Below are 117,129 nucleotides of genomic sequence, written 5' to 3'. Positions count from 1 at the left end.
TTAAAAAAGAAGAAGAAATTTGACCCAAAAAAGAATAAAGAAATTAATACAGATGGTTTACAGTAAAAGAGAACATTTAAGAAATAAAAACTTTAATTAAATTTTAGCACACACCCTCCTTAATTGGATTATTTTCACACTCAATACTACTACCTCGTGCCATGAATTACCCATTGAAGCTTTTCTCATTCTCAAACATGTAGAATTAACACATTATACTTTTTTTTAAATTATAAAATAATTTGAAATAACACGTAATATTTGATGACAAAAACTTATACGTAGCAAGATATCATGACAAAACAAGCCAATTAAATATGTGATGTTTAATAAATAAAAACTAATCATTAAATTTTAACATGTATTATCTTTATACTATTACACTGTCACACGACAGTCCCACTTTGACGAGAAGGTCTTTGATGATGCAGTTTAACCATGTCATTTGTGCGATCATTTTCATAAATAAAGAAAATTATCCGACTCGATATTTATCTCACCCCCAATCCGGAGGATCCCCTATCTTGTGACACTCCAACTTTGACAAGATAATCTTGCGTGATATGTTCTGATTACGTCACTCGTGCAAATATTCTCACAAAAATGAGGACTCCTAGTACTTTGGTTCCACCCCAAATACCCTAATTCCACCTCAAATCCAAAGAAATCATTTTCTTGTGAAGAGAAATTATAGAATGGTACTGCACACGTGACGATATCGGACTGCCAAGCAAGACCCTCTCCACCTTGACCTTGACACCCATTTCCTAATCTTTCTCAATATCTATCTCACTTTGCCCTCCGTGCAAAACTTTCGTCTCACTTTCCCCTCAGTGCAAAACTTTCATATCTTTCTATTTCGCTCTCATTTAGCAAGGATTGCTTTCTGAAATTTCTCGACCTCCTGACAAAACCCTACACTCTGCGTGATAAAAACTTAAAGGATTCACCAGGTAACTTTGTCATCTTTCTAATTTAGTTCTTAATATTCTGACCAACCCCTGTTATGGTTTTTCAAATGCGTGTAAATCGATTTTCATTTGAACCAGCCTCACCACACCACTCTTCTGCTATCATGATTCATGCCGATTCCATGGGTTTGGGTAGCAAGGTAACCTATCAACTTGTTTGATTAAAGGAAATAAATTTCATGGTGTGATTATAAATAATACGTATCTGCCCACAAAGCGGCCCCTGTTTCAAACCCGTGAGATAGATTTTTAGAAAATCCTATGTAAGTTTTTTCCCTGTTTAAATGCGATTATTTATATATTTTGTTTTCCTTAATTTTTACTTGGAAGCTTTTGGCAAAAACATGCCTTTACGGGTATAGGTTGAATTACATAGCAACAATAAGGGCTCGTTTTTGGGTGATTCTGGATAGGCCAAAAAGCACTTATATGGAGAATCACTTCTCCATATAATCACTTTAAGTGATTCTAAGTGATTTTATGGAGAAGCACATGAGAGCTGCTTCTTCCCATAATCACTTAAAATCACTTAAGGTAATTATATGGAGAAGCACGTGGGATATGCTTCTTCCCAAAGGTGATTCTGGCCTATCCAGAATCACTCCCAAACGAACCCTAAGTAATCAAGCGGATCGATTTAATTTCAAACTTTTGCCATTAAGGTGATCATATGTAGAGCTGATTGGTTTGAAATAAGGCTTATTTATGTACATGGTTTGAAATAAGGCTTATTTTGGGAGAATCTAGAGAAGAAATCGCGGTCTTCCCTTGCAATATATGGCAAAGCTTTAGCCAGAGATACCAGTTTTGAAACTGGCATGTTGGCATCCCTGGCAACGACTTGAAGGTAAGAATCGATGTGCTTCCCAACCTTTCTCATTGTTCCCAAAAACTGGGCGCTGCTGCTGTTTGATTCAGAAGCAGAAGCAGCTGCAGGGGATTGTCTTCTCCACAGCACCAAGAAACTTTGTAAAACTGCCACAACCAAGTCAATATCGTAAAATTCTGGGTCAATGGGCAAGTGTGATGGAGAAATCAAGTCATTTGATGTTGCCTCTTGGAGTTGTAGACTGGACCTCCTTAATAGTTCTGTCTTTGTCACTGGAGACACTCCTAAGTAATTTGCAACTATTAGAAGCCTTGTCAAGAATCCAACACAAACTGCTCTCTTATCTCCAGGAATCATCTTCACAATGGTATCAACAATTCTTCGATTCTTCTCCATAAATTGCTCATACGTTTGTGGAGGCAGTCTCGTGATGTCTGGCAGCCAATGACAAGCATGGACATGCAAAGCTTCACTAATGAGCTGCGGACCTGCGGTATCAGCTCAGGTTTATAAAACTCTGAGGTGGAGCACCCAACCATCTCAAGCAACTCGGGCTTCTCAAGCAGCTCAAGCACCTTAGAGTTTTATAAACCCGCGATTTCTTCTCCAGCTTCTCCCAAAATCAAACCCCAACTCAGATTTTCATAAACCCTAGCCCTCTTCTCCCAATTTCCCCTTCTCACCCAAATTCTAAATAACCCTAATTCTCCAATGTTAATCGATTGAAAAGAAGTGGGGCTCAAACGACGTAACATAATGTCTTTTATTTTTGACGGAACGGTTAATGTGAGACAACTTTTAAAAGTTCAGGGAGTATTTTAAGACGTTTCAAAGCATATCTGGTAATATGAGACAACTTTAAAAGCACATGGGGTATGTACATAAGTAAGCCTTGAAATAATGTAGATTTCTGGCTTGGAAACCAGACTATATGAAGGAAGTGACAGATGGGATTGGAGTGATTCCTAGCTTAAGTTTGAGCACTTGGAAAGGCCAAATGCTTTGGGTTCCGCTCTATTATGATTTGGCTCTCCCACACACACTCCGCCCCACATCACACTTCGACAACAAAAACTAACATAGAACATGGCATAGTGGCATGACAAACCAATCCAGTAAAAAATGTGATATGTTAAAGAAACAAAAACGAATCATTAAATTTCAACATGTGTCACATTTATGCTATTACACTACTTAAACTAGAAAATCTTTCGTGAGCAATCTGATGTGACACTCTTACTTTTACGAGAAAGTCGGCACAGTCAAATCACGTTATATATACAACTATTCTCACAAAAAAGGAAGAATCTTGTATTGGAATTTCACCCGGCCCTACGCTAACCCCACCCCCAATTTAGAGGATCAATTTTCTTCTGAGACTCCCTGATAACGTGATTGAACCACCCCGTTAAGACCTTCTCTATCTTGACACGCATTTGATAAAAAAATAAAAATCAATCATTAAATCTTAACACATGTCCCATTTAAGCTATTACATTACTTTAATATGAAAAAATTTGGCGGCACAAATGGGACACGTGTCACTAACCCCAACTCCAATTTAGAGTATACATTTTCTTGTGGACTGCATGATGACGTGACTGAACCGCACCAACCAAAGCCTTTTCTTGTGACAGACTGCATGAGACCTTCTCCACCTTGACACGCAGTTCCTAATCTTTTGGTTCCCCATCCTCTTTTACTGTCTCAATTCAGTTTCTTTCTCACTTTCTCCTTGTTGAGCACATTTAAAAGTTAAGAGATCTTTTAAGAGATCTCGTTGAGAGTATTTGTCGAACATTTAAAAGTTAAGAGATCTCGTTGAGTGTATTTGTCGAACATTTAAAAGTTAAGAGATCTAGTTTAAATTTATAAGGAGTTGAGCTACTCCCTCCATTGCTAATGGAACCTCAACTTCCTTCATGGTAATCACAGCAAGATTTCACGTGTTAGGCCCAATGACCATACGTACTCCCACATCATCTAATATGTATTATCCACGTGTTATGTTTAAAAATTTACCACACGTGCGAAATGTGTTGAGAATATTTATCTCATATTAGAAAGTTAAAGAACCTAACCTGAATTTATAAGGAGTTAGGCTACTCTCTATATTTCCTTGTCCGATAAATTTGTATATTTTTACTCTACAATTTTGTTTTGCATAAAAACCCCTTATTCTTATGGGCCTTCTTTATTTTATTCATTGGAGCGGGTACAACTTACAAGTAGCCCCATTCTTATTATGGGATTCTTTTTACAACTAGAACTACAAACACAAAGGGTCCGATTTCCAAACTCCTACCATGGAAGGACCTATGGATTCAAATATTGTAGGTTTCTTTCTATTTTGGAATCCAAGCAATATGACCCTGGGGAAGATAATGGCAGACGGGGAGGCCTCCTGGCATAAGTTTGACCTCTTGTAAGGGATGATTCTGTGGGTTCCATGCAGATGTGTCCAGGTGACAGATTGCTACTGCGTTAGCGGTCGTCCCGTCAGCACCTTGCAGAGGCACCACATAAGCCCTAGTTTGTCCAAATGTGTGGCAAAAGAAGACAGCATACGCGTAGGTCAGCTTGTGACACAAAATGAAATTACCACCTTCGTTCAGCTTCTTCACGCCAGGTTTTACTGTGTAGTTCTGCAGGGTGGCTCCCTTTTCGACTTCTGTGGAGATTGCTTGAACGTTTCTTCCCAGCTTGGACATGGCGAAGTCAACCATTGACTCCAAGGAGGTGGCGCAGTATCTGTCTTCTCCTCTAAGGACTTTACTTTCACACTCTTGAATTGTTTCCTGAATTACAGCGGCTTCCACAGACCCCGGCTTCATAGAAAATTTGTTGAGAATTTCTGGCAGTTTGGCGGATGAGAAGGGGATCGATTCTGCAGTTTTGCGGGGCAGGAAAGTTTCCCCTGCTATATTTCTACCCAAGCTATATTTCATGGTTGTTCCAGGTTTTATTTCCTTCTCCAAGAAGAAAATTCTTTGGGTTGGGTCTTTGAGGTGCGTATCGTCGTCTTGGGTGTAGATGACGAGAGTTCTATCCTCGACACCGTGGTGGTTGTAACCGACAAAGTTCTTGGGTGGTTCGACCGAGTCTGCAGATAATTGATTAGAAACATAAATGATGGACATGTTAGTGAAGAAGCTAGCTTATCAGTAGAATGTTGGAAGACGAGCTTTTGGCACTCTAGGGCATGGTATGTGTAAATAGAAACACATACCAGGTTGGACGAGTTCACTGAGAGCTTTTGGCATTGATGTGCCTGGCAAGACGGAGTTCCAGTAGTGAAGTTGAGGTGGTAAAGTTGAGGTGGTGTGTCTGGCAGCAGCAGCATAGCTTGCCCTTACCACCAGTGTGAGCTGCAAAGTTGAACCATCATTATAAAGAGATAATAATTAAGAAAATGAAAATACGACTGTATATCATAAGGAAAATTCAATTAATCAGAGAGCTTTCTTACAATGAGAAAAGCAAAGATCCGTGAGAGATGGAGCCCCATTTAAGATCAACAGAAAAACTACTACCTAGATCGAAGAAACAAGATCTTGCAAGAAACTCGGAGGTACGTAGCATGATATTGGTAAACGGGAGCAAGCGGCTTCCAGCTTTATAGAAGGGGAATTCAGAACAATAACATCAGTTGTCGTGATTAGGTGTAAAACATGCGGCTCCTTCCATTGCCACGACTGAAGCTCTGCATCTCATTCTAAGTTTACGTGGCAACAGAAAAACTCAAGTACTGGAAGAAACAAGAAACCCCGAGCATGCGGTGGTAGGAAAATTTAATTTAATTTTTCTTTTTATTTTCTTTTGGATAAATGGAGAACATTAGTTGTCATGGCTAGGTGTCAATTTTCAACCCCTTTAATTGCCACGTATGATGTTCTTCATGTACTTTAATGTGCCATCTTCTCGAAGAGAAAACTTTGAATGGAGTTCAGTTTTCTTCATAAGCTTTTAAAAAATATTTTCCTTCATAAGCTATGGCTTGCAGCATAATCGGATCATTTTCCTTCACAAGCTTTTAAACAAATATTTATGCTCTCCGGTGAGAACACATATTTTCGGCAACCATTCAGAAAGTGACACTAAAAGAGGAATATACTCTAAGTTGAATAATTATGCCAATTATATCACTATTTAATTGGCTAATTATCTAAACTTAAAATGTGAATATCTTGATTTGGCATCAAATCTACCTCCTTATTCAAGAGAGAGAATAATTCTATTCCATAAATCCTACCAAACAAGGAGACTCTATATAAATCCCACCCCCTGGATTTCTTCTCTCCCATCACAAACCCATCCCAGACCCAAAGGTAGAGGGAGAGCGTAGAGGAGAAAGAGGTGTGTTTTTTTCTTCTTCTTATTTTTAAAAAATTATATGAGTATTTTATTACACATAAATATATAAATAAATAAACAGAAATATGGGACTCATAAATGCCACGTTGGCAACTAACGGAAAATCTGAAGAAATTTTATAATAAATTTAAAAGACTGGAATATATCTAACTGCAAAAATCGAGAGGACAAAGACTAACTGTGAGAATCTGTATTCTTAAAAAGTTTTTAAAGAAGATTAAACATTGTTTTAAATATATATATATATATATATATTGTTTTTACAATACTATTCTAAATAAATATTTGTACTTAGTATATATATGTTCATTTGAATAACTATAAATTATATATTTATTATTGGTCTTTCTCTAGATATTTCTTAGGTATTTAATTGTATATAGTATCCTATTGTTAGAATTTAGTAGTAGCTTAAGAAACGTCCACCTATCAACCAACTTGATTGTTGTCAATCATAGTTAGCTTAAGAAACGTCCACCTATCAACCAGCTTGATTGTTGTCAATCTCTAGTGAAAACACATATGATGCCATCTCACCATTTAGATGACAAGATTTGCTTACTCAATGAACTTAAAAGTTATCTAAAAACTTTTACTTGGCTAGCAAGTAGTTGTCTTGCCACCAGTACATTGAGATTTTTTTTTAAGCTTTGCAAACCAATCAATAGGGAGTCTTTTAAGTACCGCCTCTCTTGTAGTATAAATAGGACATTCCTGTGTTTTTGAAAGCACGCATGAAAGTTCATACAAAGAAAGATAAACGTAGAGGGAGAAAGGGAGAATAGTGAGGAAATTCTTGGAAGAGAAATAGGACTTAGTTTGTGTGTTCTTAACTTGGAGCTAGCTTTGGAAACAAGGTAGGGGTTCTTGGGGGCTTTTTGCAGAGATTGATTTAATTAAATTTTGTGAACAATATATTATGTGTGATATGATTATTTGATTCGGGACTGGCGAAAGGGAGTTAGGCAAGATGACTAACAAAAGGGGAATTATGGGACAATTGAAATGGGTGTTAGTTCATATAAATGGGCATTCGGGACCAAGTGGTATAAGCATGGTATAGGACGTGCAGGTCTGCTTGTCCAGTTATATGAATTAATGGGATTAGATGAAGAGCATTCATGCATTATTATTAATAATGTAATATTTGGATGTGTAATTGTTTGTCATTTAATTTAATTATATCAATTTCATATAAAAAGGTGTATGTCCCTACTGAGCTGTGGTTTCACTCACCCCCTAATAGATTTTGCAGGTATCGAACCTGAAAGCTAGAGCTTGTGATGATTTTGGCATATTTATAAGAATGTACTGTGTACATAGCTTGTGGATGAATAATGAACTACTCATTTAAGTGAACTCTTGAGTAGTTCTGACTTGTAAAATAATGTAACAAATTTCAAGAATTTCAGATGTTGTCTTTTCCCTGAATATTCTTTGTGAGATATTTATTTTATTTATTTAATTGTTTCTTCACATTTTAGTTATAGTTTTTATTAAATTCTATAATTAAGGTGTGAATCACGACTTAACCCAAGGTTACGTAAACTTGTGGGTTGGGGCGTGACACTAACATACCTTACAAGTGCAACCACACGGTACTAAACAATCATTAACGCAAGAAATTAATATAGATACTTTGGTTCAGTTTTGGAGGTCCTAAAATAGGGCAAATTGAATTGTAACAATAAAAATTGCGTTTTAGTTTTGCAAAGATTATACTTTTTTGTGTAAAAACTAGAGGACAATGATCTAATTGGTTTCGTTTGGTTGGTCTTTTGCCCACCCTTAATTAGTACAATCTAGTTTTTTATTTTTTTTTTAATTAAAGAGAAACTTCATTAGATAAACTTCAATGGTACAATCAAAGACATCACAAAGACATCTAAAGTACATTTCAAGAGGGCAACAAACTAAAATGCTAAAAGCAAAACTAACGCGGACAAAAGCCACACTAAAATTACTAGCCCACATTACCAAATTAACCAGAAGCCCAAACAAAGCCCACAAACCCAACATAACCAAAACCCTAAAACAACCCATGAGCCTAAACGAACTCTATCACCACCACCTTAAGAAGCACTGCCGCGATCACATCCACCACCACATCCGTAACAGATTTAGGGAAAATATGATTTTTAGCAATCTACCTACGCATAAGAGCGAACAAATAAATGAAAATAACAACATCGCCAAAGAAACGAGATTTCTATAGACTCTTCCACTTTGATACATGAAATTGAGGACAACGTTTTTAAACTTTCCTTTTTCTATCTGTATATTATTTACTGTTGTAAGATTTTTTTTTTTCTCTTCAATATTTGTGTTACGGTTTGGCCATCTCACACATACAATTCTATCTTTGCTCATGGAATTACCCTATTGAAAATTTTCTCATTCTCAAGCATCTAGAATTAGCACATCTTAAAAATATATATGTATTTGAATTAACGAGTCGCAGTTTGACAAAAAAAAAACTTACATATAACAACTTTTGTTTACATTTATGCTACTATACTGTCACATGATAGTTCTATTTTGACAAGAAAGTTTTTGGTAGCGCAGTTTAATGTGATATAGTCTCACTTTGATGAGAAAGTCTTTGACGACATAGTCTGATGTGATGGTCCCATTTTGACCAGAAAGTCTTTAGTTGTGTAATTTGATGTGATAGTCACACTATGATGAGAAAGTCTTTGACGGCGCACTTTGATGGCGTCATATTCGGGTGACCATTCACCAAAAAGGAAGACTCATTTATTGGGGTTTCGCCCGGCCTTACACTGATTCCACCCACTACTAGAATATGTGGCTTTGGGCACCATTTTTATTTGTGCTCTTAACTGCAAGAGGCACAAATAACTGTGCTCTATGTCCAAAAGCCACAATGCAGCGACCTTTAAGTTGACGGTGTTTTCTATAGGGGTTTCTATTACTATAGGACACGAATCACAAATTCGTGTCAGACAATATAAAGCACGAAAAAAAAGTATTTGTGGTTGTATTCTGACAAGCTGCCTCAGTCATTTTATGAACTGATTAGACATATGTACAAAGACAGACACAACTTTAGAATCGTGCTCAATGCTATATATTTTATTTTAAAAAAAATATTATAACCCAGTTGCTCACTCGCTTAGGCTGGATTCCGCCCCCTTTTTTTTTTTTCACTGAAGCAATTTACACCCAAAATTGCAAACATGAAAAAAATTACGAATAAACAATCACATTGAATTTGAAATTTCAGCAAATTAGTAGATCCAGATGCTCCGAATAGCATACAAATGCAATGATAGAATATTTTCACAAGAACCAAACAACCAAATTTTGAACCAAGGAAAATCACTAAATACATCAAACTTAAGAAACCAAAAACAACCAAATCAAATAACAATAACATTAATTGAAATTCCGTAAGAGTATCACCCACCCATTCCTAAATGAAATTCAAAATTGAAAAACACGGGTTGCTGCCCTGTAGAACATCTCAGGATTGCTTGGCCTCTAATGCCTCGGTTTTGTAATACTTGGAGCATTAGAATCGTGGCCACTGTCGCGGCAACCCCATCTCCCAGTCGCCAAGAACCCATACCCACCAAAGCTTGACATCAAGGGTCTGATTTGCATTTTCCACTTCAAGGATATGGAGATAGAGGGAAAGAGCTATCAGAAAAAAAGATGAAAGGAGATGGAGTTGGTAGATTTGGGCAATAGATTGGATCTGATTTGGAGGCAGCAGCTGTCTGCCGCTCAAATCTCACGGCCTGGAGTTCCGGGCCGAGGGGATGTGCGTTAACACGGGGTTTCCTGCTTTTGGGTGCGGTGCGGTTGTGCGCGGGCGTGCCAGCACGGTTTACCGTGCGTTGATGTTTCGATGAGTATTGGATGAATGAATGGTGCGCCTGTTTGATCTGTCTTCCTGGTCAAACGATTGTAGCCGAGAGAGGAACTGGTCTCGGCTGTTAGGTTCACGGCCTGAACTACAAGGCCGTCGAGTGATGGTGTTGGTGGTGGATTTTGGGCGGTGCTCCGGCGCGCTGCTCAGGGAGTGACGGTCGTGTGATATATGGGGTAAATGAACGAACAAACAAGGATGGTGCTCCGACGCCTTGAAAATCAAGGGTCGTATGATATATTGATGAATGGATTCTGCTTACAACCTAACACTACTCCTAGGAAAGCAAGTAAAGATATTGAAAGTGCATTACAGGAAAAAAAATAAGTTGCTCCGTGGGAGGCTTGTTTTGGTGTTTGAACCCTTTGAATGTAGCTCGAGTCTTGTATTTATAGGAAGAGTCCCTGGATGAGTAATCGAGGCTGAATTTACGCATAGTGGAGTCTGATTAGCGTAAGTGGGCAGTCCAATCGACATTTGGGATCGTGAAGTATGGTGGTGAGACTCCAGAAATCCCAGTGAATCTCGGCCGCCGCTCTCGATCGTGGGTTATGAACCTCTGGCCGTGGAGACGCATTTATGGCCTGGATAGCTGGTGAACCAACATCTCAAGCTGTCAGAATTCTTGTGAGAATGTCCACGTCTAATCACTCTGATCTTCATCACCAAATCCTGACTTCAGTCACTTCCCACCTTTCCTCATGCATTAAATGCTACTTTGTGGCCAATGAGTTTGCTGCATTAAACAGGCACTACTTTATTAAATGAAGCCTGGGACCCTGCTGTCACGTGATGATTTGCCTTTAATGCCTTGGCCGCAAATTTGTTCGGCCTCGGCCTCGGCCTATGCTTGAGGCCGAGATGATCATGCCTTAGCATTTCCTTCTTTTATTTTTAGGAAGGCGAAATACCCTGGCGAAACGCTGCGTTTCAGCCTCTGCAAACAAGTGCCAGGGCCGAGAGAAAGGGCTCCTTTGGCCAGCTCATGGCCGAGATTTATCAGGCACAAACAGCAGCGAGACAGAGAGGATAGAGAACCGATGAGAAGTTCTTAACAAGTTCTTTTGGGGGGAGAAAGAAGGCTTGAATAAAGAAGAAAGGATGGGTTAGATATTTTCTAGGGTTGGAAAAGTTTAGGGGAGGCGTGTGTTTTTAAACTTTGCTATCAATTAAAAATAAAACATATTTATTTTTTCTTTTGTTCTTTTTTAACTTTGAAGATAAAAAGTACACTAATAGAATATAAAAAAATAACTGGGCTGTGTAAAGAAAAAAAAAAAGAAATAACAGGGCACAAATGTAGTTTTTGTGTTTTAGTGTTGTCACATCTGTCAGATAAAGACACAATTATTTGTGTCTACACAAGTAAATGATCTTACTTTTTCTGAATAATTTGTCAGATGGTATTTATCATTTACATTAAATTGACATTTGGCACAATTCTTTGTGTCCAATAAAAATTTGTGCTTTGTGTAAATTGATTTAACACAATTATTTGTGTTTTATACAAAAAGAGCAGGAATAAAACTTATTTGTGCTCAATGTTAGAGAAAAGGGCACCATACCTATATGTGTGCTCTTAAGTTTGTGGTTTTTGACCAGTTTTTTTAGTAGTGACCCCAAATCCAGAGGATCCCTTTTCTTGTGAGACCCTAGCATAACTTGATCGAACCGCGGCACCAAGAGTCGAGACCTTCTCCACCTTGACACGCATTTACTAATCTTTCACGTGCCAATCCTCCTAATTTCCCTTTTGGTTCCCCCTTCCTCTTTTGCTCTCAATTCAGTTTCTATCTCACTTTCTCCTCAGTGCAAAACTCTCATCTCTTTCGATTTAGCTCTCTCATTAAGCACGGATTGCTTTCTCAAATTTATCGACCTTCTGACAAAGTTGCAAAACCCTACAAACTGCGTGAGGTAAGCTTATCGATTTCACTGGGTACTTTGGTAATCTTTCTAAGTTTTTTAAGTCCTGACCAACCCCTGTTATGGTTTTCAAATGCACGTAATCGATTTTCACTTGAACCAGCCTCACCACTCTTTTGCCATCATGGTTCATGCCGATTCATGGGTTTGTGTAGCAAGTCTCACTACACTCTGCATGAGGTAACCTTATCGATTTCAGTGGGTAATCTCTCATCTTTCTAAGTTTTTTTAATGTTCTGACCAACTCTTCTGCTGTCATATGGCTCATGCCGATTCCATGGGTTTGTGTATATCAAGGTACCTCTCAACTTGTTTGATTTAAATAACATAATTTGCATGCTGTGATTATTAATAAACATATCTTCTCGCAAAACGGCCCCTCTATTAAGGCCTGAAATGTTCTCGGACATGTTTTCTAGTCTCAATTTCCCGCTTTTCTTTTCAAAATGTTATGATGATAAATATTTCATATATTCAGGGAACTTCACTTTAAATTTTGTGGTTAATATTTCCATATAAAGAAGTTGGGTTTTGAATTATGACAATTTAGGTTTGTAATGATGAGTCTCTAACAAAATTTAATTATAATAGAAAGCATGCATCACTTAAATTAGGAATTTTCATTAATGCTTGTTAATTATATTAGAAGACACATTACTTATATTAGGAGTTTTCATTAATAATACACTTAGAACATCCACAATCATACTCCTTATTTTTTAGTTAAAATTTAGCTAAAAACACTAAAAAGCTATTTTAAGATCTCCTTATAAAATTTCAACTCCAACCATGCTCCCTATTTTAGGGAATCATAAATAATTTATTTATTTTTCAATTTAGCATAAATGCTACCTCTTCATATAAAATAATAATAATAAATAGTTAGCGTTAAATAAATACTTAAAATAACATTAAAGTAAAGTAGCATTTAATTATAGGGTCATTTCTCTCTCCTCAGATTTACGAGCTCCTAAAGGTCTCCCTATTTTAGGAGTTGGATAAGGAGCATGGTTGGAGGTGGGTTTTCTCACTTCCTCCCTAAATTTTATCTAAGGAGGTGGTTTAAGGAGTTCATTGTGGATGCTCTAAGAGCATCCACAATAGGCTCTCCAAATCACCTCCTTAGACAAATTTTAGGGAGGAATTGGAAAAATACAACTCCAACCATACTCCCTATCCACCTCCTAAAATAGGGAGACTTATAGGAGCTCCTAAATCTGAGGAGAGAGGAAAGACTCCTAGTGGCTCCCTATAATTTAATACTACTATATTTTATGAGTATTTTAAACCTTTAATTAATGCTAACTGTTTTTTATATTAATTTTTTTTAATAGAGATTGACCAATTAAAAAAGAGTTATAGCATTTATGACTCCCTAAACTAGACAGTATGATTGGAGTTAAAAGTTTATACTCCTAAAATAGCTTTTATATGTTTTTAGCTAAATTTTAACTAAAAAATAAAGAGCATGATTGTAGATGCTCTTACTATCATAGATTTTTGTTTATTTTTACTGTACAATTTTTTTTTGCATGAAAACCCCAAATTGTTATATCGAACTATTTTCCTTTATAAGCTTTTTTTTTAGTTTAATACAAGGCTAGACCCCGTTGGCTCCTTCATAAGCCAATATTTATGTTCTCTTACATGTAATATACTAGAAGGATTTTCATATTTGTCAACTGAACAATATTTAAATATCAATGGGGTGTTAGTTGGATTGACTCAGATTTTTGGTGTGCTTTCAAGTAGTCATAAGTTCAGACTCCCGTGGTATGTGTGTGTGAGTTTTTCCCTTTTCCCTTCCTAACTTTTGGCACACAAAAAGAACAATACTTAAAAAAATTTCTTGTCGTATGCTGAAGTTGAGAAACACTTGAATGGGAATAACACTGTTTTGCTATCCCCAACCAATCGCGGTAAAAAAAATTCTGGCTGTACTCCACATTTTTATAGGGCATTCTAATTGATTTTTATTTATATTAGAGCGGATACAATAGTAGCTAGCCCATTCTTATGGGATTCCTTTTACAATTAGAACCACAAAGACAAAGGGTAAGATATTTCTTTCTAGTTTGGAACCCAAGCAATATGACCCTGGGGAAGATAATGGCAAACCGGGACGGTTCCTGGCTTAACTTTGACCTCTTGTAAGGGATGATTCTTGGGGTTCCATGCAGATGTGTCCAGGTGGCAGATTGCTACTGCGTTAGCGGTCGTTCCGTCAGCACCTTGCAGAGGCACCGCATAAGCCCTAGTTTGCCCAAATGTGTGGCAAAAGAAGACAGCGTAAGCGTAGGTCAGCTTGTGACACAAAATGAAATTGCCACCTTCGTTCACCTTCTTCACGCCGGGCTTTACTGTGTAGTTCTGCAGGGTGGCTCCCTTTTCGACCTCTGTCGAGATTGCTTGAACGTTTCTTCCCAGCTTGGACATGGCGAAGTCAACCATTGACTCCAAGGAGGTGGCGCAGTATCTGTCTTCTCCTCTAAGGACTTCACTTTCACAATCTTGAATGGTTTCCTGAATTACAGCGGCTTCCACAGACCCCGGCTTCATAGAAAATTTGTCGAGAATTTCTGGCAGTTTGGCGGATGAGAAGGGGATCGATTCTGCAGTTTTGCGGGGCAGGAAAGTTTCCCCTGCTATTTTTCTACCCAAGCTATATTTCATGGTTGTGCCAGATTTTATTTCCTTCTCCAAGAAGAAAATTCTTTGGGTTGGGTCTTTCAGGTTTGTATCGTCATTTTTGGTGTAGATAACGAGGGTTCTGTCCTCGACAGCGTGGTGGTTGTAACCGACAAAGTTCTTGGGTGGTTCGACTGAGTCTGCAGATTATTTAGCAACATAAATGGACATGTTAGCGAAAAAAGCTAGCTTATTAGTAAAATGTTGGAAGATGAGTTTTTGGCATTGATGTAAATAGAAACACATACCAGGTTGGACGAGTTCACTGAGAGCTTTTGGCATTGTTGTGCCTGGGAGGACAGAGTTCCAGTAGTGAAGTTGAGGTGGTAAAGTTGAGGTGGTGTCTCTGGCAGCAGCAGCATAGCTTGCCCTTGCCACCAGTGTGAGCTGCAACATTTGAAGTTGAACTATCATTAGTATAAAAAAATAAAATAAAAATTGAAACTAATAATTATAAGGTTCAAATAAAATCATAGAGAATATTTAAATCACAAGCTTACGGTGAGAAAAGCAATTATGTGTGAGAAACAGAACTCCATTTAAGAATGCAACAGAAAAGCTACTGGAATTGACAAGAAGAAACTCAGATCATGATGTGATTAGGTGTATAGGGACTTCAAGCTTTATAGTATAGGGACCTCAACTGAAATACATGTCGTGATTAGGTGTAAGAGTTCCAGTGGCTTGAAATTTTGTTTTTCTTTCTTTTTTATGGGAAAGAGGGAGAGCATGCAGATGCAGTGGCCTGAAGTTTTTGTTTTCTTCTTTTTTTATGGGAAAAGTGGAAAGCATGCATTGGCCTGAAATTTAATATTACATTAGTAGTCATGCTTAAGTCATGCTTAGTTGTCATGCTTAAGTCATGCTTAAGAGAACATTTAATTTCTGATAAGGAGATAAAAATGAAATTCTTATAAATGGAGTGCTTACGAGCAGAACAACACATATTATAAATGGAGTGCTTCAAATGAAATTCTTATAAATTACTCCTTGGTATATATCTTTTATGTTTTGCCTCATTTGATTATTAATTCATTTTCCAGTTCCTCTGCATGTCAATTGAAAGTTGGAAGAACTTTAAGACCTTTTCATGGCCGATTAAAGTTGTGCTTGATCCATATAGACTGATCAAGATGTGTTCCAATGAATATTAGAAGGTGATGATCGAAGGGGCAATGCTAGGATTTTAAGTTTGGGAGAGTCAAATTATAAAGTGTGAGAATATATATGAAGGTGAAAAATGTCCTATATTTGGAAAGTTAGAAAATCTTGCAAGAGCTTATAAGGGAAAACAAGCTTTTTCTTGTTGATGACACCACAGAGCATGATGTAGCTTGAAATTTTGTTCTTTCTTTTTTTATGGGAAAAATGGAGAGCATGCATTGGCCAGAAGTTTTTGTTTTCTTCTTTTTTTATTGGAAAAATGGAAAGCATGCATTGGCTTAAGTAACAAGAGCAACGTACCCAGAGATTTTTGATGCAGTAGTGGCATGAATTTTATGTTTTGAAGTGGAGCATTTAATTTCTGATACGGAGATAAAAATGGAGTGCTTATAAATAGGGTGCTTACAAGCAGAACAGAAGTAGCAACACAAAGCCAAATCATATTATCGATTACTAATCTAGAGCATGTCAAATTACTAAATATCTTTTACGTTTTGCCGTGCCTCATTTGATTTTTAATTCATTTTCCAGTTCCTCTCCATATGTCAAATTGAAAGTTGGAAGAACATGGGGCTCTTTGCAACCTTTCCATGGCCGATCAAAATAAAGATATAGACTGATCAAGATGTGTTCCAACAAATATTCGAAGGTGATGATTCGAAGGGGCAGAGTTAGGATTTTAAGTTTGGAAGGGCCAAATTATAAAGAACAAGCTTTTGAAATGATTTTTATACAAGTTTAACAAATTTCACATACCATATACATGATTGGAGGGGCCACTAATGTAAATATGTGTGCATATTTATATACAGTGGCATGTTATTGTCCACATGTGCATTTGAAACTATAAGGAGGCCATGGCCACTACTGGCCTATGAGTAGCTGTGCCCCTGTGGAAGGCAGTTTCTATAGGACATGTTTTCTAGTCACTTTACATTTTCTGGTTAAGCAATGCTTTTTGACAATTGAGGTTTCTAATGATAAGTCCCAAACAAAATTGAATTCTAATAAAAATCATGCATTGCTTAAATTAGGGGAGTCATTAATGTTTCTTAATTATATTAGAAAGCATGCATACATAGATATTAGATTAGATATCATTCATAATATACACAAGTCTAGTGATTGTTTAACAGTTTTTTAAATTTTGTCATGAGTAGTCAATATGGTCTTTCTCAGCGGAAAAGGGCCGTAACTTGCAGACCAGATGTCTCACGTTCGAATCCCCATAACATCTTGGTTGTATGTGTGCGTATGAGAAACCCCCTCCCATGCATCACTTGTACTAAACAATGTGAGAAACCCCCCTCCCATGTAGTTTAGACTATCACTTGTACTATAAAAAATGTTGTCACGACTAAAAAGTAATAAAGTATTGCAAAATTGCAATTATTTGTGCCTTCACCTCGCATCATTTAGAAATTCTGTAAAAAAAATTGTAGAGGTGCAGCGAGCTTAGATTGTTAGTTTGGAAGTAAGTTTGGTTTAGGGTTTGGAAGTAAGTTTGGTGTATATTATTAAGCAACATTTTCTAGTTGTCAAAGATTTTAGTTTATTTTTACTCTAATGTGTTCTTCTGCCTCTTCTGCCTTGTTGTTAATTAATTTTTCTAATGAAGGCCTCTCATACATTTAAGCCAATTCTTATATGGCATTCTCTCTTTTATTTATAGGATTCTTCTTACAACTAGAACCCCAAAGGGTCCACCATTTCCAAACTTCTACAATGGTGGAAGCTCTTATGGATTCAAATAGCCTAGGGTTTCTAGTTTGGAACCCAAGCAATGTGGCCCTGCGGAAGAAAATGGCAGACGGGAACAGTTCCTGGTTTAACTTTGAGCACTTGCAGGGCAAAGTTTTGTGGGTTCCACTCAGATGTGTCCACGTGGCAGACTGCAACTGCTTTAGCGCTCGTCCCGTCCGCACCTCGGAGAGGCACCACGTAAGCCCTTGATTTTCCAAATGTGTGGCAGTAGAAGACAGCAGTCATCTTATGGCACACAATGAGCTGGTCACCTTCGGACATCTTCTTCACGCCTGGCTTTACTGTGTAGTTCTGCAGGGTGGCTCCTTTTTGGACCTCTGTGGAGATTGCTTGAACGTTTCTTCCCAGCTTGGACATGGCGAAGTCAACCATTGACTCCAAGGAGGTGGCGCAATATCTGTCTTCTCCTTTAAGGACTTCACCTTCACAGGTTTGAATGATTTCCTTGACTATACCGGCTTCGGCAGACCCCGGCTTCACTGAAAACTGGTTGAGGATTTCTGGTAGTTTGACGGATGAGAAAGGGATTTTCTCTGCAGCCTTGCGGGGCAAGAAAGTTGCCCTGTTTGGCTAAGCTGTATTTCAAGGTTGTGCCAGGCTGCACGCCCTTCTCCAGGAACAAAACTACTTGGGTCGGGTTATGGAGGAGTTGGTTGGCTGCTGTGGTGGAGCCGTGGTTGTAGAAGACGAGAAGCTTGTCCTCGGCAGCATGTTGGTCTTTAAGGAGTTGTTGGTTGGGAGCGCCGTGGTTGTAGAAGACAAGAAGCTTGTTTTCGGTAGCATATTGGTCTTTAAGGAGTTGCTTGGGTGCCCCATGTTGGTGTGTAAATGGTGAACTGATTTAGTATTATATAATCATTTTGTTTAGTATCAAGCCTTTGCTCATAGGCTAAGTCAGTTTGTTAAGTCTCATAGGACTTAACTTGGACAGGTGTCATAATCTCTTTGATAGTGTAGTTGGATGGTGAGGATTGAGGCTAGGACTTGTCTAGCTCTCTCTCTCTCCTCTAACAGAAAAAATGAGTTGGCTGTGCATAGTGCACCAGAATTTTACACACGAAATACACAAGGAAATACAGAGCAATTTTCAATTTCTTTCTGCATTCTCTCCATTCCCATTTTTCATAAACACATATCATCCTGCCAAAATTTAACATGGTATCAGAGCCAAGACCCGTACAAGTTAACAAAGCTAGAAGGAGAAACAAGTCGGACTCTTAAAATTTTAAAAAAAAATTTAAAAAAAAGAAAAAGAAAGGCCAACGAAGCTTGAAAAAGAGCCGACCTCTGAGTTCCATTGAAAACAAGTGGGCCCAACGAGAGCTGACCTCTGAGTTTCAATTGCCGATGTGTGGATCTTCACATGTGATTACACGTGAGGGGGAGTGTTGGAATCCCACATCGGTGTGGTGAAAGAAAACAAATGGGTTTAAATAGAATTACCACACTCTAACTAATATCGAGGCCTTTTGTGGTAAAACCCCACCTGACGGATTGGACAGGTGGTAAAGTGGGGACAGTATCGATATTGTTAGAGTGGACCCATCGGGCAGATCCAAAAACTTTAACACCCCATGGTTATACAAGATATGAACGTTTTCCTCGGCATGTTTGTCGTAACGATCAAAGTTCTTCGCTGATCCTACAAATTTAAGAAGTTAAACTGAGATATGCATGCATCATGCATGTTAGTGAAGAAGCTAGCTTATGGTCGAATATGATTAGAGGTTGTAGATAAAAACACAAACCAGGTTGGACAAGTTCACTGAGAGCTTTTGGCATCGGTGTGCCCGGCAGAACGGAATTCCAGTTAACTTGTTGAGGTGGTAAAGGTAAAGCACCAACATGGCTTGCCTAACCACCAGTGTGAGCTGCAACAGTTGTTGAAAGTTAAACCATCATTATTAAAAACGAAATTAATATAAATCATAAGGAAAATTCAATTCATTAGAGAGCTTTCTTACAATGAGAAAAAGCAAAGATCTGCGAGAGATGGAGTCCCATTTTAAGACTCAAGTTTTTGCAACAGAAAAACTACTATAGATCGAAGAAACTCAGAGATAGCTGATCTTGGTAAACTAGGAGCAACTGGCTTCCACCTTTATAGGAGGGGAAGTCAAAACTAATCTTGGTTATCTTGATTAGGTGTAAAACATGCAGCCCCTTCCATTGCCACGAGTGAAGTTCTACATCTCTTTCTTACTTTCTGGTGGCAGGAAAATTTTCTTTTGTTACGGTTTTTGGAAAAATGGAGAGCATGCATTGGCTTGAACATTTTTTTTCTTATTCTTTTTTTCTTTTAGATAATTATAGAGAGCATTTAGTTGTAATAGTTAGGTGTCAAATTTCCAACCCTTTTCATTGCCACGTCTGATGCTATCTGCATCTACTTTATAGCTTAGCTTATGTGTCATTTTCGAGAGAAAACTTGGAGTGGAGTTATTTTATGTCTTGAGATATTGTGCTCACTAGCAATACAATGCAAGATATAGCGTGGTTCAGTTTGCTTCTATTTAGTAAATTGAACAATATTTTGAGAAAATGATTTTAAAGTCCCTTTCTGACCTTTAAATTGTTAAATTAATATAAATAATTAAAAATATCATTTTTTGGTGTGAGCGGAGGAATCAAATTGATATACCGGTTCACTTTAAATGTAATTTTCATGGATGTCACTCTTAAACAGTAATCTATTGAATGTCACTATTAGGCAGATTGTCCATTTTATATTTTCCCTCGCAATTCATCTTTTTATGTCAAGTGCACAAAAGTGAATAAAAAACTCCATTAAAAACCAATTTAACAAAACAAATGCATCCACGGTATGTCGCTGTCGAAGACAAACATGGTCATGTCTCACTGTCGAAGAATGACATAGTCATAACAACTGGACATGCTTGTTCTTACTTGGAGACGCTGGACCATTTTATCTTTGTATCCTCCTATTTGTCCTTATATAATAAAGAAGCTTTGCAGCATAATCTCCCCTCCAAGCTACTATACATAAAGAGTGGATACCCTGTATTCAATCTATAAAGAAAAGTAAAAGGAAAGTACAGCCACATTAGATGATTAATCTTCCAATTGTCCAAACCAGAATAGGAAATAAATAGTTTAATAGACTTTTTTCTTTAATACTTGTGTTACGGTTTGACCCTTCCACACATATAATTCTATAGTTTTGCCCATGGAATTACCCGATTGAAATTTTTATCATTCTCAAGCATCTAGAATTAGCACATCATAATATTTGACTTTGACAACAAAAACTTATTTATAGCTATTTTGTTATGCCAATCCAATTAAAAATGCGAAATGTTCAAGAAACAAAAGCTAATCATTAACACGTATAGCACCTAGTCACATGATAGTCTTACTTTAACGAGAAAGTCTTTCGCAATGCATTTTGATGTGACAGTTGCACTTTGATGAGAAAGTCTTTGGCTGTGCAATTTGAGGTAAAAGTCTCATTTTGACAAGAAAGTCTTTCGCTACGGAATCTAATGTGACATTCCCACTTTGACGACAAAGTCTGTGACGACGCACTCTAATCACATCATCCATGCGACTATTCTCACAAAAAAGGAAGACTCATGTATTGGGGTTTCACTGGGCCTTAAACTGATTCCACCCCTAATCCAGAGGATCCTTATTTTTCTTGTGAAAATGCAGTATAACGTGATCGAACCGCCGGACCAAGACCTTCTCCGCATAGACATGCATTTACTAATCTTTCATTTGCCAATCCACACATTAATATCCCGCTGGGCAGCCTCCTAATCCTCTTTTACTCTCAACTCATCAGTTTCTATCTCACTTTCTCCTCGGTGCAAAACTCTGATCACTTTGGATTTAGCTCTTTCTCAAATTTCTCGACCTTCTGACAAAGTCTCACTACACTCTGCATGAGGTAACCTTTTCGATTTCACTGGGTAATCTCTCATCCTTCTAAAAAAAAATTAAGTTCTGACCAACTCTTCTGCTATCATATGGTTCATGCCGATTCCATGGGTTTCTGTATATCAAGGTAACCTCTCAACTTGTTTGATATAAATAACATAATTTTCATGCTGTGAATGATACGTCTATGCTCACAAAGCGGCCCCTGTTTCAAGCCCGTGAAATGTTCTAGGACATGTTTTCTAGTCAATTTGCAGCTTTTCTTTTCAAATGTTCTGATGATAAATATTTTATATATCCAGGGAAATTCACTTTATATTTCTGGTTAATACAAGCAATGCTTTCCATGGAAAGAAGTTGGGTTTTGACTTATGACAATTTGGATTTCTAATGATACAAAATTTAATTATAAATAGAAAAGCATGCAATCCTTAAATTAGGGATTTTCATTAATGTTGGTTAATTATATTTGAAAACATACATTACTTAAATTAGTAATATTAATTATATACTGTTTTCTTTCACGTCTTCATTGCTAATGAGTAACAGTCCTTTCTCATGGCATTAATTCTTATGGGATTCTTCTTACAACTACAAGCACAAAGGGTCCGATTTTCAAACTGCTACAATGGAAAGAGCTGTGGAATCAAATAGCGTAGGTTTCTAGTTTGGATCCCAAGCAATATCACCCTCGGAAGAAAATGGCAGACAGGGATGATTCCCTGATTTAACTTTGATGACAAAACTTATACGTAACTATTTTTGTAATGTAGCATAATAGAGTGACAAAGCAAGCCAATTAAGGATGTGTTATGTTCAAGAACTAATCATTAAATTTTAACACGTGTCACCTTTATACTACTACACTGTAACATAATAGTCCCCCTTTGACGAGAAATTCTTTGGCGGCGCAATCTCATCACATCATCCGTGCGACCATTTTCACCCAAAAAAAAAAAAAAAGGACTCCTACATTTGGGTTCCACCAGTCCAATGCTAATCCCACTCCCAATCCAGAGGATCCCCTTTTCTATGACACTCCCACTTTGACAAGACAATCTTGAGTGACGAGATCTGGTTACATCACTTGTGCAATCTCATCAAGTCATTCGTGCAACCATTTTCAAACAAAAAGAGGACTCCTACATTTGGGTTCTACCTAGTCCAATGATAATGCCACCCTCAATCAAGAGGATCCCCTAATCTATAATACTCCCACTTTGACAATACGTGATTCAATTACATCATTCATGTGATTCTCTCAAGATGTGATTCGATTACATCACTCGAGTGATTCTCATTCTCAAGCATTTAGCATTACCATGTCATACTTTCCCTTTTTTTTTCTTTTTAAAACTGTTTCGTCACACTTTGATGACAAAAACTTACACGTAACTATTTTGTAATGTAGTAGAATAATGTTACAAAACAAGCCAATTAAGGATGTTATACATTTAAAAAAATAAAAACTAATCGTTAAATTTTAACACGTGTCACATTTATACTACTACAATGTCACATGATAGTTCTACTTTAATGAGAGCAATCTGATCATGTCATACATGCGACCATTTTCACATAAAAAAAGAGGACTCCTTTATTTTGGTTTCACCTAGTCTAATAATGATCCCACTCTCAATCTAGAGGATTCCCTTTTCAGTGACACTTCCACTTTGACAAGGCAATCATGCGTGACACAATCTGATTAAATCATCACTCATGTGACTACTTTCACAAGAAAAGAGGATTCCTAGTATTTAGACTTCCACCCGTTCCGATGCTAATTCCACCTCCAATCCAAAGAATTTCTTTTCTTGTGAGACTACACGGGTGACGTGATCGGACCGCCAAACAAGACCCTCTCCTCTCCACCTTAAGAGCTATTTCCTAATCTCTCACGTGCCAATCCACACCTTATTATCCCACCGGGCAGCCTCCTGATTTCTCTTTTCTTTCAACTCAGTTTCTATCACACTTTCTTCATTGTGCAGCACTCTCATCTCTTTCGATTCAGCTCTCTCATTTAGCACGGATTGCGTTCTCAAACTTCTCGACCTCCTGACAAAACATTACACTCTGCGTGAGCTAAGCTTATCGGTTTCACTGGGTAATTTTATCATATTTCTAATATATATTTTTAAGTTCTGACCAACCCCTGTTATGGTTTTCAAATGCTTGTAAATCGATTTTCACTTGAACCAGTCTCACCACTCTTCTGCTATCATGATTCATGCCGATGCCATGGATTTGTGTAGCAAGGTAACCTCTCAACTTGTTTGATTTAAATGACATAATTTTCATGTTGTGATTATAATAAATAATATGTCTATGACGATTGATCGGAATCACTGGTATAGCCGCCATTCAAGTTTTCGAAAAATCGGCCGCCTAGGCGGGCCCTTTTTTCTCATAAATAGTATAGCCGCGTGGCTATACTTTTGAAATAATATATTTAAAACGTATGGCCGTACGGCTATACTTCGTAAATAATATATTTTAAACGTATAGCCGCGCGGCTGTACGCCTTAAATAATGTGATCAAACCAGCGAACACTGCCCAATGTTCTATACTCCTTAAATAATGTGATCAAACCAATGTTTATTCCAAAGCAAGCTTAATCATTTTCAAAAGGAAACTCACACTAAATAGTAAACAAGACTACAAAATAGAGTTATAAATTGACAAAATGGAAAGCATCATCTAATCTAAACCTGTTTGAAGAGGAAGCTGCCACGATACCAACAGCAATGACATCCTTCAGGGCTTTTCCTGTGGCACCAACCTACCAGAATTGCCAATTACTTCACATTTCAGGCAATATGGACCCAAAATGGATGCTAAAAAAAATTGTAGTGACTACCCAAAATCCACTTCGAATACTCTCAGAAAACTTTTGGATCTTGTCCAGAGCTTCCCAAACATCTGGGACCACATTTTTCCCATCACTCTGTATAACTGCATCCCTTGGAGCATGAAGAGCTACATGAAGCACTGATATATTTTCTGTGCTGTTTATCTGAAGGCACCACCCATTAAAAGAAAAACAGAATGCAGAAGAATCACATGATAATGGTTTCAGAAATAAGCTGGTCTCATCTTTACCATAAATCCTATAAAGCTATCAAATATAAGTTTTTTGTGACTTCAGACAGTTAAAGGTCAGAAATTTGGGCATCCTAATTTTAAATAGGAGACACCAACTAGCTATTGTTCTACTGGTAGTTCTCTCCACTTTGTTGGAAGAGGTCCCAAATTTTAATCCAACTTTGGAGATCTAACAAAACATGTTACCATTGAAATTGAATGAAAATATGGAAAAATGGGTACAACTAGTCAACCAATGGATCTCCCTGTCCCCATCCATTTCATGTTTATGCATTCTTTAACTCATGTTGTCACGACCTGATTCGAAAATAAAGAATATTCCCGAATCATGGCATGAGTCATACCATAGTCATAAGAATAAAATCCTACAACTATGATATGATGAGAAATAGAGCCACAAAAAAATACAAATTTACTTAACATTACAAAATCAGAGTCGCAGTAGCTTGTAATTAACTACACACTAAGATCTTTAACAAACGGTTGACTACTTACAAATATGAATTACACAAATCAACAACAAAAACCTAGCAGCTTAGTTGAAACCCGCTTCCTCAAACTTCGTCTTGAATCCTTTGAATCATGCACAATCTATTAGGGTATGAGCATTCTAATGCCCAGTAGAGTACCGTCAAACCCCTCAAAGTCAACTATCACAGTTAATCAAAGTGTCATGCATCAAACAACACAAGATATACAAATTATGCAATCATACCAGATAAATAAATTTGCATAAGCGGTGATGCCATGAACTCACTCCCTTCTAATCCCACTAATTCATATCCTAGGGCAACAAGTCTGCATGTCCCATACCATGCGTTTTACCACTGTAGCTCCGAATACCCTAAATTATGAACTAGCGCTCATCCATCCCTTAACCCATTTTTCTTTTGTTTACGAATTTCTCAACTTTCACTTATCATTAGAGGCCCTGCTCCCATCACCTCAATATATTCAAGCTCCGCTCCCGTCACCTGAATATATTCCACATTTTATTCAGATATATCTAAAGCCTTCTCCCACCACTTAGATATTTCTCAAACGACACACACACACTCCAAACACCACTGTATTTCTGATGCATATGTAGTGCAGCACAAACATCATTTATTTCTGCTGAATAATGCCACAGATAATAACAATAATATATCATGCTTAATCACATGAATAATAATATTCACCAAACATCAAATAATATCCATGGAAAAACATCAATAATAATATTCACATAACATCAAATAGTATTCACCGAGCAAGACAACAATAATATTCATATTTATAGTACTATATATAATCACCAAGATTAAAAGTGACATAGCCCAATCATCGGGAAATCAGGAAACCCTACCTCAAGTCCAGCTAGCTTAACCTTGTGCGATTTCGTCCTCGAAAGTACGCAGAGTAGAACACCTAGTTAAAATAATTTACTGATTAAAATTCATTGGAAATAAGGAAACAAATTTGAATGTCCTACTAGCGCACGTAGACCTAAAACCCCACAAAACACTTGTCAAGTTGTTTGACCCGATTGTTACTCCCTTAACCTCACATCCAAGCAAGCATAGAACCAAGCGTTAAGGAAAAACTAATCTATTCCCCTCCTATAATAGTTATACTCTTTGGGATGTTTAAAATCAGGTGGTTCGGCTTTAGACTCATAAAGAAAATTTAAAACATCAATTTAAAACTAAAATTTCAGTTTTGCTAAACATTTGGGTTGGAACACGTTAACTTTGAAAATTCACTAAATATTGAGTTTAAATCAAAATAATGTAAAACTTTCCAGATCACAACTAGACATAGAAAGATTAAAAATGTCAAATTTTGATAAAAATTAGGGTTAAAGAAGCATGTCAAAATAGAAACCAAAATAGACTATAGGCTGCATAACGTTCCTTTTTTCAGGTTTGTACACTTTATTTTGAAAAATCACCAAAATTACAATTTACAACCAAACTGGATAAAATTTTCCAGATCTGAAGAAAATACAAGAAAGTAAAACATACTAAAATTTCATGAAAATCCAAGTTTAGGAAGTTTTCAAACACTTACTTCAAAACAGGGTATGCAACAGAATCAAAACAATTCCTGCAGGATAGTCTCTACTTTGAAATTTCACAAAAAATCAATTTAAATTCAAATGGCACAAAACCAACTTTGAAATAACCCTTGAGATATTCATTTTGATGTAACAAAACCCCAAAATGAAATTGGAACAAAAATCACATCGAAATAATCTAGAACTTCACAAAAACACACTTAAAAAGATATATAAATACTTGAGGCATTCTAACCAACACTTGGTTTAAAACTAGTACTCAAAGAGACAATAAAAAGATGAGCTTCAAGCCTTCAAAGAATCATTTACTTGAGAGGATAGTGGCTAATTTGGGCAATTTAATGATAAGGAACAAGCCATTTGAGAGAAAGTACACATCTATAACAAGAGATTCAACATAACAACAAGTTTTGTTCATACCAATTTTAGAGAGTTATAATGGTTGCGTTTGGATGATCTTTGGGTATGTTATAAAGAGGAGAATTTGGAGTAACTATCATGAAGAAACCATAGTGTTTTGAGCTTTTGAAATGAGTGTTTTGGACTGAAAACAAGGAAAGGAACTAAGGTTGAAAACTATAAACAAGTTCCACTCTAAACGTTCCCAAGGTGGCTAGAGAAGTCCGATAAATCTGAAATTTTGATATGTTATAATAGACAGCATTTCAAACAACTTTGATGAAGGAACCAAAGTCATTTGAGTACAGGAAATCACAGAAACAAACTGAAACCGAGCATACTGCTGTGAAATCAGGAAATGGTAAACTTATTGTGATCATACCAACGTTTCAGAGCCTATACTAGTCGGATTGAGCTGAAATTTGAGTATGTTATAGGAATCCCATAAATGAACAACTTTTATGAAGAACGTTTTCTCATTTGAGCTTCCGAAATTTGAGTTCTCGGCTACTCCAAGGAAGTTACGAATTTTGGATTTTGAAGAGGAACAAAAGAAAAATAAGGATGAAACTAAGATGAATGAGGAAGAAAGGATGATACAATGAATGATGAGGATAAGATTAAAATTCATGATTGAAGAGCCTTAATTAGACTAGGTGAGTCATCCATTTAGAAGAGGGTGATAATACAATGAATGGGAAGGAAGAGAATAAGAAGGAATCTTAGGCTAGGTGAGTCACCATTTTTAGATTAGGTGACTCATCCACCAATAGATGAACAACTCATCCCAAAATCAGATTTTTGAAGAGAATGTAAGTGGGAAGGGGGGAAGAATGAAGGAGGGAAGAAATGCTTGGCTTACACGTTGCCTCCTTCTTTTTTTTTTTTTTTTTTGCCTACAAGGGTATTTTGGTAATCTATCACACATAGGGGTGTTTTGATCATGTTTGTCCAACTTGAAATTAAACCCCACTTAATTTAATAATCTCAAATTCAAAATCACTTGATAAAATACCCACAATTATTTTATTATTTTTCACTAAAATATGAAAATCCACCTTGAATTTTTTGGGGTATTACACATGCCCTGAAGATAACACATAAAACAACAAAAGTGGATACTCACGGAATGTAAACAAGTAACTCAGGATCACCCTCATTGCTCTCCAAGTGTTCCTATTGCAGAAAGTAGGATCAGATGAGGCTTCATATGCCCAGTAATTGAAACATAAATTAAAACCAAAATATATGGTAAACCTGAACTGAAACTCAACCAATGATTCAGCAATTTTTTGGCCAAATATGAGGGTTTTTCCTCTTCTACAGCAGCTGTATTATCTTGCATCTCTCTGGGAGTTTTTGATTTACTCTTTTTGCCCATCTTATGGATCCAAAAGCTGCATTTCACTCATATTACATACTGAGAATTGACAAAAATGAAATTTAAAAAGAAAAAATTCAAAAGAAGAGATGACTCAACAATTGGAGCCCCAGAAAGCAGAATACTCCTTCTGGGTCAGTTAACCAGACCAACTCAGTTTGTAAGTAAACTAATCAATACAACAAAAGAAACATGAAACTGAATATTTAGGTAAGAGAATATTTATTCATCATCAGCTTCCTAGCAACCAAACATAACATAAACCAAAACAGAAAATGGAAAATACTCGATATTTTCCGATATTATCGATATTTATACGATATGTACATGGATATGTTCCGAAATATCCGTTATTCGAAAAAACCGAAATATCCTTGATATTTTGTCGATATTATCGATATTTCAGACTATGTAAGGGACAAAATGAGGAGAGCGAAAAAATTGAGTAACTAATAACAAATCAATTTCAATCCAAACATTTATGCCAAGCATGAAGCCAAGCAAGCTTAATGGCCTTGATGACATCTAAACTTCAGCATGTACTGCATTAGGGACATCTAAATTGGAGAAAAATGCCCCAAGTACACAACCATGATAATCTCGAAACACACCACCACTACCTGCTTTACCAGAGTCACTTTTGCGACTGCCATCAGTATTAATTTTGACCGAACCAAAGCATGGGGATGCCACGTAACCTCAATAATTTTGGGATTAGGGTTGGGTCTACAGCTCACCCCAAAGGAACGAATAATACGCAAGTCACACACTTTATTCGACATATGACCCTTGGCCAGAGTATTAGAGGCATGCACATGATTAAATCCATCATGTTACCACAGTTCTGGAAATCCGGATTTGGCCAGCTTTTACCTCCCTTGTGTCATCTTAACTTCTTGTTACCATAACTCTTGGTAACAAGGAATTACATTTGTAAAATAGATATTTTCTGAGCTTTTGGCATCTTTGTGAAGTCAAAGCTCCATCATGGCAAGGGGACAATGGGCTAAGGCTTTATCAAAGGTGGTAGTTTTATATTAAAAGGTAAAAGCTGGAAAGGAGGAGAGAGGGAGGAGAAGTCAAAATTGCAATCTGATATTGGGAGCCTTTTGATCGTGGGAAATCAGGCTATTCCACATTCTACACAACTTGAGAGCAGCTTTTGGGGAGCTAAGAGCAAGGAAGGAGAAGGAGGTGCAGCCAAGGAAGAAAGGAGAAGACTTCCACCATTGAAGACTTCAAGCTTTCATCATTTCCAAATCTGTAAACTCCTTCTAGTTATATTTCGAATTTGTATTTGGAATAAGTATGAGCAACTAAACTCCATAGCTAGGGCTTAGGTTGAAGCCCTAAACATGATTACCTTATTGTTTTGATGCTTGAGTGTATGAATTTCTAGATGTTGTTGATGAACCCCATTCACTAATTGAATTTTATGATATGTGTTTGCTTCCTTTGCTTAATCACCTTAGGTTGTATGCATGTAGCTAAAGTTGAGAAGTTGTGTAAGATAACCAAGAACACAATTTCTAATTAGCAACAAATGATTGAACTTGTTTAAGTGAGCATCATGTGAATTGGTTTCTTGACAACAATTGATGAATTCCAATTCACCAAATTAATCTATCCTTGATGTGTGTTTTCCTTGATTGATTACCTTTGAAAGCATGCTTCTTGAGGTTGTTGGGATTATGTGTATCTTCATGTTTTCCTAAGCAATAGATGGATGGAGTAAGAACCATCCATGTGAATTGGTTTCTTGAATACCTAATGTAAACACCATGCTATTAGGGTTCTTGTGATGTTCATATTCTCTTTGAACTTAATGGGTTTTCCTTGCAATCGAATCGAAGTACGAACCATACCTAGGTTCGGTTATGAGGAGGGCACAAGTATTGTAGCACGAACCATGCACTTTACGTATATTAGAGAGAATCAATGCGTCTTGAGCCACGACCCATGGTCTTGATTGCGAACATCTTCATCAATACATTTAGAGTTCATCACTTGAGTATCCATGAACATGGGTAGAATTGTTTAGGGTGGATTCCGAAACCCTAGTGTTTGTTACATTTTAATTTCACATTTTGATAATTCATCTCTGCCATTCACATTTAAATTCAAAGTCCATTTACTTTCATGCAATAGAAATAGGTCACTTGAACCAAATCAAAAAACCCCCCCAATGTGTGTGTGAGTTGCGTGTTTGACACGTTTTGTGTCTTTGTCACTGAATTTTGTTTGTTTCCGTAATTGTTTTGGACTTTTGGTCCGCGTTGTGTTCTTGCATTTTCTGTTCTGATTCCAACCGTATAAAGAACGTGAATTTTGGATAAACGGTTGGAAAGTTATAGGTCAAAAACTGGACAGAGGTCGAAACTGAAAAACAGAGAAACGAATCTGTCCAAATGGTGATAAACGGGTGATAGAAAGTGCTGTTTGTGTTTTTCTTTGTTTTCTTGTGTTGTTTCATTTCTTTTATCTTCCTTACTTCATTTTTAGTTTCCAATTTGTATTGTGTTTGTGTGTTGTGTAAAATTAGTGTTCTTTACGTACTCAAATTAGAACTTATAGGAAACCGACAAGTTCTTCGTGGGATCGACCCCGTACTTACATAATCTATACTTCATTAGATTCGTGCACTTGCGGGTATTTTTAATTGGTTGTTTGCACATTAATTTGTGTCCTTTTAGGAATGCAACAATTTTTGGCGCCGTTGCCGGGGAACTGGCACGGTTGCTTATTTGTTTTGTTTGAGTATGTTTAGAGTACTTAGTTTTATTTTTGTTTATTGATTGTTGTTTCATTTTATCTTGATTTGTTTTTGTTTCTTTTTCTTACAGGAACATCCGAGGAGTCACCTCCACCATCTCCAATGGCAGCCGCAACTGAAATTGTGGAACTTACTATGTAAGAATACTCCAATAAATTTGTGATGGAAGAAGCAAATGTTTTTGGCTCATTTCATAATGAATTGCCTATGAATGAATATTTCCGACAAACATACAATTCGGAGTGGAGAAATAATTCAAACTTCTGGTGGACCGACAATCCAAATTTTCAACAAGGGTCATATCAACCATATCAAGGCCAACATAATACTTGTCCACCTTATGGTCAACCCCAATATTATAATCCACCACCACTTAGTCAATCTCACCAACCACCTCAAGGACCAACTTTGGAAGAAATTGTTGCTTCAATGGTTAGACACACAGATAGTTTCATCATGCAGAGGAATGACACCCATATGCAGAGGAATGATACCCACATGCAGAAAATGGTTAAGGCCATTGCCAATCTAGAAAATCAAGTGGGGCAAATTGTCACATCTTTGAGTCAAAGGGAAGCTAGGATAATGTCTAGCCAAACAGTGATACAAAATGGGCGTGAGCATGTTCAAGCAGTTACCTTGAGAACTGGTAAGGTAATTGGTGAAATTGATGGTTCTAAAAATTTGATTCACAATGTTGATGAAATGCAGGTTGAGCAAGTGATTGGGCCTAAGGAAAAGGATGAAATCAACAAGGGGGAAGATAAACAAGCAGCATCTTCACCTGAGTGGATCCCAAAGCATGAACTTGCAAGAAGGGCAAGAAAGGAGAAGGTAAGTCGTGAACCTACTGATGAAGATATCTTACATGCTCCTTTTCCTCACAGGTTGATGAGTTCTAGGAAAAATCAACATGCTAAGGACATATTGGAAACTTTCAAGCAAGTGCAAGTCAATATTCCTTCCTTGGATGCAAACAAGCTCAAGGAATGCGAAACTGTTGCATTAACGGAAGAGGTTTCTGCTGTTTTGCAAAGGAAGCTTCCTCCCAATTTGCAAGATCCAGGAAGTTTCACAATTCCTTGTATAGTTGGTGATAAATTGTTTGAGGAACCTTTAATTGATTTCGGTGCTTCAATTAATCTAATGCCATATTCTGTTTTTGAAGTACTAAAGGAAGACAAGCTGAACATCCATGTTCCAAGCACCAATCATATGTTCAATGTCACTCCTTCTACTCAAATGAGAAGGCCACCCGACCCTAAATATGTGCCTCCTCCATCTAATCCACGTATTGAAGAGCGCTTAAAATTGCTTTTAAAACCTACTCATGTGCATAAAAAGAAAAGAATACGAAATGGGTTGATTAGATGGCAAAGGGATTTGAAGAAACTTCATGTTCGGCACAAGGAGGCGATTGAGCCAAAACCCCCCAAGTGACCCAAGTATGTTGGAAGTCCGGCAAAAGACTTTAAACTTAGCGCTTCTTGGGAGGCAACCCAAGGTGAATAGAAGAAGTTTGTTGTCGTCCTAATCGCTTCAAAGTGGAGTTTCTCTAGACTCAAACTTACTTTTATTTTACTTTATTTATGTATTTTCCTTTTGAGTTAGGATTTCAATCTCCAACCAAGGTAATTTCGATTTTCTTGTTGTTTCTCTTTGTTTTTCTTACTTTTACTTTCCTTTACTTGTTTGTGTTTCTATTTTGTTGTTAAGTTTGGGAAGTAAATTGCTTCATGATTGCACACACTGAACTTTGGCTCAAATGTTTATTTCATTCCATACATGTGATTCCAAACACAAACTTGAAAAAAAAAAAAAAAAAAAAAAAAAAAAAAAAAAACATAAATTTCTCAATCACATGTTCATTGTTGCATTTTGCACCACCTGAGGCTTCTGCTAATTGCCTCTGTCTGTTCTTGCTTGTAGAACCTGCAACAGCTCTACATGATCTTCATTCCTCTTTTGCAGCATCTCTACATGCTGGCTGGCACTGTAGAGCCGCTTCTGCAGGTCCGCCACCAGAGCTTTCAGGGCCGCCACCTCCTCACTCAGTGCCCCGCACTCTCGTGTTCTCGCCAGTAGGCGCATGCCCAAATTTGTGGCAGAGACCGCGTTGAGCACGGTTAGATTGTGGGACTCGTCCACTGCCATCTGGTCAGACCTCTGCGCCACATGCAGATGATCTGCAACTGTAAGTCTGCTGACAGTCATGCCCTCTGGCATTACTGCCCTTCGCGGCACCACCTCAGAGAAGTTTGAGGCCGAGCCATGATGGTATGAGGAGTTTGGGAAGATAGGGTTTGGAGGAGCCCGTATCTGGGCATTTGGTGGTGCAAGCGACAACTCAAGGTTAAGGTCATCAACAAGCATATCTGGGGATGCCATTGATTTTTCTGTCTGGGCTTTTTGATGGTTTTTCTTGAGTTTGCAGGTTGAAATGCAGGATGCTCCTTCTTTCAACCGAGAAGTGGTTTAAATAGACTTATTCTCATAGGGGAGCCGACACCACTTTGTATTTCCGGAGCAATTTGCGGATGAGTCAAGTTAAACAGGGAAGCATTTCTGCTTTCACTTTACTTTCTTTCCCTCCCTGTTTTCTGGTGCATTGTGTTTTGATTTCTTTTTAGTTTGTCGTCTTTGTTTTATTTCCGTTGGGGAAGTGTGCTTTGTTTCTTTTTAGTTTGTCGCATTCCCTTTATTCAAGTTTGGGAAGTGCGTTTTGTTTTTCTTCTTTGTCTTTTGCAACTTTCTTTTCTTTTATTTCCGAAAACGAGAAATTGAAAAAAAAAATAATAATAATAATATTTCACCGAAAGGCAAAGACAAACAGGCACACCAATAATACACTAGAATCATTTTTTTCCAGTGCTCGGTGTCTCGACCATAGGACCCTTGAGTTTAGCCCTTTGGCTATCCACTTCCGGGGCTTCACGCACAGCCTCTTGGGGCTCATCACTCGAGCTCCCAAAGATTGCATTCTTAGCTTGAGCGTAACCACTCTCGCGGTCTGTTTTCTTGCGTTTTCCCGGTCGGTCTATGTCCTCTAGCTGCTTTCTCATGTCATGGGCGTAAACACTTACCATCTTTGAGAGATTTTTGTTCTCTTCCCGCAACGCCTCCAGCTGGTGTCGATTCACCTCTAGTATCCTTGCCCTTTCTGTTTTTAAACTTTTAATAATACTCTGGCACTCTTCAACCATACTTCGCTCTGCCGCCAACTGACCTCTTAGCACCTCCACCTCATGGGACTTCGCAATTAGGCGATGACCCACACTTGCGACTGTTGCTGTGCTTTGCACGCTTAGTGCCAGAGCATCGCTCACGACCCGGTTGTCATCCCTTGATCCCAGCACCCGTATATCCTTGGGAGTCACTAGATTTCTAGCAACTCCAAGGGCAACATCGTTGTCCAGCAGTATCGAGTCATTCACTGTCACGTGCCCCCGTGCTGAGGCAAAGTAGGGCATCCACACTGGTGCCACTGCTTGGCCCTGAGTCTAAGTTGGTTGAGCTAGGTTGAGATCCAGCGAGAATGGGTAGGAAGAGGCCATTTGAACTTTCTTTTCTTTTGTTCTTGCTTTTCTCTTTTGTGTGTTTCTGAGTTTTGTGTGTTTTGCCCCAACTCTTTCTCTTCTTCTTTTATAGAGTTAGTTTCTACGTAACCCTAGCCACTGCGCTTCTGGTTTGGCGCGGCCCTTGCGGCCTATCCCCCTCTATCGCCTCACCTGTCCCCCAACCCCTTTAATTGCATTTCCGCCTTTCAGCGCTTTCAAGAAACGAAAGTCGTCACGCCTTCCTATGAAGGTAATAATTCTGGCTTGGGACCGTGAGAGAGACCTCTGCTTGTCGGCACGTCTCTCACTTTGTATCCCGTGACTCACAGGAGCCGAGACATCAGGGCCCACTTTTTTTTTATTTTTCTGAGTCCTCGCTCTTTGTGTTTCTGACTCAGTTTCTTTGTTTTATATACTTCCTTCGCTTTTGGGCTTTCCTTTGGGTTGGGCTTTCATTTTGGTTTGTGCGTTTCTTTGGGTTGGATTTCTGCGTGCGTAGGACTGTTGTTAGGGCTTACTGTTCTGCTTGTTTTGTTTTGTTTTGTTTGGTTCAGTTTGGTTTTGTTTTGTTTTGTTTCGTTTTGTTTTGCAGCCGTGTTGTAGTTGTATTTCTTGTTTGTTCTTGTTTTTACTTGCTTTATTCACTTTATTTCTTGTTATAACATTGTTGATGCCTAAGTTCTTTAACATTGAGGACAATGTTTATTTTTAAGTTTGGGAAGGGATAGCAAGTCTTTTTCGTTTCACTTAAACTCTTGCTTTCTTTTATTTTGTTTTCTTTTCTGTTTTGAGTCTTTTTGTTTTCAAGTCACTTTCCGGACATATACGATGAGATTGTGATGAATGTTTACATGACTTGATTGAAAATGCTAAAAAAAAAAAAAAAAAAAATTGTTATTCACTAAATGGCATCGTTCTAGCATGATATGTTTGAAACCCTCTATGCACTTGCCATTTGTTTCATAATTCTCCAGTTGAGGGATTTGCATGATCCAAAGAATTGTATCAAGCATGAATTAGACTTGTATAACCATATAATGTGAGCTTTGAGCCTTTTGCTTCAATTCATGAGTGTTATACACATATTCTTATTTTCTTGTCATCCGAGTTGTTGTTTGATCTCATTATTCATTGATTTGGTTGAGCACTTAAAAGTCACTCATTCTTGTGCAATTTGATTACATGACATTTGAGAAATGATATTGAGGCCCTCTTTGGACCGTTTGTGCCTTTCAAGCTAACCGTATGCATGCTTAAGCATGATTTTCCATTGTTAACCACCTTGAGCCTATATGTATGTAAGCCTTTTCTTTCAAGTAACCAATTTTTACTTCTAGCCTTAGCCTGAAAAACAAGAATATACCTTTCTAAGGAACTCATGAGCTTTAATTTAGATATGTTTTTCATGCTAAGTTTGGGAAGGGTTATTACATTTCAACAAAAAAAAAAAAAAAAAAAAAAAAAAGAGTACTTCACTCAAAGGGTGAAAGAAAAGAGAAAAGTTGTGGTTAAGTGGCAATGGTTTCAAATCCAATTCCATGTTTCTTGGTTGTTCGAATGGAAGGAAGGAGTGTGAATCATAATTAGTGGAGGTACAAGGCTTTGTGGTCTATTTGATCACCCCTAAAAATAAAAAAAAATAAAAAAATTGAAAATCTTAAGCGTGATGTTTCAAAGTCTTTTAGTCAACGATTATATGCTCTTACATTGTGAGTTCCTTGGACTTTGTTGTATCCATATCCTTCATTTCTTACTCACCTTGCACCCTTAGCCCCATTACAACCTATAATAAAGACCTAAATTGATCCTAAATGTCATGTGGTTGATTTGCACACATTTTTCAGCTTTTGAGTGTTTAGCATCCTTCTTGAGATCATATTCATGCATGTTTTTCAGCTTGCTAATTTTGAGTTAAGTCCCTTATGGTTTAACTCTATTCTCATGTCTATTATTGAGTGATGCATTGTAACCCTCTCCCGAGTGATTCATTTGTGAGAGGACAACTTTGGTGAGATTTGAAGTTACATTTGTGCTTGGTATGATTTTTTTGAAGTTGTGTGAAAACTGAAATTGGAGAATGAGTTTCATTTGGCCATCACACTACTACACTTGAGCATGTTGTGTTCTGAACTTTTCCGCCTTGTGACTAATGTCTAAACTAAGTTTTTCTTGTGAAAATTTTTGAGTCATTTGCATAAGTCACTCTCTCTTTGGAAAGTGTTCGAAAAGTTTTGTTTCGAGTCTTGTTTTAGTTTCTGTTTTGCTCGAGGACTAGCAAAAGATAAGTTTGGGAAGTTTGTTCGGTTCATTTTTACACATGATTTTTCATGTTATTCACCCACTATTTTGAGTTAGTTCTTGACATTTTATAGCTTTTTACTTCCTTTTTGTGTTTTCTTAGATTTTGCCTTGGTTGGGATGAAAATGAGCTAAAAGTGCATTATTAGTTATAAATTCTGTTTTTGTTCATTTTCGTAGGTCAACTTCTTGGCCTGGGATCAACATGCTCTGGTGCTCGGATGAGGTCATGATCTTCATGAGACTTGTTCCAATGGATGTTAACTACAACATATCCAAATTTGAGCTCCATTGGACAAGTATTGCCTATCCAACCAATCCATCATGTTACCACAGTTCTGGAAATCCGGATTTGGCCAGCTTTTACCTCCCTTGTGTCATCTTAACTTCTTGTTACCATAACTCTTGGTAACAAGGAATTACATTTGTAAAATAGATATTTTCTGAGCTTTTGGCATCTTTGTGAAGTCAAAGCTCCATCATGGCAAGGGGACAATGGGCTAAGGCTTTATCAAAGGTGGTAGTTTTATATTAAAAGGTAAAAGCTGGAAAGGAGGAGAGAGGGAGGAGAAGTCAAAATTGCAATCTGATATTGGGAGCCTTTTGATCGTGGGAAATCAGGCTATTCCACATTCTACACAACTTGAGAGCAGCTTTTGGGGAGCTAAGAGCAAGGAAGGAGAAGGAGGTGCAGCCAAGGAAGAAAGGAGAAGACTTCCACCATTGAAGACTTCAAGCTTTCATCATTTCCAAATCTGTAAACTCCTTCTAGTTATATTTCGAATTTGTATTTGGAATAAGTATGAGCAACTAAACTCCATAGCTAGGGCTTAGGTTGAAGCCCTAAACATGATTACCTTATTGTTTTGATGCTTGAGTGTATGAATTTCTAGATGTTGTTGATGAACCCCATTCACTAATTGAATTTTATGATATGTGTTTGCTTCCTTTGCTTAATCACCTTAGGTTGTATGCATGTAGCTAAAGTTGAGAAGTTGTGTAAGATAACCAAGAACACAATTTCTAATTAGCAACAAATGATTGAACTTGTTTAAGTGAGCATCATGTGAATTGGTTTCTTGACAACAATTGATGAATTCCAATTCACCAAATTAATCTATCCTTGATGTGTGTTTTCCTTGATTGATTACCTTTGAAAGCATGCTTCTTGAGGTTGTTGGGATTATGTGTATCTTCATGTTTTCCTAAGCAATAGATGGATGGAGTAAGAACCATCCATGTGAATTGGTTTCTTGAATACCTAATGTAAACACCATGCTATTAGGGTTCTTGTGATGTTCATATTCTCTTTGAACTTAATGGGTTTTCCTTGCAATCGAATCGAAGTACGAACCATACCTAGGTTCGGTTATGAGGAGGGCACAAGTATTGTAGCACGAACCATGCACTTTACGTATATTAGAGAGAATCAATGCGTCTTGAGCCACGACCCATGGTCTTGATTGCGAACATCTTCATCAATACATTTAGAGTTCATCACTTGAGTATCCATGAACATGGGTAGAATTGTTTAGGGTGGATTCCGAAACCCTAGTGTTTGTTACATTTTAATTTCACATTTTGATAATTCATCTCTGCCATTCACATTTAAATTCAAAGTCCATTTACTTTCATGCAATAGAAATAGGTCACTTGAACCAAATCAAAAAACCCCCCCAATGTGTGTGTGAGTTGCGTGTTTGACACGTTTTGTGTCTTTGTCACTGAATTTTGTTTGTTTCCGTAATTGTTTTGGACTTTTGGTCCGCGTTGTGTTCTTGCATTTTCTGTTCTGATTCCAACCGTATAAAGAACGTGAATTTTGGATAAACGGTTGGAAAGTTATAGGTCAAAAACTGGACAGAGGTCGAAACTGAAAAACAGAGAAACGAATCTGTCCAAATGGTGATAAACGGGTGATAGAAAGTGCTGTTTGTGTTTTTCTTTGTTTTCTTGTGTTGTTTCATTTCTTTTATCTTCCTTACTTCATTTTTAGTTTCCAATTTGTATTGTGTTTGTGTGTTGTGTAAAATTAGTGTTCTTTACGTACTCAAATTAGAACTTATAGGAAACCGACAAGTTCTTCGTGGGATCGACCCCGTACTTACATAATCTATACTTCATTAGATTCGTGCACTTGCGGGTATTTTTAATTGGTTGTTTGCACATTAATTTGTGTCCTTTTAGGAATGCAACAAAGCCTGCCATGCATAAGGGCTTACTTACATTAGGCAACCTGAGCAAACTTAGGGCGTGTGAATTCATAAGCATCCTTAGCATAGAGGTTTCTAGAGGAGGATGGCATGTAAACTAACAAATCACTTGCAACAGGATCTTGAAAAGAAGAAATAGCCATAATATTGTCACAAATACATGGAAAATACAGAGTTAGGAGGGGCGGTAAATGCCAGACCCCATTAACACGATACTTGAAAAACCAATTCACCCATTTGCAACCTCAGAGAAGGGTGAATACCAAAACGTATTCAACCTCAGCCAAACGTTGACCAATAAAGTTATTCCACCAAAAATAAGTGCTTTTACCATCTCCAAGAAGAGAATGTATGTTGTTGAGTATATGAGGCCAAACATGCTTGAGGCCGAGCCAAATAGAGAATGGAACATAAGCTGAGAGTCCCAACCTTTTTTAAGCAAAAAGTGGTAGTATTCTTCATGTAAAATGTTGTTTGGAAAGTGAAGCAATTACCAAGACCACGCCAACTCAGCATGCAATTATCTACGACAAATAATGTGTGCAATAACAGAATTTAGTACCACTTAAGAGAACGAGGTAGATCAAAGGCATACATTCCCGCAGAAAAAAAAAATTGCCTCTTGTTAGGTAATCTTATATTTAAACTTCAGCATATTGCTTTTTCTGAAATAATGACTGAGAATGCTAATGCTTTTGTAATGTTTAAAGTTTATGTGAAATTGATCTCATACATCTATAATTGTACAAGAGCTTCATAATTGCAATTCTGTTTGAAAGTACTCTCTCTTTCAGAAAAAGAAAAATAAATAATTCGATATGAGGTCTCTCAATCCTGAGCCAACTAATCTGGATATTGATTTATAGTTTTTCTCTTCCTATGCATTGGGAGCATATAAGGTCATCTCCAACCATGGGAACCAAACCTAAATAATCCCAAATTTTAGCCTAAAATCATTCATAACCCCGTGTATAGGGAGGGGTGGAATTTTGGGTTGACTAATAAATGGGGTGGTATTTGGCCCCATATTCTAGTTCAAGTGGAACTTGCCTGGTGCCTAATTCGCGGCAACCAATGAGCCACGTGAACGACCATCAGAGGTGGGCCAAGGCTGTCGTCCACTTCCAATGCTGCATACACCACCTATCAAGCCCACAACAAAGTATATATCAAACCAATGGTTGTTTTCAAATGGGCTGGTTGCACATATTAATTATTAATTCTTTTTGTAAGTCATATATGAAACAAATGTGAATGTGTTCTGAAATAGGCAAAAATTATTTTTCTGAAATTTCAATTTTTTTTAATGTCAAAATGTTCGGAAAAATAAATCATGGAGTAATAAATAAAAATTAACTCAAGAAATTAACCACACAAAAAAAAAAATAACCTCAAGAAATTGCCAACGAGTCTAGCTTAGTGAAAAAGGGTTTGCTCTCATATTCGAACTCTTATGACACTTTGATATCCCGTTTGCTAAAAATTGAAGTTCTGCATTTAACTTAAAACCGTCGACTTCATATGAGTGTGTTTTCTAAAACCTAAACACCCAACACTTTCACACCTATATAGAAGACTGTCGTCTTGTAAACAGAGACGACAAATTTAAGAGGTTCCGTTGTCGGTTTAGCGTCATCTATGCCCATTCTTAATTATAAATATAGTTAGAAATCATTATATTACTTATTATTACTATATTGATTGCAACGAAATCTTTCTTTTATAATTTGGTTTCGAGTTACCTTTTTTTTTTCGTCCTTTATTCTTCCTTGCTTCGGATCGGAAAATTAAAGAATTGAGTGAATCATAAACCAACTTCTGGTGCATTTCATGTAACAAGATTGTATGGTCCTGGAATATGGATGTCTGATCCTTATGGACTAACCGGAAGGGTACAATCCGTAAATCCAGTGTGGGGTGTGGAGGGTTTTGATCCTTTCGTTCCGGGAAGAATAGCCTCTCATCATATTGCAACAGAGACGTTGGGCATATTGGCGAGTCTATTCCATCTTAGTGTTCGTATTGTTGTAGTGATGAAGCAACCTCACCGCTCTTTTGCAAATTCTAATGGATTGTGTAGCAACCTCTCAACTTCTTCGATTTTCGTTTCGAATTTGTATAAAATAACATAATTTTCATGTTGTGATTTATAATAATAAATGAAGGCTTATTTTCTGAAATGCCCCCTGTGGTTTCCAAAAATAGTCTTAGTTTGCCCCCATGACGTTTCAAATGACTCAATTTGCCCCCTGAACTTCTATTCCGTGACTAAGGTTGCCCCATTTCGTTAGTTTTTAGATAAAAACCGTTAAATCAGCTGACGTGGCATGGGTATTTTGATAAATTTAACTATTCAAAATTCAACATAAATATAAAAAATGCTTGAAATGATTTACAATAGAATTGAGATAAAAATAACTCCTTTTTTTTTCTCCCTCAATTGTTAGGCCCCACCACCTGTTCCCTAATCTCAACCAGCCCAACCAACCCCAGCAACCACCTTCACCCTCCCCATTCCTCTGTCAAAACAAAGATACCAAAAAAAACTGAGCAACTCTCTCTCTCTCTCTCTCTCTCTCTCTCTCTCTCTCTCTCTCTCTCTCTCTCTCATCTAGACTGTCACATATGCGAAATCTAAAGTCAATTTAGTGATTTGGTTTGTGGGTTTTGAGCCTTTTGACAATTGGGGGTAGGGGTTTGATGGGAGGGAGAGAGAGAGAAGGTGGGGTGGGTTTTTTCTGGGTGTGGGTTGGTTGGGCGGTGGGGCTGGTTGAGATAAAGGAGAAGGTGGTGGGAGCTAATGATTAGGGATTAAAAAAAGGCTTATTTAGCTACATGCCCCCTGTGCTTTTCAACTTGTCTTAGATTACCACCTGTGTTTGTAAACGTCTCAAAATACCCCCCAACGTTTAAAAAAGGGTCTCAACTTACCCATTCCGTCAGTATTTTTGACATTCTGTTACAAGCTTTGGGCCCCACTTCGTTTTAATCTTTAACCTCTTCGAATTAGGGTTTTTCACTTTCAGAGAGGAGGAAATTGGGTATTTGGGTGAGAAGGGGAGATTTGGAGAAGGCTAGGGCTTTTGCAAAATCTGAGGTGGGGTTCGAATTTTGGAGAATTTGGAGAAGTTGCAGCCCATTAAGCTCGACAGATTCTCAAATGTGCTGGGAATGTCCAGAATCAACCCCCCTCTCTCTCTTCCTCTTTCCTCACCTCCTCTCTCCACCTCCCTCGTATTTCTCTCTTCCTCCTGGCGTCGACTGGATCTGGCTATCGGTGATGACTTCAAGTGGAGGTGGCACACTGTCATCGCAACCCCAGTGAATTGGACTGAAGAAAAAAAAGGGCTTGCTCAACTTACTGCCAGCATTCCCAGGCATTTGTACATTCTCCTCTTTCTTCTTCTCAGTTGGCTTCCCCATTGATATTTCAAGAATATGCAGCCAAAGAAGAAGAACCCAAAACCAAGGAGAAAGAAAAAAAAATATCCCAGAAAAATCAGAGGAAGAGATGCAGCCAAAGAAGAAGAGCCCAAAACCAAGAGATGATATGAGGAGAGAGATGGAGAAAGAGAAACAAAGGAAGAGAGAGAGGGGGGTTGATTCTGGAGTTAAAACGAAGTGGGGCCCAAAGTTTGTAACGGAACGTCAAAAATACTGACGGAACGGGTAACGTGAGACCATTTTTTAAAGGTTGGGGGGTACTTTGAGACGTTTTAAAACCCGGGTGGTAATCTGAGATAAGTTGCAAAGCACAGGGGGCATGTAGCTAAATAAGCCTTAAAAAAATGACATTTTTATCTTTATTTTTTACCTATTTTAAATAAGTTCAAGCATTTTTTTTATTTGATTTGAATCTTTTAATTTTTAATAGTTAAATTTACTAAAATACCCATGCCACTTCAGCTAATTTAATGATTTTTATCTTAAAACTAACGGAATTGGGCAACCTTGGTCACATAATGGAAGTTCAGGGGGAAGATTGAGTCATTTGAAATGTCAGGGCAAATTGAGACTATTCGAAATGTCAGGGGGCAAACTGAGACTATTTGGAAATCACATGGGGCATTTCAACAAATAAGCCATAAGTGAATAATATGTCTCATGCTCACAAATGGAGCATTTCAACAAATAAGCCATAAGTGAATAATATGTCTCATGCTCACAAATGGAGCATTTCAACAAATAAGCCATAAGTGAATCATATGTCTCATGCTCACAAATGGAGCATTTCAACAAATAAGCCATAAGTGAATAATATGTCTCATGCTCATAAATGGAGCATTTCAACAAATAAGCCATAAGTGAATCATATGTCTCATGCTCACAAATGGAGCATTTCAACAAATAAGCCATAAGTGAATCATATGTCTCCTGCTCACAAATGGAGCATTTAATTTCTGAGATGTTTGATTTTCGTTATATATAGCTGGTAATGTACCCTGAGATGTTTGAGGTAGTAGCCTGAATTTTATTCTATTTAAAATGGAGCATTTAATTTCTGATTCAGGGATAAAATGGAGTGCTTATAAGCAGAACACAAGTAGCAACAGAAAGCCAAATCATATTATCTATTAACTGGAAGTAGAACATGTCCACTACAGCATGCTTTATGAGTATATATGTAGGTTGCTGAAATACATAGTGGCGAGAAGTAATCGCATGGATTCGATCGGTTTAATTTCAAACTGTTTGGCATTCAAACTATGCTAAGGTGATCATATCTGGGTTCAAAAAATCATGTAGATTTCTTTGGAACCCAGACAATGTGATCTTTCGGAAGGAAATGGCAGACGGGAACGGTTCCTGGCTTAACTTTGAGCAATTGGAAGGCCAAATGCTTTGGGTTCCACTCTGATGTGTCTGTGTGGCAAACTGCTACTGCTTTAGCCTCCAACCCATCAGCACCTTTCAGAGGCACCACATAAGCTCTTGTTGTTTTTGTTGCATGGCAGTAGAAAACAGCATAAGCATAGTTCTGCTTGTGGCACACAACTGATTTATCAGCTGCCAGCTTCTTCACTCCAGGGGTAATTGTGTACTTCTGCAATGTGGCTCCTTTCTCTGCCTCTGTTGAGATTGCTTGAATGTTTCCTCCAAGCTTGGAAGTGCTGAAGTCAACCATTGACTCCAAAGAGGTAGCACAATACTTCTCCTCTCCTCTGATGCCTGAGCTCTCACACTCTTCAATTGTCCCCTTGATTATATCAGCTTCCACAGACTCTGGCTTCACCGAAAACTGGCTGAAAATCTCTGGCAGCTTGTTGGACGAGAAGGGGATGGAATCCGCTGTTTCGCGTGGCACGAAAGCCGCGGTGTTTGAGTTTCCAGAGAACGTCAAGGTCATGCTTGTGCCAGGACGTATGTCCTTCTCCAAGAAGAAAAGAGCTACGTTTCGATTTTCATGGAGCTGAGTCTCAGTGGCTGCATATTTGTAGTCGAAAGGGCTTGGTCCTGGCTTCACTCCAACATACACAGGCTTGCCCTTGTGCCCTGTGCTCACAGACACTCCTCCTTTGCCAACACCAACGTTGGTTCTTCCTCCAGGCTTCCCGGTGGTCACCCCAACACCACCGCCTTTGCCTCCGACATTCACGTTGGTGCCGCCACCTGGCTTCCCTTTCCCGGCTTGGACATTCACCCCTCCTTTCCCAACGCCGACAGTGGTGCCCTTTTCTTCAACAAAGTCTGCAAAATTTAACACATAAATGGAGAACAAGTGAGAAGATGAGTGACATTTAGTAACTGAGACAAGTTTCTTAAAATTTTCAGATCATATATAAAAGGTTTTATAGGGAGCTATCATTAGCACCCAAAAAAATCGTTACGCACTCCTCCCCTGTAAAATCATAAGGGAAAAATTGCACAGAGAGAAGTGCTAAATGACTTTTTTAAAGTGCCAATAACAGTTTATACGATTCTATCCTCGTCAATTTGGCATGACTGTTTTTTTGTTGTGCCTTTTATTGACATACATGTAACAATAAAAATAAAAAAAAATAAAAAAAAAGTACATGTAACTCAAAATTACTGTTCTATGGAAGTATTCCTTTTAAGCTACTCCACTCCCTTCCTCTTTTACAATACAAAGTTATATGAGCTTGTATGAGATTCTAAATACTAACCAGGCTGGAGAAGTTCACTGATGGATTTTGGCATTCGAGTGTTTGGCAAGACAGAGTTCCAGTAAAGCTGAGGTGGTAGAGCAGCATGGCTTGCCACCAGTGTGAGCTGCAACGTTTTGAACTCTCATTAGTACGTATGAGATGAGAAAATTAAACTAGCAGCCATGAAAAATGAAAACAAATCAAAGTTACAAAGCTTTACAGTGAGAAAAGCAAAGATGTGAGGAAGGCGAAAACCCATTGAGACTTCAAAAAAATTGCAACAGATAGCTTCGATTGATGGATGAACGGAAGCAAGCAAGAAAGAAAACTCAGAGCTGAGCTTGCTAGTATGGTACCAACAAGAGCAAGTAGCTTCAGCATTTATAGAGGGGAATGCACCATGTAAGAGAGTTGATGGGTCAAGAAATAACACTCCACCACCAGCATTGTCGACTGTATCATAATTACTTCAACTGCCCTTGCCTCACTCACTTCAATTCATTTATGTCGATTGGGACACGTGGAGGCCCAGGAGGGGGCACAAGATAAGTGAGTGAGATTAAACAATAAACAATATAGGGTGTTTGTTGGCAGATGGAACTTGTCACTGAGTGAGTGGAAATCTGAAAACGAAGACTCAAAAGATTTTGTAATATAGCTTCGACTGGTCATGGGTTTTGTATCATCACTTCGAGCATTATTATGGTATATTAGGTTACATTCACGTATTATAATATGAGTGGATAATGTAGTTAAGATTTCTCACGTTAGTGTATAATATCAATAAATATTATTATAATATAACCAAGTTATACTACATGATCATACTCTAACACTACATTGTAGTTCTTCTATCACTTCAACAGATAACAAAAAGAATGGACAAGCTTTATTAAGTGCGACTTTTTTTTCTTTCTTCTGATCAAATTGAACGAACAACCAACTGCCCCATTTATTAGGGTTTAGTAAGATGTTGCATGTCATCTTCTTTTCAGATTTTTTAGTGGCTTTCACCAATTATTTTCCCTTTGGGTTTGCTTCCATGTCACTTTCTATATTCAGAAAAGTAATGTGAGAATTTGATGCACACGTTAGTTTTGTAGAGACGTGAATTTGATGCACAAGTTAGTTTTGGGAAGAAAGTGTTTGGTCCCATTTCTTCATTTGTTAAGTTCAGAAGTAAATTGTGATGGTTGGAGAAAATATGTTATTACTTCTCTGCAATCTTGTTTACAAAAGTTAATGAAGATTTTCTTTTGGGCCAAATCTCACCTAACACCCACAAATAATGTCGGGACAAACACAAAAAAGAAAAAAAATGAAAATATTTATCATATTTATGGAAATCGGATTCTATGTTTGGGTGTTGTCATTTGATCTCTACTTATCTTTCAAAAAAACCCTATATAATTTTATTTGGATACTTTTGCGTTTTTTAAAACGAATGGACCTTATTGTATTGATGAGCTTCATCTCTATTAGAAAAATGGTACATAATGCGATATGCAAATGTACTATGCAACTTGCCAACTTATTGCCACGTTGTAAAAAAAAGTCATTACTTCATAAAATCCACGTAATAAATTAGAAAAGGACGTGTTTGAAATGTAAGTCATTCAGTACAATCAATTATGTTAAGATGCATTAACATTGAAGGTTGATCATTCATCAAAACATGCCCTCCAAAGTTTCGAAGTAGCTGGGATACACACGCAATATATATGTCATGTGGGGTCCCCCTATGTGAATGCATGCGTGGCTAATTTAGGTTATTTGACGATGGACAAATTATTAACTATTTTTCTCCTAATAATATCTTGAATTTTCTTTACATTTTATCATGGAAAGAACAATTTTTAATCTATCCCATTTAATATAATTAATTCTCTAGCCACTCCAAAATACATTTACTTTTTATATTGCTTTTTTTTCTTTTGCCCACTTACAAGGACGGACAATAGCCCTGTTTATTTAGGGCTATAGCCCATGTGAGTTTTTTTTGCTTTTTTAATTCTTCTTATAATTAGTATATAAGTTTTAAGGTTTAGTTCAGTCTAAAATCTAACAGTTCATCTATAAGATAAATCTAACATATCTCATTTTGAAATCTTGAGTTTGTACCTATACACTTATATGTTGTTGCAAGTAAATCTGAATCACGTATTTTAACAGAAATTAACTTAATCAACGGTTCGTATTCACAATTTATCGGACAATCAACGTTAACCCTTATTACGCTCCAATAATGCACTATGGTTTGCTTAACCCTTAGTGGACCAAGCTTAAGGGCCAGTCACAATAAATAGATAGGCCCATAGGTCATACATCCCCTACTTGCTTTTGGGTCCATGGTATTGAGTGATAAGAGTGGCCCATTTCATTGTACTGGTCTGTCTTAGATGCGGCCCCATATCATAACAAGGAATATAAAAAATCAACGAGGGGAAAATTGGAATATTATTAAACAATAATACTATAGGCACCAACTTGTATACCAATTTTTACATACCAACTGATGTGGCATATGAATATCATGTGCCACATCATCTCTTTTAATTTTATTTAATTTTATCATCTTCTAAATAAACAAAATTCATTCTCACCATTTTAATTTAGTTGATTTCATTCAACTCATAAAATTGTTTATGCTTCTTCTTCTTTGTTTAGTTATTATTTGTGTATCTTTTGGCCTGTAAAACACTATCGATTACAGAAAGAGATATACAAATGAAATAAACATAAAAAATGCACAACTGAATCTGAAATTTCAGATCTGATCCTCCATGGCTATAAACTCAAAAGATCATTAACTATGAGAATCCAATCAAGGAATAATTAAGGTCTTTAGACCCAAATCGGGGCATATCCTCCCTCCCTTCAAATCTGGAAAAATATTGTTGCTTGGTTGCATATCCATGGAACTGAATACTATGTACTATTTGAGATTAATCCGTGATGCCATATCATCCTCTCCATTCCATCATAGTATTTCCCCAAATCAACTTGGAATTTCTAGGACGTGGGTAACCCAGCAAAAGAGAAAAGCCATATCGGCTCCATAGATGTTTGAAGGATGATAGTGCGGCGGCGATGGTGTTGAGGTAATATTGTTGTGGCGGGGGAGGGATTGTTAAACTGCTTAATGATTTAAATGAAAATATTTATTAAAAAAATACAAAATTAACTAAATTAAAATTGATGATGTGGCACATGACATGGCAATCCATGTCATATGCCACATCAGTTGGTAACCAAAAGTTGGTATACAAGTTGGTGCCCGTAGCGCTAGGCTATACTCTTAAAATATATCATTTTTAAATATTCATATATATATAGTATAGTCCCACATATATATATATAGTATAGCCGCGCGGCTATACAGTTTAAATATTCGTATTTGAACTGATTAAATATTTGGAGAGTATAGCCGAACGGATATACTGTGTAAATATTCATATATTTAAACAGTATAGCCGTGCGGCTGTACTATTTAAAAATTCAAAAGTGTAACCTTTTTAGGAATTTTTACGTTGTGCTATACTATGTAAATCCCGTGCTTCATCGAGCCACCCCATTACAAAAACTTTCAAACCCTAAAAGAAAATTAGAAAGGGAAAGGAAACCTAGGAAATACACCATGTTAAAATGAATAAACATCACCACCCCCGTCTTAATCTGTTACAAACACAACTTCTTCAATCCTACCGACATCACCAACATCATCAATAATAATAATAAAGGGAAAGAATATACTCAATACCTAAAATAAGTTTGATATTCAATTTACTCGTAAACTGGTATGACATCATTCTTTGATGCATCATCCCATCTCAAAACAATACCCTCAAGGCTAGCTGGAAATTCATAAAAGTGGAAATTCACTTCTGCTTAACCCATTGATGGATGGAATTAAGCTCCAATAACAAGACCATTGTTTTTCTAATAGGTACATAATTTACTCATATGCCCAATAATAGAAACCCAGATTCATGAAATTTTCACTTTGCTTTTCTTTTCACTACATTTTCAAGTCGAACTTGAAAAACATCCTAATTTTTTTTTTTTTTTTTAAGTGTTCGAAAAATCGGAATTGGAAGATGAGAGTGACGGTGACACACAGAGAGAAAGACCGACACCAATTTAAATATTCGAATATATTTAAAAAGAGCATAGCCACACAGCTATACATTTTAAATATTCGTATATATTTAAACAGTATAGTCGTGGGGCTATACTATAGCCGTGCTGTTGTAGTATTTAAAATTCAAAAGTGACCATTTTGATAAAAATTAACTTAATCAATGGCTCATATTCACAATTTATCGGACAATTAACGTTAAAGCTTATTAAGCTCCAATTATGCACTATGGTTTGCTTGAACTCCAATTATGCACTTCAAAACAGTTCGTTCTTCATTCCCCCATCACAAAAATATAACTCAAACAATTTTCTAACTATAAGTGATAAGTTGCACTCAAAAATATAAAAGATTACCTTTTTTTTTGGAGGGTTAACAACAATTTCTTGACTATAAGTTATAACAAAATAGGCTTGTAACTCAAGTGATTAAGAGCATTTATTCTGCACCCAAGGTCCTTAGTTCGATTCCTCCCTCTTCCAATATCGCTTGTATCAAAACATAAGTTATAACAAAGGAAAGATGACAAAACCCGATACAACATAACAACGATGTACAAAAACACAAACCACATGAAAGGCCTAAACAAAACCAAAACGGGAAAGGAAACAACAACCCAAAGAGTTGGCAAATAAGAAGATCAACACAAATCAACCACAACCAAATTCTTTCAGGAGTTGGATGTAATTATTAAAAAAATTGCTGTTCATAGCAACTATGAAAATTTATATTCTTAAGTCCCAATCTGCCCAAATGGGTCTTTTCTTCTTTGGATTAAAAGCCCAAATGTGTCTATGTTATGGGTTTTGGCAGAAAATCAAAATTCGAGATCACTAACAATTCTTTTGCCATTGATGCACCGATCCAATATAGAAAGTCAATCCCAAGGAACAAATTACTCTAAAGATGATGCAAACAAGAAATTTGTGATGAAATTGCACCTTTTTTTTTTTACTAAAATAAAAAAAACCCATCTCAAAGTCCTATGAACCTATGGACCTATGGTGGGCTAGCGCACTACTATCTTCTTTTTTTACTTTCTTTTTGCCCAAAAATTTTAATCTTTTTTTTTACTTTCTCACATGCAAGCAAGCAAGTTTCAGGTGTATGTATCTAAAAACCTCCTTTTGCCCACTGATCTGCCTTTTATTGCCTTTATCAAGGCCTTGTTGTTGTTGTTTAGGTTAGTAAACTTCGGTGGGGTGTGTCATCCACTAATTAGGAGAGTTTTCCTTTTTCTTTTTTTCTTTTTTCCTTTATAGCTAGAGACTCTTAAAATTAGTCAATTCTTGTGGGGTTTAGTTTGTCAAAGTAATATTGGTGGGGCGGTTTGCATAGTGTGATGAATTGTTCTCTTGAGGAAATGTTTGGGAAATTATTGTGATGATGTTCAGTTTGAATCCAAATCAATGTGGACAGCGTAAGCATGTCATGAAAGCAATTCTTGTGCAATTGGGGGGGCTTTGGCCCCCACATTACCAAGAAATTTTAAAATAAAAATAAAAAAGCAATTGCTGTGCAAGGTGATTCTCCTAGCTATATAGTCATAGTAATTGTGATGGGTGGTTATGATTTTTTATTGTTTTATAAATAGTGAATGACAAGAACATTGTGCCAAAATGAAAGATTTGAGACACTTTAGTTTTTGTTTGAGCTCAAAAGAGTGGGGTTTGTAAAGAAGGTCGGCAACTCCTTCGTAGTTCCTTTCCCTTTTCTCCCCCATTTTCTTAATGAAGATTGTTGACTAAGTTTTGCATGTTATGAGAACCTTATTGGCCTAAACGATCATTAATCATTAATTCCTTATGTTAATATACGTGATTTTCCAATATGATTACTTGATTTAGTTGATTTTGTGGTCACACCCAACAAAGTCTAGACTCCAATAACCTTTTCTCTATATGCTTCGAGTTCTAACAAAACTATGCGCGAGATCCACTACATAATAATGAACTTAACTACATTTCTGTTAGAATCCGACGCAGTACACTCCGAATACTACTAAACAATAAATCAATTTCAAATTCGACGAAAAGAAGTTAGGTAGCCAAGAGATGAACCCTAGGTTTCCATTTTATTTGTAATATTCATATATCGTATGGTACACATCATATGGAACCACGAGTGTAAGCATACAATAATTAAAAACCTTCATATAATTGACCCATCAAAAGGCTTTTTACACAATAAATGTCCTATGATGCATCCGAAAGGCAAAGTAAATCCCATGGAAAAAAGAAAAAGGAAGGCTCTATTCAGGTTGCAAGTTGCAACAGTGACACTACTGATCTTTTGGTCACTAGAAAAGGAAGCGAATCTAATCACACTGAAAAAGAGAGCAGAAAAAAACAAGTAGAAGAGTAGTATTATATAAGTTTTGTGCATTAATTAAACAAATAATTCTGATTAGATGTTTAGTTCGAATTCCATCCAAATTATTGGATGTTTAATTAAACTAATAATTCTGATTTAGAGTTATAATTAATGATTGGATTAGATCATCCTATAGCAGCTAACAGTTTCTATGGCATAAGCATCTTTCAGATAATCATTTAGAAATATTATCTCTTGGCACATTCTCATGCTGAAAACTGGTTTATAAGCATTTTGGAAATTAGTGGGATGCTAGCTAATTTAAATTTAATAAAGTATGTGGTTTGGATTAATGCTCTTTTTAATCAAGGGAAAGTTAAGTTAATTGCATCTCCACAATTGTCTAATCAAGCTTTGAGCTTGACATATATAATTATATGAATTGCTATGGAGGTTTTGGGAGTGTAAAAAGGCTAAAGGTTATTGGAGTGGAGGGCATGACCCACGCTGATTCTGTCTCTTCTACATAGTAGGCTCCATCTCCATCTCCATGGAGGGAGTGGAAGAATTATATTCTTAATTTTAATTACATTCTTAATTTCTCTATAATTTCCCTCTAATTCTATATTAATTAACAACCATGACATTAATTATTTTATTTTTTTATATGTTTATGTGTTGATTATTTTGCTGCTCATATCAAGGTGTCTCCATCAAATAGATCTCACTTGTGGAACAATGATACTTGATGGAATATAAAGTATTATTGTGTTTTGAAAAGGGTTTAAAAAGCTCTTGTTTGAACTTATTAAATTGGGAGTTTGCAATCATCAGGGTGAGAGAGCTAGGGCAACATAGGCCATAGCTTCAGCTTTCCATGTAGACAAAAGTCCACATGGACAAAAAGCATCATCAAATCATATTACTGTGCTTGGATTGTGAGGCAGATTCTTAAAGAAAATTACATGCATTACTAAAAACAGAAATCACAGTTGGAAAATAGTGAAATGGGGTCTATACAAATTCTCTTTTTTTTATTTTGGTCTGCGAAAAGTTTAGGGGGAGGTGAGGCTACCCAATCCTAGAAGTCAGAGCATACCAAAATCTCTTTGAGGACTTACAGAGCAGAAATTCTTCTTTTTTATTAGTTCCACTACACTAAGACATTTTACAGAGGGGAAATAATATTTTGCATGGGCTTAATTATTGGGTTTTCAGGTTAGTATATATATATATAGGGTACCAAACAAATAATCCACTAGGGAAGGGATTTAAAATTTTAAATACAGGTGATGCAGAAGAAGACATTTAACTTCTTTCTGGATTTACACTATCAAAATGTGTAACACGATCACTTTATCATTCACAAGTCAAGACATAAAATATTAATTTTATATGTGGTTCACAACTCAAATATGAATTTGCTCACTTTGCTTTTCTGATGCAAACACATTCAGAAAGCCAAAAAAGAAAAAGGAAAGGTTGAAATATATTAAAGAACTTCAATTCAAATTAGGATATTGTTGGCCTCCTTATTTGGGCTTCCAACAAATCACGATTTAAACATATGTGCAAAAATAATTCTTCAAAAGCACACCAAGAAAAAAGGCACTTATGCACACATATCATACTACTATTGGCAGGTATGTGAATAATATTTTTTTCCTTGTCTAATTGTGATGCTTTAATTAAAAGTGAAATTTAAACGGATCTAAACTTGACACTTAAGTTACTTTCAACTTTAGGCTCCCTAATGTGCCTAAACTTGACACTATATAGATATACCAATACCATATTTCCCATTAACATATTAAATTATTCATGTTTGAGTGCTTAAATTAAATTTATTTAAGTAGTTTCAAAGTGAACTGCTTTAAGTTCTCCTTTCCTCACGTCCCCACTTAATTTCGTGATGATTATAAGATTGGTTTTATAAATATATCCATAGTACAACTTACCAATACTAAACTAATTATAGCAGAATTTTATAGGATCATCCCCACAATGCCTTTGGTTTAATTAAAGATGTTTAATTAAAGAAACACAAAGGATTAGTGTCAACTCAAGCAACGATTAGAGTACTTTTAGTGGGTTAAAGTACTGATTTGTGCACGCGAGTCTTCATTTTCAACAGGTAATTATTGATCTAAGTACTGATTTTGTATTATTCTTTTCTTCTCGAACATGCTTAATCAGTGGTTTGAGTTTTGCCGCATTCACTTTTTACTTTTTACTTTTTCTAATTTTGACTTTTGAGTGGAATTCTGATCATGCAAGCAGTGAAACTAGAAGGGAAAAGAAACAATTAAGATTTTATAATGGGGTTTATTTTTAATGGAGTAAGCAGTTGAATTCTATTGTAAAAAAAATTACCTATGTTGTATTTTTATCATTTTCTCAAAGAAATTAATAAAACAAGATAAAAGGCATGATGATATATAGGTTGATTTTTAACCAACATGCTAGGCCTAGCCTAGGGGATCACCTTCTTTATGAGAATTTCGTGGCTGGCAGTGGCTAGCTACTAGCAAAATTATCATAATTTAGGAAAAGTTGAAGAATTTCCAGCATTATGAGCAAAGATTAGGTTAGTGGAAGTGGAACCAGGCAGAGTGTGGGTGCTTTCTAAAGTGTGATGGTTTAAAGATAATCTTGCTTTTTGATCCTCTAATTCCCATTTCATGTTTGGATCAAGATTAGAGCCTAAACTAGACCTAATCGTCACTTCTTAATTTTATCTTTAAATCTCTTTGACTGCCCTACCAATTTGTATAAACATCATTTAACCGAGGAAATATCTCTAAACTCATAGTGGATTGACTCATAAGTGGTAATTAAGGACTTGTTAATTGGAACCGACAGCAGAGTGCATGATAATGAAGCTTCTAAGAACCCCCAAAAAAAAGGATAAAAAGAAAAGAGAGCATTATGGTGTGTACCCATCATTAGATTTCATGTGGGCTATGTGCAATTTATGATGCCCAATGAAGATATGCATAAAAAAAAAAAACCTAATCTATGCAAGTGTTATTAATTGTACCTGCAAGTGGTATGTATTTAGCTTCTTTTTTTCCTTTTTTTTTTTTTTTTTTTTTTGGTGAGCAGATGTATTTAGCTTTCAATCAATGTTAACAAACCAATTTTTTGTAGGTAAAGTAGGCATAAATAAGTAATCCAATAAGTAAAGGTGAATATTTGATTAGACATGCCACAACACCCCCACATAATTCCAATTTGCATACTTTGCCATACAAATTTATGTTTTGAAGAGCTAGAGAGAGCGCGTGATGGCTATACTCTCCCAAGTCAAAGCTTACTTATTAGGTTTGTTTCAATTATGATGAATACAAATTTGAATGTTCGTTCACGTGCATGTGAATGATTATCAACTGTTAATTTAGGTATATCTCTTATACATCATCAATCATCAATAATCAAGAATTTATAATCATTCATATTCAATTATTAATCTTTTAAAGCATAAATATTCATCGCCACTTAAACTTTTTATTTTATTTTATGAATTTTCCGGCTCCTCTTTTCCTTTTGCAATTTTTTAAAAAAAATTTATGATTGCTTCTCTAACATAATTACAATAGTCTAGATTTTTAAAGCACTCAACCTCATGTATGCATGCTGACTGCCTTGCTCACGTATTGCTCAATTTAAAAATAGTTAAAATATTTTTAAATAAATATATTAAACACTTTAAAAACAAAATTTATAAGTAGGTCTTGGTTTGAATCTGAAAGAGTCCGCGTGCAAAAGGAAGCCCAAAATAATTGGCTAGGTTGGGCTTCCATAGGCCCCACCATCCCAAACTTGATAACATTCTCTCTCCTTTTACTTTTACAATGAAATATTTAAGGGCACTAGACTTATAGACTTGTAGACTTGTCGACTTATAGGCTAGGTTGGTTTTTTCGATTGGCATAGGGTTTGCTGAGATTCGAATTTTCAGTTCCCATATGAGAGGGAGAGAGGAATATTACTAAATATGGTAACAACTTTTTTGATCTCATCTCATTTTCAATAATAATTTTTGTTTGCGCAGAGAAGAAGAAGCTAGTTAATTAAGCTACCCCTCTTGGCTTTATGCTTTCGGCTCGTTTTATCTTTTTTATTAGAGTTCATGCAAAGATTAATCCTAGCTTTCTGTCTTTGCCTTTCTAGCTAGGTTCTTCGCATTTCTCCATTTCTTTCTTCTTTTTAAATTAATTTTTATTTTTTTATGGCGATTAATTTGAATAGTCTAAATTCTAAGTGTTACGAAAAGGAACAAGTTAAGAAAAGGAAAAGGTTAAGTTCATGAATTTGACATTATAGATTGTGTACATGAATGTTAAGATGGAGACAAATATGATGATAGAACAGTTATCTCTGTACACAAAGTGAGAGTTTGAAATTAATTTTTGTTTTTTATGGTGATTAATTTGAATAGTCTAAATTCTAAGTGTTACGAAAAGGAACAAGTTAAGAAAAGGAAAAGGTTAAGTTCATGAATTTGACATTATAGATTGTGTACATGAATGTTAAGATTGAAACAAATATGGTGATAGAATAGTTATCTCTGTACACAAAGTGAGAGTTTGAAATTAATTTTTGTTTTTTATGGCGATTAATTTGAATAGTCTAAATTTTAAAGTGTTATGAAAAGGAAAGAGGAACAAGAAAAAGTTTAAGTTCAAGAATTTGACATTATAGCTTGCGTACATGAATGTTAAGATGGAGACTAATATAGTGATAGAACAGTTATCTATGTACACGAGGGTGAGAGTTTGACTCCTCGGAACTTCCTATCTCCATTTTAGAAAGAATATATATATATATATATATATATATATATTTATGTGTGTGTGTGTCTAGTAATGTTTAAATGTTTTGATGTTGATGTGATGTTGGGGGAAATTTATTGGCAGCGCAATAATAGTGGAAAGAACATATGGTTGTTTGCTCCTCCACCAAATAGTGAGGCAATTCTGAAAACTTTGAAATGCATTTGTCATACTATTAAGTTGCAAGACACCATAGTGGCTTAGAAAATTTTAGGAACATCTTTCAGGATTGGGACATGCGCATATAGGTCCAAGCACGCTCTATAAAAATAAAGCAACTAGTTGGTCATAAATATGTATAAGCATATTATTTTATGCATTAGTATACAATTGTATTAAAATGTTATTATTTTAATAATCAAGACTTTTGGCAGATGAAATTCATGATTAATCCTAATTCTAACTCTATTTTTTATTGATATTTATAATTTATTATACCCAAAAAAAAAAAAATTAATATAAAAGTTAGGGCCCCATATTCTTCCTCCGGGCATGCGACTAAAGTCAAATGGAGTCAAGAGCTCTCTAAACCCTAGCCTCTCCCTTCTCTCTCAAACCTCTTTTGCTGTGTTTCAAGGAGGGGGGAGAAGGCCACTCCTCCTCTCTTCATCTCTCTCTCTCTCTCTCTCTCTCTCTCTCTCTTTTCCCTACCTCCCCAACCCACTTATTTCCCCCTTCCCCATTTACTGGATTTGGAGTTTTAATTGTGGGGGAGGTTACTTGTGTCTAGATCTGCTTGGATTTGTGATTTTGTTGGTTGGTATTTTAGTTGTAAGGTGATTGGTTGCAATCTCAGTGGTGTTTTCTATCTGCGACGACATCTATTGTGGCAGTGCCAACAACGGCGGTAGTGACTATGTTGGTTTTTGATTGTTTGTTTGCGGTTTTCTTATTTTGTAATAATTGCATCAACTCCTTGTGAGTTGGGTGTTTAATTGTTTTCTAGTCTCTACTTGTATTTTGTACTTGTGAAAGTTAGTTGTAGTTGTATTGGTTGATTTGGGCGCTGTGATTCATGTCTGGTTTGTTCAAGCATGCGGAACAAAATTTATTGGCCTTTTGTGGCATGTATCTAGATTAACCTTATGTGGTTACTATGCTTCCATATTTGTATTACTCTTTTGTGACCATTTGTATTTGCCTTTGTGACTGATGGTCTTTGTGCTAATTTATGAATATAATTATCGCTTTTCTCTATTTTAAAAAAAGTCAAATGTAGTCAATTCTAACAATATATATGGCAATTAACTTATATTGTTCCTATTTCCAAAAAAGAAAACACCATTTTTCCTAATGGAGATGCTCTCCGCGATTTTTTCCATGCGCCAAATTTGGTGCCATATCAGTCCCCACCATTCCATGATATTACCCTATACCAAACGCGCCTTTATTTTCACCCAACAAAAAGAAAAAAGAAAAAAAAAAAGTTCATATATCTATCTATATATATAAAGCAAAAGACAGAGAATGGTGAAACATTCAAAATACCAGAAAATTCCCTTAGTTAATGCAAACATTAAGAATTGAAATTATTAATTAAATGAGGATAATATGGTAAATTCACACTTTTTCATATTTAAAAAAATTAAAATTAAAAGAAAAATCAGATAATGGATCCTATTTTTATGAAACACAACTACCCATTATCTTTTTTAATTCTAAAATAAATTTAAACTTTTTAAAAAAAGCCTCTCACAAACACGGAAGTGCGTGCAGAGAGGCTAGTAATATATAATACATAATACATACAAAAAATATATAATTAAAGAAAGGGCATACATCAAGGCTACCCCGACCTTTACTGAAGCACAAACCATTTCATCATCAATTGACCTTATCCATGATAAATGCAAAATAAAAATAATAAATAAATAGATAATTCTCACAAAGCTGATCTCTGGTTTGAAAGCAATGTGTTTCAGAAATGTTCAAATGTACAATGACTGCATTACTATACAGGACTACGGACACACCTACTATAATGCATACATATTATAGCTACATTCTATCTCCTTCCACCTACTCATAAACTCTCACATAAATTCCTCTACTTATCTATAAATGTATCTCTCCATTATCGATCACATTGAAAAAAATGTAACAGATAAAATAAATGCAACTATTTATTTTATACACTTATTTCACCACAAATTCCGTATATTATACACATACTGTATTCTCAAGACGTGACAATAACTTATCTCATTTTATTGCATGCGCGAATATTAAAGGGAGTTTCCCACTCACACATGGCAACTCACCGAAGCACAGCTCTGAGAAGAAATAAAGACATCATTTCAATGGAAATTTTGAGTGGGACAGATAAATCGAGCACTGAGGGGATTAGAAGACGAAGAATCTACTTCCATTGAACCTGGAAGTTCATACTTCATGTCACCAATGAGTGTCGATATGATTTGTTTTGAAGAGAAGTCGATAACCACCTCCTACATTGTCTCTCAAAGGTGCCCATCTAATTCGTACGTCCAAGTCATTAATAATTGTATGGGCCTCTTTTCCACAAAGCTCTTAGTTCGTTGATATTTTCCAATGATTAGGTATGCATGCTTGGATATAGGCTAGCTTGCTAGCTACAATGTTTTAACGTCTGAGGAAAACAGCTAGGTCTTCATGCATGTTTTTTCGGCTCTTTTTTTTTTTTTTTTTTTTCATCAACATAAAATATGATGGTATTTTGTTTTATAGAAAATTCGAACTTAAAACCTCGTCTAACATTACTCTTCTAAGTCAAGTAACGCAACAAGAATTCGGTTTTTCCCTCAATAACTTTGTGTTGGGCAGTAAATAACTTCCCTTAAAAAAACTTATACTTTTACTGTTGAAGACGTTAGAAATTAGTTTTCACAGTGTGGATTCCATGGTCGTGTTCACATGGCTTTTAAGTACCCTTCGTTTTCAACCTCAGACACCCATTGACTTCTATCTTCTGACTATCACTAACTACCAGGCTATATATTTTCCACAATAATAACAACCAGCCATATTTTGTAATTTGTGTAGCCTAACTATTTAATTTTTCAACTTTTTTTTCCGCAATTCTCTCTCCCATTAATAACTCCCATGTGAATTTCACAAAATAAGTTCAGGCCAAAATTGAAAAGTAATATTGCTCTAAGTCTAAAGTACATTTTCCACCAACAGGGTCTAATCCAGTGGAAAAAGCCTTAATTTGCATATTAGTGGTCTCAGTTTCGAACTCTCATGACACCTTAACAGCGTGTGTGAGAAAACCCCTCTACCTGAATCGCTTGTATTTAAATAAATAAAAAACATATTTCCCAAATTCAATAGGATGACACGTAAGCACAACCTTCATTGTCGTCACTACTGCCATCATGTTGTTGTTTACAACAATAAAATTATATGGACACCAATCAAATGCCAAGCCTACTACAGTTTTCAGTATTAAATAAAACTCTAATTTTTAACAATTTTAAAAATGAAAAGAAAAAAAAGAGTCATCCAAATTCTATGGAGTTCTAAATAATTCGACATGCTTTCAAATTTTCTTTCAACTGAAACAACTTCTAGCTAGCTAACTCCCCAATCCAAATACAGGAATTTCAAAATATTTATTTTTCTTTCTTTTTTGCCAGAAAAAAAAGAAGATTATAATTTTCAAAATTTTGAGTTTAATTACTATTTTTCCAAAACCTCTTTTTGTTTATAGCTACCAGCTGAAGGCTACTTTAATTTCCATGATTACAAATCAACCACAGCATCTGAAAATATCCCCGGGTAATGTGGATGACATCTGGGGTACAATTCATAATCCACCTGCCCAAGGCCCAAGCCAAGTCGGTCCGATCCATATTATCCAATCTCAATAATTCACTCGCTTAATCATCTAGATTGGTGACCACTTATCCTAATTTGGATTATTTTAGGATTTCATTAATGAATTTCTGTCCTTTAAGAAATATTTTTTTTAAATAATTTTATCAATCTTAACAAAAAATAAATAGACTGGAAATTTTATGTGTCACTCTAAAAGACGTACGCATTCAAACAATAATCAATTTTCATGAACAGTATTTCAAATTGAACTCTGTCGGATAAGAAAATATATTTTTTAAAAGAATGTTTTTATAATGTTAATATTAATATATAATGTCCCCACTTGCATTACTTCTCTTTAGCACTTTGCCTTTCCTCATATAAATTCTTGTGTGAGAACAATAAGGAATATAAATAGACATATCACCATCTCTCTCTCTCTCTCTCTCATTGTGTTGAATGCTGATTTAGTCCCGTAGTTGTAGCTCATTTCTCCGCTTAAACACCCCATTGAACAACACACAGAAAATTCAGATTAGAAAAAAACGAATTACTCATTCTCACAAATGGATAAGACCCTCTTAATCCACTCCAAAATTCAAGGAATTATTCTCTCCCAAGCCTAATCTTTCCTTGATAAGAGAGAGAGAGAAAGAGAGAAACATTTCGCCACTAACTCTGTTCACATAATCTCCACCTTAATCCCTCATAAAAACACTCAAAAACTTGGACTAAAATCACACACACAAAAACACCTCCCCACCCTCTCCCTCTCCCTCTCCCAAATGGGCTCCTCTCACTTCTCTTCTTTCTCTTAGACCACTCAACTCCTCTGCCTCAACTTTTCATTTCTTCTCTTCTCTTCTTGCATTAATAATTTTGTTACATGTTGTCACATATGTCCATGGCCTACTACAACACAAGAGAAATACAAGGCAAGCAAGCCCATGATCCTATTTTCATTGAAAAAATGAAGAGCAAGTCCTCCTCCTCCTCCTCCTGCTCTTCCTCCTCCTCCTCCTCATCACCATCACCACCATCATCTCCATCATCATCATCATCATCATCATCATCATCACCATCATCGCCATCGCCCCGACTCGTAGTGTGTGTTCCAGGGCCGGTGATCGTAGGTGCAGGTCCATCAGGGCTTGCTACAGCCGCATGCCTCCAATTAAAAGGTGTACCAAGTGTGATCCTAGAGAGATCCAATTGCATAGCCTCCTTGTGGCAGCTCAAGACCTACGATCGCCTTCGACTTCACTTGCCTAAGCAATTTTGTGAGCTGCCCTTCATGCCTTTTCCCAATGATTTCCCCACTTACCCTACAAAGCAGCAATTCATTCAGTACCTTGAAGATTATGCTACCAAGTTCGACATTAGGCCACGGTTCAATGAGGGCGTGGCCAGTGCCGAGTTTGATTCCAAGCTCGGGTTTTGGCGCGTGAGGACCACCGGAGCCAAGGGCGGCGATGAGACGGAGTATGTGTGTCGGTGGTTGATTGCTGCTACCGGTGAGAATGCCGAGGCGGTGGTGCCTAAGCTTGAAGGAATGGCTGAGTTTGGAGGGCCTATTAGGCACACAAGTTTGTACAAAAGTGGTGAAGAGTTTAGAGGGAAGAAAGTTTTGGTTGTTGGTTGTGGAAATTCAGGCATGGAGGTGTGTTTAGATCTATGCAATCATAATGCAAGGCCTTCTCTTGTGGTTAGAGATACAGTAAGAACTCTCTCTCTCTCTCTCTCTCTCTCTCAATCTTCAAACAAATGCCATTAAAGTGTTCTCAGGTTTTTGCTGTCTTTTGAGTTTTTGATTTTGGTTTTTTCCTCTCTCTTTCACTACACAAAGACTTAAACTTTGAATGAGTTTTTAGATTCTAAGAAAAACCCATTTTCAGAAATTTGTTCTCTCTTGCTAATATTTTTCAAGTTCTCATGACAGTTAGAGCCATTGACTGGTTTTTGTCTAAAAAAGAAACAGCCCCAACCCAACCCACTTATTACTTCAAGTTCCAACGGTTTGCTCAAAGATGATTAAGCAAGAAGAATATAAAAAACCTCCATTTTTGGCAAAACAAAATTCCTTCGATCTTTCACTTTCTTGGGACTCCCCAAGCATGCGTAACATTGGTCAGAAGAAACTCAGCCTACCCTTTTGATTTCCCAAGCTTTTTTCTTTTTATGTTTTGAAAAAGAAATATCAGTAACCTTAATATTCTCAGTCCTTAGCTAGCTAGCTAGCTAGTTGCTTAGCCAGGCTAAGCAAACAACATAAATGGGGCTCACACATCACTTCCATGTTCAATTTTGATTGCCTTTTTGACCTTTTTTCGAGTGTAATTTTAACTATATATTTTTTGGGTTTCTTTTTTTGAATAAATTAGGTACATGTCTTACCGAGAGAGATGCTTGGAAAATCAACTTTTGGGCTGTCCATGTTGTTGCTCAAGTGGCTGCCTATAAGGCTGGTAGATCGTCTCTTGCTGGTTGTGTCTCGGCTACTTCTCGGCAACACCTCCCGACTTGGATTGGACCGCCCGAAATTAGGTCCCTTGGAGCTCAAGAACTTGTCTGGAAAGACACCGGTCTTAGACGTTGGTACACTGGCCAAGATCAAAAGTGGAGACATTGAGGTACTAAGCTTTTTCATCAAGTCAAATCTTAATCTCGCTTTATTTTTTTTCTTTATTTTTTTGTCTTTGGAAAGCATGGCTTTTTATATTTCCAGTACTTTTTCAATGATGGCACCTAGATATGCTTTTTCATGTAAAACTCATGCCAGCAAGTAATTTTGTTTTTCTTATCAAACAGTCTAACATGCTGTCACACAGTAATTTAAGACCTTATGCTTATGTATCAACACTAGTTTTTTTCCGGAATTAAGGCAAAAACAAAAACATGATTTTCTCACTTGTTATACTATTGAATTTGAAGGTACGTCCAGCTATCAAGAGGCTAAAATGTCATGCTATAGAATTTATCAATGGACGGACGGAGAACTTTGAAGCCATTGTCTTGGCAACAGGTTACAGAAGCAATGTACCCATTTGGCTAAAGGTACCAACTTAAATCCTACTACTATGTAACCCTATTTTCCTTTTTCTTTGTCTAAAATGAAAATGAATCTGAAATAGTGAATGTGTTGAATCTTGCATGAATACGTGGTCTAAATTCAAAAGGATTTGTCTAACAACATAAGTCCGGCAATAAAAGTTTACCCTAATTTATATATTGAGTTATGCTTTCTAATTGCAATATTGTGTCATTGTAGGAGGGAGATATGTTTTCAAAGGAAGATGGGTTGCCTAGAAAGCCATTTCCAAATGGTTGGAAAGGTGAATGTGGGTTGTATGCCGTGGGGTTCACCAAACGCGGAATACTTGGTGCCACAATGGATGCCAAAAGAATTGCTGAGGACATTGAACGGTGTTGGAAAGCTGAGGCAAAGCATTGTACTCCCTTTAAAGGTTCACTTTTTCCACTATCATCATCATCATCACCATGATGATTTTGATTTGATGAGCTAAAGACACAGAAAGGCAGCTGGGAGACAGGGAAAGAGAGAGATGAAGATTTTGGGTTTCGCCAAGAAAAAAAATCATACCAAATTATCATTTGGAGGGGGTTTTTTTTTATGGTTTTTGCCATAAGCAAAAAAAAAAAAATGTTGCAACCAAGGAAAAGTTGGCATGCTCCTCCAATTGAGGAAAAGAAAAATGGAAAACCCACAACCAAAAAAAAAATTGTGGGAAGTGGGGTGGATTAAAAGGGTGAGAATTAGGTCTATGATCCCTTTACTTTTGAAATTGACAAGAAGCAAGCTTGCTGCAGGGCATTGGGAAAGAGGAACTTTGAGAGGGAAAGAAAGCATGGTGGTGATATTGTTTTTGCAGAGTGGAGGAGGGGACCTCAACAACTACTAGTTGTACACTTCTTGTACATTACCATTATTGATCTCTAGCTCTAATTAGGTATTACTTTTCATAGAGAAATAGAGATCAGAGAGAGCGAGATTTTAAAGGGTAGGATTTGGTTTTTTTTTCAAGTGTATGCATGTGATTGTGTTTTTTGCCTGTATTAATTTCCACTGGGGGGGGGGTGGTGGTGGGGGGGTTGGGATGAGATTTGAGAGATTAACATTAGCTAGCCTTGTGTGTGGTTATTCATTTTCAATCTAGCTAGGGTTTTTTGTTCTTTTGAATTTTTTTTGAAAGGTGTAGATCTTCAGACAACTTCAATGGAAAATTGACTTCTACTGATAAACAATGAAAATCATATACACTGACTTCAATTTTCTTTTTTACCATACCCTTTTACTCTTTTACCCTACTTTTTTCCTTTTTGCAGAGGACCTAGATATGCATCATGTACCCATTTTTATTACTGCCATGGCATATGCAAATTTCGCTGTCAAAATGATTTCTTACTCCCAAGTAAGGCTGGACCACTGCAAGGGACTACTAGTATAGTAGTTTGGAGTAATTGCTCTCAAAGGAAAGGTTTTGGGTTTCGTATAAGTGTGTGAGTTTAGTATACTATTGTTCAATTCAATAAGAAAAGTCCTCACCAAAAAAAAAAAAAAAAAAAAAAAAAGGCAATGTTGGACCACCACTTTTTCAATCCAATTATACATATTATATGATCAAAATCTCAGAAAGCGAAAAGACCCCACGTTTTAATCATAGCCCTTTACTTGGGCATGAAACTTATTAATCATCAAGATATATTGCTCCATCATATATAGTAAATATAGTGCTCACATTATTAGTCAACCCATAATTGAAATCTTTTGATCGTGTTTTTTCCTAAAGGAGCACCATACAGCTCTCACTTACTGAGCTATTGGAGCAATATGGAGTTTTATACTGTATACCAGCAGGCATGCATATATAATCCCGGTGGAAATTGCTTGGAAAAGACAAATGAAGCAAGCTATTAACCATTCGGGATGCACCCAAAATCTTACTAATCATACCCAAACTTAGAGAAAATGAGGGTGTTGTGGTTGACAAAACTGGTTCTTGCTTGATTTTGAGGTTAATTAAGCATTACAAACACATGTCACTACAATCCCGGTGGTGACCTTGGGTATAAGATAAGACTCTCCCGATAGTTACTCCAATGGTTAGACTTCAAGAGTCCAACATTTATCCCGAAATCAATTGTCTTCGTGAATATAAATAAGTGACAGTCGTTGATGTGTGTGTGTGTGAACGTAGAAATTTTAGATCCCAAACTAAATTATTAGCATATTTGACCTCGACTAAATTCCCTCCTAACTATAACTAATTTCTTTCATCACTATCTAGAAAGATCTACTTGACCTAACTACGTGATTACCTACAAACGTTAAGTCAAATGTCATGGATGGATTCCAAGGACATTGTCATCATATTACTTTGCCCTCGACTAAATTCCCTCGTAATTACAACTGCTTTAGCTAAATTCTTTCATCATCATCCAATAAGATCTACAAAAATCTTTCTAATTGATTACAATTGTTAGCTTTTCTAGAAACCGTGACTCAAATGGTAGGATGATTCAAATCTCCATGCATGTGAACAAAAAGAAAGAGAAACCCAACAAATAATCTCTCCATAGACTCCAAACTATAGTACTTGACACAATTATTTTCATCATAATGACCTGAGTGGGAATATTTAATTCGGATGCTAGTTTTATAAACTTTTTCCGCCCATAGATAGGCAAATTCAAATTCGTGAGTTTTCTATTAAATATCTCCTGGTCTAACGGTGCTTCTTTCTTCAAATTTGAATCTCTCAATCCGTTGATGAATAAAATATAATAATTATTCGTGGGTTATTTTTTTCTAGCATTGCATGGCCATAACATGTTGGTACGATGTTGTGGGGAATGAGTTTGACAATTCGTAGGGTTTGTTGCAGTTTTTTCAAAGAAAACCGTAAGCTTGTAGCGGCTGGTGGGGTTTGTTCCGACCGAAATTGCCTTGATGAAGCAACATACAAATCGAATCTTAGGCTTCACTCACATAATAAGTACACTTCACTCTCTATGAACACAGAGAGAGAGTTTTCAACGTCAATGGGTTTTTTTTATTTTTCTTCTGCAACCCCATTTAAGGCAAGAGGTGGCATGTGCAAATGGCAGTGTGGCCCATCAGATCCCAAATGGTGGCCACCTGACATTGGGCCCTTTTGGGCCTTTATTTCCATCACCTCCATAATTAGTGAATAAGTAAATATATATATATATATATATATATAAAGGTAGAGAATGGTGAAATATTCAAAATACCAGAAAATGCCTTTGCTTAATGCAAACATTAAGAATTGAAATTATTAATTAAATGAGGATAATATGGTAAATTCACACATTTTAATATTTATAAAATTAAAATTAAAAGAAAAATCAAATAATGGATTCTATTTTTATGGAACACAACTACCGATTATCTTTTTTAATTCTAAAATAAATTTAAATTTTTTTTAAAAAAAAAACCTCTGGCAAGCGTGAAAGTGCGTGAGAAGAGGCTAGTATATATATAAGGCTTTTTATCACAAATGGTCCTTGACGTTTACGAAATTATCACGAATGGTCCTTAAGGTTTTTTTGTGACACTAATAGTCCTTAACGTTTGGACTTTTTATCACAAATGGTCCATGCCGTCAAAAATTCTGTTAAGTGTATGATGTGGAAGATAAGTGGAGCCCACATGTCCAATCACATCGTGACATGTGGATTAAATAAATAAATAAATCTTTTTTTTTTATGAAAATCCATTAAAAAACCATTTAGCCTCTCTCTCTCTCTCTCTCTCTCTCTCTCTCTCTCTCTCTCTCTCTCTCTCTCTCTCTCTCTCTCTCTCTCTCTCTCTCTCTCTCTCTCTCTCTCTCTTTTACCTCCATTAAAAAAAAAAGGTAAAAAACGTACAGAAGTTTCACATAAAAAAAGTGCGAACCTCTTTTATATGTGGAAGCAGAGAGATTCTTCCTTTTAAAGCTTATAACATATTTTGTGTGGAAACACAAGCACCACCTTCCTTCTCTCCCTCTCGCTCTTTTACCTCTCAATCTATCTCTGTAACTCTGTTTCCGATTAACAAAAGATGTCCAATAACGAAGAGCCTGTGGAGGAAACAAATGGGAATTCATTTCACATAGTGAAGCAGGATTTGAAAGATTGATTTAAGGTATGGCCAAATTTGAATGGTTTTTTCATGGATTTTCATCCCAAATTTTATTTATTTATTTATTTAATCCACATGTCACGATGTGATTGGACATGTGGGCTCCACTTATCTTCCACATCATACACTTAACAGAATTTTTGACGGCAGGGACCATTTGTGATAAAAAGTCCAAACATTAAGGACTATTAGTGTCACAAAAAAACCTCAAGGACCATTCGTGATAGTTTCGTAAACATCAAGGACCATTTGTGATAAAAAGCCTATATATAAAGCAAAAGACAGAGAATGGTAAAACATTCAAAATACCAGAAAATGTTCTTGATTAATGCAAATATTAAGAATTGAAATTATTAATTAAATGAGGATAATATGGTAAATTCATGCTTTTTCATATTAAAAAAAATAAAATTAAAAGAAAAATCAGATAATGGATCCTATTTTTATGGAACACAACTACCCATTATCTCTTTTAATTCTAAAATAAATTTTAAAATTAAAAAAAAAAAAACCTCTCATAGGTGCGGAAGAGCGTGCAGAGAGTCTAGTATATTATTATATCAAAAAGATGGACAATCAAACCGATTTCTTGATTCAATAAGCCCCTCTCTCAACCTTTTTTTTTTTTTTTTTTTTTTTTTCTTATTATTATTATTTTCTTTTTTTTTAATTCATTTTTTTCCTATAGTTTTATACTTGTGTACATGGATTGTGTTTTTTTAAAATAAAATAAAAAATTAATGTATTTTCATATGATTTTTTTGAAATGATAATTCATAACTGCCTTACCAAAACAAGGTTCAAAGTCCTACATCTATATGTCATTTCATCATGTCCACAAACTATATGCCTCTGCCCACCAACCTAATGTAATGAGCTTTTTTAATATATCAATGCTATATATGGTACCCATATAAGTTTGACTATCTAAAATTGGAGCTTTGTTGAATGATTTCATAGCAATGAATTAAATAGAATTGTTTGGATCTTTAAAATTGGTTTAACTTGTTCTAATTGCAAGTAAATATGCAATAACCACTTGAATTTTTAAAGTTTTTTTTATTGGTGTTTATAAGAAAACATTACGAGCTACAAATGCCCAAACATACCTCTCGAACCTTACTAACTTCAGCTAGATAACTTAAACGTGCAAAGATTAGGGGGGCGATGGCTCTAGTTTGAAAACCTATCCACAATGTATCCAATCATATATATAAAATACTTTTTAGGGTTGCGAATGACGTTTCTCTAATTGTTTGATTAAATTATAATTAAAATGGCTAAATATGAAATATGAACTTAAGGGCTTATGAAGAAGAAATTGACAACATGGGTACAATTAGAAATTTGGTAAAGAAGGAAAGAAAGCGATTAGGTTCCATGAACAATCTTAAAAAGACCATTACTTAGGCAAATCAACCTCACAAAAAGCATCTTTAAGCAAATGCACTTTGCTTAACAAACCCAAATTGTGGTCCTGCCCTAAGCTTCATATCATCCACAACCACAAGCTCATGATAGAGCAATTTGGGAGGAACGTACACCCAATGAGAATTCACATGGCCACCAATTAGGAGGACCATCAATTTTTTTTTGATGGGCTACTAAAATGCCTTAATTGCTTGTGGTCCAAGAAATTGATTATCCCTAACGACTTTGATTTGTACATGATATGGTGCCCTACATGTGAAGGACCATTTCCAGCCCTTCATAAATTGACTGGCACAAGTTAAGGTCGGCATCAGATCAGATGGTCAACGGAAATGGTCCACCCATCAGATGGTCACAATTCAATGATATTGGGGCTCACTCTAATCATGATTATTCTTTTGGAATGTCTTTCTGTCACCAAATAGTGGTACCAATAATATATAACCCAGATGAGAAAAGATTGTGCCAATTCAACCAATTTGGTAACTTTGCTTGCAGAATTTGAATTTGAATTGCTGCTGTTGTGATATCTTGGTGTGCCCACTGTCGCCTATCAATATTTTTCATGTTTATTCTTCGAATAATGATTACCACATTTTCATACCACTTTATGTGATAGATGAAGTGGATAACCACATTTTTTTTTTCTTTTTTTTATGATTTATTGACATTTTTTAATTGATGTGGTTGTCCACTTCATCTACTACTTCTTCATACAAACATTATGAATGGAAATATCTACCACATATCAAGTTTGTTTTTTTTTTTTTGGTTCAAAGCTACCACATATAAAGTATGGATTTGATGTTATGTACACATCACATAATTAAAGGTTAATTGTGTGCTTAAGAAGTCTTAAGTATCGTTATTGTGGCTCCTACTCTAGTTATCAGTTAAAAAAAATAACGCTTTTTGTCACAAATGGTTCCTGAGGTTTGCGAAATTATCACATTTCGTCCCTAACGTTTTTTTTGTGACACTAATGGTCCTTAAGGTTACCCTCCACACATCAAAATGGTCCATGCCGTTAGCTTCCGTCAAATTTTCTGTTAAATTATTGTTGTGACACATGTGTAGAGCCCACAAATCCAATGATATAGATAATTTTAATATTTTTAAAACTTAAAATCCATTCCACGTGGCTATAAATTTTTATTTTCGAAATTAAGCTATTAATATGACCTTCTTTATATTTTTCCCTTGTTCTTTTCAGATCTCCTCAACATTCCAGTTGTCCCCAACAATTGGATTCTTCACGGCAGCACCATCAGGCCACGCACTACTGTGACAAGATTTTTCTTTTAATTTATAAGCAACCAAAGCATTGAAAATTCAAGACCTCTTCATTTTAAAAATAAATAAAAAATCCAATATCCCTTAAGTACACAAACACTTTGCTTAATGACGTGCCCATCCACATCTTTGATGTTGGTTTATAATATTTGTTTGGGCTTCTTAGATCTAAGTCCAAAATGATTAGCTGTAATTGGGTCTAGTCCTCGCGTTTTTGGTTTTAGATGTAGGTCCTTTGACATTTATTACTGTTTTGTTGTATCGATTTTACCCTTTAAGGTAAAAAAGGAAAGCACATTGAAAATCTAAATTTAATGCATTATTTCCTTGTAATTGAATTCCAGAATTTGAATTTTGAATTTTTTTCCTTGATAATATTCCTAATATATAGATAAAATACAATTTAATCAATAAAAAGTAAAGACTCACATATTATATCAATCAATCAGACAAGTTATGTACCTGACATACAGGTAAATAATGTTAATACATACAAGTATATATGTACCTGCCTTATAGGTATATATGTACCTGCCTTACAGGTAAGTGTTTTTTTCTTGAGTTTTCTTAAGCAGTTTTTTCTGGAGCTTCATATTTATATACATACGTATATGTCTTCCATGTAATAGTGTTTTTTTTTTTTTTCCAAAGAAATTTTGTATGGACTTTTATCTCAGTTGAGTTTAAAGATCCATATCAATATATTATATGAGTTCAATTAGCTGGGCTAGGGGGTATAACTGCCTAGACTAGAGGTCATTTATGGATTTAATTACTTGGACCAGAGGTAATTTATGGGTTTAATTACCTGCATATTGCATACGAGGTGTATGCATAGGTACCTTACCTATTGTTAAGGTATGAAGTTTTTATGAACTCATATTACAAATTTTGATGTCGGTATACCTTGGAAAAATTTCAGAATTCAATAAATAGATTTGCAATTAAATTCAAATCCAATATGATAATTAATATCCTACAAATCAATAACTTACCAGTTTTACGAATTCATAATTTACCTTATTTATGTTTTAGGTGCATAACTGGAACAAAAAACAAAAAATAAATAAAAGTAAATATCATTAAATTTAAAAAGGCATGTAATCTTATGTGGCGCAAAAGTCAAAGGACTTGGATCAACAATAATTTCTGCGTGAATTGCACCCAAAATCTCTCCTCATAATTGGACTTATGCCAAATTTTCTATATTTGTTTCTTCCTTCGTCTTTTTAAACTCAATAAACTTACCCAATTTGTGAAAGCTGCAAAACAATTATAATTGAAGCATTACAAAGAACAAAAACTGTTGAAGTGAGGAATCAACTGTGGACGGGAGATCCGGAAAGGAAAAGGGCAAGCTAGAGAGAGAGAAGGAGAAAAAGGAGGGTGATAGGAGTGGGTCTGCGAGGGAAGAAGGAAAGAGAACACACGGAGAGGGACAGAGAGAGATATTTAAAATTATTTATAAAAAGGCTTGAGTTGCTTTTAATTTTTTATTATATGTATTTTAAGATTTAAAAATATATTATATTATATTAAAGCCACGTGGCTCATTGGATGTGTGGGCTCCACACATGCGCTACATCAGCAATTTAATAGAAAATTTGATGGAAGCTAACGGTAGAGACCATTTTGATGTATGGAGGGTAACCTTAAGGACCATTAGTGTCACAAAAAAGGTTAGAGACGAAAGATGATAATTTCGCAAACCTTAGAGACCGTTTGTGATAAAAAGCCAGAAAATAATAAATCAAGGTACTTTGTCATCGTGGGGAATAATCTCGTTAGTCCTCGGAAATGACTTTTCAAACCATGAAATTTGAGAAAAAGACAAAAAGATCGTGAGTCTTTGTACGCATCGGTGTGGTATGAGCCAAAAAACCTCCAGTGTCAGAGTCAGTTTTTGAGATCAAGATTAGGGTTGTCCAAATCAAATAGAACGTTACCTCATGTTGGTGGCGAATGTTGGTTTTTTTTAATGTCCCATTAGTAGATGACTTATCGCTATATGAGGCTGCATTTGGCATTAATTAGGGGTGTTGTTGCCTTTTATGTCATGCGTTCAGTTAATTAGCCATTTGACTTAAGACTTGGGAGATATTTGCCCAAAAATGTGTGGACATGATCTTCTAGATTGTCATTATGCAGTAATGAGAGAGATTTTAGGGATCAATGTTGATCCTATTGTGAAGGCTTTTTGCTCATAGATTAGTATTGTTAGACTTGCTCTACGGAACCCAGGTGGGAATGGTCTCTGACCCATATGGCCACAAAGTCTACGCTTGGGGTTTACCGACGTGGGTAGGGCCTGGATGCTTAATGGGCCAAGTTGGCTCACAGCACGTGTAAGGCCTAGCAAAGCTCACACTCCTATTAATTATGGCAGAGGAATCGACCTCTACCGGTCTGAGCCCCTTTGTTAGGGGTAATTTGGTCTAGTTAGGTTCCTCTCGTACATGTGGTGTTCGATTATTGGCACACGATTATTTGCTCCCACATTGATAATTTTGAAATTAATATTTTTATATATGCTTTCATGTTAACAATGAACTTGAAAAATATATTCAATAGGTTGTGGAACTGTTTTTTTTCTTATACAGTAAAAGGAAAATATATTTGCAGGAATTGGGAAGAAATAGGTTTAAAAGGAAAAATTATTTGCAGAAATTCAGAAGAAATAGGTCTTAAAGAAAGATATTCAGAATAAATAAGTTAAAAATGAAACAAAAATGCGGTGAGCGTGGATCGAACACGCGACCTTCAGATCTTCAGTCTGACGCTCTCCCAACTGAGCTATCCCCGCAGATGTTTATATTAAACTTCTTTTTTTTATTTAGTGGTTAGTTCCCGTATTTCCTATATTTATTTAATAGCCCATTGCGCTTCGGCAGGACTTTGGAACGCTATATCACGAAATGGGCTTCATTGGACCTGGCCAGTGGGCCTGAGAAATCTTTTGGGCGCATATAATTTAACGGCCCAACTATTGAAGAGAAACCCTAATCGAGCCGAAGACGATGACTATATAAATTGCTAACTCTTTGTCCGCGAGAATTTTCCCGCAACAACTCCGAATCTAGGGTTTCTCACTGCAACTGAAGAAATGGTACTCTCTCTGATCTTTCTCTTTCTCCCTCTCTCTCTCACTCCCTATTTCTTGCTTTGACATCTTCTCATTTATATTTGTAATTAAAATGGTGTGAATTTGGGAATATGAATTAGGGCAAAGGAACAGGCAGCTTCGGAAAGAGAAGGAACAAGACCCACACGCTGTGTGTGCGATGCGGACGCAGAAGCTTCCACCTCCAAAAGAGTCGCTGCTCAGCTTGTGCTTACCCCGCTTCCCGCCTCAGAAAATGTACCAAAATTCTCTATTTTTATTTTTAATTTTCTGTATTATTAATAGGATTGCAAATTTGAATTTTGATGAACTCTCTGCCAATTTCAGACAATTGGAGTGAGAAGGCGCTGCGCAGAAAGACGACGGGAACTGGGCGTATGAGGTACCTTCGCAATGTTCCAAGGAGGTTCAAGAGCAACTTCACAGAAGGCACACAAGCTGCTCCAAGGCGCAAGGGAACTGCCGCTGCTGCCTCATAAGATTTCAAAGCCCACCCACCCAGCTTTTGCTTTGTTATGATTTTTATTTTCGTTTTGTTGTCTTGATAGTCTTTAATTTTCACTCAAACAAGTTTTGGATCTCCTTGTGTTGTTGAAGAGTTAGTTTTGATAAACTCAATGCTTCGTTTTGATACTTAATGGAAATTACTTTGGTAAATCTTCCTTTTATTGTGCTTGTTGGTTGCTATAAAATTTTCTCAAATTTTTTCACGTTTATTTCGATAATAATTCGAAGCTATTCAGGTGTTTTTTGTTGTTCGAGCGATTGCCAAATTTATGGTCTGCAAATATGAACAAGTTCATGCGGTTCTACTTCTACCCAACTGTTGCATAGAGTCAGTATAAAGGGTTTGCATAGAATCAGTATAAAAAACGCAGCACAGGGAAAAGAATTGAGCTACAAGATTCTGATATCTGAACTTAAATAATGCTTTTCAGCAGATTTACACTACGAAAACAGAATCTCCAAGAACCCGTATTTTCATTTCAACAAGAACAAAATTGATCTGCAATGCTACAACAAAATGAGCACATTTCCTCTCCCTTTCTCCGTCAGAATGTGCGGTTGCCAAATTCGAGGAATTTTGAGGAATTCGTGTTTAGGCGAATTACAAAGCTTTAGGGTTTAGCAGATGACAATATCCCTTGACGCTTCTTGTACTCCCATGTATGGACGACTCTGATAATACCTACTCGAGGGTAGAAAGGCATGATTCTGGTTTTCCTAGTGCTTGAGCCAGTAATTCCGCAGCTGACCCATATGCAATAGCATCTCGTCACGACCCTGATTGGTTAAGCTGCTGGTCATAATCCATGGCGGCACTGTCTCAAAGAAGCCACTTATTAACTCCTGGAAATCCTGCACATTTTCTTCTGCCTTTTTTCCTCCATGCCTTTTCTTCTTCCGCTTGTCGCATTTAGTGAATATCAAAGTCATAGGAATCTGAAAGAGCATATAGTCACCTCTGATCATCATCTCTTTTAAAGAAGGGAAGATGCATATGCAAGCAGGTTCAAGAAAGTATCTATTTCCTTTTCACAAATCATAAGTTACAGCCAGCCAAAGGACATGCCCTCATTCCCATCTTAAAAACGGTGAAACTTTTTTTTCTTCGGTGAGTTGAGTTTTGGGAGGAAACTTAAAATTAGAACAAGCATGTATGTTTCATCATAATGAAGAAAAAAGAAGAAATAAGTGTAGTCACTGAGAAAAGTGCCTGGACAGCTACAATTATTCAATTTGAGTCATTATGTTCCACCACATAATCGTTTACCAGCATAAGTGTAAAGAAAGGATATTACCTGATTCTGACCCAGCCAACTAGCATATTCCAGATCAATTTTCTTGGCAGGAATGCTAGCATCAATGAGAAGGAAAACCGAAACCAACGTTGATCTATTCAGGAAGTAGTCTTTAGTAAATTTCACCCAATCAGTTCTAAGTTCTTGTGGTGCAGCTGCATACCTGTTCAGGTTACACAAAGCACAAAGATAAAACCATCAGTTTGAAACACGCATAAGGGAGAATCAGAAGTCTCTTGTTGAACATAATCATAGTGACGTACTCCGAATCCCAGATTAATGCAAACTGTGAAGAAACTAAAGCAATAAGGATGCACGCCCTCACAGCTCTCACGTTACACAATGCACAAAGATAAGACCATCAGTTTGAAACAAGCATAAGGGAGAAATCAGAGGTCTCTTGTTGAACATAATCATAGTGGAACTACTTCGAATCCTAGATTCATGCGAACTTTGAAGAAACTAAAGCAATAAGGCTGCACGCCTTCACAGCTCTCACAAATCTTAAATCTTTCATTATAACAGTCATCCAAAGTGTCACATTACTTCTTCACATCTTCTCAATGAACAAAAACGACCACAGAAATCAAATATACATAGCTTTCAGCCATACCCGTAGCCTGGCAAATCCACCAGGAACCAGCTATCATTGATCCGAAAATGATTGATACATTGTGTTTTCCCTGCAAAAAAAAAGAAAAAAAGAATGATCTGAGTAGTGAATTACAAATCAAGATGCTAGAATGCATGGTCAATGCAAATACCAAAACGCCACAATGCCATTCATTACCATATACTAAACTAGATGCAAAGATTAAGGTAACTCATATAAACTAACATAACACATAGACAACCACAAGAAAGCAAAGCAACAACACTGTCCATAAATTTGTTGAATTTTATGGCAAAAAATTCATCAAACAACCAAACCAATTAACAAAAAACACTATTCCCTGTTGGGTTTTCCTCACCATAATAAAAAAGTGCCAACACCAAGCATAAGACTTAGAACAATGAAACCAGCCCAAAATGAAAAATTGAAAATATTGAATTCACAGGGTAAATAATACTGACCAGGTTTCTTGGAGGTTAAAGCGAGCTTCTTTCGGCGCACAAGCGAGTTGAGCAGAGAGGACTTGCCGACATTGGAGCGACCCACAAGAGCAAACTCAGGGAGACCGTCAGAGGGGCAATCCTCAGTCCTCACACTGCTCTTCACAAACTCGGCTTGGTTCACCTGAGCGTCTCTGGCGTACTTGCTGAGCAGAATATTGGACCCTTTCAAGATTCTCGTGCTTAGAGCACCGGTGTCGGTGTACTTGACCTCGGTTTCAGGAGGCACGAAGAGCTTCTCGAGCGGGATTTCGATGTGAGTTTCGAATTCTGGATGGATTTCGATGGGGGTCTCGAATTCTTGAGGAGTTTCGATGTGGGTTCCGGAGAATTGGGAAATGGGGATGGGCTCTGAGGCTGAGAGGGTCGATTTGGGTGCCGAGAAGAGTTTGGAGGTGAGGATTGGGTGGAGAGTGGTGGCGATGTTGAAGGTGGGGGTTTTGGGTTTTGAGAAGAGAGAGAAATGGTTGCAGAGAGATATGTGAGTTCTTGGGAGGTGAAGAAGAACCATCTCTGCAGCTTTTTGTACTGTTTTTTGGGTCTCTATAGTCTGGAAGTAGCCATGAACTGCTGAGTTCTGCTCTGTTTTGTTGGGTTTGGAGGGGTTTTGGAGGCCAGAACTGATAAGAGGGAAAAAATCTTCTGTTAGCGGAGACTTGACGAGGGAAGGAACAACTATCTATCCATTAGACAGGAAACGGTGCGTTTACGTACAAGAAAATAAGGCAAAACATCACTTTTGCTTTATGTAGTTTGTCGGATTTTCCACTTCGGTCCTTATAGTTTCAATTATGATAATTTTATTGATGTAGTTTGATGTCCTTACAAGTCAAGAATATGTTCAAATTTCTGTCCAATTTAATGACAAAGTAAGCATGTGCTCTTGACGTGTAGGTATATTTTGGGTGAAATTTAAAATGAGATTGAAAGAAATTTGATATAATTTGTAATGTGCCACTGAATTACGATGATATCAAACAATAATAATCAATTTGTTGAAACTACAGAAATCGAAGTGAAATTTTTTGCAAATATAAGGACCAGATTTGATTTTTGTCAAAACACAAAAAGCATTAGTATTAGTAACATTTCAATATTGAAAGATATTCAAAGTTGGAATCCCTTCACTTCTCCATTGATTGAGAAAAGAAAATGTGTATTCTCTCTAAAAAAAATGTAATTCGGTTGTTTTATATGAAATTGTTGGGCTAGCAAGGCCAATAGTCTTTTGTATATGCCCATTGGGCTAATTCTTTTGTTTTTATTGTTGTTTGGGCCTTCAGCATCTAATTTTGGACCACCAGAAAAAAAAAAAAAAAAAAAAAAGAGAAGAAAGAAAGCCAAACACAGTTGAGCACGGGAGACGCGTGAATATGCAGAGAAGCAATCTGATCTAGCCACGTCAAGATCATCGTGAAGAAAAAGTTTCTCTCGCCAGAGTGAAGGTGGAAGATTCATCCTCAAAGTTTTCAACTTTATTTCTGAGATTTACGCCCAACTCTGCGTCCTTGGTTAGATCTCTGAACGCACTGTACACTACCATAGCCGTGGCTGACCTCAATTCCGATTGGTCATGGCTCCTCCGGCACAGTCTCAGCGATCTTCGTCACCGTCTCAGCCTTCCGGGTAAGTCCAGATTCTCTCTCTCTCTCTCTCTCTCTCTCTCAACCCTAGTCCCTCCTAATTCCTGTTTGGCTTCCGAGAAAGGTTTTTGATAGAAAATGACAAACAACCGAGGAATTTCGATTAGTGAGTTTACAATGGGACTAGTTTTTAGTGGTTCGAAAGCATGCATGTTTTTACTCCGATTCAGAAATTAGTGAATGTGCCAGCCCATATGCATCGATCATCCAAATGCTAACAATCACTCTATCTGTTAATTTGGTTACTGAGGAACTGTGCAAAAGAGGTTGAATTAATTAACTTCTTACAAGAAACCAAGCAAAGCTGAATTCACATTCATTGATAATATTTGTGGCTTATGCTGCTCTGATTTTGGTGCATCTTGGAAAACTTTATTTGAACTTAGAAAGCAGGATATACCACAAGGGTTTCAGCATTTGCCCAGAATCAGGCGTTGCATGGTTTAATCTGACTAGCAACATGCATGTCCGTTAATCAATTACTTGTACTTTGAATCTGAGCTCAAATCTTGCTTTCCAAGCAGAAAAGGCGAAGTTGCCGATGTGAAATCACAACTCCGGAATCTAGCCGGCAGCCGGGCTCCGGGAGTAGATGATTCAAAGCGGGAGCTATTCAAGAAGGTTATCTCTTACATGACAATCGGCATTGATGTCTCTTCTGTCTTTGGCGAGATGGTCATGTGTTCAGCAACATCGGATATCGTTTTGAAGAAAATGTGTTATCTCTACGTTGGGAATTATGCAAAGGTCAATCCGGACCTTGCACTTCTGACGATCAATTTTCTTCAAAGAGATTGCAAGGATGCGGACCCGATGATCCGAGGACTTGCATTGAGGAGCTTGTGTTCGCTACGGGTGGCAAACCTGGTGGAGTATTTGGTGGGGCCCTTGGGTGCTGGTTTGAAGGACAATAATAGCTATGTGAGGATGATAGCGGTTATGGGGGTTCTCAAATTGTATCATATATCAGCTTCAACTTGTGTTGATGCAGATTTCCCAGCAATGCTTAAGCATTTGTTGCTTAATGACCGTGATACACAGGTGATTGTTGCTAAACACTATTTCAGATGATTTCTATATTCTAGTTTCTTAAATTTTGCCTCAAAGTTTTCTCCATTTTATAACGTTTCAGATGATTCAGGAAGTTTTCGTATGTTCTTTTAGTTAGGGCACTCTCATATTCTTATATTGTCAGGTGGTTGCAAATTGTTTGTCTGCCTTACAAGAGATTTGGAGCTTAGAAGGAAGCACGTCCGAGGAAGTATCCAGGGAGAGAGAAATTTTGCTCAGCAAGCCAGTTATATATTATCTTTTGAATAGGTAGGTTCTCCATGAACTGACCATAAAACTAATTCTGCATGTTGTCTCTGGGATGCACAATTTCGTGAAAGTTAAATCTTAATTGGTTTAGTGTTATGAGAAGCACTTTCTACTGATCTTGTGGTCACGTTTCGGTGGTCAGAATATTGGGCGCATTACTTTCTAAGAACTTTTTTGATTATGTAGTGACTTGCACACTATGACATGGAATCTGAGCATGGGTGTAAATTTAAATCAAAATCTCAAATAAGGTGAAATAAAATAAAAGCGTGACAAAATTAATGTGTGGTTAAAATGATGAAAAAATAATACCTTTTGATTGGGCAATTTGATGTGATTAAGGATATGATTTGGAAATGTGATATGGGATTTCTCTTTATAATTTGCCCATGGTATAGCTTCGGATGTGATTGAATTATCATGAATACTGGAACCAGCTGTTCCTTCCTCTCTCTCTCTCTCTCTTCCATATGGGTTCTGCATCATGATGTTGTAGTGAATTTAATTTATCTAATGGGGGATCTTCCCCGTGCCACATAGCCGCATAAGTAGAAAGCCCAAGTAATATGGGGGTGGTGCTCACCTGGGGCCATTATTCTTCAAAATGAAATTAATGTCAATTCCAGTATTCTTCAAATTAGTGTCAAGAAAACAACAGTTGAGTTTGGTGCATGTTCTCTTATGCAGGATCAGGGAGTTTAGTGAATGGGCACAATGTCTTGTACTTGAGTTGGTAGGTAAATATGTACCTGCAGATAGCAATGAGATATTTGATGTCATGAATCTGCTCGAGGATAGACTTCAGCATGCAAATGGTGCTGTTGTCTTAGCAACCACAAAAGTATTTCTTCAATTGACTCTGTCAATGACTGATGTTCATCAGCAGGTAGGCATAAATAAATTCGCTTCCTTTTTTCTTTTGAATTTGGAACTTAAAAAGTAGGAAGAAATGGAGCTTTTTATGTGTTACAAAGGGAAACCTCTTGTAGTTGCATAATCATATAGGAGCTACTATATATAGAAGAACTTTTCGCTGTTTGTCTCCACATTCCTTGTTTTTTTATTAGATGAAAATTAAACATTGTAGTATACAAACTAATTCTAGTTTGAAAAAGAAATATGCTTACAGGATCTGATGGTTTTGACTTCTATGCCAGTGTTGCATTTTGCCCCATCCTGTTTTACTCGTGCTATTTTTATGAGAACCACTTCTCTAATGAAAGATTTGTATTTTTTCACTGGCTAGGTATATGAACGCATTAAAGCTCCTCTCCTGACCTTAGTGAGTTCAGGAAGTCCAGAGCAATCTTATGCAGTTCTAAGCCACCTGCATCTTTTGGTGACTCGTGCACCATTCATATTTTCTTCAGACTATAAACACTTCTATTGCCAGTACAATGAGCCATCTTATGTTAAAAAGTTGAAGCTTGAGATGTTGACTGCAGTGGCAAATGAGAGCAACACTTATGAAATTGGTAAGAAAACACCAACTGAAATTAAGTACAGATTCTTGAGCAATTGTCTGTTTGTGCATCTGTGTGTGACATGGTAAAATCCGCCTTGTTTGTGGTGACCCACTCTTTGGTCACAGGTACTGTTATTCTTGTTAGCTTTCAAGTATGATTGATGCATGACCTTCTTCATTTCATTTCAGTGACGGAATTATGTGAATATGCTGCAAATGTTGATATTCCCATTGCAAGAGAGTCAATCCGTGCAGTTGGGAAAATAGCTCTACAACAGTATGATGTGAATGCAATTGTTGATCGGCTTCTTCAATTTCTGGAGATGGAAAAGGACTATGTGACTGCTGAAGCTCTGGTAAATCATCATGTTTGAATCCTGTTTGGTACTTATAATGGTAAATCTAAGTGCACCAGTTAACTGTGGTACATTCCTGAATGATATATTAAAATGGCTAAGAGATATTAGTGTTCAGTTAAATATATTTATAAAAGAAGAAATGAAAATAAAAGCAAAGAAATAACATGATCAATTTTATATACCCAGATAGCTTGCCAGATTCCCTCAAGTTTGGAGTTCTTTTATACAGGTTCTTGTAAAAGATCTGCTGAGGAAATATCCACAATGGAGTCATGATTGCATTGCAGTTGTTGGGAACATCAGCAGCAAAAATGTTCAAGAACCCAAGGCCAAGGCAGCTCTTATATGGATGCTTGGGGAGTATTCTCATGAAATGCACGACGCACCTTATATTTTAGAGAGTTTGATTGAAAATTGGGAGGATGAGCATTCGGCTGAGGTAATTTATTAAGTTGCCATTCTGTTCCCTCTATATTACGCCTTCTTTTTACCTTTTTTTTTTAAGAAAGAAAATATTTATGAGCCATGGTTTATTTGTCAATGTCTTCACTTCATGTATTAAAAACAAGATATTTAAGTTATTATTTTGTTCAGGTGAAGTGTTTATTCACTTGTTTGATGAAGATCCATATCCTGGTTGGCCTCTTTTTGGTTGTAAATTACTCAGAATATTCCTGTTTTGTATTAAAACAAAAAGTAGCATTGCAGTCTCTATGGAACGGCCAATGTGGTTTCAAATCCTAGTGCTTGGAAATTCATAAAAAACAAGGGTTGAGTGTTGGTATATATTTAAGTGCACATAAGGTGGGATCTTTGTGGATATGTATGATCTTTGGGATTATAGGATCTTTGTGGTCTTCTTGCATTTTGCAGCTACAGATATACTTTTGAACCTCTAATGGTAAAAATTCCTCAATTGAACCTCTGATTTGAGTGATGGGACGGTTTCATTGCACAGGTTCGCTTACACCTACTCACAGCAGTAATGAAGTGCTTTTTTAAGAGGCCACCTGAGACTCAGAAATCCTTGGGAGCTGCACTGGCTGCAGGTCTTGCTGATTTTCACCAGGTGCATGTTGTTGGGTTTTGTTGTTATTTTATACAGTTAACTTTAAAGTATTCCATATGTATGTTTGTTTTCTTTTCGCGAGAAAGTTTGTCGTATTTTGTTTAGGAATGTTCAATAAAATTTTAGTTGGTTGCAGGATGTTCATGATAGAGCCTTATTCTACTACAGGCTTTTGCAATATAACATAAGTACAGCAGAACAAGTGGTGAACCCTCCAAAGCAAGCTGTTTCTGTCTTTGCTGATACCCAGAGCAGTGAAATCAAAGATCGGATATTTGATGAATTTAACAGTTTGTCTGTTGTATATCAGCAGGTAGTTGTAATTCTCCTCCCTTGTAAATGGCTTCAGATTTTAAAAAACAACACTTCCAGTCCCTTTCCTGGGTGTCAGGATAGGCGAACACAAGGCACACACAATACATGTATGAATATAAGTTTTCATCATACGTTGCTCATCTTTAGTTAATTGATGGTGGTATTTTGGCTTTTTTACAACATATAAGAGTTTTGTCGAAGGCAGGCCTCAAACAGACTGACGTTTTGAAATGCTTGCAGCCATCATACATGTTTACTTATAAGGAACACAGAGGGCCCTTTGAGTTTTCAGACGAAATTGGAAATATATCTATTGGGACAGAATCTGCAAATACTGTTGCTCAAGCTCATAGAGTTGAGGCAAATGATAAGGATCTTCTTTTAAGTACCTCAGAGAAGGAAGAGACAAGAGGTCTCAATAACAATTCTTCTGCATATAGTGCTCCTTCATATGATGCTTCAGCAGTGTCTGTTCCCACTTCTCAAATGTCAGAGTTGGCGATTTCAAATCCCTCTGTGCCAGGAAATGCTCCACAGTCTGGCTTTGCAATTGATGATCTACTTGGCTTGGGTTTACCTGCTGCACCCGCGCCTGCACCTTCACCTCCTCCTTTGAAGCTTAACCCAAAAGCTGTTCTGGATCCAACCACTTTTCAGCAGAAATGGCGCCAACTGCCGATATCGTTATCACAGGTATACCTTGCAATCCATATTTGGACTGCATAATGTTTGTATCAGTATTTGTTTTTCTGTGCAATGTTGTTTTCTATTTTTTGTTTACAAATGACATCTATTATTTGGTGCAGGAGTGTTCTATTACGCCTGAAGGAGTTGCAGCATTGACAACGCCTCAAGCACTCCTGCGGCATATGCAAGGCCAAGCCATTCACTGCATTGCATCCGGTGGCCAATCCCCCAACTTCAAGTTTTTCTTCTTTGCACAAAAGGCAGAAGAATCTTCTACATTTTTGGTAGAGTGTATGGTCAACACATCATCCGTCAAAGCTCAAATAAAGATTAAAGCCGATGATCAAAGTGCAACCCAGCCCTTTTCATCCGTGTTCCAGTCTGCCTTGTCCAAATTCGGCATGCCATGAGCACATCAAGATAAATCCTTAGCTGGAAGTAGATCACAAGTGATTAGTTTCCTCAGGAGACAAAAGGAAGAGAAAGAGAGAGTGATTTTGTAGCTGTAGATCAATCTACAATGAGATTGCATAGGGGGTGAGTGGGGTTTTTTCTTTAAATGTTTTTTTTTTCTTTCTTATGTTGTAAAACCTGAACATTGTTACTGTTGTGCACCCCAGCCACCACCCCCAAAGTTTCTGAAGCTTTCAGTGTACCATGAGTGTAAAATTCCTGTATGTGATTCATTTTTAAGCAGGCACGTTGGGCAGAATAAGTACGTCATTTTATTGTATAGAAACTTTTCTACTTGAATTTTTTCATTTTAGCTTTTATCACTTACCAAACAAAACCCATAACTTAACGTGACTTGATTAATTGTAAAATGGAACGAAAGAGATGAAAAATGAGGATTTTCTTTTTCTCTTTGAGGGAAGAGAAAGATAGGGCTTTGACCTGGGCCTGGGCCTGCCTTCACCTCTCTGGTGCTTATCGGGATGGGTTTGCTTCTGCCTTCAGTACAGTAAGAACTAAGAACAGAACCATGGCGTTAGTTTGCAGAGTTTTGTCAGCAGCGAGGAGGAGTTTACGAACCAAGGCTTTGGCAATTTCTAGTAGCTCTCAGCGATGGTTGAGTAACCAAACAAGTTTGCTTCAGAGGTTGGTTGAGGAACCCAATTCACGCATCAAAAGCATACTTGGTTCCGAGGAATTCTCTGCCCTCCAAAGCTCTGATTTTTCCTGGGAAACCCTCCTCACTTCTCTCGCGTCTTCTTCCTCGCCTGATAAATCTCGCTTGGTAATAATCACCCATCAATTGCGATAGTTGTAGCTCAAAGTTAGATTCTTTACAAGTTTTTTATTTCCTCACCCTCTGTTTGGTTGCTTAGAAACTAATAGAAATTAAATGATTTATGTTGTTTTAGTGAGAAAAGAAATTGAGATGGAATACCCATTATATATTTATAAGATTAAGGTTGATTAATGTAATTGTATCATTTGCTTATTTTTTTGGTTGGGAGAAGATTTAAACCAATTTCTGCTTATACACGTATGCACATTGTTTGGTTAGTCAGGTTTTGGAGTGGAAATTGGAGAACTTGCTTGAGGAGAATGAGAAAGATCGTGATCGGTACTCTGAGCTGATATCTCTGTGTGGGAAAATTCAGAATCTCCCACTTGCAATGCAAGTCTTTACTTCTATGGAGGCCAATGGAATCAAACCCACTTCTGCTATTTTGAATTCCCTGGTGCATGCCTGCTTCTCTTCAGGTAATGTGTTGACAGCCTTCAGCCTATTTGAGATAATGGAGAGCTCAGAGGGATTTAAACCCAATTCTGACACTTATGATGCATTCATGTCTGCATTCTCAAAGTTAGGCAAAGCTGATTCTATGCAAGCTTGGTACTCTGCCAAGAAGGCTGCTGGATTCAGTTCTGATGTTCAAACCTATCAAACTCTGATTTCCAGTTGCATCAAATTGAACAATTTCAAGTTGGCTGATTGGTTCTATGAAGAAATGGTATTATCAGGGCTCATGCCCAACTTGCCCATATTGGAGAATATGCTGGAAGGGCTTTGTAAGAGGAGGAGCTTTGGTCAAGTTAAAGAGTTTATGAAGATAGTGTTGGATGCTGGGTGGAAGATCAATGAGAAGATGGCTGAGATGGTTGTGGGGTTGTATATTGAACTTGGGATGGTGGAGAAATTGGAGGAGCTACTTGTAGATTTAATGGAGACCAATCAAGTCTCAGAAGTTTTGTTGCTGGTCCACTGTGGGATTATAAGGTTGAATGCCATGTTGGATAGATTGGATGATGTAGAGTACTCTGTGGGGAGGATGCTGAAACAAGGAGTGTCATTTAAACATCATGATGTTGTTGAAAAGGTAATCTGCTCGTACTTCAGGTGCTCGGCTCATGATAGGCTGGAGCTGTTTTTGGAACGTCTGAAGGGTTCTTATGAACTTACAAAATCAACTTATGATCTGTTGATTGCTGGCTATCGAAGAGCCGGGTTATCTGACAGGTTGAATGATATGAAATGTGCTGGGTTTTCGTAGCATCTGTTACAGCGGTCCATTTGATGATGAGAGGAAATGTAAGCAAATCCTCTATTCTGTTCCTGTCAACCAAAAGGGTTCCTATTGGCATACAGGAAAATTAACCACCATAGAGGAAGGTCATCAGTCATGATCAAATCAACCACCAGATGATAATTTGTGAAAACCCTTTCAAGTTGGATTTTGCAGTTTGAAACGAAGGATGGGAGTTCAATCAAAAGCTTCATATTTCAATCCAAGAAAAACAAGATTGTCAGTCCTTGAACCAAATACTCCAAGAAGACCCTACCCTCCACCTCCAAAAAAAAAAAAAGGTACTCCAAGAAGAAGACAGGATCCTACTACTCTTGAGACTTGTATTGTGGGCACCAAGCATTGCTGTCGTCTACCCAAATTTTACATCTTTCTCTGTATCTTTTTACTTTTTAATTGGAGCATCTCCTAGTAGAACACTGCCAACAAGAAAAATCAATCGACTTGTATGTGTCAATGTGATGTTTGCGGTCCCCTCCCCTAATTTGGACAATTTTGTTCAATCCGTCTTGTGACCTTGAGAAGTTGAAAAGAGAACAAAAAGAGAAACTCAGAATGGGTGAGTGATGGGGGAGTTCTGGAGCCTCATAACTTTTATGATTGCTTTTGCTTCAGGAGCATCCATGGTGAAGAACTTCCATCTTCTCCAGGCAACGGGGATACCACGGTGGCGGTATTTCAAGCCAATTAGGTATTGTTACGTAGAAAAGTTGCAATGTGTGATTGACTTGGAATATGGTGGTATCCCTTACGTATGTTTTTTGAGCATCCATAGACCCAAATATCTGCTCTTGGCACCCATATCAGACGATGAAACCTTTGTAGTGGCCTATAGGCCTAGTGAGACAGTGGAAGGTGAACTGGATTTCCACTTCCAACGACAGCAACAACTAGTTACTGTCTTACTGATCACATGATCACATGTCACTGCCCCATTCAACATTAGATAAATAAAATAAGCAAAGGTTAGTTAGAAAAGAAGTTTAGAAAATTATAAAATGTCGTTCACGGGCTCTGCTCAATTATGTCCTGTCTATCTAATATTATAATTTATATCTACCGCCGAATTTTGTTGCTAAATATTCTCTCTGAGACCCCCTGTTAAGTATCTCAACCAAAATCTTACCTCACAACCAACAATGTCTTCACCACCACCATGGTCACTGCCTCCAGCTGCTTCTCCAGTAACCACCCCACCATTGCCACTGCCATTGCAACCGTCGTTGCCGCTCCCATTGTCACCGTCATTGCCGCCCCCATTGCCTCCGTTGTTGCCACCACCATTGCCACAGATAACACCATTCCCATCCCCACCTTTTTTACCCACTACTCCTCCTGCCCTGCCACCTATACCCAACTCTGCCCCTCCTCCTGTGTCCTCACCGCTACTGCCTCCTCTAACATCTCCACCGCCTCAGCTTCCACCATTGCCAGCTCTGTTGCCACCAACAACTTTCACTCCACCACCACCACCACCTTCAGTTGTCACCTCTCCACCTCCACCTTCTTCGCCACCAAAAACTCCATTGCCATCCAAACCTTCTCTACCGCCACCTCCAAACCCGCCATCACCATTACCAACACCAACACCAACACCACTACATGTTTCCCCTCCAACAACCCCATCAACCCCTCCCCCACCACCTACATTGGCAACAACTATGCCACCAGCAACTCAGACACCGCCTTTAGCGAGTCCAAGCCACGGCTCTCCCCCACCTGCATTGCCCCCTAGTACTCTGCAGCTGCCGCCCACATTGGCCAGCACCCTGCAGCCACCCTCATCTAACAAAACTAATACTACAAACCCACCTCCAAAAACATTGCCAATGCCACCCCAATTAATGCTTCATCCACCATTATCTTCCTCACTGCCAGCCACCTTGCAAGTTCACAACCCAAGACCAAATATGAGCACAGCTCTCATAGCTGGATCATGTGTCATTGGTGGACTTGTTGCCATTGTGCTTCTGCTTGCCATTATATTTCTTGGTTACAAACGTAGGAGGAGTAAAAACAACAGTGCCCTTTTGGAGGATCATCATAAAACACCATCCTTTTGCCCAAAAGGTGATCACAAGATTCATTGCTACATATTTTCATGTCCAATTTAGAAAATCAATCGTCTTTATAGGTTTGTATGTAATTAATTAAATTTTCTAATGTACTCTGTGGCTTTGGTTGCATTGGCAGATGATTGTTATGCTGTTCCTTCACCAGGGGTCCATGTTATCAGGGTGCTATCCAGAACCTCTGTTCCGCAATCTCCCATGAGCCGCACTGCTAGTTCTGCTTCAATCATATCCCGGTCTGAGATCCCATATCCACCTCAAACTCAAAGGCCAGCTGGTTTTCCCTCATATGTCTCAAATGGGATTTTCACATATGATCAATTGGTGGTGGCCACCAATGGCTTTTCAGAAGCCAACCTTCTTGGGCAAGGCGGTTTCGGGTATGTCCACAAGGGTGTGCTTCCAAGTGGCAAAGAAGTTGCAGTGAAGCAGTTGATGACTGGAAGCCGGCAAGGGGAGCGAGAATTTCAAGCTGAGGTTGACATCATTAGCCGGGTTCATCACAAGCATCTAGTTTCCTTGGTTGGGTACTGCATTACCGGGGCGGAGAGGTTGCTTGTGTATGAGTTTGTTCCAAACAACACCTTGGAATTCCACTTACATGGGAATCAAGTCCATGCTGGTAGTTTTCAAGAATTAATTACTAGCCCTATTGTGAGTGATTGGTTTAAGACTAGATATGGAGTATGATTGATAATTGCTGCATTGCAGGAGAAGGGCAGTCTGTTCTGGAGTGGGAAACCAGATTGATAATTGCTACTGGGTCTGCAAAAGGACTAGCATATCTTCATGAAGATTGTGAGTTCCTTTCACATATCTCTTCAAGTTTTAATTTTGCGCATCTTTTTCTTGAGAATGTTGACATTACAGTTTAATGGTAATTGAACATCATTTGCGGCTGCAGGCAATCCGAAAATCATTCATCGTGATATCAAGGCATCTAATATTCTTCTGGATGATAAGTTTGAAGCAAAGGTAGGACCAAACATTAACCGTACTTATTATGTTCAGGTTCATGTTGAGGTTTCTGAAGTTGAGATTTATGTTCAGGTTTCTGACTTTGGACTGGCCAAATCTTTCTCTGATACCAACATTCACATGACTAACTTTTCCACTCGAGTTGTGGGAACATTTGGGTAAGAACATGATATTCTTGTTACTACAACTCCAATTTCATACCACGTACTCACTTTTGCTTTGCTTGTTAGTCTGTGCTTGGCAATAAACTTAGCCTTGTTGAATGAAACAAACTTAATCAATTGTTCTGTACATGAACATATACAGGTACCTGGCTCCAGAGTATGCATCGAGCGGTAAGGTGACAGACAAATCAGATGTGTATTCATACGGTGTTGTACTTCTAGAACTTATAACTGGACGACCGCCTATCAGTACAATCGAATCCATGAGGAATGAGGGCCTGGTTCAGTGGGTGAGTTCTCTTGCATCACTGCTTCATTTTGTGCCATTTTCCTGACCTTATTTTTCAATAATCAGTAGGTATAAACTGTACAATGGGATACGATCTTAAAGTCATCTTTCTTAAGAATGAGATATGTGCTGCTAAACCAACATGTACATAACATAGTTCAAATTCAGCATTTCTGCAAGGAGCCTGACCCTAGTTTCTGCTTTGAACTCCTCAGATTGTATGATTTGAGTGAGTAGATGACTGAGTTTTCTTTTTCTTCTCTTTTTTTGGCATTCTAGGCCAGGCCATTGCTCACTCAAGCCCTGGAAGATGGTGACTTTGATGCTCTTGTTGACCCAAGATTGGAGAGAAATTACAACAACAATGAGATGGCTAGAATGGTTGCTTGTGCCGCTGCTTGTGTACGGCATTCAGCATGGCTTCGACCACGAATGAGCCAGGTAATTCCTAGTTATATTTTTTGTTAACTGAATGAAAAACAAACCCCGAACTCCCGAAACACAATCAATGATTTAGCTACCTGCTCAATGAGATAACACAGCACCAACGATTTAGCTAATTAACTGAAAATCTTTACGCTTATTCCAAACCGAGCAGGTAGTCCACGCTTTAGAAGGAGTTGCTTCATTGACGGATCTTCGTGAAGGAATGACACCAGGAAACAGCACATTACATAATAGCTTGGGGAATTCATATTACAGTTCCCAGCAATACAAGGAAGAGTATGGCATCAGTATGTACAGTGGAACTACCAGTGAGTATGGTCTTAACCCTTCTGGCTCCAGCAGCGAGGCCAAGCAAACATTCTGAAGTTGAGACACCAAATCTTGTTTTTGGGGAATGATTTTTTATTTGATTTTGTGTTATATATATTCCATTTTTTAATTGCCTTTTTCGGTAAATAATTTAATAGTAGCCTCTTTTTTACCGGGTTTGATACAGTGGCTTTGCTTGTTCATATCTGTTAACTGTTGAGAGTTGAGAATTTTTCACCAAAAAGGACCTCGTGTAGAGAACTGTGTATTAAGAAGAGGTACTTTTGCCATTAGCAAGGAACAGATTGAATCTCATTTCCGACTTTATGGAACATGCTAACAATCAAATCTCATAAGGATCACAGATCAAATCTCATTTCCAATAAAAATCACAGAATGAATATGGGCAAAGATCAGAGATCAAATCTCATTTCCGATAAAAATTCCTTTCCAGTATTTACCAACAAGAGAATATTTACAGAGGGTAAGACGGTAAAACATAAGTGATGCAAGACCGGCAAGATCTTACAATTTGTAGCGGAAATTGATAGAATCATTATTGAAACATGGATTGAGGATACAAATCCATGAAAACTTGTATTGTACGTGAAAACTGGATAAGTATGAGAGCAAATCCATCACTTCCAAAATCCCAACTTTAAAAAACTAAGTTGGTACCTCAGTTTTCTCACTCAACTGTTTTACTTTCTTCGACGTATGATCCACTATAATCAGCAAGGCCTGGAAAACTGTAGTTAAAGGGAAATCACCCACCTTCATCTTTTTGTTTGTTAAAATGTACTAAAGATTTCAACCATTGCTTCCATGGAGCATCTTCTTGTTGCTCGAGCCAAGACAAAAAACTGCTATCTAACAAGCAGAAGAAGTTGACATAGAGGAGCTGATACCTCACAGGTATAAACCGGAAATTCACTACTTGCACAATCGGCCATATCCCTCCTTCCAGAACAAAGGCTGGAAGAAAATCCCTTTTCACATCTTCCTTGATTCGAGGAACGCTCTTTCCAGCAGAAAACCCCATGTAGGTGAAAAACACAAGTAAATCCAATGGCCCAAAAAGGAACCCATCAATTGCCACTTTAGAAGCAACAAAACGAAAGGAATTTGGTTGCAGAAGAAGTCTTGACCTTATATATCGGTCCAAACCCTCATACCTGCAAAAGGATAATGAAAACCAAACTCATAAACTGGGGAATGCAAATCAGTCCATCTGTCTCTGTCAAACTAAAGGGAAGAGGAGCCTCAAATGCCCATGATTAGTGGTTCCTTTATATTGTAAAATTCTAGATCACCCTTTGATGTGGGAACCAGATCAATAACCCTCAAAAATCACATGTCCGCATACTCAGAATGTACGATTTTTCACCCCCAAAAAAAATGCTTACCAGAGGTGACCAACAGGCCCAACAAACCCAAATCCAAACAAGCTGGTTGTACACACTCTTCTCCAATTGATCTTTAACTCTTCATCTTCATCTTCACCCTGAAGATGAAGATAGATATATTATTCTATAACCATATTAAGGTAATTAACAATGTGTGCTGGAAATGTCTTGCGAAAACAGGTCTCATCATGTAGTATAAAACTATATATTCAGAAATTCCAAAATAATTATGTCAATATTTGTCTCTTATATAGACAAATATTGAGAAGAAAATATAGCCCAAAATTGGGGAACTCTATGCACTAGGTGAGTTAGGCTTAATAACAACAGAAGGGAGCCCCAGAAAATGCAGAGCATCAAACATGACTTCATTTTAGAAAGTGTTTGGTGCATATGACTGAAGGATCCTTTAAGAACATCACCATGTTACCCCAATGTCACGTAAACTAAGAAAAATAAAGAAAAAGAATTGGTAGTTTAACATCCCCTCAAAATATATGATGCTCAAAATCATGAGATATATGAAAATGCAGCTACAGAACATTTTCCCTAAACATGAGGAACCAGTTCAGCTTGGTTCCCCATCAAGCCATTCATTAAGCAACAAAGTGTGCAGCTTTAAAGATCAATAAATTCTTTCAAATTCATGCTGCAAAGGCATAAACACAACACATAATCACAAGAAACCAGTTCCATAAACACAAGAACAAGGGTCAAAAGATGAAATGCAGGAGAAAATAGTCAAGACCCATTTGGGCAAACAGTGGATAAGAGCAAGAAATGCATAAATGTTGACAGAAAATTGAGAACAGAAACAATTCCGGAAATGGGTATTTTTACCTGAGTTTGAATTTGACGTTGGGACTTGGCCGTGGAGTGAGTGATGGTCTGGGCAGCTATATCACCAAACCCCCAAATCAAACCAGAGCTGATGACCTGCGTCTTAATTGGATGAACAGCTAAGGAATTCTGGTACCATTTCCACAACCTAAACATTTCCCACCAGAGAATTATTAAAATATTAATGGATTCTGAGTGTTTATGTGCCCCTTTTGGCAAGGTTGAATATACAGATGAATCTCTAATCTGAAAGTTTTCAACTTTTAATCAGAGTGGGTTTTTTTTTTTTTTTTTCCTGATTAATGATAAGTGGAAATGACGAAGAAAGAAGAATCATAGTTTCTGTCTAATATTTTGTAATTTCCGGAAATTCATCTTTGCGGCAGAAAGTCATTTTCCTAGAAATCTGAAGAGAAACGAAAATTTTGCCATTAGGGGTAAAAACGTCCTTTCTCACTAACCCGAGTGCGCAGAGCCGTAAGTAGGCTTAAGAGCTAGGACCCATGCGTGGTGATCCAGCCCATAACCCGCTGCAAATTGGAGGAATTCTATAGTGAAGGGTGCCCATGCAGACCTTAATATTAGTTATATGATTATTTCATTAAATTTATGTGAATTTATTATTTAGATAAATCGTGTGGTTAATACGAAGATCCATGTCTATTGTTCATATATGGTATCGTCATCAATGACTCCTACAAATAGATTAAATGGGCTCGATCACAGGTCTAAGCCAGCCCAAACTTTTGCCCCAACATGATCTTATTATCAAATCAGAGTCGGTCTCTAGTGAGAGTAAGATTATATTTTGAGAGTCATTACTCTTTTGAAGTGTCAATAACCGTTTTTTTGTTTTTTATCTTTATAAATGGAATCTAGAACATCTATTACTATTAACGACCCAAATGTATTATATCATGTATATTTATTGATATTTATACACTAAAATATAAATTTATTGTATAACCATACCATAACACACATTAATAACACCACGTGTACAACGATCACCCAGGAGAAATTTCTCAAATGATTGTACAGAATGTCACAATACCCATACGAGTCATAGCTATCCAACCATTCACAACCTGGCAAATTTGCCTTGGTGCAAATATCCCACTGGTTGGTTTGTCAATTATATTTGTCACAAAAGAAATATCACTAAAAGCACTTATTTACAGCAGAAAAAGAATTAAATAGAAATGCATTAAATTTGAAAATATGCTTTCATTTCATGATTTTTTTTTCCGAAGAAATGTATTTTCATGATGGTGGAACTTAAAAAGAAAAGCATATGACCAAAATAAATAAATAAATAAATAAAGGAAAACCAAGAACCAATTTCCTGAAACAAATTCAGAGCCTCACTTTTCCTCCTTATCCCATCACCTTGTCTCTCACCCATTCTGAGATCAGATTATATGTTCCCTTTGGTGGGTCTCCATGCCTCATTAGTCTACAAGCATATTCAGTGTCTCTCTTTGTCTCTCTCTCTCACGGACTGCAAATGTCTGCAATCTAACGCCAAAAGGTACAAGCTTGTTTCTAGCTCCTAAATGTTGTTTCTTGGGTTTCTAGCTTACCAATAGCTTGAATGTCTGCAAAGATTACAACTTTTTCACAGAATTGGTTGGTAGTAACCAATATATTTGTTGGGTTGCTTTTGATATTTGTAAACATTGCGATTGAACTTTTTCGTCGATGTTCAAGTTGCTTGAGCACGAAGAACCGAACTTGATTTTCTGGTGTATCATTGTGTTCTCCATAGGGACCCAAAAAAGTTTGAAAATGAGAAAAGATTCATCAACTGGTTTTGCTGTGTATTCAGTGCGAAGTTAGAGACCCACTCAAACTCGGTGACAAGTTGACAGAGCCATACCCATATGGGAGAATCAGGCAAAGAGAAGGCTTTTTTAAGAACAACTAACAAAAATGAAGAAGCAACTGCCACTACTGCAAATGGACGGGTTCAAGCATTACCCATCAAGGTATTGTGTCATTAGCTCAATGATTTGATTGTGTGCTGCATTAATTGTACCGCTTCTGCTTCTGGTGTGTACTTTGACAAGCCTGAGAATTTCCTTGCTTTATTTGTTTCAGTGAACTTTAAAGGTGGTTTTTTTTGGTAAAAAAAATTTATGTTCTTTTTGGTATTTTATTTTTAACCCCACAGGGAAATCATCCAGATGATAAGAACCAATTGCGTCTAATTTCAAAGCCTAATGGCTCAATGAGGCAATCCCATTGTTCTATCTGCATGGCCAAAGAGAATTGTCGAATTGTGCGTTCGAGAACTAGGCTAATGAACATTTTGATAGAGAGAGGGAGACCTCAGGAAGCCCAGTCCCTTTTTAATGGTTTAATTGAAGGAGGACACAGGCCTTCACTGGTATCATACACAACCCTCCTAGCTGCCTTGACCATCCAGAAGCGCTTTGAGTCCATTCCTTATGTTATATCACAGGTGGAAGAGAATGGAATGAATCCTGATTTAATATTTTTCAATGCTGTTATAAATGCTTTTTCGGAATCTGGGAATGTAGAGAAAGCCATGGAAACCTTAAGGAAGATGAAGGAGAGTGGATTAAAACCCACTACCAGCACTTATAACACATTGATCAAAGGGTATGGGATTTCTGGTAAGCCTGAAGATTCTTTGCAACTGCTTGAGATGATGTCCCAAGAGGAAAATGTAAAACCAAATACAAGGACTTTTAATGTTCTAGTCAGAGCATGGTGTAAGAAGAAGAACATTACAGAGGCATGGAATGTGGTGCATAAGATGGTAACTTCTGGAATGCGACCTGATGCCGTTACCTACAACACATTAGCAACAGCATATGCTCAAAATGGAGAAACAAGTAAGGCAGAAGGAATGATTCTAGAGATGCAGAACAACAAAGTGCAACCCAATGAACGAACTTGTGGCATTATCATAAGTGGGTATTGTAAGGAAGGTAAACTGAAGGAGGCCTTAAGGTTTATGAAAAGGATAAAAGATCTTGGGCTGCATCCAAACATCGTTGTCTTTAACTCACTGGTTAAAGGTTTTGTTGATACCATGGATAGAGATGGGGTCGATCAGGTGAGTTGTCTTGCTGTTTCTTCTTGTAATGGCCCAAAATGGTGTTTTGTTTTAATTGTTGCCACAAATCATTACAATAATTTCATATATTAACTTGCAGGTGCTGAAGTTGATGGAAGAATTTGGGGTCAAACCAGATGTGATAACATTTAGCACCATCATGAATGCATGGAGCACAGCCGGATTCATGGAGAAGTGTAGGCAAATCTTTGATGATATGGTGAAGGCTGGCATAAAACCTGACGCGCATGCATACAGCATTCTTGCCAAAGGTTATGTGCGTGCTCAAGAAGTGGAGAAAGCCGAAGAACTATTAGCAGCCATGATGAAATCGGGAGTTCGTCCAAATGTTGTGATTTTCACAACCATCATGAGTGGATGGTGCAGTTCTGGCAGAATGGAGCATGCAATTAAAGTTTTTGATAAGATGTGTGAACATGGAATTTCTCCCAATTTGAAGACATTTGAGACCCTAATATGGGGATTTGGAGAAACAAAGCTGCCATGGAAAGCTGAAGAAATACTCCAGATTATGAAAGAGTTTGGTGTTCAGCCAGAAAAATCTACTATCTCGCTTGTTGCTGATGCTTGGCGTGCGATTGGATTAACAAAGGAGGCAAATAGGATGCTGGGTGCTATGAGAAGTAAAGAGAAGACCCATCAGGTTGAAACTGAAGAGGTACCATTTGAGAGCTTAGAGAAAATTTATCATAAGAAATCTGCAAGTGCCTTTCATCCCAATCTGTTACAGATACCATCAGTAGTTACAAGTGATCAAAAAGGATCAGCAGCTTCAGCAACTAGAAAAGGAAGAATGGTGCTAAGAGATGGTGATTTTTCATTAGATGTCTCATCGCTTGCTGCAAAATCTATGCATCTGTCTCAGACGTGTAAATTTGGGGAAAGATTGCCAATTATATGCCGGAAGCAATCTCAAGGGCAGCTTGGTGTGTATGGTCAGTTTGCACAGCAATGTACAGTTGTGTTCTTGAACTGAAGGAACAATTCTCATTTAGATGTGACACAGAATCATATAATCCTCCCAGAAGCAATTTCAGCATATAAAATGTTGTAGATAGTGAAGGGAACCTTTGTTCTTTCATGAAGCATTTTTTGCTTGTTTTTGAGCATGCTGATTACTTGTTGTAAATCAAAATCAAATGATACTTTCCTACATTAATCATGAATATAGTTGTTGACATTCAAGGACATGAAGGGGTGCTGCTAGTTCCTATCTTATGCCACAAGCTCCCTTGTATTGTCCCAATCTTAAGGAAACTCATAAAAATTCATAACAAGATTTTCCAGTTTCAGTGTTGATAGAACTGGTTTTCCCTAATGCAATGCACAATTATCCCCTTATTCCCATTTATGGTATTTGTTTTAAATTTAGACCACTTTTGGGTCATAAGAATTTCCCCTTATTCGTTCACTCCGACTCTGGTCTAGGCCCCAGTTAGAGACGTCTGGTTCGAGTTGAGACGGAACATGATCCATTTAATTGGCAAAATCCAGGTCATAGTTCAGATTACCAGAAACCCAACTGGGCCAACTCTGCAAGGAGCATTTAGCTTAACTCGTTAAGAGCATTTACCCTTTGCACTCAAGGTCCTAGGTTCGATTACCTCCTCTCCCATTATCGCTTGTATAAAAAGAAAAACTCTATCATTTCTCATGAATCAATTAGTATCAAGATAATTTATACATGATCAACAACGAATAGAACATAACGATAATCAGGACACTAACTGCTGCAAGCCCTTCAACACCAAGCACATCAGTTTGGTTTCCATATCCAATTTTCATTAGGTTCTACTTGTTTGATTTGAAAATTTGATCCTTGTGCTGGGGGTTCAGAAGGAACCTTGCTGAGAATCCATACTAGAAAAACACCAACAAGAGCACCTGAGAGATGTGCAATGTGATTGACATTCATCAAAGAACTGCCTCCGCCGAAGGGGCCCGATAATGCAGTAGAAGCTTGAGCTGCTTCCATAACCTATTTGTGGGCACAAACAGCAACAGAAACAATTACACATATATCTAACACATTTTGAGATATATGTTAGATGATCTATGAAACAATGAAAAACAAAAATCAATAAACAACTAACAAAACTACTGATCTGACAATGAACCTACGAAAATTGGGAAATAAAAGTAGAAACATATTAGGCCAAAAGAATGCATAAGCTCTAATTCTTGCATGCTTTAATATGATACCGATTTGATGTTTCTGAAAAGCTTGGCTCACCTTCTCTATAACAAATTGGCCCAATATAAGCACTTCAAGGATCTTTCTCCAGTCCCAGGACATCTGTATTAAGCAAAAAGAGGGTGAACTGGTTAAGCATATAGACTGAGTCCTATGATCGCGAGGTACACGAGAATTCTAATATAGGAATTCACCTTTACTAGTACACTGATTGTAAATAACCCAAAAACAGCACCAGATGCTCCAACCGAGACTGCATTTCTTGGTAGAACAAGCCATGAAACAAGGTTTGCTCCAACCCCTGTAAGAATATAACAAAGCCACAGAGCAAAATTTCCTTCCTCTTCTTCAACTAGCTTTCCTGTTGAAGCCAAAAAATACCCTTTTAAAATTCAATAATGTATTTTCTATTTTTGGTACAAATTTTTCATGTACTTCCAGTATTAAGTTGACCCTATTGTTCGACCAAAAAAAAACGTTGATCCTATTGGAAAAAATAAAAAGAAAGAGACCCTCACCAAAAATATACAAGAAGAAAAGGTTGCTCGAAAGATGGTTCCTGAAAAATAACGCATGTGAATATGTTATCTTGCCAGAAAAACATTTACGTTGCCAAACTATGAATCCGAACCCCACATTTTGACAAGAAAAAACACGATCAATGGTCTACATTCGCAGTCTCGTAACATAAGCTGATTTATTACACCATCCTACATATGGTGCACCCTTTTTACATGTGGGTTGTACACATGCAACCTTCAAGAGCACAGAAGTCTCACCAATTAGCATGGCAAAATGTTGCTGTTAGAAACTGGTACCAAGTAGGCCAGTTGTGGTAGAGGTACAGCATTTTAATTGCACGAACCTAGCAAAAGCATAAACAAAATTGTAAACTTCAAACCCAATTTGATGTTGAAACCATTACAAATTACAATTTATAAACTTGCTAATATAAATTAATCAAAGATTAACACTACCTGAAACACATGATCAGCAATGTAAATCCCAAGATTAGCAAGTATGATCCAAAATATCCCATTGGCCCGTCTGGGCGGCTTCCCTCTCTCTTCTGGCTGTGATAAAATGTCTAAGTCTACCAATTAACAAACACACCATAAGTACAACAAGACCAGAAGTACAACAAGGTTGCTTGCACCGAAATTGAAAAACCCAAACTCCAACTGGTTGCAGCAGAAAGATGAAGTCAGAGGACTTACCTAAGCCGTTGGATTTGCATGCTATGGGGCTGGGAAAGCGAACGGTGGGGGGGAGAAGAGGGCGGAGCTTGTTGGGTTTGGTGCGTTTTAGGGGATTGGAGAGAGAAGAAGGAAAGCTGAGAGTGAGGGTGGGGAGAAGTAGTTGGTGGTTGGGGTGACGAGGTTTGGGGAGAGGTTGAAGATGCTGCAACTGTAACTGAAACAGTTGGGGCATTCTTTCCTTCTTCTTCTTCTTCTTCTCCTCCCCCGTTGGGGGTGTTGGGGGAGTTTGAGGAGGATATTCAGGGGTTCCAGAGATAGACCGGGAAGAGAGATTTTCCCTTTGTATGTTTGCTCCTCCTTCCCGGTCCTAATTTTGGCCCCCTTTTTCTTTCTTTTCTTTTCTCTTCCTTCTTCTTTGAGTAAATTTCAATTTTGCCCTCTTTTTAAACATTTTCTTCTTCTTCTTTTCTTTTCCTTTTTGGATACAAATGATATTCACTTTAATTTTAGGGTTAATTACAATTTAGTACCCTGTACTTACACCATTAAGACATGTTAGTCCCCGTATTTTCAATTTTAACAATCGCATACCCCGAGCTTGTAAATTTTTTACAATCCGATTCCACCGTTAGGTTTCCGTCAGATTCCACCGTTAGTTGCCTACGTGGCACTATGGTCCCACTTTTTTTTTTAATTTAAATTTTAAATTGATTAAAATATTAAAAACCATAAAACCAAAAAAAATTAAAACAAAATATCTCTCTCTCTCTGATCAAGCTCCAACAGCCCAACCTACAACCATATCCCACGAACCCAGAAACCCCCCCACCCCCCTCACCAAAAGCTCTTCAGAAACTTCATTTTCTTCCTTAATCAAGTTCACAAACTCCCTAAATGCAATTTCCCGAAGCTTTTCTGGATCTTTCGAAACTAACAAAACACCATTGTTCCAACCCTTTTCCTTATTTCCCTTACCCAAGAAAACCCTTGACTCGTGTGAGAGCAAGCGAATGACGAGCTCTTTGATCAGATCTGCGACTTTTTGCTGGTCTTCTTTTTCCATTTGTGAGAGAGAGAGAGAGATAGAGAATCGCAGGGGGTGGAGGGAGAAGAAAATCGCAGGGGTGATGGGTTCTGGGTTCATGGGGGATAGGGTTGTGGGTTGTGGATTCTTGGGTTGTGGCTTCGTGGTGGTCACGGGGAAATCGCAGGGGGTGGAGGGAGAAGAAAATCGCAGGGATGGATGGGTTCTGGGTTCATGGGGGCTAGGGTTCTAGGTTGTGGTTCTCTGGTTGTGGGTTCGTGGTGGTCATGGGGAATCGCAGGGGGTGGAGGGAGAAGAAAATTGCAGGGATGGCTAGGGTTCTGGCAACCACCCAGACTCCCTCCCCCTTCCCCCTCGATTTCTTCTCCCCCTGCCCCGACCCTAAACTCCAAAACCAGAGCCCTCGCGATTTTCTTCTTCCCCCATTCACCGATGACCACCACCCGCACCCAAACCAACCTAAAACCCCAGCCCGCAACCACAGACCCCCTCCCCCTCCACCCGATTTCTTCTCCCTCTGCCCGACTCCAAACTCTAGTCCCCGTCCACAAAAAACCAACATTTTTTTTGTTGCAAAACTGGGAAATTTACCAAAACTGCAAAAGTCTCAAACTTTGAGAAAAGAAAATTTGTTGCCTTTTGTTTTCTTTCCATCAGTTCATGATCTACCAAACAGGGGAGAAGACACAAGCCAACCCAAAATTCTCATAACCACATTCAACACCCAAATTCAAAAACCAACGATTTTTTTTTTCCCAATATGTTGGTTTTTTATTGTACAAAGAGAGAGAGAGAGATAGGGAGAGAGCGGAGAGGAGAGGAGAGGAGAGAGAGAGATGTAGACCGTCAGATCTCACCGGAAAGCATCGGCGACGGTGGGAACAAGCTCTGAAGGATGGAGAGAGTGGTCGCCAAGTTGTGGTTGGTAGGTGGGGATTGGAGTTTAGGGTCGGGGCAGGGGGAGAAGAAATCGAGGGGGAAGGGGGAGGGAGTCTGGGTGGTTGCCGGCTGGGGTCTTGGTTCGTTTGGAGGTGGGGGTTTTGGAGGATGGCTGCGAGTGGGCATGGTGGAATGAAGGGGAGAAGAAAATCGCAGCGGTTTGGGAGAATTTTTACAGAGAAACAAAGAGAGAGAGAGAGAGAGAGAGAGAGAGAGAGAGAGAGAGAGAGAGAGAGAGAATTTTTTTTTGATTTTTAATATTTTATTTATATTTTAATCAATTTAAAATTAAAAAATTAAAAAATGTGGGACCCACAATGCCACGTAGGCAGTTAACAGAGAAATCTAACAGAAACCCTAACAGCGGAACCACATTGCAAAAAATTTACAAACTAAGGGTATGCGATTGTTAAAATTGAAAATACGGGGACTAACATGTCTTAAGGGTGTAAGTACAGGGTACTAAATTGTAATTAACCCTTAATTTTAATCTAAAGTTCTAAACTATGGGGAGGGGGATTCAAACTCAGGTGCAAGGTGGAAAGCACAATCTCTTCTTTTATTTTCCTTAAACTTCAACACGCTACACTTTTCCTTAAACTTTGTAAACCGCATATCCTTCTCGTATCAAATATACTTTTGACTGGGGCTAAAGTATGGGCCTATTCCGGGCTTCCAGGGACAGGATGCTTCCCTAAAAAGGCCTGCACACTCATAACAGTTATCATAGTAGGAGTAAACTGGGCTTTGACCCAGTTGAACCCCCTCCGATGGTGAAGTCAGGTATGGTTCTAAGGTGAAGAGGATGGATGTAGGGTTTTCAATATCATAGTGTTTATTACCTTTGTCCATAGATTGGTGAGGGGTATTTATAAGGGAGAGAGAGTGACCAAGACATTTAATGAAAGAGATCTCATTCTCTATCCCTCTAGATTGAGTTACATTTAATGTTCTGCTTCTAATTAACCTACTTCCTTGACAGGGATCAGGTGGCGAAGTGACAAGCGAACAGGGATGAGAGGTGTATTAAATTATCTTTCTCCATCACCAGCTTGTCCGATCGAAGATCGAAGAGTAAGGCGATATCTGGTTAAGGATGTGATGTGCATCAACCGACATTTCCTTCCTGCCAGGCTGTCTCATTAATGCTCTTCTATATTGGGACATGGAGCCACAGTGGTCGGGTCGGTGACTAGACATCTGATCACTAGTCCAACCCTTACTTCGTCATAATCTTCTTTGAGGAGCTCATTGTTGATACCGAGGATATCACATGTGATCGGGTCGGTACATAAGTGACCTGGTCCCTCAAGGCCACGTGGTGTCCTTTGGTGGGCTCGGCTCACAATGATGGTAGGATCTATTAACAAACTTCAACACAAAAAACATCGTTTATAACATATGATCTTTTGGCAAAATTGAGATAAATGTCTACATATTTTATGCTCTTTTGTTTTTTAATTAATGGGGGAGGGTAGATTTTGAATTTTAGAAGCTCTTTCAATATTAAAAAAAATCCCAAATAGAAATTGGTTATACTAAAATCCTAGTAGTGTTATTTGATATATTGAGATTTGGGCAATATTTAAGAATTTTGAAATGACATACTTTATTTTTTATATAAGCGATATTATACTTTAATCTAATTTAAACTACGGAAGGAGAATTCAAACTTGAGTGCAGAGTGGGGAGCACATATGCTTGAAATGACATACTTTAGTTCCTTGTTTAGTTTGTAAACAAAATCTACACATATGATAACTCATAAATTCCAATGTTATATTTATCTATACATGTTTTCTTTTCAAAATTCTAAAAAAAAAAATTTTTTTAAGGAAAAATAATAATTACAAATTACTATCATCCATCATTAGATTCACTATTCCTACTCGACACCACCACCATCTATATTGCTACCAATTTATCACTAACACTCTAACCACAACTGTCGGCATCGTCACACCCATCACTCATTTATGAACTGATAATTCTGTGAAGATAAACTTTAACTTTCATTATTTAACTTCAAAAAATATTATCAACAATTTAAATAAAGTTCTAAAAGGAAACCATTTACATAAAAAAGAGCTCAAGAGGAAAAAGATACAAATGGGTGAGGTGATCTTGGAGAATGACGATTTTGCCACTGTAAAAATTATCGAGCTACACAGTATTGACATCACGCGGTAAAATCTTAAACAAAGGAGATATTTTGGAGGTTCCAAAATCCGACATGTCAAAATATGATTGGATGCTAGACGTCAACCTACGTGGCTCACTTAAAAAGGATCCAAATCCGTCATCCACTTTATGACCGATGCAACGTATCCAAATGGGGGATATCAACGGAAGTTACTAAAAATACCTCCACCTGCTGACACTTCAATTCCGTCATGACCACCAATCAGAGCACACCACGTTTCAAGAAAGCAATTTAACCCACCCTTTGATCGCTCCGTCGATTTAATTCTCACAAAATCTAATTCCTCATTGGCCGTCACAAACCTCACCTAACAGCCCCGTAAGGGCTCTCAATTTAACCCCCATGCCCATTGCCTTCTTCAGGTAAAACCCTAACTCTGCAATTGAATCAAAATCTCTCTCTCTCTCTCTCTCTCCCTATTTCTCCGATCTGTACGCAAGGGAACCGTTGAAAATCATCTGCATCGCGGCCCACTGGTACTGTTAATTTCCTCTCTTACAAGAACGCTATTTTCGTCAATTTCATAATTGCGTGTAAATTTCACATTTTTATTGAAATTGAGATTGTATTTTAGGAAAACTTTATCAGTTACACCTTGCAATTGATCTCATTTCTAGGGTTTTGTTGCGAAGGTGGCCGAATTCAGTTTGATTTGATCGGAATTTTGGTCGAAGCGGTTTCTTTTTTCGAGTGATATAATAACGATGAAGAACGTTGAGCGTGTTGCCAATGTCGCTTTAGCAGGTTTGCTCTTTTGTGCATAATTTGATATTTTGTTCTCAGTTACTGTTTCTCGGTGCCTTTTTGTTGGCATTGGAAAATGTTGTTTTGTAAATAGAAGAAATATATAAATTTCAGATTGAGTTGTTGATTGGGGAAGTAAAATTACAAAAAGTTTAGAATCTCGATGGGTCTTTCACTGAAGAAAAATGATATTATAGTCTCTTAAGGCTTTAAATTTAAAGAGCAACAGTGGCCTTGGACTATCTTAAAGATAATTCAATGGCTATATATGGCATTGCTTGCTGTTAGTACAGGAAGGTAGGCACACAGGGTTCAGGGAATGACAGAACCACCAATAAATTTGACTTCAGACCAATATGATTTAGGATATCCTTGTTATTTGAGATAAGTAGGCTGTCTTAGGGAAATAACATACACTGTATGTAGTGGTCAGATTTCGTTCTGTATTTTTCTCATTGCTATATGTTTTTGAAATGGAAGGGTGATGTGAAATTTCTCGACGCCCTCTCTGTCACTTCTTGTTTGACAGGCAACTTGGGGAAAGTGGAAGAGTGGCAAATATGTGCCTTGAGGTTTACCTACCTATTTTCCATGCCCGACCCCAGTGTTATAAGGGCAATGGATTCTCATTTATCTAGTAAAATTTGCAATGCATATGCTGTAAAATGTAAATGCCATGGTTGAAGTTCGAAGGATTGGTTACCAGTTAACTAGCATCCGCATGTCAAATAAAGGGACCCCCGATTTCATTTGTTTTTACTGTTAACTAGCCCTTTGATTTCATTTGTTATTACTGTTGAACTAGTCCCTTGATTTTATTTGTTATTACTGTTAACTAGCTATATGCCGTGGCTAGTTTTTACTTCCCAGAGTCAGCGGAGCTTGAACCTCAGTGACATCACTGACATGTGGTTGTTACTTTGGCTGCAGGTTTAACGTTAGCACCACTTGTTGTGAACGTAGATCCAAACCTAAACGTAATCTTAACTGCATGTCTCACAGTTTTTGTGGGTTGCTACCGGTCTGTGAAGCCAACTCCACCTTCAGTAAGTACTGCTGTCATTTTTATTTGGTTTTTGTTGCATTTGTCATTGTCTTCATGAACCTTCCTTGAATTTTCATAAACGGTTCTATTTCAATCATGCAGGAGACGATGTCTAATGAACATGCCATGCGTTTCCCGTTTGTGGGAAGTGCAATGCTGTTATCACTATTTTTACTTTTTAAGTTCTTATCCAAAGACTTGGTTAATGCTGTATTGACGTGCTATTTCTTTGTGCTTGGGATCATCGCTCTCTCGTATGTCCTTTCTTTATAGGTTTATTTTTTACTGCTATATTATTGTCAAACATTTTTTTAATTATATGCTTTTTTAAAATTAAAAACGTTTTAAACCACCCTTATTTTTACAGGGCAACACTGTTACCTGCTATTGCACGTTATTTGCCGCAGAGTTGGAATAAGGACCCTATCATATGGAATTTTCCATATTTCCGGTGTATGTGACTTTCCTTTTGAAGTTTTATTATGATTACTATTCTTATGACATTCTTTACTGCATCACTGGTATTATTCTTTGTCTTTCTCATTTCGTGCTTCAAAATATATATTTTTTGTTTGTGTTTTAAAACTCGATTTGGATATAATTAGTGGATCTTCTAGGAATTATTGGGCAGGTAAAAATTGAGTGCGAAATTTTAGTTATGCATCAATGACTTCTCTTGTTTTAACATGAGTCTGCTGCCGTGTGAAAGCAGTTTGGTTAGTCTTATGTTCTGAGTTTTCATTTGATCTAGTTGACATTGTCTTGCTTGCATCATGCAGAATGATATTTTTCCTTACACCTTTCTTACACAGCTTTGGAGATTGAGTTCACAAGATCTCAGATTGTTGCTGCAATCCCTGGAACCTTTTTCTGTGCATGGTATGCATCAAAGAAGCATTGGCTGGCTAACAACATATTGGGGCTTGCCTTTTGTATCCAGGTCTGTCAGCATCCAATTAATAGACATTTGAGTATGTTTCGCATCGTCTCCAATAATTATATGTTTTTTATCTAATCGATTTCTTTTGTGGTAATTTTCTTTTCAGGGAATTGAAATGCTTTCTCTTGGGTCTTTTAAGACTGGTGCTATCCTTTTGGTAAGAAGTGGGACTCCTGGATTCTTGTGTATTTTTCTGATAGTATTTTACTCTGCATCTGATTGTCTTTCACACCACTTGTGCTGCAGCAGCTTCATTTCTGTCTTTGTCATCACTGCTTTAACCATTTCTCTAGTATTTTTGGGCCTATATATTTCTAATATTTGGCCCTATATATTTCTGATATTTGGTCCTTGTGCATTGCAGGCTGGACTTTTTGTGTATGATATTTTCTGGGTTTTCTTCACTCCAGTTATGGTCAGCGTTGCAAAATCTTTTGATGCTCCTATAAAGGTTTGTACTCCAGATTGATCAAGATCTTTTTACCAATGTATATTGCGTCTTCGACTGTTTTTAGACTACTGATATGCTTACCTGGAACCATGATTTAATTTGTCTGCAGCTGTTGTTCCCCACAGCAGATGCTACACGTCCATTTTCTATGCTTGGACTTGGTGATATTGTAATCCCTGGTGAGGTTTAAAATTTCATATGTTTTCTTATCTAGTATCTACTGCATGCTGGTTTAATAAGGTTAGCTGTGGTTTGTTATTGGTCATTTTGTTATTAATTCGTTCTATTAGAGTTTGAGTGTTAGGTGATGTAGAACTAAAATATATTTGTCATTTCCATTACATATATTTTTGTTTCCTTATTCTACCCACTAACTGTGTTGGTCCTGCGAAAGCAGGGTTCCTGTAAGTTGTGGGCGGTAAAGAGTTCTGGATTAGGTCTTGTCCTTTTCCATTTGACATATTACGCAATCATTATGGATTTTGGGAGGACATTTGTTATGAAACCTTTAGGAACCCTGATTTTGTTTTCCCTAATTAGGCATCCTGCTAGTGGCACTTTTCTTTTCTTTATCTTTTTCCTTTGCGCTTCAGTCCTATAATGGGAGTATACTGTTCTGGTGTTAAGGAGAACATGGATCAATCATTTAAAAAGGTTTTGCTAATAGTGGGCATGTCTAACCAGAACAAACACAAGAACTGGTAATCATTTGACTAATGGTTTTAGGCTTTTAGCATACAAATGCTTCACTATCTAACAGCCAATTGGTTCGCTTGAACTTTTAAAATGTCTATTATACATTGCTAACCACATGTGTAGGCTAATACATTAATGAAAAATGAGTCAGTAAAATCACTTCATTTGGTTGTTGGTTCTCACTTTTGGTGTTATATATTCCTTCAGGTATCTTTGTTGCTCTGGCTTTGCGGTTTGATGTATCTAGGGGGAAACAGGGCCAGTACTTTAAGAGTGCATTTTTGGGATACACGGTTGGTTTGGTCCTGACAATTGTTGTAATGAACTGGTTTCAGGCAGCACAGGTGAATGACATAATTATGCGTGATGTATTTCACCCTAGTACATGCAGGGATCCCCTCACTTTTTAAATAGCTGGCTTGATGTTGATGGACATTCCCATTATATATTTATTTACCTTGCATTAAGTTATGGTCAGCGCATCTCAACTAATTTATTACCTATCCTCCCTGCTGTTCATTGTTTACAGCCTGCACTGTTGTATATTGTACCCACTGTTATTGGGTGTCTGGCTGCTCACTGCATATGGAATGGTGATGTCAAACCGGTAAGTTCACAACCAATGCATTCTTGTTTCTGAGATTTTACTTTTGGCATGACATTCCAATAATCTAGTAATTATCAGTCATAAAAATAATGGAAATACTTTATTCAACACATAAGGGTGGTTGGGTTCTTGTATGGGTTCCTAGGTTATGACTCATGAGCCATTATTTGCCTTAAGTTATGAGCCATGCTTGTTAGATATTGATGTTATTTGATACGTTCTTAAATTCATGTTAAAAGGAATTTTAAGTTTTGGGATGAAGGAAAAAGAATGAGAATAAAGACTAAGCTCAAATAGAGAGAAAAAATAGTCATGCTTGTTATTTACTTTGCTGAGTGAGGTAATGATCTCTGTCATATGGTGCAGCTATTGGAATTTGACGAGTCAAAGACACTGGCAACATCCGAAGAAGATAGTGAGACTAAATCTAACAAGAAGGTGGAGTAAGTTGATATTAGGAGAAGCCGCCAGACACCAGAGCTTTCCAACTCAAAAAAGAAACACCGTTTTTCTCTTGGAGGCACCAAACACCGTTGTACCAGATTTTTTTGAATCAAGGAAGAAATAATCTTTTCCGTTCCTTATAAGATACAACAATACAACCATGTTAGGTTAATACAGAAATTTTTGCTATTTTTTTTTCTATCTAATTTTCATAGAAATTCTCAGTCATTTATCTTGCTGATAGATTTATCCTGTCTCCCAACTGTACGAAAAATACTTCCCTGCCCCGGTTTAACTATGGTCCTTCCTATATCACCCCTCATGTAACCTATCACGTGAAGAAAGAGATCGGGATGGTGAAACCAGGACAGGGAAGTTTCTCCCAGTGTACATCCAAGTATGAATTATTGGAGAGTGATGAGGTCCATGCAAGAAGCTCTGGCCTTAGCAAAAAATCCACATGGTAAAGCGCGCCCAGATTTTAGTATACTGGTTATAACCGAATAATGCTAGTTTTGTACACATAGCAGGCCGCTTTTTTTGATGGAGTTTCTCTCATCTGTGTCTCGCCCTGTGGGATAAGTGGCCAGCAAGGTAGTCCAATTTGCATCACTTGTAGTACTTGAGTCTCACGTGCATCAAGGATGTTTGCCATTTAATTACTGTGTGGCCGAGAGAATTTCTCCCATGCTTCAGTGGTGTGGGGAACTAACTTACCGGAAACGGAGTGTTATGTTGCTTAGAGAGACAAACACAAAATGTACGTGTCTTGTTGCATGCAAGTTTCTCGCCAATGCCGAACCACGGGCTGCAATTTGGAAGAGTAACCACACAACGTCACATTCTGTTGCCATTATCATTCTTATGGTTGTTAACAAAATTGACGGCATGATCATTTGTCTTAATGAAATTGAAATTGAAGGAACACGGGAATGATTTTGGAAATTAAAAAACCAAAATTCGAATCGGGTCAAAATTCATATCTTTTTCACTTTTCTTTTTCTTTTTGACCTGCAAACATTCTGAGTTGATGTGATTTGAAAAGACAGAGCAACGGTACAACGCCTACAAGGCCCACCAATAAAGCAGCCCATTCAGCCTTCAACAACATACTATCCTGCACTTTCCATTTTATTTACCCAAAAATTTACATCTCTTAACTAAATTATATAACAAAACAACAGACTTGAACCTAAACTATCATAGGCGACGGCCTGTAACTCGTATGGGAGGAAGAAAACTCACACCCACGAATACTATGAGGACTTGAATCCAAGACCATTCGAAAGCACATTAAAGATCTAGGTCAATCCAACTAACACCTCATTAATTGGTGTAACTCACGTAGTTAACAATATTAATTTTTGCACCTAAAGTTTTGATTTCGATATCTCCCCCCTCTTCCTCCGCTTATTTAGTAAGAAAAAAAACAGAAAATATATCCAATTCCAAACCCACGTTTTTCTTGCTTTCTGGAACACAACTTTGTAAGCCAATTGATTCAGACATGAGGCTTGGTTTGTGAAACGCGTGCATTGTCAAACCAATCTGACAAAGAATTGACCCCCTTCTTCTCATTTTGTTTTTCCTTGGCAGCCTTATAGGACCATGTTGGAATCTGCCTACACCTTTCTGACTTGTCCACGGGCCTTTGGACATTATTATATGACCAAATTCGATTGCTTTCAGAACTCTACTTTTTTTGGGACAGCAACATGCCTGTCTCTTTGCAAAAATTCATAGTGCCATCCAGTTGGGGTTTGTGATCAGTAAAATAACAGAAAAATTATATGAAAAAACAAAACAAAAAAAAAGCATCGTTGTATTTTCTTAACAAATATTATATATACAACTAGCCAACTAGGTTAGCAGAGATTGAGAATATACATGCTTGTATTTGCATAACTTTATTGATCCATGTAGCTTTTCAAGATGGCCCCGAAAGAACAAGGTTGAGGCGATCACATGCCAATTGGATCAGCGTTTGAAAGCACATGTAGCACAACACAAGGGGCGCCATGGAGTCTTCAAAATTGAAAATGATGATTATTTCCAACTCTTTCTTCCCCCCCTCAACCTGCATCTATCACAGCATTTCACAATCAAAGAGTTTTGTGGATAGGGATGAAACCCACGAGTGACTTATATAAGATTTGCTAAATCGTTATTCATGGTCGTGTGGATGGTTGTGAATGATCGGATAATGTTGTGAGGTTCAATACGCGACATTCATTACTTTTTATTGTTGTGGCTTACGTTAGCGATTCTCAAGGAACATCAATGCTTTAACGTAGACGACAATCTAATTCCGGAAAAGGGATTAATAAACTCAAGCAAACTTTTTTTTTTTGGGTTATGAAAAAGGCAAGAGAATTTTCAATAAGTTAATATATTTGTTGGTCAAGAAAATTATTTTGTGGGCCATGCATGCTTAAAATGAGGTGGATGAAATCGTGCTGTCTATGAGACGTATATTCAATTAAGATTTTAAAAGAGTTTAAAAGAGTTAAAAATGTTTGGTTTGCTTGCCATTGCCGGCTCTTTTCTCTTCCATGTGATGATGACTAGTGAGGTGTGAAGGTTGAGTCTTGAGTGGAGCCTGGCGTGGCGTTCATAAATGAAAGTGCTATACAAATTGTTTTCTTCTTTTTTTTTGGCCTTTTTTGCCTTTTTCTTTCAATCCTTTTTGCCTTTTATATTTTAATCATTTGTACTGTTGTACGTAATATATTATCCCTTTATTTTTTGTTGGTGTGACGTAATATCGCTATTTATGCTATTTATGCATTTCTACCTGTAATATTGTGTTTTTTTGTTTGTAATATAATCTATATATATAAAGCAAAAGGCAGAGAATGGTGAAACATTCAAAATACCAGAAAATGCCCTTGGTTAATGCAAATATTAAGAATTGAAATTATTAATTAAATAAGGATAATATGATAAATTCACACTTTTTCATATTTAAAAAAATTATATAAAAAAACAGATAATGGCCTATTTTTATGGAACACAACTACCCATTATCTTTTTTAATTCTAAAATAAATTTTAATTTTTAAAGAAAAGCCTCGCAGGCGCGGAAGCGCGTGCAAAGAGGCTAGTAATATTATAAAGAAAGCTTAAGTGGGGTATCGCACATGCTCAGATGTGAGAAGCTCGCCTCTCATATCTCACGGTGCGCATATACCATATAAAAAAGAGGTTAATTACTAAATAATATTTGCTTTAGAATAAATACAAGGTGTGTCCAAGGATGCACATTTAACATCTTTTTTTTTTTTTTTTTTTCTGGGTCTGGTTCTCATCGACTTTTGATTTAACATCTTCCTTTTCTGTTTGGTTTTCATCGACTTTAAAATTCCTCTTTATTGTCTTGTCGCTTTTAAGAATACGTGTATTAAATTGTTAGAATTTGTTATCAAACAGCTGGAAAAAAACAATTGGACATGACGACAGTATCCTCAGTCTTCCCCTTTTATATACGAGACAATTTTGTTCATTACTTTTTTTTAATGCGTACGTGTAGATTCAAATTTAACATATTTCATCAACGAAAATGTATAAATTGAAGATTCTGAAAATTGCCATTTCTGAGTTAAATCTCTTAACATTGTATCCCGTATTTGTTTAACTTAACAAATGACCCTCTGCAACCTTTTAAATTCCACTAACTGAAAACATCGACAGCAAAATGTAAATGAAAGAGCCCTAGAATTTCATTTTCATGAGACTACATTGACAAGGAATAATGGATAAAAAAGCTCCATTGTATGTCCAAATGAATATGAAAACTTTAGTCGCATTCCTAGATTGTCATTCTTTACTTCAGACCAAAAAAAAGATTGTCATTCTTTACTTCAAAATACAATAATAAAGTTTAATGGCATGTTTACTAATCCGGAATTGAATTACGGGGAATTGAATTGAGGAGGAGTTGGATTGAGAAGAATTAGATTCCGAATTCCTAATGAAGTTGTTTACTAAACCATATGGATTGAGGGGAGTTCGATTCCGAATTCCTATTGAAGTTGTTTACTAAACCATATGGAATTGGGGTAAAAGTGGCACTAATTACTAAAATGTCCTCATTTTTTGGTTAAAGTAGATGGCATATTTGGAATTTTGAAAATTGTGTGAGGATATAATGGGTAGAAAAGATGAATTCCTAATGGGTGAATTCTCCAGGAATTAGAATACCACCTCATATTCAGGAATTGAATTCCTCCAAAATCAGAAATTCAATTCCTAATTTTGTGTGGGCCCCGTTTACTTTTCAATTCATTGATGTGAAGTAAACGCATGAATTCTCCATAGGCGGAATTCAATTCCTGATGAGAATTCCAATTCCCGATTAGTAAACATGCAATAAAAGTGTTTAGCCGAGACTGAGGAATCTGAATAGGAAAAAGAAACAGTTATCCACGTGTGGGAATGCACAATTAAGAAAGATTAGATTTCTCTCTCTCACTCGTCACTCTCTCCCGTTTCCATCTTCTTCTTCTCTATTTCCTTTTATATTTTATTTTTGTGATTGGAACTCCCTCGTCTTCGACTCCATTACTGAATCCAAACAAGAAAAAACCACCCTCTGACATATGTGTCGTGCAAACTCTTCGACACATCTCTTCTCTTCTCTTCTATATTAAGTCATCAACCATCACCACCCATTCTTACATTGCGAAGCGTGCAAACCAGAGAGAGAGAGAGAGAGCTTTTTTTCCCTTCCTCTCCTTATTCTCTTTCCATTTCTAGCAGCAACCCATTATCTCTTAGAGACTTTCACACATGAAGTTTCAAACTTTTCTCTCATTTTCTCTTCTGTCATTTGCTTTCTCGGGAAAAAAAATCTCTCCTTTTTGAATCCGCACAGAGTCACTCTTTTAAGCAAGCATTAGCAGACAAAAAAAAAACCTCAACATTTTCGTTTCACTTCCTTGGTCGTCTTTTCTCCCGCGGTTTCTCGGCGACCAAACAGAATATCAAGAGTCTAGTTTGTGTTGAGAAGAAAGGTGGTGACTTTCGGGATTAGATATGGCTGTGCTTGGAGCGAAATTGCAGGGTTTGAGATCCGTGTTAATGGTGGTGTTGAACTTTGCGTTAGCATTTGTATTTGTTTCAGCGGAGAGAGGCCTGAAGCTTGAAGCTTCGAGGTTCAATGGAACAGAGGGATCTGAATCCGATTACCTTCTCAGAGCTGTAACTTTCTTTTGGCAACCCGAGAGATCGGGTTATCAACATGTTTGGCCGGTAAATCCCATGAAGACCGTTTCTTTGAATTCTGTGTTTAATGTTTAAGTGTAATAAGATTATCCCTGACAATGTTCCTTCAGTTAATTTTAATATTTGGGTTTTAGCTTTTGGATCAAGTGCACATTATGTGGATAGAATCAGAAATATATGTTAATTGGTTGTTTTAGTATCTGTATGTTATTTACTGTAGAAAATTTACTGTAAGGGGATTGTAAAAAATGGATTTCGTGAATTTTGTTTTACAGGAAATGAAATTTGGGTGGCAAATTATTGTGGGTTCCATTGTCGGATTCTGTGGAGCAGCATTTGGGAGTGTAGGTGGTGTTGGTGGTGGTGGCATTTTTGTTCCTATGCTTAGCCTAATTATGGGGTTTGATCCGAAGTCAGCAACAGCTATATCGAAATGTAAGCGATGATGTTTTCATGTTTCAATAGGAAAGGAAAATATGTACTTTTCAGTTTTGACAGAGTGTAGGTTGAACCATTGTCCATGCTCTTTGAATTTAATCAAAGAATTTTGAAACCAGTTGACTGTTTGATAGAGAAAAGCTCTTGATCACTGTCACTTGATTTTACTTCCTCAGCTTGACACCTTGATTTCTTAGGCTGTGCTATAATTTCAGCAAATAAGTTTTAAATCCTTGTCAAGGTTGAGTATGAGTTTGAGAGAAGTTTTATAGAAGGCAGTTGACAAGGGTGCTTTGAGGAAAGCTTATTTCTCTCCAACTGCATAATACATTCACTTTTACGTAATGGTTCCACTGTTACATTGAATTACTGGCTGGAAGTTACATAGTCATGCATTCTTTTTGTTTTGTGTCAGGTATGATCATGGGTGCAGCTGCCTCAACTGTTTACTATAATCTTAAGCTAAGGCATCCCACACTAGAATTGCCCATTATTGACTATGATTTGGCGCTACTCATCCAACCAATGCTCATGCTGGGCATTAGTATAGGAGTGGCTTTCAACGTGATCTTTGCTGATTGGATGGTCACAGTTTTGCTTATTGTTCTTTTTATAGGTAATGATCGTTTTAAGTTCCACTTTCTTGGCTTTATGCTTGAATACTTCAACCACTTATTATTTTCGTTTTCAGGCACGTCAACAAAGGCATTCTTGAAGGGTGTTGAAACATGGAAAAAGGAAACCATTTTGAAGCGGGTAATGCTGTAGGTTTTTGACCGTTTCATAGAGAAATTAAAGTCTCTTTACTATATTGAGCCTGAAATCCTGATTACTTTTCACTGCTTTTAGAATAGATTTCATTTTTGTTGGAAATTTAAGATAATTCCAGGATCAGACATGCCATGTCACTTTAGTACTTTACTGATGAATTCCGAATTCTAAGTTCATTTCACTTTGTGTTTGGAATTTCTAACTTCATATCATCATGTGCACTGAAGTAATAAGGCTTTCATTTGAATGTGCTTGAAGCGCTCCTGAAATGCATATATTACACTGCTAACTTCATTACTAACCATCACTTTTCCTGAATTTTAGGAGGCCGCTAGGCGTTTGGAGTCGACTGGTGAGTTGATCTACTGTTGTTCTAATGTTGTAAAAAAATAGTGGAATTTCTTTCTTCTAGTTGAATTCTGCAATCGGGCCAATACATTTTCTTGTTTGGTCAGGTGCTGGTGGGAATGTGGAATACAAGCCTCTTCCAAGTGGCCCAGCCAATGACCAGCAAAAGGAAACCAAGGAGTTAGGGGTAAGTGTCTACGTAGAAGCTGTTATCATTGTGATGGAGTTTCAAAGCTAAATCTAGATGCACATTCTAACAGGTCTCTGTTATTGAGAATGTTTGCTGGAAGGAGCTTGGACTTCTGGTTTTTGTCTGGGTTGCATTTCTTGCACTGCAAATTGCCAAGGTTTTTACTTCTTTTTTACTTAGTTTGTCAGAAATTTTTTTATTGAAAATTTCCCTGATTATATGACATTGCAGAGCTAACTTGTAATAATCATATGCTCTTCTACAGAATCACACAACTACTTGTTCTCCAGTATATTGGGTAGTGAATTTGTTACAGGTACTACAGTGTAAACTGTATTTGTTTCTCTGCATGTTACATGTTAAGATTCAATTCATGAAAAATCAGGATGAGTTACTGTTTCCATGTCCTGCAGATCCCCGTTTCTGTCGGTGTATCTTTGTACGAGGCAGTTAGCCTGTACAAGGGACGAAGAGTAATAGCATCTAAGGCAGAGCAAGGGACAGTTTGGCGGGTGCACCAGCTGGTTATCTACTGTATCTTTGGTGTACTTGCAGGAATAGTAGGTGGCTTGCTTGGACTAGGTGGAGGGTTTATTATGGGTCCGCTATTTTTGGAGCTTGGAATCCCCCCTCAGGTGAGCTCATGATTGCCTTTGACATGAACACGATCATGGACAATGCTGTTCGAAATTATTGAACTATTGCAGAGTTGCCAATTTCTCCCTTTACATGGGTAATTAAAAAACTATAAACATCGATGATCGAACATTAAAAAAAATCTAAGTAAAAAACCATTGACGATTTCGTTTGTTCTAAAACTTCTTGATGATTTCCTTGCAGGTCTCCAGTGCCACAGCCACCTTTGCAATGATGTTCTCCTCATCTATGTCTGTTGTAGAATACTACCTTCTAAAACGTTTTCCAGTTCCCTATGGTAAATTATATACCTACAAACACTTGTAGATAGATGGAGCAAGTAATTAATTTGCTGTGCTAGACAGACTCGACGGTTGGTCTAAATTTATGTATACTTATACACATTCCAATCTTTCCACAGCTCTATACTTTGTCGCCGTGGCCACTGTTGCGGCCCTTGTAGGACAGCATATAGTGAGAAGGCTGATTATATTATTTGGAAGAGCATCACTGATCATCTTCATTCTAGCTTTCACAATATTTGTCAGTGCAATCTCACTAGGTGAGTTTTTTTTCTCTTCACTGCCAATATATAAATTTCAAATTATGCTAAGACCCTGAATTCTGAGAGGTATTTGTTTCTTTTCAATATTTTATTTTTCAGGTGGAGTTGGCATATCAAACATGATTTGGAAGATTCACCAGAATGAATACATGGGTTTTGAAAACCTTTGCAAGTATGATGTATAGAATGTATCTTTTAGGGAAAAAAAAAAAGAGGTTGTTAGGATCCTCATGCATGTACTCTTCTCCTAGGTCAAACTTCTTGTACCTTGCTCTAAGTTGTGGGTCAGTCTCAGTAGTAAGATGAAAGCTTGTTTCTGTCAAATTTCTCAGCTTTGTCGTGTACGCTTGCCCAGTCGCTATCTCTTTTCAAAAGAATCTTTCGGTGCACTGCATTTGCTTCCAATAACACAACTTAGAAAATACACAACCTTTTTCAACAGTAATAGCATATGACTCATTCCCTGTCAGCAGCAGATCAGAGTGATAAGAATAAAGAATGCACTCCGAGACATTAATTAGTTTAATCATATATCCCAACTCAAGCAGATGATTAGGTCTTAAGTTCGAATCCCGCTATCCTATTTCCCGCCAAGAAAAACACGAAACATTGAAGTTTTATTTTCTTGTTGGTTACATACATATAATGTTTTGTTAACACAGCTCTTGAAAAGGAAAAATTAAGAAAGGTGTGTATTTGAATTATGATGGTGGTTTATTTGGAGTAATTATAGTGTAATACGGTCTCGTTTGTCCGGTGCAATATTTGGCATCAATTAGCGATGGCAAAGTCAGCCACTCAGCGCTCTACTTCTACGATTGCTTGCGTTTTATGACAAATCAAATTACTTAAATTCCAGTTTGATTATAAAAGATATATGTATAAAAACTTAATTTTCATACTTTTGAGCCACCAAATTAATGAAACGTTAAATTTTGTAGGCTACAAAAAGTCATAAAGAGAATATCGACGTTGGAATAATTTATACACAAATGGAGGAAATTTTCGGTTGCATCAACTTCCTTTCTCGACGTCA

At 37.2% G+C, this 117,129-nt stretch overlaps 14 protein-coding genes, 1 non-coding gene and 1 pseudogene across 18 annotated transcripts; 8 read left to right on the top strand and 8 right to left on the bottom strand.

The window, feature by feature from the left end:
- Positions 1–3,953: 3,953 nt before the first annotated feature.
- Positions 3,954–5,410, bottom strand: LOC110761148 (BURP domain-containing protein 6-like). Its single transcript, XM_021963549.2, has 3 exons — positions 5,270–5,410; positions 5,030–5,168; positions 3,954–4,903 (listed from the first exon to the last, which is right to left on the bottom strand). The coding sequence occupies exons 1-3, from the start codon at positions 5,306–5,308 to the stop codon at positions 4,146–4,148; spliced, it is 936 nt and encodes a 311-aa protein (XP_021819241.2). The 5' UTR covers positions 5,309–5,410; the 3' UTR covers positions 3,954–4,145.
- An 8,532-nt stretch (positions 5,411–13,942) lies between these two features.
- On the bottom strand, positions 13,943–15,321 carry LOC110761333 (BURP domain-containing protein 6-like). Its single transcript, XM_021963794.2, has 3 exons — positions 15,184–15,321; positions 14,932–15,070; positions 13,943–14,823 (listed from the first exon to the last, which is right to left on the bottom strand). Exons 1-3 carry the CDS (start codon positions 15,220–15,222, stop codon positions 14,066–14,068), a joined length of 936 nt encoding a protein of 311 aa, XP_021819486.2. The 5' UTR covers positions 15,223–15,321; the 3' UTR covers positions 13,943–14,065.
- A 2,152-nt stretch (positions 15,322–17,473) lies between these two features.
- On the bottom strand, positions 17,474–18,450 carry LOC110761219 (BURP domain protein RD22 pseudogene; annotated as a pseudogene).
- A 25,395-nt stretch (positions 18,451–43,845) lies between these two features.
- RD22 (BURP domain-containing protein) lies at positions 43,846–45,786 on the bottom strand. The gene is made up of 3 exons (XM_021963612.2): positions 45,625–45,786; positions 45,423–45,528; positions 43,846–44,985 (listed from the first exon to the last, which is right to left on the bottom strand). Exons 1-3 carry the CDS (start codon positions 45,661–45,663, stop codon positions 44,036–44,038), a joined length of 1,095 nt encoding a protein of 364 aa, XP_021819304.1. The 5' UTR covers positions 45,664–45,786; the 3' UTR covers positions 43,846–44,035.
- Positions 45,787–60,910: 15,124 nt separating this feature from the next.
- Positions 60,911–64,567, top strand: YUC6 (Flavin-binding monooxygenase family protein). Its single transcript, XM_021963726.2, has 4 exons — positions 60,911–62,205; positions 62,870–63,118; positions 63,420–63,542; positions 63,757–64,567. Exons 1-4 carry the CDS (start codon positions 61,375–61,377, stop codon positions 63,988–63,990), a joined length of 1,437 nt encoding a protein of 478 aa, XP_021819418.2. The 5' UTR covers positions 60,911–61,374; the 3' UTR covers positions 63,991–64,567.
- Positions 64,568–73,107: 8,540 nt separating this feature from the next.
- On the bottom strand, positions 73,108–73,180 carry TRNAF-GAA (transfer RNA phenylalanine (anticodon GAA)). Its single transcript has one exon. It is a non-coding gene; the product is annotated as a tRNA-Phe (tRNA).
- Positions 73,181–73,338: 158 nt separating this feature from the next.
- Positions 73,339–74,155, top strand: LOC110761229 (large ribosomal subunit protein eL37). The gene is made up of 3 exons (XM_021963657.2): positions 73,339–73,483; positions 73,600–73,735; positions 73,826–74,155. Exons 1-3 carry the CDS (start codon positions 73,481–73,483, stop codon positions 73,975–73,977), a joined length of 291 nt encoding a protein of 96 aa, XP_021819349.2. The 5' UTR covers positions 73,339–73,480; the 3' UTR covers positions 73,978–74,155.
- A 235-nt stretch (positions 74,156–74,390) lies between these two features.
- On the bottom strand, positions 74,391–77,088 carry LOC110761227 (P-loop containing nucleoside triphosphate hydrolases superfamily protein). The gene is made up of 4 exons (XM_021963653.2): positions 76,375–77,088; positions 75,914–75,983; positions 75,301–75,463; positions 74,391–74,941 (listed from the first exon to the last, which is right to left on the bottom strand). Exons 1-4 carry the CDS (start codon positions 76,922–76,924, stop codon positions 74,723–74,725), a joined length of 1,002 nt encoding a protein of 333 aa, XP_021819345.1. The 5' UTR covers positions 76,925–77,088; the 3' UTR covers positions 74,391–74,722.
- A 681-nt stretch (positions 77,089–77,769) lies between these two features.
- LOC110761223 (adaptin family protein) lies at positions 77,770–83,986 on the top strand. Its single transcript, XM_021963649.2, has 11 exons — positions 77,770–78,039; positions 78,581–79,097; positions 79,252–79,376; positions 80,064–80,262; positions 80,623–80,851; positions 81,031–81,197; positions 81,430–81,639; positions 82,159–82,269; positions 82,406–82,582; positions 82,825–83,277; positions 83,391–83,986. Exons 1-11 carry the CDS (start codon positions 77,987–77,989, stop codon positions 83,679–83,681), a joined length of 2,532 nt encoding a protein of 843 aa, XP_021819341.2. The 5' UTR covers positions 77,770–77,986; the 3' UTR covers positions 83,682–83,986.
- Positions 83,987–84,093: 107 nt separating this feature from the next.
- LOC110761226 (uncharacterized) lies at positions 84,094–86,106 on the top strand. Of its 2 annotated transcripts, XM_021963652.2 has the most exons (3): positions 84,094–84,508; positions 84,786–84,981; positions 85,090–86,106. In XM_021963652.2, exons 1-3 carry the CDS (start codon positions 84,116–84,118, stop codon positions 85,770–85,772), a joined length of 1,272 nt encoding a protein of 423 aa, XP_021819344.2. In that variant the 5' UTR covers positions 84,094–84,115; the 3' UTR covers positions 85,773–86,106. The 2 variants fall into 2 exon arrangements, with proteins under 2 accessions (XP_021819344.2, XP_021819343.2); XM_021963651.2 differs by having other exon boundaries at positions 84,786–86,106.
- A 319-nt stretch (positions 86,107–86,425) lies between these two features.
- Positions 86,426–90,236, top strand: LOC110761224 (proline-rich receptor-like protein kinase PERK5). The gene is made up of 8 exons (XM_021963650.2): positions 86,426–87,875; positions 87,999–88,499; positions 88,589–88,675; positions 88,782–88,852; positions 88,928–89,013; positions 89,162–89,309; positions 89,588–89,749; positions 89,907–90,236. The coding sequence occupies exons 1-8, from the start codon at positions 86,945–86,947 to the stop codon at positions 90,117–90,119; spliced, it is 2,199 nt and encodes a 732-aa protein (XP_021819342.1). The 5' UTR covers positions 86,426–86,944; the 3' UTR covers positions 90,120–90,236.
- A 231-nt stretch (positions 90,237–90,467) lies between these two features.
- On the bottom strand, positions 90,468–92,694 carry LOC110761228 (uncharacterized). Its single transcript, XM_021963656.2, has 3 exons — positions 92,311–92,694; positions 91,471–91,568; positions 90,468–91,239 (listed from the first exon to the last, which is right to left on the bottom strand). The coding sequence occupies exons 1-3, from the start codon at positions 92,464–92,466 to the stop codon at positions 90,831–90,833; spliced, it is 663 nt and encodes a 220-aa protein (XP_021819348.1). The 5' UTR covers positions 92,467–92,694; the 3' UTR covers positions 90,468–90,830.
- A 943-nt stretch (positions 92,695–93,637) lies between these two features.
- LOC110761285 (Tetratricopeptide repeat (TPR)-like superfamily protein) lies at positions 93,638–96,604 on the top strand. Of its 2 annotated transcripts, none has more exons than XM_021963731.2 (4): positions 93,638–93,841; positions 94,139–94,298; positions 94,484–95,395; positions 95,496–96,604. In XM_021963731.2, the coding sequence occupies exons 2-4, from the start codon at positions 94,194–94,196 to the stop codon at positions 96,390–96,392; spliced, it is 1,914 nt and encodes a 637-aa protein (XP_021819423.1). In that variant the 5' UTR covers positions 93,638–93,841; positions 94,139–94,193; the 3' UTR covers positions 96,393–96,604. The 2 variants fall into 2 exon arrangements, with proteins under 2 accessions (XP_021819423.1, XP_021819422.1); XM_021963730.2 differs by having other exon boundaries at positions 93,639–93,841; positions 94,079–94,298.
- A 434-nt stretch (positions 96,605–97,038) lies between these two features.
- Positions 97,039–99,188, bottom strand: LOC110761159 (Rhomboid-related intramembrane serine protease family protein). The gene is made up of 7 exons (XM_021963567.2): positions 98,828–99,188; positions 98,588–98,703; positions 98,390–98,475; positions 98,129–98,169; positions 97,805–97,971; positions 97,650–97,712; positions 97,039–97,394 (listed from the first exon to the last, which is right to left on the bottom strand). Exons 1-7 carry the CDS (start codon positions 99,039–99,041, stop codon positions 97,173–97,175), a joined length of 909 nt encoding a protein of 302 aa, XP_021819259.2. The 5' UTR covers positions 99,042–99,188; the 3' UTR covers positions 97,039–97,172.
- Positions 99,189–103,278: 4,090 nt separating this feature from the next.
- LOC110761251 (signal peptide peptidase) lies at positions 103,279–108,151 on the top strand. Of its 2 annotated transcripts, none has more exons than XM_021963686.2 (12): positions 103,279–103,472; positions 103,629–103,740; positions 104,671–104,786; positions 104,888–105,039; positions 105,153–105,238; positions 105,598–105,725; positions 105,832–105,882; positions 106,090–106,176; positions 106,286–106,355; positions 107,080–107,216; positions 107,402–107,479; positions 107,846–108,151. In XM_021963686.2, exons 2-12 carry the CDS (start codon positions 103,701–103,703, stop codon positions 107,924–107,926), a joined length of 1,026 nt encoding a protein of 341 aa, XP_021819378.1. In that variant the 5' UTR covers positions 103,279–103,472; positions 103,629–103,700; the 3' UTR covers positions 107,927–108,151. The 2 variants fall into 2 exon arrangements, with proteins under 2 accessions (XP_021819378.1, XP_021819377.1); XM_021963685.2 differs by having other exon boundaries at positions 103,280–103,472; positions 103,614–103,740.
- Positions 108,152–112,389: 4,238 nt separating this feature from the next.
- LOC110761150 (sulfite exporter TauE/SafE family protein 3) lies at positions 112,390–116,515 on the top strand. Its single transcript, XM_021963551.2, has 12 exons — positions 112,390–113,172; positions 113,421–113,580; positions 113,999–114,199; positions 114,275–114,339; positions 114,679–114,706; positions 114,810–114,889; positions 114,963–115,049; positions 115,158–115,208; positions 115,306–115,527; positions 115,733–115,826; positions 115,950–116,090; positions 116,193–116,515. Exons 1-12 carry the CDS (start codon positions 112,957–112,959, stop codon positions 116,276–116,278), a joined length of 1,431 nt encoding a protein of 476 aa, XP_021819243.1. The 5' UTR covers positions 112,390–112,956; the 3' UTR covers positions 116,279–116,515.
- Positions 116,516–117,129: the final 614 nt, after the last annotated feature.

Source organism: Prunus avium, chromosome 1 (genome assembly GCF_965620075.1).
Source record: "Prunus avium chromosome 1, drPruAviu1.hap1.1, whole genome shotgun sequence".
NCBI lineage: Eukaryota > Viridiplantae > Streptophyta > Magnoliopsida > Rosales > Rosaceae > Prunus > Prunus avium.
The sequence above is the reverse complement of the archived record's forward strand: the minus strand, read 5'-3'. Positions and strand labels throughout refer to the sequence as shown.

Coding starts and splice junctions, on each gene's coding strand:
- LOC110761148 (XM_021963549.2), bottom strand. CDS start 5,308: ATGGGGCTCCATCTCTCACGGATCTTTGCTTTTCTCATT. Junction 5,169..5,269: donor GGATCTTTGCTTTTCTCATT/GTAAGAAAGCTC, acceptor TCAACTTTGCAG/CTCACACTGGTGGTAAGGGC. Junction 4,904..5,029: donor CAGTGAACTCGTCCAACCTG/GTATGTGTTTCT, acceptor AATTATCTGCAG/ACTCGGTCGAACCACCCAAG.
- LOC110761333 (XM_021963794.2), bottom strand. CDS start 15,222: ATGGAGTTCTGTTTCTCACACATAATTGCTTTTCTCACC. Junction 15,071..15,183: donor ACATAATTGCTTTTCTCACC/GTAAGCTTGTGA, acceptor CAAATGTTGCAG/CTCACACTGGTGGCAAGGGC. Junction 14,824..14,931: donor CAGTGAACTCGTCCAACCTG/GTATGTGTTTCT, acceptor AATAATCTGCAG/ACTCAGTCGAACCACCCAAG.
- RD22 (XM_021963612.2), bottom strand. CDS start 45,663: ATGGGTTTTCGCCTTCCTCACATCTTTGCTTTTCTCACT. Junction 45,529..45,624: donor ACATCTTTGCTTTTCTCACT/GTAAAGCTTTGT, acceptor AAAACGTTGCAG/CTCACACTGGTGGCAAGCCA. Junction 44,986..45,422: donor CAGTGAACTTCTCCAGCCTG/GTTAGTATTTAG, acceptor TAAATTTTGCAG/ACTTTGTTGAAGAAAAGGGC.
- YUC6 (XM_021963726.2), top strand. CDS start 61,375: ATGTTGTCACATATGTCCATGGCCTACTACAACACAAGAGAAATACAA. Junction 62,206..62,869: donor CTCTTGTGGTTAGAGATACA/GTAAGAACTCTC, acceptor TGAATAAATTAG/GTACATGTCTTACCGAGAGA. Junction 63,119..63,419: donor TCAAAAGTGGAGACATTGAG/GTACTAAGCTTT, acceptor TTGAATTTGAAG/GTACGTCCAGCTATCAAGAG.
- LOC110761229 (XM_021963657.2), top strand. Junction 73,736..73,825: donor CGCTTCCCGCCTCAGAAAAT/GTACCAAAATTC, acceptor TGCCAATTTCAG/ACAATTGGAGTGAGAAGGCG.
- LOC110761227 (XM_021963653.2), bottom strand. CDS start 76,924: ATGGTTCTTCTTCACCTCCCAAGAACTCACATATCTCTCTGCAACCAT. Junction 75,464..75,913: donor GTGGATTTGCCAGGCTACGG/GTATGGCTGAAA, acceptor TAACCTGAACAG/GTATGCAGCTGCACCACAAG. Junction 74,942..75,300: donor GTTGGCTGGGTCAGAATCAG/GTAATATCCTTT, acceptor ATGCTCTTTCAG/ATTCCTATGACTTTGATATT.
- LOC110761223 (XM_021963649.2), top strand. CDS start 77,987: ATGGCTCCTCCGGCACAGTCTCAGCGATCTTCGTCACCGTCTCAGCCT. Junction 81,640..82,158: donor AGGATGAGCATTCGGCTGAG/GTAATTTATTAA, acceptor TTCATTGCACAG/GTTCGCTTACACCTACTCAC. Junction 82,270..82,405: donor GTCTTGCTGATTTTCACCAG/GTGCATGTTGTT, acceptor AGTTGGTTGCAG/GATGTTCATGATAGAGCCTT.
- LOC110761226 (XM_021963651.2), top strand. CDS start 84,116: ATGAGGATTTTCTTTTTCTCTTTGAGGGAAGAGAAAGATAGGGCTTTG. Junction 84,509..84,785: donor CGCCTGATAAATCTCGCTTG/GTAATAATCACC, acceptor TTGGTTAGTCAG/GTTTTGGAGTGGAAATTGGA.
- LOC110761224 (XM_021963650.2), top strand. CDS start 86,945: ATGTCTTCACCACCACCATGGTCACTGCCTCCAGCTGCTTCTCCAGTA. Junction 88,500..88,588: donor TGGGAATCAAGTCCATGCTG/GTAGTTTTCAAG, acceptor GCTGCATTGCAG/GAGAAGGGCAGTCTGTTCTG. Junction 88,676..88,781: donor AGCATATCTTCATGAAGATT/GTGAGTTCCTTT, acceptor TTGCGGCTGCAG/GCAATCCGAAAATCATTCAT.
- LOC110761228 (XM_021963656.2), bottom strand. CDS start 92,466: ATGTTTAGGTTGTGGAAATGGTACCAGAATTCCTTAGCTGTTCATCCA. Junction 91,569..92,310: donor AACGTCAAATTCAAACTCAG/GTAAAAATACCC, acceptor CTTCATCTTCAG/GGTGAAGATGAAGATGAAGA. Junction 91,240..91,470: donor GGGCCTGTTGGTCACCTCTG/GTAAGCATTTTT, acceptor ATCCTTTTGCAG/GTATGAGGGTTTGGACCGAT.
- LOC110761285 (XM_021963731.2), top strand. CDS start 94,194: ATGGGAGAATCAGGCAAAGAGAAGGCTTTTTTAAGAACAACTAACAAA. Junction 94,299..94,483: donor TTCAAGCATTACCCATCAAG/GTATTGTGTCAT, acceptor TTAACCCCACAG/GGAAATCATCCAGATGATAA. Junction 95,396..95,495: donor ATAGAGATGGGGTCGATCAG/GTGAGTTGTCTT, acceptor ATTAACTTGCAG/GTGCTGAAGTTGATGGAAGA.
- LOC110761159 (XM_021963567.2), bottom strand. CDS start 99,041: ATGCCCCAACTGTTTCAGTTACAGTTGCAGCATCTTCAACCTCTCCCC. Junction 98,476..98,587: donor TTGCTGATCATGTGTTTCAG/GTAGTGTTAATC, acceptor TGCTTTTGCTAG/GTTCGTGCAATTAAAATGCT. Junction 97,972..98,128: donor TTTCTTCTTGTATATTTTTG/GTGAGGGTCTCT, acceptor TGGCTTCAACAG/GAAAGCTAGTTGAAGAAGAG.
- LOC110761251 (XM_021963686.2), top strand. CDS start 103,701: ATGAAGAACGTTGAGCGTGTTGCCAATGTCGCTTTAGCAG. Junction 105,883..106,089: donor AGACTGGTGCTATCCTTTTG/GTAAGAAGTGGG, acceptor TGTGCATTGCAG/GCTGGACTTTTTGTGTATGA. Junction 107,217..107,401: donor ACTGGTTTCAGGCAGCACAG/GTGAATGACATA, acceptor CATTGTTTACAG/CCTGCACTGTTGTATATTGT.
- LOC110761150 (XM_021963551.2), top strand. CDS start 112,957: ATGGCTGTGCTTGGAGCGAAATTGCAGGGTTTGAGATCCGTGTTAATG. Junction 115,209..115,305: donor GGGTAGTGAATTTGTTACAG/GTACTACAGTGT, acceptor CATGTCCTGCAG/ATCCCCGTTTCTGTCGGTGT. Junction 116,091..116,192: donor TGTCAGTGCAATCTCACTAG/GTGAGTTTTTTT, acceptor TTTATTTTTCAG/GTGGAGTTGGCATATCAAAC.